General features: G+C 40.4%; 1 protein-coding gene across 1 annotated transcript; it reads right to left on the reverse strand.

Annotated features, from left to right (window-relative positions):
* Positions 1-14,297: 14,297 nt before the first annotated feature.
* LOC107194115 (serine-rich adhesin for platelets-like) lies at positions 14,298-106,866 on the reverse strand. Its single transcript, XM_015583682.1, has 2 exons — positions 106,804-106,866; positions 14,298-17,148 (listed from the first exon to the last, which is right to left on the reverse strand). The coding sequence occupies exon 2, from the start codon at positions 17,115-17,117 to the stop codon at positions 14,298-14,300; it is 2,820 nt and encodes a 939-aa protein (XP_015439168.1). The 5' UTR covers positions 17,118-17,148; positions 106,804-106,866.
* Between the last annotated feature and the right edge of the window lie 29,010 nt (positions 106,867-135,876).

Consider the following 135,876-nt stretch of genomic DNA (forward strand, 5'->3'; position numbering starts at 1 on the left):
GAGATAGAATCACCTTCTAATCGGAAGTAGAAGAATAGTACTGAACGGACATAGAATCCTTACTCTAAATCGAAGTAATACCACTATCCTAAACCGAGGTAGAAACGCCCCCCAAACGGAGATAGAATCACTATCTACCGATAGAATAATAGCAATCGAAAGTATACAACAAATCCTCAATCGAAGTAACATCGTTATCCTATACCGACGTAGAAGCACCTCCAAAACATACATAGAATCATTTTCTAACCAGAAATAAAACTGTTCTCCGAACTCGACATAAAATCCTTCCCCTGTCCTAAAGTGAAACTGCTATAAGAAAAGCTACAATCATCTTCTAAATCAAGCTATTATAAAATCTACATTAAACCAAAAATACAACTGTTCTCCTAAACCAGCGTAAAATTACTATTTCACTTACAATTACCTTACACTACCCCTAACAAGGCACAGCTTCAAATACGAACACGCAGCATTGTTCTGAGTCGGCGTTGTTAGCAAACGATGCATGACGAACGTGAACCATAGACTCAGGTTGCTTCCGGTGGGGAAGAGGGGAGGGGGGCAATATTATTGTTCGACCGTAACCAGCGAAGTGTTATCGGTCGGTTGATTTGCATGCCGCGATTGTAAATCCGAGCGATCCATGCGGGTGCATTTAACGTGGGCATGCCCGTACGCGCGACTTATTTATACTGAATGCAAATTGATATGTGTACATCGAGCATCGGTGTATAGCAACATGTACCATGTGTACGGGTGCCTGACGTCGGTGATTGGCATTCGATGCGTTCTCTTGCGATTGCCCGGTTCAATCGACCGCTGAAAATCTCGAACGATTACGAGTACCTGCCCGAATGCTTTGTTAATCGACAGTGATCGATGGATAATAGATACGTCTATTCTGTTTACATATGGATATGTCCGAAAGCATCTCAAGATTAATATTTTATATACCTTGTTGGAATAAGTTGAGGTATTATGGTTGAATTGTATGAGCTCACCATCGAGGCGCAAGTTACGGTATTTTTACGGTACATTTATTGTTTATGGAACGAAAATTTGTGATTCATTATTAGTAAGTTGATTCATTCTTAAATATCCTACGCCATTTTGACGAGAAAAAGGAGCGAAAAATATGTTTTATTTTGTATCACCTGCTTTGTATAACGTGTATCTAATAGTAAGATGTTCCCGAAAATATATCGTAGCTCTAGATAATTTATTTACTGTTGTATCTGTTCGAAAAGTAATATTACTTGCAAGTGGTCGCAGAAGATGACAGATTGAAGTTACTTTTCTGCTGTATACTTATAACTTAATAAATTGGGGATAGACTGGATTTAATAATATTTGATAATTATTCTAGGTTCATTAAATATTTTGCTTCTATCAAGTTAATTATAAGCCTGACACATTATTGGGTAAAAGATATGAACTGTATCATTGTCTAAAAGAAATGTTTCGTTGTCAGAGCTGAAACTCTCGCTTCCTACCGAAATCTGCAGACAGGAAGGACCGATTTGGTTATGAATAATTTATAGAGCTTCCATACAAATGTCCTGGCAACTGTTTAACCACGAAGACACTTCATTCGCGCTGCCAAACCCAGCGAAGAATGATTTATCCCAGAGTTCATCGTGATAGATGGCTTGTCACGCTTCGCTGCCATCGAATAGGCGAACGGTGATGAGATTTCGGCTTATCGACGCAAATTAGAAAATATAAACCATATATCCAGAATCCTCGACAAGTCTGACGATCTGATTAATGTGACCACTGCCTAGTGAAACCTATCCAAAGTGAGCCAGTAAATCCATTTGTTTCAATTTACAGTGATAAGTTACGTTCTATCTTACCTGAATATTCAATTTCGCAATACAATTAATTTGAAAGAAGTGATTTATGTTGTTTAAAACATTTTAAACCAGACGATTATTGAATTCTTAATTTCTAGAATGTACTGTATTCGAAATTATTGAACTGATCAAAGTGGAAGCTTAAAAAAATCAATGAACTTCATTCACATTTTTACATATCTAAAACTCGTTTTTGTCTGACAAACACGCACCTAACCTACTGAAACATTTTTGCTCCGGACGGAAAATAACATGCAAATCCCTGGGTACTCGCAACTTTCAGAATAGTAAATTTTCTGTTATTCGAATAGTCGTCCTGGTACTCTATCACCGTGACATCCGCCCGAAGTCGCTTTACGAGCGGGACGTTTCTTACGTAAAGATTTATACACACGAAGGTCCCAAGAGCAAATCCTGGTCTGCTGACCGGACGTGGGGCAAGCAAAAGTTTCGGAAAAATGTTGGAAAACCAATCAAGCAGAGGTAGGAAGAAAGAACGAAAGAAAGGGGGACGAACTTGGTCTGAGATCTGAGGTCCAGGAGAGTAATAAGGCAAAAAAAGGAAAAAATTTATGGATCCCTTTTAGTCTCTTGAGTTACCGATTTGCGCGAGTAAACACACTTTTGTCCGATACTCCACTTGGAATCTACTGATATAATAATAGAAAATTTATATATAAATAATATTGGATTAATGGTCATCTGAACATGTTAAAGTTTATGTTGTTCCTCCTATAATTGCAAATATAGAGAATTTCTTTCCATTGTTATCGTAGAGCGACAATCATTTTTATCACATTTGAAAATGAATGAAGAAAGAGACGAAGAAAGAGAACGCGTTCAATTGCTGAGCGAAGAAAGAATTTCCTCTAATTGGCGTTCCCAAGAAGTCAAAGACACCTCAAGGAATATCAATGGCTTTTCTACTGTAACGAATATGAATTCTCGTGCGGAAGAAGATACGTGTGCTCGGTTCCGCATGAAGAATGCACGATATTCCCCTCCGTCCCATAAGGATTTCTAAATGCGCCCCCTGTCAAAGACCCCGGGAGCCCCGTTGATCTTTCAAGCGGACTAACTCGAAGAAGCGCGCGGCTGCATAACCGCTAACGGCGCACTTCCTTCTCTTTCGCCTCCCCCGTCCAAAGATAGTATCGAGCGGCTCCGAGACGAGAATCTCCAGGCTAGGAAGCCAACATTCACCGGAATAAATTATAATTAACTTATTTCTTCGAGGCAAAGCCGGTACTTTTGAAATAATTAAGCCCGCGATCGGCCGACAAAGGAGCTAACGATCCTGGGATAGATGGACACTTTCAAGCAAATTGCGACTGAAACGTGGTAAAAATTTGTAGGATCGAGAGATAATACTTTGAATTTTGTAAATTTCAGATAGAACCTGGACGATACGACTCAATGATTCAGAGTTAGATCCCAACATTTCTGAACCGTGACCAAATTCATGTTGCCTAAATTTTTTATTACCACTGCCTGTAGACCAAAGAATGTATCACCAGGCCTAACCACCGATGCCTAATCACCTATGCTACCTACATATGTCTAACAATATATACCTGACAACCAATACCGAACAACATATGCCTAACCACCTATTCCTAACCATCTCACCAATCACACGTACCTAACCACATATGCCTAACTGGCTATTTCTAAGCACCCTATGTCTAGCCACCTAGTGCCTAATCACAACTATGTCTAGCCACCTATGCCTAACCCATGTGTGTATGAACCGACGGCCAGAGTTCGAACTAAAAAACCAGTGGAACGGCGAAGACAAACGCAAAGAGGCCATAAATTTTGTTGAATGGGTGAATAATAAATTTTAAGAACCCATCGAAAAGATTAGTCTTCTCTGAACTTTGTACATCCTAAATGGATACTAAATGGACACCATAAGGATCGTAATCCCAGGATTTCGCTTCCCCGCATCGATATCGAATTTTGTACACTTCCAGGCCACAGGAATACCACGTTATCAGCTTATTCGCCCCCATGATCGATGCAAGTACAGAGTTCATCGACAACGATAATCCCCGCCGTTGGATCGGCGGTAATTTTTTCTCGGTCGTTAAGCTTACGGGGGGTTAAACCGGAAAGTATGTTAAACCCGGCGCCTGGACGATTTCAATTTATTCCTGTCATGCTTTGCATCAGGGACGAGGCTGGGGCAGGGGAATTATTTAGTCCGAAGGATCAGTAACTAATTAAAAGTTTCACCTCTTCGACGGCGGCGGGCTCAATCAACGGGAAACTGCCGGAGGGATGACAGTCTCCTTTATCTGGACTTAGTTCGGTGCAAGGGAGCGTATTAGTATTCATTATACTACACCGACCCAACGGTGGACTCGAAACTGCGGCTAGGACACCCGAATCCGTCGGAAACGTCCTGAATCGCTAAACAATCCCCTCGCATTGTTGCCCGATAAACCGCAATCCGTGGAAAACTGCGAACGTTTCGGAACTCGAGGTCCCTTCGAGTACACGAAAAACTTTCGTCTTCGATCATTAACTCGCTCGCTCTCGAATCACTCGACGTGTTACGAAAACATGTCACTTTTGGACTTTTGTCTTTTTGACTCTTGTGAAGAAACGATTCATATGAGGATTGACGTCTGGGAAATGTTTGTGGACGGTTTTGTTTTCCTATTCACTTGACTATGTTGGAATGAGTGGAATGTAAATAAAGTATAAATGAAATAGAAATGAAGTATAAGTGAACTATAAATGAAGCATAAATGAAATATAGATGAAGTATATCTGGAATATAAGTGAAGTATAAATGTAATATAAATGAAGTTATGTAAGATATCAAATTTTCTTGAATCTAAAGAATTGACCATTAAATTTAACTTATTAATGTGTTATTACATTTACAATAGACTGCGAAGTTTATGTATTTAAGTCAACTGTAAATGCCCAGAACATAATGAAGTAAACTCTTCAACAATCTCCAGTGACATCTCAATTTCATTTGTGGAACATGAATTCCCTCAATCGAATAAATTAGTTTTTGTTTAATTCCCTATCATCCTAGTGACACAGATGAATCAATGTATATATAATTATTGTAGAAAATTAATAATATCATACCTGTCGCCATAGTACAAGTATAAATAAACAAAAATAAACACACAATCTAATTCATATCCAAACAGCAATGTGTCAATCCAATTTTTCTCGAAGACAGAATTTGATACAGAAAATATTATTCTACACTGTCGATTTATTTTCACAAGGCAAACTGACTCTTATATACAGGGTGTATATAAAATTCAACTAAAAACAGCATATAGAATAAAGGATTTTACACATTCAACAGCACTTGACCAACATGTCTGTCCATCACCTACCGCCTCTACTTACTATAACCACAAAAGCATATATCTCAAACATACTTCCAAAGTAAATTTTCTGATCACCGAAATCTCCAGTAAAAAAATCCTCTCAGTATATCATCGACGTACTTTTTTCCCGAGGAATCATTCCACGTCCAGTTACAGGGTCGTTACGTCCACACCCTGTACATTCCCGCCATAGTTAGCCCCCTGTACCATGTATACAGGAGACTAACAATCTCTCCAGGCCGTGCCACTGCCGCGCCAAAACAGCAATATTCCAGGTCGACCAATCACCGTAACTCATCGTTAACAGCACCTGCGTCGTCGCGGTCCAATCCCGGTGAATCGAGTCCCATTTCACCGTACAGTCACTATCGTTACGCCAGTAGAACAGAATTTTAATAACGTTTTCCCGATAAAGGGCTCGAAGGACCCACGTTTAATAACCATAATCGTGCTGTTTTCAAAAACACACCGTTCCCAGGCGGTTCACGAGCGAGCAACGATTCTCGGGGCGAAGACGGGACGGGAAATAAAAGGCTTAATTGAAAGCGACGAGCACGAGAACGAGCGATGTCAGTGCGCCGTTACCCGTCTGACGGAGGCTGGTTAGAGTCACGGACGGCGACCGTAATTGCCGAACTTGCCAACAGCACGCGGAACACCCCCCTACCCCCCTTCTCCGAAAGACAATGCAACGTCTGGTCCCTCCTCCACCTTATGATTTCCGCCTCGTTTCAGCCACGAGGCTCCCAGCTCCCTAACCGCCGCCATCACGATCCCTCGTACAGCGGCGTCCCGGATTAATTCGGAATCCGCCGGAAGGTCCTAAACGCTATCAAACAGCGTGGCGCGCAGCCGTTGTTAGCGCGCGCTACTGGTCCGCTCGATTTTCACGAATAATTACGCGGAACCGTGGCCCAGTTACCTGGAATCCTCGTGAATCGAAACCGTTTGCCTACAGGAATTCGTAAAAATTTGGGGAACTGGTGAAAATTTGAAAAATGTTCAATTTGTAAATGTACAATTAAAGAAATGAATATTTTATGTACAACTCGATGAAAGCCTTGGCGCCATAAACATGCCATTTTAAATTTTCTAAAGTCTTCTTAAAGTCTTATTAATATGTAAAATCATTTGATCGATCACTTTATCCACGGTCTAGTCGCTATAAATGTTATAAATACAATACCTCATTCACGATCATATGCTAATCGCTACTCGAAAGGTACGTATACGATTACTCCAAACGATTAAGGAATGTCTATAATAATCTCATTCGACCGAATATAGAACAGAAGACACCCGATGCGACGACAGAAATTTCCGAAAGACGCGAGACTATGAAAGTCGATATTCCCCGCGTCAAAGTCTAAGCCACGGTTCGCTTTTCTTCACTTCGTATCCACCGGCGTGATCCGTTTCCAAAGGAGCAATCGAGTTAATCGTTCCTCGAATTCCGACGTCCTAATTATGCGTTCTGGATGGCAATCCAGCCGGCGAGTTTAATTACTCCCGATAATCGAGTAGATCCTCCGTGGCCCGGGCTTCTCAAAGGAGCCCCCGTTGAACAGATTGCAGTGACTTCGGGCGTCCTGGCCCGACATTGAGCCGGAAATCAAGGTATATAAATGAGAGACATCCTCGGCCGCTACCCCACACCCGTGGGATTGCTTGTTCGCGCCCCGAATCGAATTCGCGGCGACACAAAGTCTCTGTCGAAGCGTTGAGAAATCGATCCCGATCATACCTGAATAACAGACCTCTCCCGTCCGGGACGAATGGCGTTTGATAATCCAGTGGCCGACGATGCGGGGAGCATTCAACCCGAAATCACCTTTGCCGCGTGAATTTTCCTATTTCGATCTGTTATACGGTGTTTGCGAACGCTATTGACGCCGAAAATTCAACGGAGAAAACGACCAGACCGAAGGACCATTCTGATCCATTTTTATTTCACTTGTCACCCATTCATCTTCTGACTATTATTGTAAACGATTATTGGAAACTATTTTAGTCTGTGATTTTCTTAAATATTTTAAATATAAACTATAGCTAATGGTAAAACAAACGCCAAATTTATGGCACGGAGATGACTTGTTGCGGTTGTAGGCTACAGGGGACTTCAGAGAACATGGAAAGACCGTTTCATAGGCAACAAGGGATTTCCCAGGTCAACTCGTGACATTTAGCAGATTCGGCAGTTGGTCTGGGAAATTCTGGTGATGTTAGACACAATGCATGAAGGCGCGCTTAGGGCAAAGTGGAAGTGAGGATGAGCTAGTGTCTTGACATATAGAATTTCAGAGCAGAGTCAATTCAATCACAGTTTGAGTTAGAACAAAGTTCATCAGAGAAAGTTCCAGTTTGAAGACCTCAGTTAGGACACTCATCGTACTACAATCTAGAAGAAGAAGCTCTGGAGCTCTAACAATAAGTGGATAGTTAGGTCCACCTCGGGAGGAAATCAAGCAGTTAGGCTTGCAAGAGCCTTCCGCCTGGAGCCTTCTTTCTACACATCGTTGTATAATAATGAATAAATATAGTTGAGTATATTAGCCCTGTAAGACGGTCCTTCGAGTTGCAGGCTGCACTTCCCTGTGCAATATTTTGTGGCATCAAAGGAGAACCTCGTCGTGCTCTAACGTACATTAAAGGAAGAATAGGATATAAATTCATTTCAAATGAATATTCCACTTTGAGCCCAGATCACTAACGTTGAACGTGAACGAGAACCTCAAGCAGGTTCTCCTTGGCTCGGCGCATAATATTCGAGCAGGATAGAAGACTGACGCCTCGTTAAGTCTCGAACTGCCGATTCTCGCCTCCATTCTGCCCCCGCAATTACGCAGACGGAGGTGCTCGAACGCGCAGCGCTTCAGACTTTGATAAATCGTTCGCGACTTGTAATATTCACGGGTTTTGAACGTTCGGTGGATCCGAGCGACGCGAAACCCGGCCCCGTTTACGCGCACGTGATTTTCAATTCGCTTGTTCCCTCGAAAGTTCCGCCGCTGTGTGCCCGGAGTGTCTCATTAATTTCCTTCCTCCACGTATGCGACGATCTCGATCTCGCGTCTGGTTCGAGCAATCTGCTCCAACGTTGACGGTTTTTGATGACTTTCTGACGTAGCTGAATAGCTCTCGCAGCAAGGAAAGCGCCGAGAAGCTCAAATGTAATTTTAGAAAAGCATTGAATACTAGATGAGATAATGAAAACAAATCACTTAAAAGGATGGCGCAGGGATTTTCCGTGGGAAACGTGAACACTTTCAATTCTATCCAATATTATGAACATAATCTAAGTAAATATTATTTAACAGGTTAAATTCCAGGCTGTTTTTGTATCTTCCAGCTGCGATTTTGAATGAAATCATTCATGCTATAGTCCTTCGTACATTTACTTTGTGAAGGATTACCGATTAATGGTTCAATATTAATAGCTTCGAAAGGCGTACGAATATTACAAATTACTAGATGCAAGTTTCTTAGTTAATGTTGACGACGACGTCATTGATGACCCTCATACCGCCAGCAGAAAGTCGAGCCCCAGTCACCGAGTACCCTTACATAAATGTAACACATTGGGGACCGATAAAGCTTCGTTAAAATTAGCTGCGCCTGTTTGCCCACCGACCTCGGCCAATAAATTGAATATATCCTCTGTAACGAAGCCAACAATACTCTACAGTAAAAAGAAATAGCGCGATGTAGGAAAGAAGACATAAATAATGCACATGCCTGGAAGATGTCTCACCAAAAGGTCGTCAATCTGTCAAACGAAGTAGACGTTTGTTGTTACTGTCTGTCCGCTAGTTCAATAGTAAACGGGAATGCCTCGAGTCCTGAGGGATCACGAGGAGCAGAATAACGCGTAATAACATTCCATCTTCGTAGAGCGAACTTCAGTCAGTCTCATTTGACCGTACGAAAGACGGTCAAAAAGTAGCAAAGACGACCAGCGGCTGAAGCGCCACGATCGATCACGGAATACGGCCCGACGAGCCCGAGGAGACGTCATCTTTCATGCATGGGAATTTTCGTTTCACCTTGCCGGCCCAGTTTCGCACGGAGTCCGGCTTGCTCCTCCGGGCAGGCATGAAAGATCAACACGTGAAAGTTTAATCCGTGGGCAGCGATACGACGCCTCTAACGGGACGATTAGGGCGACGCAGTTATTCCCGAAATTGGCGTGCACCGAGATTACAGCCCCACGGATCGAACATGTAACAATGCACGCTGGGCGCACTTATTGCAAAACTTCTCTGTTCTTTCAAAATGAATCGCTGATGAAGCGTGCTTGCTATACAATAGCAAGATCAAATGCGGTTCAAGCGAAGATGTGTACTCGAACTAAAATGACCGATGCTTAATTCTAGGATTGAAATACATTTTATATTTGGATTTAAAACTAACAGAGAACATTATTTAAAGCAATTAACTTCATATTTGTGTGTTAGAATACGAAGTTTTACTAATTGTTCGACCTATCGTGAGTTATACTACTCGTCTGACAAACGATAGAGTCTTACTATTTGTAAGCAAACACAGTGTCACGCTACTTTTCCGACTAGTCGCTGAGCTGTACTACTTGTTTGACCAACAGAGAACATTACTTAAATTATTCAATTTGATATTTATCTATTGGAATACGAAGTTCTACTAGGTTGTTTGACTTATCACTAAGTTTACTACTCGCCCGACAAACTAGAGAGTATTACTACTTGTCCGCAAGCTAAGGTCACACTACTTTTCCGACTAGTCGCTGTACTGCTTGTTTGACCAACAGAGAGCATTAAAAGAGCATTTAAATTATTCAATTTGATATTTATCTGTTGCAATATAAAGTTCTATTAGAGAGTCTTATTACTTGTTTTTTCAAAGCATTGGGTCATACTACTTCTCGGACCAGTCGGAGTCGTACTGTTTGTCTGATCAATCATTAGACATTCGTACTTGTCTGAACGGAGACGACTCTATCTACTGATCTGACTAGGTAGACTCTGACTCCTAGTTCCTATGGGAATGAATCCTATTAACTACTGATCTGACTATTCATGGACCGTATCTACTGAACCTTTCTGGTAAATTCACTGATCCAGACAGACACCATTTAAGTAATTTAAGACGTTGCAACGTCTGTTAGATTCTCTGTTTCGCTAACTTCCTGTTCGCCCGATTTACTCGGACGATCGGGAAACTGTAAAATCCAGTGGCTAAACGAGACGCCCGTTGCAACACGGTTGCATTTACTGCAGACAGATTTGCAAATTTAAAATCCACGAGACCGGAAACACCGGGAAACCGAGAAGGGAAAGGTTTTCGTTCCGTGAAACGGTTCAACTGAAGTAAACAAGAAATAACTGAGGGCTACGTTCTGGGAATAAGTTAACGTGTTTTTCGCGCGACCGCCGCGGGAAGGAAGTCTACGCTTGCAAGAGATTTCTTTGAGATGAAACTTCTTGCGCAGGGTATCTTGGATGTCTTCAAGAAATGCAACTTCAATTCCTGGTTGGCAAATTAAATTGTATCCGTTTTCTATTATATTGTATTAAGTAGACCAGGAATATGGATTAATTCAACATTTTTTGGAATTTTATGAAAGGAAAACGGTCAAAATTTTCAGAGATCGTTACTCGAAAATTAAATATAAAAACACATAGAGGAGTAGTACTCTATCTAACTACAATTCCTTTATTACGAAGTCTTTCTAATGTTAAAAGATTTATGATTATTCTCCAGAGACCGTTCAAAATATTGATACCTCATTTTGTCGTTTACTATTAATATCTGTGATTAATTCTCCAGAGTGTAGAAAACAAAATTGTACAAGGAGAGGACTGGTTCATGAATGAGTAACAACTTTTATCTAATCATTTTTCTCTAATCAAATTTTCACAGGCCAAATGACACAGGCATATATGAAACCAGTCAAATATATTCACGAAAAATTTACGGTTCAAATGAACCTGAAACAAAACGAAGTAAAAAAAAAATACTAACAATAAATGTCAGTAGCTACACCAGTAGCTGTAAATGTAATTCACTGTTCTCTGTCAAATATAAAAACTACTTTAAAGCAAACCAAAGACTTCTTAATCTTTTCCCAAAAGAAAACAGGTGGATGTTTTTCTACGAAAAAAGAATTGTAGATTATTCATTGGTACACCTAGCATTCGCTAGGTTCAAACGTTGTTTGACAGACGTCTCATTAACTCCCAGTTAGCAGACGTTCCGTCAGAATACAGACACGAGATCAGCGAATTTTCCCCGATGCCAAACATAAGGTACGAAAAGGTGCAATAACTCCGATTGCCAGTTCTCCGAAAACTGAGACACGGAAGGGCGACGACACCTTTCGCTCCGAAAGGGTGGAAGAGATTACGTCGGCACGGTCGTTTCGCTGAGTGTTCAGTTTGCTCTCGGATATCGGCTTCGAACCTCGCGAGCTCGCCGCGCCAGTTAGCCGAAAGCTTTGTGCTGGCCAAGCCGATTGTAACGTTCCTTCGCCCCTCATCCTCCGATCGGTAGCCGCCCATCGAAAATAGAAAAAGTACGCGCCTCCTGACCACGAAATTCCAACGTATTATCCTCCTACCTCGCTAACGGTACGGTTTACACGCACGGGCTTGAAAAGAATAGAGATCACAATCACTTTCGAGCACTTCGAATCTTTGCTCTTCCCTTCTCTGATGTTTCCGTTGGTGTATGTGGTTCTGAGAGTGTCAGTGAGTAGTTCGACAGAGTTATCAAGCTTTTGGGTTGACACTATGATTCAAGACTATTTTTTTTATTATTTATTTGTTTAGAATTTACGGGCCAGGTCCAGTACAATGGATAATTACAATATTTATGACGTGATAAAAATGAAGGTTAGAGTTTCGAAAAAATACTAAATTAGTTATATTTACTTCACAGCAACCTGAATTTTATTGTTACTAAACCTTTTCGTTTGATTCCTGCTTTCTGTACAAATACCGTACACTTACAGAAATGCTAGGAATTGCACATACGATGCACGTAATAACTAAGTACAGACGAATCGTGATTCACGTCACGGATGATCGAGACGAAATGGCTGAAATTTTCCAGGTCGGAAATATTATCTTCGAAAAAGGGGGCACACGCACGAGGGTAGACAATGGTTCTGAAGAAAGCGAGAGAAAAAAGATCCTACCGGCGAGGCGTTCCGAAAGCGGACGAGCGAATGCTTTAGGTGGCGGTAATGCATCATTGACTTTGAAACGCGGGAAAAGGGACGCTGCGAAGTTACAGAGGTACGGCGAGCAGCCGATGAAGATGAAAAAAAAAAAAAAAATAAAGTGGGCCACGATACTCCATTAACCTGATTACTGCGACGAAAGTAACGACCCTTTCTGTGACGGGCCGGGGGAGGTTCCGCGCGACTGCTAAATGTGGACACGGCCTAAATTCCAGTTCATTTTTAGATAACGTTTTAAACAGTGATCATCAACTGTGAAACAAAAGCGTTATCAGGCACTTTCCGCGCATTCCGTGCCCGTTCCTGAGCCTCTGAAACACTAATCCGCGCCCCAAATTTCGTTAATATAGAACGGATTTTTCGTACCCAGAGCTGGTAATAATAAACGGTTAGATTGTGCACGCTTATCGATTCGAGTGTTGATAGTAATCGATTCAAAAAGATCGAATTAATTATTTGCTAATTCGAGTTGAAATTTGTTTCAGTAGAAATTACGAGGTCAAGTTAGATGGTCAATGGAAGATTAAAAGTGACTTTTTAACAATTTAGTAGAAATTGTGGAATCAGTTGGTGTGGAAACTGTTTTTGCTCAGATTTGATGTTTTTGCTAAGATAAGAATTGGAGAAATCCATTACTATTAATTGTGAAATCTGGTCTCGTACTTTTTGACTACCAGCTGATTTTGCAGTTTATGCAATTTTATTATATAATCACTGTAAGCATTTTTTTACTTATTAATTTGCCTAGCATACATTCCGGTTTCTTGTGTAACAAGGTAGATTACACAACCAAGTACTGTTAAATTTCGACAGTTGCACTGAAAAAGTTAGGCTGCACGAAAGCAACAGTCAATCCAACGCCTGAATTAAACATTCCTCTGCATAAAATTTTAATATGATTTAAAGCCTCTCCAACTATGTTAAACCTCTAACAATCACTGTCTTCGTTTCCCACGAAATGAAACTCCCATCGCAAAGGTACTAGGTCTACCTAAATTAAAAAATTCTCCCAAACTTTCTGCCTCGTGAAAATACCATTCGAAATTCCTCGCGCGATTCTCGAACACGGTGAAAATTCGCGAATTCAAAACGCGTAGATGAATCGTGGATCAGCCGTTCGGATTTCAATTAATTTCGAAACGAATCGATTCCTGCTAAATAACCAAGGATATAGTCGAGCGATGTTTTAATACATCCAATTTACCATCCCCCGCGATCACACAGGTAAACGGAATTGTATCAATGGGGGGGGGGGGGGGGGGTTACGAAATGAAATTTCCATCGAGCTGTCGGAAAGGGGGGTGGACCGATAAATCACGATTTAAAGTCGAATCCCGAAATTTAATCAATTTCACCTGGGCAGCCTCCCTCTCCCTCCAACACGGCGCAAACTTGCAACGTTAATGATCAAACATTTCACGCGCGGTCAGTATCGGAATATTAAGGGCACTATAAATTCACGCACAACACACTTCGGTGTACCGAGCGGAAAGTTAAGCCCCGTATGTTACCTCGAATGTAATCTCGCTCTGCGAAGCTTTAATATCGAAAGGGGAGACTTGGAATTGAGTCACGGGCGAGCCAGCCATGCCGAACGTTTTGCCGCGGCGAGAAAACCGTCGCTGCAAAAGTTCTGTTCCCTTCCTCCAGCTATAAATAACACTCATCGTACAATTAAGCCTGGCTCTCTCTCGATTCTGAGTGATTAAAATTATAAATTCCACGTGTTCAACTGATCGCTAGTGGCCAGTACATACAGACAAAAATTGATCGGATCACGGAAAATTAAATTCGGCAGTATGACCTGATTAACACTGATAAAACTATCCGATCGAAGCAAAGAAACAGAACGCAAACTCACCAAGATGACTGCGTGGGTATCGACGGCAACGCTCCCGGCGGCAACGACCTCCTGATGGCCTGGCAGCATGATCTCCCGTTCCCGGACACCTCGTTACAGCAAGACGACGACGGATTGTTGCACGCGTGTCGGCCAACGACACTGGTGGTCGTGGCCGGGAACTCGACCGCAGAGGCGCGCACTTTTGGTCTGAGCAACGGGGACATCGAGAAGCCGTCCCGTTGATTGGACGCGGAGCTGCTGGAGCTGCTGGAGCCGGGGCTGCCGCCCAGACGACCCGGTGATGCGTAAGCGAAACCGCGAAGTCGGAAGTGCGACTGATGGTACGGGTAGCCGGCCGGCGGTGGTAGCCGATAATGATGATGGAAACCGAGGTCCCGTCTCATGTACGGGTCACCAGGATCGTTGGTGGGCACGTAACGATCGGTAGGCGTGTGCGCCGATGGCGGTACATATCTGTCGACGTATCGGTCCGGATAGAGGACCTCCGGAGGTGGTTGGGGCACGTATCGTTCGACAGGTGTGTGCGCGGTCGGCGGCACGTAGCTTCCGGTAGCGCTGGATGAGCCATAGGTTCGATCGGTGGATGTAACAGCGACAGATGTCACGCAGGATGAGATCGGGGTTATACGACCGGTGTAACGATCCTTGGGTTTTGGTAGAGACAGGTACTTGTCCGCGGCACGCGCAGGAGAATATCGATCAGCGGTAGAATGAAAGCGATCAGGAGTGGCGGTCGACGATGGGAATCTATCGGCACCGTTGACCGAACTGGCGAATCTATCGTATCGATCCTGACTGAGTCTGTCGAACTGATCGCCAGCATTCCCGCTGGTGTACCGGTCGTTGGTGTAGCTTTGTACAGACTTGGACACCTGGAGATACTTCTCGATGCCGGTTTTTGTTGTGCTTGGGTAACTGGAGCCGTTTGACCCACCCGCGGCGCCTGAACTTGAGCGGAGAGTAGCAGTTCCCTCTGGTGTTGGGGAGATGGAAGTGAAACGATCGTTTGGTGTCGATTGCGTGGCTGTGGTGTTCGTGAAGGAGGAGTGATATCTGGCGATGGTGTCGGTGGAGGAGGAGGAGGATGAAGATGTCGTCGACAGTAACCGTTCGGTCGAGGATCCTGAGATGGTGTACCTAGACGTGTCACTAGTAGTAAGTCTTCCGTCGTGTCCAGGCGACGAGCTGGCGAGATAGCGATCGGCGGACACGCAGAATCTGTCGTTAGACCGTGCCTGGTTGCACCTTGCTGTATCGTTGAACCGGTCGCTGGTGGTAACGTATCTAGACTGGTTGGTACCGACATCCTGAAAACTGGAGTATCGAGTGAATTCCGTAGGCGCTGGAGATCCGCTGGATCTGTCAATATACTTCTGACAGACCGTCTCGACGCCTCGATCGGTGTACAAACGTCTCTGTTCACTGGCGCTAGTGGACACTTGCAAAGACCTCTCCGCCGTCGAGTATCGTTGATGGGAGGTCTCGGGGTTCGGTGAGTTCGAGAGGAATTTCTCGGCGGTCGACGATATCGTCGTGTAACGATCATGATGAACACTTGATGTCGTCTCCGGCCTGTGGTATCGTTCGTAAACCGGCGACTCGCCGAGGTATCGTTCCGCCGACTTGCTCGCGAACCTCTCTGGCACCGGGGCGTGTATAGGCGATGCGGAAAGCAACCGGTCCGTAGAGATGGCGCCGTATCTGGGCCCAACTGAGTCCTTCCCGGTCGTATACACGCTGCTTCGGTCGCTTTGTAGACCGACTTGAAGGCTTCCCAGCACCGGCGACGAGCCGGATAACAAGCGATCGCTGGCTCCAGCGTATCGTTGCTGATCCTTGGACTCGTGCACGGGGCCCGACGATTGCTGACTGGCCAGTAGTCGTTCCGCCGAAGAGAATCGTTCCTTGGCTGGCATCGGGGAGGCTGGCGCGGTACCCCCGCCATATCTGGTGCTTGGAGAACCTGGGGGCAGAATCCTATCAGCAGCAGGATAACCAGCCAGACTCTGGGTCGAGGCATACTTCTCGCTTGGGCTGGGTGACAGTGGCGGTGGTGGAACGAAACGATCGTTCGCGGGCGCTGGCGACGGTGGTGAGGGGAACGTCTCTGACGAGAAAGGACTGGTCGCGCAGCCCGACACCAAGATGTTGGTGTTCGCGTATTCGTTTCCTGTGTGCGAAACCAGCTCGTTCCCGGCGTTGCTGGTTGCCTGTTGAAATCGTTCGCTCGGCACCAGGGAGAGTCTTTGCTCGCCGTGGAGGCCGGTGAGCTCGCCGAACCGTGGAAAACGCTCGACCAGAACGTTCTGGGACAACGTTTGACCGGTCCCGCCGGTTCTCCCTGGAGTGTACTGATGATGCGTCTGCAGAGAGGAGTGACCGTATCTCTCCTGGTTCTGATAGTGACCGAATCGCTCGCAGCTCGACTGTATCGAACGCGTTTCCGCGCAGGACTTGGGAAAGTCGTCGATCGACGGCTTGTCCGTTGACTTGTCGTGCCGATCGATGCCGGGAATACGCTCCCGGCCGCCATAATCGTGCTCGTTCCCTTGGCTTTGCTGATCGGACTGGTAACGATCCTGGCCCCCAGAACCGCCTGATGGATTCGACACGGTTCGTAGGTCTGTCTGCTGCTGTTGCTGTTGTTGCTTGTAACAGTCCGATGAGTTAGCGGAACCGATCTGGGAACCGACACTTCCAGACGCACCGGCGTTCGATCCTGGAACCGGAGATGACGAGGGCCCGTATTGAGTGATCGGGTGTTGGTGCAGTAGGAGACGTTCTCTTCGGCCATAGTCGTCGTCTGTCGGCATCCTGGTGGCCCGGGGCCCGCTGTCAGGACATCTAGAACAGATTAAATTCTACGGTGAGCACAACCACAATATACAATAACGGAAGTTTGCTTTATCTTCATTTATAAACTGTGAGTAACATAAAAGCTTAGCGAGCTCTTGAGTAGCAGTCTAAGTGGAAGAAGTCAATGCTTTGTCAGACTATGATCCATACTGAGTACTTTCAGCATATGTATTAATATTTAAATATATTTGATTTTTCTCTGATTTATATTTTGTTTGTCATTCGAAGTGAAATATTAAATTACTAAAAATATCGTTTGAACGTGACTCACAGTCAGCGCTATTCAAATACGTCATAATTAGCCCGTGGTTCGCTAGGGCTGACGTAATTTTCTATAACATTTTAACGTTGAAATATAATACGCGAATGTAACCGAGGGCAGATACGAATTGCTTGTTACGTGACGTTAAAACGCAGCCCGTATAATCGATTGCAAATTAATTGGAGCCACGCTAGCCCGCGTTTCGCTACGGTCCGACGTGTCCGAACGAGTGACGCGTGCGGTCGTTCGTAACCACCGGCGAGGCTGCAGCGAATTGCTGGGAAATGCAACGATTTCATCGATCACTGCTTAAATCCTCCGAAGAGTATCGAATCGCGTTGGTGTGTCCGGCCCATGAAACTTTTACCACGCGTGCACGAGACTCTAAATACGAAATCGACGGTCCTGTCTTATTGATAAAACAGTGAATCCTACTTTATTGTTACCTATTTTCGATTTATCGAATACTAGGTATCACCAACAAGAGCAATTTGAAACGTCATGTCAATATAAGGTCGAGTAAACGTGAAGTATTTACATATAAATGAGTAGAACAAGTAAATCCTCAACCAGACATGTATAATGCTACAGTAAAATGTTCCTGATATATGTTATCAGTGATAATAAATGTTGTGCATATTGTGTGACCCATGGTCGGTGAAATTAAAGCAAAATATTCATTCGCAATTCCTCAGGGGGCATTATACTCTACGTTCGTTATTACGAGTAAGTATTGTATATGGAGCTTCAGTATAATCTTCTCGTTACAACAATACCAGAAATTACAGAATGTAATCCTTTAGGTTCTATGTCCTCGCAAACGTGCACGAATTTTAGAAACCACTAAACATAATTTCTGAAGTGTGTGAAGTATCATAAAAATTATTGTTAAATAATAGGTCAACAAATATTTTATAAATCCAAACGAATAGTGAGAAAACCATCTTGTTTATAAAGTAGCACTTAATTATCCCTATGGTTAAACGTGACACCAATTTTAATGAGTCTTAACTAACGACTAATTAAACAATCCAGTGCTAATGAAACGAAGTATCCGATTCCGCGAGTTCCCAGGGCAAATAAATTCTCTATATAGAGATACGAAATTTCATCCAGCGAAATTAGGGAGTAACGGTGCACAGTGTAGCGCCGTTTGCAGTACCAAAAAGGTGTAAGTAGTGAGAGGGTGTAATTGCTCGTATATTAGAAGCGACGGTAGAACCTGCAATCACTCGCGAGTAGAATGACCCGTGTAATTGATCAGACGTTCCCCCGAGGAAGATGACGGCCTGGTTGAAATATCGACCATTTTATCCCTGTTATTATGAAACGTGTCATTTAAACGAGGGTTATACTTTAAGCTCGTGTTTGATACTAGTACCACCCACGATTATATTTTCCTTCCTTTTTATAAATCAATGCCGCGTGAAAAAGAAATATAACTATTTTCTTTCAAATAAAGCAATCATCTAAACTAATCTGATACGGCTTTAGCTCCTTGTCTAATTAATTACTTGTCAATTCTACTTGCTCGTAATTCCCATCTCATTAGATAACTGCAGAATCACTCGTTGGGTAGATCTAATACATTACTATCCTCTAGCAACAAAGCAAATTTACCTTAAATCGAATACAACAGACCAAAGAAAAACAAACTTTGAACGGAGAAGGGATAATAGTAGAGAGACGATAAACGACTGCGAACGGTTCTCACGAAAGCGTGGTAAAGCTTTGTGAATAGTTACCGAAGCGATTGAAGGGTCGCATCGGTAGTTCGCAGCGTTCGAATCGTTCGTTTCGTGGCGCGTTTTCGAGCATTTAGGGGATCGAAAAAAGCGGAGTACTGGTCGCCGAGGCGTGAGTAACGCGTTTAGAAGTTCGTGGCTCGACTTGTTCGTCGGCTGGGTGGAAATCCGTCGTGATTCTCGATTTTTCCGGGATTACGGATCAGAAGCGGGGAGATCGAGAGCGTGCAAATAACATTTATCGGCGAGGCGCGGCGCGCTGCTGATACGGGAAAGAGAGACATTTCCAGCGGTCTGCAATGCGTCTATCGTGAGGACGGCGGGAAAAAACTCGGCGAAAAGTGGAAATGCCACGCGTTCCCGGTGTCGTAAAGATAAAGCGCAGCCGGCGTTCCGCAAAAGACCGAGCCGTATACATTCTCTCAATTCTTTTTTTTTTTTCTTTTTCACATCTTCCGTGGATCGTATAGTACCGCTGGCGGTACGAGGAATTTTTTTAATCTTCCTCCTTCAACGGCTACTCCTGCGAGTGAAATTAAGGAATTGCTGGACCAAATTTCGAAGCACGATTTCGAAATGAATTTATCCCGTCGTGTAATAGACCCTAGTTTTACTCCATTATTGATCATTTCATTGAGTACAGAAATATTTCTGAGAAGATTTTTGAGAATCCAGTAGTATAATGATACCTACACTGAAACTTAAGTGAAATGAGTAAATTCATGAGCAGACACTGAACGAAATTGTAGGTAGGTATAGTATTCCCTAGGCTAGTCAACAGGTGCACATGTGAAGGATATGAAATTAAACCCGTAAAAATGAATGAAAATTCAGACTAGACACTTTTATCTACCGAACAAGTAGAACAGGTCCGTGGTTCATTAGACACGAAGTACTCGACCTGTTAATAACCGAAGCATTCCATGAACAGTGTGCCCTATACAAACTGTTACAACATATTTTTACAAATTTAAAATATTTCAAAGGCTGTGTGATAATACATCTGCAACATAGCTTCCAATATTTCAATTTAATTGTAACACCACAATATTAACAGATTGAGCTAATTCGCACACGTTCGTAGCTCCCAGTTCAAATCCGAAATGTCCACCAATTATCCCGAATATTATCGACCCGTTTCGTCGTCGTAACAACTGAATTTCACCCATAAATAATTCCATAAATCCCAAAACAGCTGAATCCCTTGTTTACCCATGCCTGGGTTTATCCAGTCGATGAACGAACCGAAATTCTGTGTCTGGGGGAGGAGGGATCGAACGGTGGGGTCGTTCGAGGATGCAAAAATTAATTAAACGAGGCCAGCTACCGGTGGCACGTGAACGAAGAATGTGGAAAGTTTCCAGCGGGCTGACCGTGCGCCGTGTTTCACGTCCCTTCCGTCGGTATCTTTCTTCCTCGAGGAACGAGCCGTAGGGACAGCAGCGGACGACGCTGCAGGCAGTTTTTGCAATTAGCGCGTTCAGCATGTTCCTATCCACGTTCCGTCCAACGCCCCATTCTCAATCGTTTTCCAGTCTGATTCCTCGACCGCCTCGCCCATTCCAGCGCAGCCCCTTCGACCGTCCGAGCGTCGCTGGAAACACTCATAGCCGGGCATGTTCTCGAACCGAACATTATTGCCAGATGTTCTCGCGTCTGGTTACTACGCAGCTACGTGAAAGCATCGCCTGGTCTTGCATACTCGGCCGATTTAGCTGAATCCATCCATTTTTGCCTATTTTTGGCTAAGCTACAGCTGACGCGACTAAGGCGAGTTGAGCACCGACTATGGAGCTGCTTCTGCGAATTGATAGTGGACGACTGTGTTACTGTGAGCTGTGGTTTCGGAATTACGACTGATTGCGGATGCAGTGATAGTGATAGTTTTGTCTTTGTTGGGGCATTCGTGAGGAAGGGATTGATCGAAGACTGCTTAGTTACATAATTGGATGGTTCGAAGGAGATTATCTGATAGATAGAAGCTCCGTTCAATTTAGGAGAGCTAATAGTGTTCACTGTCCACTTGTCTAGTCAGATACCGTATAATTTCAATCTATTCAATGTAGAACATCCGCATTGTACCTATGTATATGGATCATTTTCATTATACTCGTGCAGGGAGCCACCGTGATCATCGTTCCGCTTGTCTGACTCTATACGATGGCCGTTCTACTTGTGTGATCGGATACTCTGCGAACTCCACTTGCCTCACCACATATGCTCCTTATTCTACTTCTCTGACTATCTAGTACGTTCTTTTTATTTATGTAACAACTATACAATACGATCCCTAAATTGGCCAGGACCTATAGGCAATCAAGAAAGTTTACAAAATATTTGCTTATATTTGCTCTTTTCCGAATGAATTGCTTTGGAAAATATCATTTTGCATAAAAATTCGCAGTTTAATTATTACCTTCCAAGTATATCGATAAACTTAATTTCTTTCGCTAGAAGTAAAGTTCGAGAGGCACTCCAATTAACAATCCCCCTGAACATCATCGCGTTTCTCAATAAGTTTCCTCTGTTCGTGACCTTGAATGACCTTGAATAATTACAGTCACTAAATTCCTAATGAAAGGGACTATCATTATCGGTGTTTAAAAAAGGTGATTCCATTTAAAAATATGAAGGTGACCTTGATATCTCTAAAAAAAATGACATAAAAACAAACATTTTTTGTTATCGTGTGAGCCTCATCGAACCAGTCAACTTTCTCCTTAAGATATTTTACGTATCTTTAAAAACAGCAAAGATATTTGAGGTGCAAATGTTAGGTGACTCATCCTGTATACATTTGTCTGGTGCATAACTTGCACAGATCCTCCGAGCTCAGAATCCGTTTCGTATAGTTCTCAATCTGCTTAAAGGCCACGAGACAAATCCTATCGATGCGATAGTCTCCGTGCCTCCTGGGCATCGTCGAGCCGCACGCTCCCCGGATGATATTTTCCCGCCGATCGGATCGTGATCGTGAAGATTTACCGAACGAATCCTTGGAATCGCCGCGCCGAGAAATATCCACGGAACGGGTCCGTCGAAGGAGATTTGACAAATGGTTTTATCCGGCGGTTGACGCCTCGGTTGACGCGCGTACGTGCACGTGACATGTGTCGCGTGTGTCGCCCGACGCGACCTCGGGTCCCAATGGGAACCTGAGAATATGTCATTCCACGACGTACGCCGGGAAATGGATGGAGCGCGACGGCATGGCGCACCCTCGATCCTGAAATTTTCGACGGCGACGGGGGAGGCGTGGGGATGATAGCATTCGCCTGCTTGACAGTTCCGGTGATCGCAAACGGGCAAAATAATGTGTCGACAACTGTATTACGAATTGAATGAACATGGATCGCGATTCGATTCGAAATTCTACGGGACCACCTTGCCAGACGGTCTTGGGAACCTTCGCAAAAATTCTGGGCGAGTCTGGCGACATTCGGGTAGGAGCTTTACTGTGTGGCCTTTTTCGCAGAATGTGTCCTGTGACTGTTCTTCAAATGATTCAGTGTATATACAGTACTGGACAAAAGTATTCCGTACATCCTTTAAAACGGAACGACTTTTTTTAAATTGATCCTAATGACTTGAGTTCTTTTACGAAGTTACGGACATTAGTTTAATAGATAGACATGTGCTTAAATTCACCTTTTTCTGAGTATAAAGATCCCTACATACACTACCTTATATTATATATACCACATTCCACTTGTTAAATCAATTACATATGTATTCAACATGCCAGATCACACATTGACCCATTCCACTTGCCAGCTCATACGCTGCCCTATTCCACTTGTCGGCCCACAAATGACCTATTCCACTATCCACGACAGTGACCATACTAAATTACCCATTACACCGACAATCTAACGCCAATAATTCCACCCAAAAGAAACTACGATAAACAAGCCCAATGCGTCCTGTAATTACAGAAGAACATTTCAAGAGATATTCCCACCGGCCGCCAGATCCCAGAAGTTGCAGCAAGACCGCCCGAAAAACTATAGCCTCCAACAAAAACCATTTGTCCCCGGCGAAAGGTAAGAGGGTGGGACGATTCACAGCACGTCCACGAAAGGAAACGACGTCGTCGTCTTCGTTCGTCCGCGGCAAACGACGAACGAACGTACCGCACGCTGGCGATAAGAGTCGCTGGGAAAATTTGCCACTATCCGAGCCCCTCTGCCGCGCCCACCGCTGTCGCCGAGTCATTCCTTCGACGATGAAAAGAACCACGGACGGACGGACAGAAAAAGATGCAAATTATCCGGGTAACTGCGTCGACGATAATAACGGCCAAATGACCCGCTCGGTTTCATTTCGCCTCCCCCACCACCGCGAGGATCATCGTTACTCCAGAAAGAAACATGCCGCTTCCTGGCAACCGAGCCGAAAAAATTCGTCCCGAATGATTTTTTTTTTTTCGACGGTCATTAGAGGGTCGAATTGTTAAAGGTCAGAATTCTGGAGACTTGGAAATTCAGTGAAACAGGAGACAGTGATATTGAAGGATCGTAGAAGATGGCAAAAAAATAGTTTTTGGATGTTACTGGGAATTAGTTTGCATGTGTACGTGTTTTATTTGAAAATGAAATTGAACCCCACTGTTCAAGAAACTATTAGATGTCTATTATTTGAATTGATATTTTTGTATAAGCTAAAATCGAATTAAGGAAATATATTTACTGATTAAAAACAATTTTCGTTCTAAACAAATTATATTTTGGACAATTTGGTAGTACCATATTATTCTACATAAAAAACCGCAAACCTCGTCCATTAGAAGTTTTCATGCATCTCCTCTGGTTTTCGATAGTACTTTCTGGTCGAAACTTCGAGGGGTGGATTCACCCCTTAAAGTCGCGTCTCAGCCGATACAAAAAAATATGTATCCCTTATTTTTGACTGCTTAACAGACATACGAAATTTCATCAAAATCGGAAGGGTGCACTTCCGTGTCTTTCCTTGTCAGTGAGTATTATAAGCACCTAAGGTCTTAGACCCTTTTTTAAACACTCTGCATATGTAAATTATTGGTGTCAAATTAATCTACAATTTTCTCTGATAAAGAATATATTTAAAAATTAGGGACTAAGTTTGGGTCAGTAACACTCGAACAGTGCTGAAGGGTTAAATAGCAGGAAAATCAGGATTTCGAATTTTGGTATTGAGGTTCGTCACGCCAAGAATTACGAATACTTGTTTGACCGAGGAGGATTTGCGTTGTAAAGCCATTAAACGCTCGAACGACGAAATTTCTGCCCGACGAGCTCGACGGTAATTGAAGAGAGATTTTATGGACGACATCAGTTCCCCGTTATTGGATAATACTTGAGTTACATGTGTTTTGATTCGTTCCACTCCTGTTCCGACCGCGTCGGTTAGTTAATTCGCAATCGAGCGTGGAGTGCGAGTCGAAACGATCATTTGCCCTGGAAGATCGGTGAACGAGGATGTCGATTACTGTCATCAGAACCTCGCACGTGATTTTGGTGTCCATGAATTTGCTGTTGATTTTCGAGGGCCTCGAAATTGTTCGGTTGTCTCGTTAAGGTTGTGATTTTTCACTGTTCTTTCTCTCGACCCAGTTTTCTGATTAAAGATTAGCCATCGAGGGTGGCTTAAGTGGTGACACTATGGTGCACCAAATTATTTTTGTTTTACATCAGTGGACATGGAAGCATTGTTCAAAGTGACAAATGCAGCAAATCAATTGAATTTCTAGTTCAATGAATAATATCGGAACACATTGACTCATTTCATGCGAAAACAGGACACGATAAGAGAATTCTATTTTTTGAATAAATTTGGTATCTCTGTTAAGTAAATTCTACTTTCTATACGTAGGAGGGTCCAGTTCCCTGACCATATAGGAGCTTATTCTACTTCCTATTCAGAGGAAGGCAATATGGTATGTCCACATAGGAACTCATTCTACCTTCCAATTAAAATAAACGTTTAGTTGCCTAGCAGTACAGAGACTCGTTCTGCTAGTTCAGCAATGTATAAGTCTCGCATTACATGTCTGATCATATATGTATCTATTCTACTAGCTTATTCACAGATTCTATTCTACTTGTCCGCCCATAAAGGGGTTCTATTCTATGCTACTTGCCCATTCAACTTGCTTGACCGAACACGCTCCTCTGCCCATTTATCTCATAGTAAACGGTCCCCATTCTACTTATCGACCCGATAAACGGTTCACTTATAAGATCAAGTTGTCTTTACCTTTTTAACCCTCATTCTGATTTCCAAATTTAGATGGTCTTCTAGAACCATTATTTCCGGGACTGGTAAGTGCAAACGAATTTGCTTCGCAACATTTAAAAACTGCTGAGTAAAAACTTTATCCGAATGACCTCAGGAGTGGCTCCTTTCAAGAACCTGCAACATTTTTGTTACACCCTATACATACCCAAAATACATACAAAAATTCTGACTTGACTGAATTGACCTGACATAAAATGCACTAATAATTCCTTGTGATATACAATACATATTCGATGAGTATTCGAAGACTTCTCAGCATTGATAAGGAGAAGTTCCCAGATGTAACTCTGACTTTTCAATGAGATTTAACACAATGATAGAGCTTGGAATTCTGAAGCCAATAATATTTGTTTCAGCCACATATGGATGTTAGTTACGAAATATTTAAAGTTCAGTGCCCAGGAGCCTTCGAACACTCATCGAGGATTTACTGTAATTACGAAACCTGCCAGACTCTGTAATATAATATACCAGTGATTCTTCCATAAATCAGTGTTCAAGAAACGCCGGAAAAAAGAATCTATCATCCTTGAATTAAGGAATCAGGAGACAATGCTCAAGAATCTATTATCTCGAGATCTTGAATCTCGATGGAATAGGGAAAACCAGAAGAGAATCGAATACCCCTATTTCTGCCGGATCTCGGATTTTTCAACCACCAGCGAGGAATACCAAACTTCGCTCCCGGAACACATTCAACCCTGCGTCACGCAGAAACGAAGGAGATCTTACCCGTTGACGTGACGAAAGTAAATGGCTCCGGGTCTGTCGTCAACAGACCGAGGCCGAAATAAGAGAAAAACGGGATTGCGGAGGCGACTGCGTCCCACCGGTAACTTCCTGATAAAGCGTGGGATCGCAAGTTTTGACGTAACGTTATTGAGAATTCCGGCTAGATCGAACTGTCGCGTATAAATATTAGTCTCTCGAATAAGTTGCTCTCGATTTTCGTGAACGAAGTTCGATTTCCTTTCTTGTGCACCGAACAATATTCTTCTCTTATGTTTTCGGTGTTCGAAACCAGAGTTCAGACTTTAAATTCTGAACGTTCTGTTTTGTTGTACTTTGTTCTGCACAATATTAATTATAATTGTTCATTTCTGTATTTTGGTTCTTTTAATGGTGTAACTCAATCGGAAAAAGGAATATGCGATTATTGTTATTGTTACAAGATTGAATTGTTTAGGGGGAATGTAACGTTGAAATTTAGATTAACAGTAGACATAAAACAGTAGATTGCAATTTGTATTCTGTTAACAACTAACGAAATTGAAATGATGGAATATTTCATTAACAATTGATGCCAAAATAAAGTTTTCATTAGAATATTACTCAATAAAATGTAATGCAATTAAAACAAATTTTTTTTAAGCGTAGTAACATGTTCTTCAAAGATTCGCTCTTTTCTCTCAAAGATCGACAGAAATCATACAAGTCTGAAACAATACCTAACTCCCACGGAAATGAAAAACTTAATAGATACAATTAAACATCCAAAGGGAAACTCAATAATAACACCCCTGTTCACATCGAAATCAATGGGGATTGCGTAAAAGGGACGACCAAAAATGAAGGAAAATTGTTGAAAACCCAGTCGACTTCCGACACCCGTGAAAAGTACCTTTGCCAAGCTCGTTCGGGATCTCGTTACACCGGGATTACCGGTCGTTTCTTGTAAAGGGAGACGACGGTCCACTTTTTATTTTCCTCCCCCTTTATCGAGCTTGTTACCCACCGTTGTGGGAACACCGTAGACGAACAGAGCCAGGGAGCAAAAGGAAGGCAGACCTCGTACGTATCGGCCGCACAATCGATACCCAGCCCGCGAACGATGCTAGACCTCGCGTAATTTGCCGCGTCTCTTATTTCCGGCCTCATTAACTGTCTCTCTCTTTCGTTGAGCTTGTACTGCGAGCATATTGTCGGACGGGGGAGAGAGAAATTTTCTGAAAATTGGACCAATGTTTTCTCGCGATGTTCCCACTGCTCAATACCTTTTCAATAGGGACAGGTAGCAGGGGCACGAAGTGGTGTAACACGATGAATAGGCTGGGGTCGTTGCATACGCCCAGGCGGCCGTACAATGCCAACCCTGTGAATCGGCCGTGTTCCTGGCCCGTTTGAACCTGATATTTGCGAATGAAATTAGTTTCAGGATAGTTGGTTAATTTCCCGCCGATTGAAATTGCTCCTCTCGCTGCGAAGCAATTTTAGCTTCTCCGGAATATTAATCGGTCACCGAAGCCGTTCACCGAAGCTGGTGAAAATTGGGCAATAGTGTTTCAGGTTGATGAATTTCGATGGGGATATGTTCGAAATGGACGGAAGTATACATCAGGTGAGTATTCAGGTATGGATTGGATACATTTTTGTGACTGTGAAGGATCACTTTTTGGGATTTCAGTGATGCTCTCTGAGTATAGTTCCATTCAATTTGTCTGTGTAGTGTCTGACTAAATATGGTCTGCTTTCACTAGTATTTTCAAGAATAGCTTTTGTGTATGAATAGTTCTTTTTTAGTTTTGGGTCGAATAATTCTATGTATGAATGAATATTCCATGGTTTTTCAGTCCTCTGTTGAATCGTTCCAAGCATGATTCCATTCAGCTTGATTAGTGTCTGACTAGTGACGGTCTGCGTCCACTAGTATTTTCAAGACTGCCATTGTGTACATTTCACAGCTTTCCAGTTTTCTGGTTAATAATTCTGAGCATCAATATTTCATGATTTTTCAGCCTTCTTTGAAATCGTTCCAAGCATGATTCCATTCAACTTGTCTGGTTAGTGTCTGACTCGTGACGGTCTGCATTCACTAATTTTTCCAAGAGTTGCTTTTGTATATATTTCACAGTTTTTCAGTTTTCTGTTTAATAATTCTAAGCGTGAATACTTCATGGTTTTTCAGTTTTCTTTGACATCGTTACAAGCATGACTATTCAACTTGTCTGGTTAATGTCTGTCTGCCCAGGTACAATCTTATTCTACTGATATTCCCAAGAGCTGCTTTGTACAGTTCGTCGTATATAGAATTGTAATGTTGTACTTGTCCTACAGATGCTAGTTTTTTTCTGTTTATCTGAGGAAAAACGTACCTATTCTCCTTACAGGATCAAGAGCTTCTTTCTTCCAGGCCATTTGCAATGAACAGACTAAGATGCTTGTCTCACTAAGTGCAATTCTGTTCTACTTATACGAAGAATACCTGACCTACTCCACTAATCTGACTCCAGCACTACAATTTCCATTCCCAATCAAATATTCATAACAATCCGTATCATCGATCCTTACTTTCAGAACCTAAAATCAATTGCTCTGTTAATCATTGAATTATCATCCAAGAAGTTCAGAAAGTATACACATTCGGCCATGAAATAGAAATCGAAAGTTCTATCTATACAGGCAAACACAATGAAGTAACAAATTGATTGGCCGTTTCTGTCCCTCCATTAAGCATTCGACTCAAGAATAGAAGAGATAACTCAATAGAATCCTGAAGCTTGCTATTGACCAGACTCCCGAGAATTTCTTACACAATCTGAAACGGGAGACAAGGGTACGTTCTCACAATGCCATAAATGTCAATTCAGGCTGAACTTTTAAATAAGACCAAAGCGCAAGAATATTTCGGGGGATCAACGGAAACGTCGCAGGCGAAATCGGGACGGCGGTGATCGTTCAACGGGATCGTATTCGAACAATCTAGTAGTCGATTCCTCGAGATTGCTATTAATTTGTTCAACGAACCGAGCCGCATCCTTTACGAGCGTCTATCCTTCCTCGGTTGGCACGGCGCGCAGAAGCCCAGACATTGGCAACGCTCCAAATTGAATCCATTTAAATGCTTGGCCTTCTTGCCCCTGGCACCTTTTAACTCGCGATTTCATGAGACTTCTCGATCGCTTCGAGCCCTTGGTGAAATGCCATTAATGCGCAACGTGCGTACCCGCGACACCCTGTTTCCATGTCCTTGAGGAACGTTTCTATTCAACATTTCATTTCCTTTTTTTATTGCACTCGATTTCCAATTCGATAGACCAATTCTATTGGTGTGATTTATGCATGTTCATGTATCTGAATATAAAGCAATACACTTCCATTGGATCTGGTTTAGATTACCCAACGAGTATGCGTGTAATTATAACTTGTACAACAATACATAAGGATTCATGAGAAAATGAAGGATTTTACGGATGTACATTATATGTAAATGTATAGAGCATAGTAGTGCAAGAAAAATAATGAAATTTAGTAACCATTTCACTTATGATCGTATCCTGATAGAGTCTCAATTCTCAAAATTGTAAATTAAACCATAAAAATCTGAAGTTACATGAACATATAAGGTTCAATAATAAGATAAAAATCGGCAAAAGTTCAAAAAACATTTTGAGATCACAGGCTTCACTAAACAAGAAATTTGTCTCATCAAGTTTCATGAAAACAATGTTCCACATCTACGAACCTCAACAGTCGCCTGTATAAAAAGGAAATACATATGATACGAACCTCGCGTAAGACCCTACAGTTCCCATAAACCATTTCGTCGAAGACTACGGTTCAACCCAATGGGGGTGAAACCCATGGTTGTTCGAATGAAAATCTGAATGTAGAAGAACGACCGCGTATATCCATCGTTCCCCCCAAAAAATACACAGAGTCCCTTTTTATCACGGTTTCCGCCTGGAAAACTGGTGGAATGCGAGAGAACGACGACTCCGAGAATATAGAGCGATGGGAAAAGAGCCGCCCGAGGTAGCAAGAAGGCAAGAGCCTCCACGGACGGATATACAAGAAGGGTAGAGGCGATTCTCGAGAAATAGGGCCGTTTTAGCGTCGTCCACCGAGCGTCCTCCTTCCATGCATAACAAAGGAACGTCGTATGGCCCAAGGATAATCTTTCCGGAAGGACTACGAGGACACTTCAACTTTCTGCCGTCGCGAACCTACGGTATCCTGAGAGATCCCCGTAAATTTTCGACGTTGGGGCAAGAGCTGTTCCCCTGGATGGATACAACACACTCTGTCAACGGATTACACGAATTTAATTCAAAGACTGACAAAAATAATATTTTCGGTTGGGATTTCGTGTGATTTTTTTTTTATTAGCATTTAGAATCTCAACTGTGATTCATTTGTGCAGTACAAGATGATATACAGTTGTAATTACATTACATACATTGACTAAACTTGTCAGTTTAATAACAGTTTATAATTTTTTTTTAAATTATAAATGAAAGAACAAGCACTCATGTTGGATCAGTGACTATAATAACTAGAAACCCTACAGCAAAGACTAGAAAAATAGTCTTCAGAAATCTGTATAAACCGCAAAGTAACATGATTCTATTCGAAGATCCACTACAATGACCAGAAGAACCCCCAGCAATGACTAGAATAACTAGAAGATCGACAGCAGTGACCAGAAGAATAGTCACAATAAACCTGTATAAACCTCAAAGAAACATCATTCAATTTAAAACTCCACAATAATGGCTCGAAGAAGAGTCCCACAGAAACAAAGCCGTTACAATAACCCTCTACTAATTGCCCCTCGAATCGACTATGCCAGCTCCACTAGAACCCAAGCCCCAATCGAAGGCGATTAGAAGACCAACATCTCGAATGTGTTTCATGGTGGCCAGTGGACAGAGCCAGCGAAGAAGGCCCATCAACTTTTAACGCGGCGATGTCGAGCGGAGATTAAAAAGAAAAATCGGATTTCCAGCATTGATCGTTTTCTAGGCCACGCAGAGCCAGCTAGAGGGAAGTGCCCCCCCCCCTCCCTCCCTTCACGATCGGAAACACGTTCACCGGATTTATTCCCGGAAAGTCACGTCGAGCGGATTTTCTCGTCGTCGTGCCCTTGAAGCTGCAACACCGAATCCCACGGGACGACCCCGGGACGACGACGATACGAACGACACAAGAGGAAAAGGGTGGATGGGTAGCGGGGGTAGAATGAACTTTGTATCGTGAACAACGTATATTGAGAGCGGGCTGAAAGCTTATCGCGGAAAGGGGTGGTCTATTCTGCGACGTAGCATCCCCCCACCGCCCCTCATGTCGACATTCCGCGCTTCGTGCAAGAGAAAAACATCTCGCGGACGTTCCATCCTGCAGGGACTTCCGCTTTTAGTGAACTTCTCTCGCGGCACGGTCTGTTAAGGGCTTCTTCATGCGCGGGTTCATGGTTACGTCCACGAGTTGAATTTTCATAAAACCCATTACACCGTATTGCTTTGTTTAAGCCTTGTTCAGGGTGCGCTAGGTTACTTTGATATTCTAGGTACGAGATTATGAACAAGGTAATATACAAAAATAAGTCGAAAATGGGGAATTAAATTTTTTCGTATACAGGAAATCCTCGGTTAGTCAACAATTACTTTTTCAATGGGGTTTAGTATAGTGATAGGGCTTGGAATTCGGAAGCCAATCATATTTGTTTGAGCCCTATATGACTAAGTTTATGAAATATTTCATTTTCAGTGCCCAAGAGCTTCCGAACAGTCATCGAGGATTTACTGTAATAAAGTCTACTTGGTGGTGTCTAGAGGTGGGAATTCGTTTAAGCCTTCTATCCCTTCCATGCATTAAAATCGCTCGTATGTAGACCTTTCATTCAATAAAAACAAATTTGAAATTTTTCCAGGTACACACGATCTAAATATCCCAGCTACAGTAACTTAAAGTTAACTCCTCCACAATACAAAATGAATCGATCTTTAGTTTCCTTAACCTATCGTCCTACCATATCCATTATTCTTATCACAACCATCAAGCAAGAATTCACAAATTCCACCGAAATTTAATCGAAAATACTTTATTCCTCTCGAAATTCCCAGTGATCCCCGACGGGGTCGATCTGCTTACCAGAATATGAAATTCATGTTCCGTTTTACGGGTAGGGGTTGCGCGCGACGATAAAAACCGGTAAAAAGGAATACTGTCCGCGCATAGACAGGGTGGTGGGCCCGTTACACCGCGGATACTCGATAGCGAGATACTACCCCCTGGAATTTATGGCGTGTCGACATTTGTTCTTGTAAAAACTGTCCCCGGCGCTCTTTTACCTGCCGTTTCTGTCCCCAGGATTCGCCGTTACTTGCCCCTCTCCCCTTTCCAACGCGGCTCTTCTGCGATTTTACGAGGGAATTTACGCGATTTCCAATACAAAGCTCGTTCCACGCCGTTTTATCGCGACGTCGTTCCCTCGCCAGTCTGCGGTCGCGGCGAGTTTCCGCGTCGTCTGAAGTAAATCTGCCCGATCCCCCTTCTGTGACCCTCTCGACGCTCGTGGCGGAATCGTTGCTCGAGGATACGTGGACACCCCGTGATTTCATCCTCTCGAATCCTCGCGAAGAGTACTACTCCTCGATTGACACTGTTCTCGACAGTCTGAGAATCTTTTCAGATGAGAGGATCACTGTTTGGGGATTGCTGGCTTGGGTTTATGAACTTCTCGAGATAGTAAGGCTGTTAAATGAGAGAATATGCTATTGGGAATTTTTCTTTCGGTGGAATTGTTGACAGTTGACACGTGGATTGAGTAATGGAACACTTGTCGAACTTCTGACAACGTAGGAGCAATTGTTTTATTGGAACAGTAGACCCCAACATAAAGGAAAAACTTTTGAAAATTTAGAAATATAGAAATCGACTTATTTCTTCACTCTCATATCGTAATAAAAGGTGCAAAAGATCTGAGACAATGTATCGCCATAACATTTTAATCGTCATTGTAAGAGTATATTGACAAGCCATTTTTACTTGCTTGCTAGTTTTAGTGTTAAACATTAATTCCAGCAGAACAGTATTTCACCTAGACTCAAAGAAAACGAATAATATACATCTTCACTAAATTCACTTTAAAATCATTATCAAGTTTATGACTTGATGTTACAAAGCAAGGGGTTAAAAAACTGCGCCCATTGCTAATGTCTGTACATATCATTTCTGTGTCGTCTAATTATCATACTTAAAAAACAAATTTTCTATATAATCCTCCAGCAAACAAGATCCACTCATCTCAATCGACAATATCAACCCCAAGAAATCTCTTTCGGCCAGTACGAAGACTCGACGAACCATCGAAGCGTGCTCGACTTCAGCCCACAATCAGCACGAAACGTGCGCGTGCCAGAGAGACGGTTCCATAAAACGCGAGTCTCTACTCGAGGTATCGTATTCGCGGGAGGCAGTCGTCGTCGTCGTTAACCACCGTTGCTCCTCGTGACGGTACCGATATGCACGATGGTCGTTCGCATTTACGACTCGACCGTTAGCGACGAAACTCCGCCGCTTTCGTCTTCCACCCGGTCCCGATTCCTTCGGCCCCGATTAAGAGCCGCGGAGCAACGCGAGGGGACGGTTTTATTACTCTGCGCTCGACGTTCCTTCGTTCGCTAACTTTTGCTCCAGACTGTATCGGCCTGTTCAACCCTTTAACTCCCAGTGTTGCACCGGTGCAATAGTCATTTTGAAAATACGTCAGATTCCGTCGCCAGTTAATACACTGCGTGACATAACGAAAAAGTTAGCCTGGAATTTTCATTTCTTATGTGTTTCGTTTAAAATAAAAATGAAGCAAGTACAGTATCGGACAAATGAATTCGGCCAAAGACTGTTACGACGACCAATGAAGTTAGAGGGTTAATTACACCATTACAAAAAGCCATCTTGAAATTAAGTAAGCTGTGCTTGAAACATTTCTGTCCACAATAAATAGTTTAAGAGATAATTACTTGTATTATTTCAAATAGGTCACCCAATGTTTAAATAATAATTTAAGGTTTCGTGCGAGTCTTCGAACAAGGCCGGAACTGTTGAAAATTCAAACTTCACCGAGGGGTTGTTTTCCATTCGCGTCGGATGAAATCGGCGAACGGAATCGACGGAAAATTATCAGGAGAGGATGGGAAAGAGAGAGAAAAAAAAAAGAACTGTGACCCACGGCTCCGCTCGTTCCGGTTTCGTTCTTGTTTATTCTCTGTCCGCTTTCGCGATCCCTCCGAAACAATGGAGAATATGATCCATGAAAGTTTCATGAGATACGCTCCCGCCCGCCCGCGCGATTCGAAATCACGGACGCCCCCGCTGAGCTTTCCGCCAGCGAGGAATTACAAAAGCATGCAAATGACTGCGGGGTTGTTTTCAAGCTCTCGGTGTTTGGAAAGTGACCATTCCACGGGAGGATCGGTTCTTCTGCGATTTTCACGTTTCCGTTGAAGGGCAGATATGGATACGTAAAAAAATGGATACGTACCTTTACAGTAGTACAATTCTTGTACCATTTCCATTTCACAATTACTGTATGGTAATAAAAAAAAAATTCTACATGTTAGTAATGTTCGATCCAACGTCCTATAAGGGTAGCTGTTATACCAATAACGTTAAAACGGTCCTTAGACTTTACACCGGAAGCAGTTATAATCCATCGCTGCCTATGACGCAAAACGATCTACGTACGTATATCATCTCCATGAAATAACAGCGAATTCAAATCCGACCTAGGATAATTCCCGCTGATAGATTTACTCCTCGCTTCCTCGTTGGCCCCCGCGTGCATAATGGCCCGACCCGTATTAAATCAACACTGAAGGCGCCATTTATCCCGGCATCGTGAAATGACCCGAAGTCGCGGAATAACCGTGGAAAGGGCACCGCCTACTAAATGGCCATCGTTAGCGATGTATGGAGGGGTCAGAAAGAATCGCCTGAACCGATTGAATCTTCGAGAAACAAATTGCAAACAGCCGGAACTACGTTCGCGGCGTACCTATCGATCCTCTGGGACTCGTCCTCTATTATCAACGCTTCCATTCCGTGGGAACGATGAATGGACCCTTATAAAAAAGTTCGAATCCACCAAAGAGTCGTTCTTCAATGCCCAGGAACGGCGAAATAAGAAAGAGCTGCCAGATATTAATTACCTGGGCGATTATTGTGTTGAGTCGATTCAGGACGGTTCCTTTAATCCAGGCGACTTCGTTCTTTCGGAGGGATATGCGATTTTAATATGATCGAGGTTTCATGGGCTGACTTCGATGGGAATGTAAAATTTATGGTACGTTGAGAATTTAATACTTTGAGGAGGATTTCGAATTTTGCGACGGTGATACGATTTCGAAGAACTTGCACGGTGGAAATGAGAGTATCAGGATATTTTCAGGATAAGGGGAACTTTTTAAGTCTGTCAGTAGATATATGATTCCATTGTATTTGGTAAGAATGGAAACGTAGACTGTTGAAGAACTAGTCATTTTTCTGCGATAGTATAGATAGTTAATGTGCTTCGTGATAAGTTTTTGGTATTGTATTTGGAATTCTTCAGTGTTTTAACAGATTTACTATTATTCATTTTACTTACAACGACCAGGTTTGATTCGTACGTCAATTAAATTACCGCAAGGAATTACTTTGATTTAGTCGATCATCAGTGTGTAAGTAAAAATAGAACACTAAAATGAGATAATTCGTGATATTCATACACAATGTGTTAACATGCAATTTGAGATCGAATACAAAATTCGGTCAAATAATTATGACTAGACTGCGGATTTTATGCATTTATATAATCAAATACAGTAAAAAACAAAACTTCGATCGAGTTTAATAAATGCATCATTGTGCTCCTACCTCACAAAAATCTGTAAGAGAAGAAAAAATTTTCTATTTCCACTCTTGTATTTATAAATTGCTTCATAAAATAACAATGTTACATAAAACAAATACTCATAATCATAATCCATAATGATAGAGCTGGGAATTCTGAAGTCAATGCTATTTATTTCAACCCCATACGATCATTAGTTTATAAAATATTTAATATTCAGTGCCGAGGAGCCTTCGAACACTCATGGAGAATTCACAGTATTTCACCGTTTGAACCTGTCGGGCTCGATGCGAAATCATCGCTAATGATTCCAGGGATCCACCCTTCCCCCGTGACTGTGCATCCACGCCTGGAAGGGGGTGTAAGTGTGTATCCGGATTAATACGCCGGTGAAAAATACCACGGTGGATGACACTAATTCGCGATCCCCATAAATCGCCCAGGAGCCGGTCTCTCCTCGCCCCGGCTCCATTCGACTCGATATTTATGGGGGTCGATAAATAATAAGAAAGTATAATAAGCGACACGCCGACACGCCCCCCACCCCTGGGGCCACCCCCGTTCGACTTCCGTCGCCGATTGCTTTCTCGATTCCGTGCGTCTCCCATCCCCCACCCCTCGCCTGGCATGCAATAAATTCGCGTCCGTTTTCGACGGGGAGACATTCGACGATTCGACCCGTTTTCTGCGCCTCCATACATTTTTCCACTGTACCCCTAGTCCACCCTCCTCCCCCTTTCCACCCTGCCGACAGCCACGGTTTTTTGCGCGAACAGTTCCGATCGCCGAAGCCCATCGTTACTACGGAGATATGCGCGAGGACGTATTACGGAGTGAATAAAAATGTCGATGGGAATTCCTGCGCGTCGCCGGACCCCCACGGCTTTTGTTCTTTATGAAAGCGATCGGTGGAGATTGCTCCCTGTGTAGACGAGGAACTGGAATCGATCGGACCCGCGATGGATACATGCATTCTGGGATGGATTGTCGAAGGTGTTTTGTAGCGATGGGACTGATACTATACACGTGTGCCAACAGACAGATAACCAATTTAATTTTTCGTGTCTCTGAAAATCTATTCGTTCATACAAAAAAATACATAACAAAATAAAAGAATATCTAAGCGATTGAACTGGCGAGGAAATAGCTACTCCAATGAACATCAAGATGATGTCCTATACCGTCTACTCAACAAGTAGAATTAGTCGACGGTGGTCAGACACGCGAATCTGTCACATATGTAGATACAGTGACTCACAAGTTTGTTCACGAAAATCTGTCACCTTTATTCGACCAAATTGTTTACCAAAATACGAATTTTATTTCAAAATTAAGAAAAAATTGATTACATAAGAATGATAAGGAGAATATGTAAATAGAAATTGCATGAAAGTTTGGACACCTAATTGTTACTTCAGAACTCTCTGAACGAATTTGTGAGTCACTGTAGCTCAGAGAAGCTTCAGACTGCATTGTCTCACAAACAGATCCTCAAAAGTAAAACCTATCATTCCATATTGTCGATTCAATTTAGCTTCCACATACACCTACTCGCTACCTTTTTTCCGAACACGCGCCGCAAATTATGTTCCACCTCGGCTATCGCTCACCCCGACAGCCGGTTCACGCGAGACAATCCAGCACTTGCACAGACGGCTTCGACCGATGATTGCGTGCCGGCGAAGAGAAGCGAAATATAGAAAAAAAAAGAGAAACCCTGAGAAGCAGAGGAACGATTTTCAGTCTTCTCGGCGTAATCTTCGTTCGGCCTTCACTCTCCCGAATATGAGAGAAACAAAAGGGGTAGATAAACCGGAGAGAAGAATAAAAAATAAGTATAGACCTTTCAGAGGTGAGGTTCGTATAATACTCCTGTAGTATCCTACTATTGTAAGATCATGGCAGTAATACAGTTGCATATGATTATCTTAACATTTTCGGGATGAATAGGCAGTCGAAAAACTCGAACAAAAGAAATTCGAAGATATAACCAAAAAAGTACGTAAGTATCGTTGAATATAGCGAATGTCCTGTTATGATTAATATAAAACAAATGGTTTTTATTCATAGTACCTACTATGGACAAATTTGGATATTTAAATATTTTAAAATCAAATTCACATTCATGAGTCTTTTAGTGAGATCGCAACTCAAAATATACAACGAAGGTGATTGAACATTGTTTCCTGGCAAACACTTCCAATCAGTTATGTCCTCCACCACGGTCCCCAGATGTCAATGTAATAATTCAGCATCGATGCGAAATATTAGATTCTAAATTGAGAAAAATAAATATGAATGAACCCCATACTTTTAAAGTGTATACTCACTTTTGACTCGCACTGTATATGCATAAATAGTAGGTCGTACGTAGGCTGTACCGAGAAAAAGAAAGAGAATCGTGGGTCTCTCTCCCTCCGTTTTTCTTTCGTGGATAAAGATCGCGGTCGATCTATCAATGCCACGTTTAGTCCCAGGGCAAACCCGCGGAAACGATATTAATAGTCGTCCTAAATACCGAGGAGTGTTTATCGGAGGAATTAACCGAAGGGGGAGGGGCTCGGTTGCCGCGGGATTTCGAGGCTTCGACGCGAGAATAAAACCTTGCTGGAATTATCGATTCGATGGCCTTCTCCGCTCGATAACGCCCGACACCGAGGGGCACTTTATATCACGTCGGAGCTGCACACTTTTCGGTTTCGTCTCTTTTCCTCTATTTTCCGGCTGTCTCTGATCGCGATCTTGGCGTCGAGTATTTCCGCGTTAATAGAAACTAAAAAAAAAAAGAATCGTGAAAAATAGCACCGTCGGATATTCTCAGAGGGTAGTAATTCACGGATATGACGCAGAGATGAAAGATCCGTCTGATTTCCATTCGATAAATAGCGCGGTTGATGGAGAGAGAATGTTTTATGACGGTGGAGAGTTTATAGCGGTAACTGGTTAATTTCATTGACTAAAGTAAGTCGACAATTTAGAATAAAATTCGGCCGTATGAAGCTTCGTTCCGAAGGAAATTCGATTAGAAAGTTTGTCGAGCCTGAGGGGCTAGTGAATAGAGTTGACCTGTATGTCTGGCCGGTGTTGGCTGATTCTACTTATGCTGAATGCGGGCCATGAAGGGGTATTAAACTTGTCCACGCCGACTTAATCATGAATTTATATCGTAGTACTGTGGAACACTAATAACAACATACCATGATCTCTATTTAGAAGTATTATTTATTTATTTATCTATTTTTTTTTGTCTACTTATTTACTTATTTATTTATTCATTCATAACATTTAGCTTTCGAGTCGACGAGCACAAGGCCTTTGGGGCAATAAAATGGTTTACAGCTGTGTGCAAGACTTTCGTTTCTGGTTAGGTAAAATTTCTATCGAAGCAGGTAACTGTCTCTTTTATGTTTTTTCTCCCCCGAAAATACAGCAAGTGCAAGTCAAGACAAGGCATTCAGGCACGAACACTCTCCGAGTAAAGTTATTTTTTGCTTCCGTACGCTACCCCTAACGCCAGGGCAAGTTTCGGGCTTTGTCAAGAAACGATTATCTTTGATTCCTTTTTGAAATCTATTTTGTAAATAGTTAGTGTATAAGTATAAATAAACTATAGTTACATTAGTGTCCATAATTATTTTCTCGAATACGAATCTCGATGCAAAAGGAGGTTACATTATCAATTTATTTTTAACCCGTAGATCCCGTTTCTTTCGGTCGTAAAACCAATTTCACGTTCGGTCTAAATAATGCACTACGAAAAAAAGGGTACGGAGAGGTTCGTCAAACAGAGGAAACTGCTCAAGTAGCCATCTTAAATTTCCAGAACGAGCGTGGAACAGTTTCAGCTGGGAAGGTGGGGGTAAAAAAAGGCGCATAAAATTTATACAGCCACCCGTAAGAATAGGACCGTAGAAAAAGGGGAGATGGAGTTCTACGGTGGTCACACCAGCCACCCCCTGTAAATCAAACTGGTAATAAAAGTGGGAGAGAAAAAATAACGCGTAAGCTGGTTCCGTTTTAATTATCTTCGAAATTAATCGGGCCGCAGCGCGGCACATGGCCCGAGCTGGAGCACACACGCGAGCATATCTCTCGGAATACGTGGTGCCGCCTCTAATTACAAAACGGAAGCTGCATTCTGTCGGTAAGATCGTGCTTCCTGTAGCCGCAGTTACCCTCGTTAGCCGTTTTCCACATGATATTGTTCCCCATACTGGTGTTCACGCACGCGGCGCTCTTATACAGGGTGTTCTTAATTGTCGTATTTATCCAAATTAATTTGTCTACAGTTATCGAAATTTATGTACATTCGTCTATACTTATGTATATTGGTTTGTATTGGTCTACGGGGTATTCCAAAATAGTTGTAAGTCCTTGAAAGGGGTGATTCCTGGGGTGATTTGAAACAACTTTTTCCTTAGCGAAAAAATTCTCCGAGGCGCTGTTGACGAGATATTAAGGAATAATACCGACCAATTAGAGCGCGCGTCTGTCGGCTAAGCTTCCGCGGTAGCGCGTAGCCAATGTTACCGCAGGAGCTCAGCCGACAGACTCGCGCTCTGATTGGTCGGGGATTTTCGTTAATATCTCGTTAACAACGGCTCAGAGAACTTTTTTGCTAATGAAAAAGTTGTTTCAAATCACCTCACATAAATGTGTTCCTATTTGTTAGTAGAATCGAACCGATTCTCTGTCAGTAATGACCACGATTTTACTCATTTCTGACTAAGTTAACTAAAGCCTCACAAATTTTCAGCTGTAATCAAATGATGTAAGAAAAAAGTTCAATGGCTGCCGGACTAATATGTTAATAAGGAGTAATTTAAAACCAAATAAAAACATAATGGTAATAGAATACACATCGTTGAACTTTAATCGAAGAATTCACGGACACTCTGTATACCCACCGCCGTACGTACCAGCGTGTAGGTTTTCTCGGGTAATCAGCGGCTGTATGTACATGTAGGTCCATGGCAACTGCGCCCCCAAGTTGCACCGCCACCGTTACGAGCCACGTTATCACGAAAGTTTCGACGTAACACGCATCCTACATCTGCATCCCGTGCGTCGCGGTATCAATGCAACCGGAGGGGGATGCATACGTGGGCCTCTCGCATAGCAATCACTCATCACATGGATCGCGTGACCGGCCGAGGATGAAAGGAGGAAATTTCACCCGGTCATTCGGATTTTATTCTTTGGAAAAACATCCATTTACAACGGCGTAACGGTTTACTAACGGATCATTAGCCGACGATGCGCCGGCATTTATCGGCTGGAAGCTGGCTGACTTTTTTATTCGAGTCCGAGCTTTCGTTGGTACGTACTACTTTTCTCCGTGTAATTCGTGGAATTACGAAGAATCGTGCTTAAAGTTCAAATATAAAGACTGGCTGAAATTTCTGTAATGTCGCCATGTTTTTTGATCAATTCTTATGATTATTCCATATCAATGAATTTTATATAAGTAAAGATGAAATTAACCATTGTTTTCCTCTATTTCTATATTAATAATTAGTTTAATCTATGATATTCAAATCCTAATTCTTATTGGACCACCCTGTAGACCTACCACATACCTATTATCGGAGGTACGTTTTCAATTTATCAGATTACGAGCAAAGTAATTTGCGAAATTCATTCAAAGGATACGGTAATTATTTTCATATAAATTTCGGAGTATTCCGTGGATGTGGCACACTTTTGAATGAGTTTCGTGTAAAATGTGAATAAACTGAATATCGTAAGCTCTTTAACGACACATCCTGTGCGGATCGACGCGACTAATTAGTGCCACTTTCGAATGTGAGACTACAACGACAATGAATATCCTCCGAATGGTTGTGGTTTAGAATTATTTTCGAATGATATATCGTCCGATTGGTAATTAACTGGACGTCCGAAGTGATTGCGTTTCCATTTGTAGGTCGGAACCTCGTTTCTGGAGTTTTGTACGAACAGAGAGTGGGTGGACAAGATAACCCAGCGAATTCGATTAAACTCGTTTTCTCCGCGGAATTCAGTATTCCATCCGAAATTCGAGTATCGCCCCAAATTTACGATTAATGTAAGAACAACAATACTGCGACTCGAAATAAAACTCTGACATTAAAAAATTTTCGAAGTTTAACTTTCCATTATTTATATCGAATTGGATGTTCTTCAATAAAGAAGGGAATTGTAGAATTACAATAATAAATTGAGATTCTAGAATCAAGTAAAATTTTGCACGATTAAGGATAGAATTGCCAATTCGAGAAGGGAACTTCAGAACCTGGAATACAATTGTAGAACTGTAAATGGAATTCGAATACCAATAATGAAATTGTACAATGACATGGAAACTTAGAAATTGGAATTTTAGAAATTGGATTTATTAATTCATTAATTCCACGAGACCGAAAACCTTTTATAGAATAGTATACGCGACGATTAAAAGGCGCGATGTTAAGTGGTGAAACGTGATATCGACTCGATGAACGTGGCCAACCACGGTGAAAACTGTATAAAACGTGTGTGGATCACGAGAACAGAATAAAGCCGTCCACGTCAAGTAGCTTTCACCGTAATCTTCTTAAGCGTAATTTTTCGGACGTTTCGACAGCCCGACATGCCGCCAGTGCTCTCCGAATCGTGAATTTTATAAATTACGCGCGAATGCTTCCCGCCTAGCAGCGTAATTTTAGAAACGCTAGGCGGAAAGGTTCGCCGTTATGGTAACGGGGAAATTTCCATGGAGAAAAATGCATTGAAATTTCCACGAATAGAACCATGGAAATCCGACGACCTACATTCGTCGCTTAGCTCGCTTCTCAAACTCCGTGTATGGGATCGGAAGTTTTATTGTATTTCTTTAGTAAGAATTATCAAAGCGTCACTCAGATTACACGTTCTAACTGATAAATTCGAGATGAGAAACGCCTGTCTACGGTGGATTTTAGACGCCAGTCCAAATCCCCTCGGCTTCATTAATATTTTTGTCACACTGCCAAGTTAAGAAAAATTTTTCTCAAGCTCCTTTTGAATTCTCTGCTGGATTCTACGATGTATTCCATTCGAATTCTGTTCTTGACTGAACACTTCAATTTAAATGTCTGTAGAACTTTTTACAAGAACCCTAACCCATTGATTAATTGTTAAATATCTTTATAATACTTCTTAAGCCTGTTACAATGAATGCTCACAAATTCGTTCAAATACTTTCGAAATAACAATTCACTGTACAAATTTTTATGCAATTTCCATTTATCTATGCCAATCTTCATTAGTTTTGTCTTTTTTTTTTTTGATAAATTATTTCCAACTTTGAAGAAAAATTCACAGTATTAACTTATCGATAAATTGTCAAAAATTCCTGGTCTAATCAGTATAATTCTATTCTAAGAAACTGGTTGAAAATTCGAACACCACGAAACCCTCCATAGGTATTGCATAGACCCGAATGAAAACGTGGAGATATGAAAAAAACATGATATGTGAAATGTAGATGTCGACGTGCATCACGATGTGTGACAGCCGCTGATCACCATCAAATTGATATGTCGGAGACACGCAAACCGATATCATTTTACCAAAATCGAACCGGGAATCAATCCCCCAGAAATTAATCTGTCCTCCCTGCTAAACCTTTTCATTGTATACATAAATAATATACTATACTTGACCACTTTTTCTCGTCTAAAATTAGCTATACTATCGATTTTGTGTTTGACTATTTAATTAATATACTGAAATGTCACGTATCAGATCGCGCTTCACAATAACATTCGATAATAATGCAATTACAGTTACAGCCTGTGGATTATTAACAACTAATTTATCCAACTACTGTTTTCCCCTTAAAATTCTGTCCATCAAATTGAAAACGATATCCATTCGATTCTATTCTTGATTGTTTAGTCAATACGCTGAAAAAATACGTGTCAGATCGTACATGGCAATAGCAACCGGTAGCAATGCAATTTAAACTGCAGTCTGTCAATAATAACATTAACAACTAATTAGCTGACTACTGTTTCGCCCTCAAAATTCGTTCCATCATATTAAAAACGATATCCATATGATTCTATTCTTCATCGATTAATCAATACGCTGAAAAGACACGTGTCAGATCGTACAGTATAATAATAGCCAGCAGCAATGCAATTTCAGCTGCAGCATGTCAATAATAACATTACCAACTAACTTACCATCATATTGAAAACGACAACCCTCCGATTCCATTATTGATTATTTAGTTACCACACTGACAATGAAAAGACACGTGTCAGATCGTACCTGACAATAACAGCCCGTTTCACTGCAATTTCAACTGCAGCCTATAACAACTAATTTACCTGACCACTCTTTTCCCCTTAAAATTTGTTCCATCATATCGAAAACGATATCCATTCGATTCTATTGTTGATTTTTTAGTCCATACGCTGAAAAGACTCGTGTCAGATCCTACAGGATGATAATAGCCGGTAACAATGCAATTTCAGCTGTAACCGGTGCATTTGCACGGATTAGCTAAGGTGAAGTTGCGTTGTGCTTCTGTTTTGATCGCCGATTCGCCTCAACTTCAGTCACGCGTTACAACACAGTTCAACTAACAATCCCAGGCAATGGAGCTCCCCTGTTTCACAAGTGAACTCTGCTAATATTCGAACCGTTCCCGGAGAAATTAACTTTTCCTTATACAACGGGTGGTTTTTTTCTGATCGAGATTACGCAACGGCCGAATGAAACGAAGTATACTCCCGCGTAATTCAATGGCCACCGTTCTCAAAGGTAATTATGAACTTCGTTAATACTTTTTCCAGGACCGTTGTTCACCCGGTAGTTTTAATTTGAATATAACGAACGCTGCACAGTCCACGGAATATTATTGCTCCTTTTAATGTACCCGTGTCTCGGGCTATTTAAATTAATTACCGTAATTGCATCACGAACGAGACTCGCGAGCGTTTGAAACGACTTTTGAACGATGATTACGAATCCTGAAAAATTATTTGTAAAATGAAAATTTCATAAATTACGAAGAAATTTTCGACACAGTTTTTTTTTAACACACGCGAAATCTTTTCAACGAATGGATAACGCAATTTCGATAGGCATGACCGAACGAAAATGTTTCCAGTGGAATTGGGAATATTCGACAAGTTCGTTAAAAATTACGTACCAGTTTTTATACCTACGTAATTGGTAGCGTTAATCAAATTTTCGACAAACATGTTGCAACAAAGATTTTTAATATAAAATTTCACCGTAACAGAATTTCATTGTTTCGAATTATTACACGGGAAATATCGATTGGAAAAGAGCGAACATGTATGATATTTCTGAGAATGATGTGTCAACGAGATTTTTAACGAATCGGTGATCATGAACAAAAAGTCCATAGGTCAATGAAAGTTCGAAGGTATAGAAATTGCATACGATAATAATTTTCTTTTTAAATACGTGCTGTTGAGAATATCTTGTACATCGAAAACAGATCGTTATTACAGAATCATTGATGCGTTAATATCAATAAATAATACAATGTCGACGAGTTTTCTCCATATTTCACATTATTTCACGTATTTTCTACGAATGATCACCGGCGTCGTTGAAATACAAATAAATGTTTAATCAATATTCCAATATTGTAATATTAATAGAACGCATATTACTGTGCCTCGCATTCATTTGTTTGTTGGTGCGCGGATTCCCGACATTGTACAATAATACCTCGTATAATAAATTACAAAAACGTTATTATTATCTGCATCACAGAAACGGATATCACAAATTCCAGGTTGAAAATGTCAACGAGTAACGTTTCGACGCTATTTCCACGGTTTCGTGGTCTACTATTCTGACGGAAACGTGCATATTTCTGATACGGATCGGTCAATATTTCGTAAAATATCGCGCGTACCTGGTGCATCGAGACGCCAACCCCCCGATGACGGAACAAAAGTGATTTATGAGAACACCGTGTAATCGTCGTCGAGTTTCACGGGGACTGTCGGCGAGTGCATACATCAACCGATCGTTAAAACCGATGATGAAGAGTGACATATGCTGGTTTCCTCCAGTTGACAGTACCAACCCCCTTACATACGTTCGAGGGTGACGGCGCGCGGAGAGATCGGGAATGGAAACACTAGTCACGCATACGGCGACAACGGTGAGTTTCTCAGTAACCATTGCCACGGTATCTGGTTTTATCAATCGTTCGAACGCTAGCCATTTTGTGCCAGCGAAGCTTTCATTTCTACCGACTGAAATCATTAATCTTGATGACTCACGGCCGTTTGATAATTCACACAACAATTTACCAATGAGACACCGTACAAAAACGAACGAACGAAAAGAAAATACTCGCAAAACCCTCAGGTTTTACCTGTCCAGGATTATTTAATAGATTTCTCGAATTACTGACGATTGATTGATTATAAACTGCTTTCTAGTCAATTATAGTTTTTTGTGGATTCGGAGGATTATTAAATGTAGACAGAAATTCCCAAAGTGTTACGAAAAACAGCATCACCAATAGTAGGTGGGGTTAGAGGGTGGGGTTAGGGGGCGGGGCCAGAGCCTAATATACGGAGCTAGAGAGCAGTAGGGCGGAGCTAGAGAGCAGTGGGTCAGGGCTAGAGAGCAGTAGGGCGGTGCTAGAGCCTAGTAGACAGAGCTAGAGAGTAATAGGGCGGTGCTAGAGCCCAGTGGTGGGGATAGAGTGCTGAAGGGCTAGGTTACAATCTAGTAGACGGGGCTAGAGAGCAATAGGGCAGAGCTAGAGCCAGTAGACGGGCCCTGTTACATTTTAACTAGCAAAACGATAAAAAAATCGTAACCAGTGTTAACTGTATAATCGCCACGTTGGGTCCAAAACTGAAATTCCCAAAGGTACCGAGATTTTTTCCATAAACAAGAACCGCATCGTAATTAACGATTACACAATTTCCCGTCCGACCCTGTCTCGTTACCGTCCGCAAATTCGTCGCGCCAATTACCGAAGTCGACGAATCACCGCGCGCAATCAGAAAACGCGTTCCCGTAATAGAATTTATTCGTTCGTCGATTAAGCGACGGGGCATGGGGAGCTGACCGGTCGGTGCTTGGTTCTCGCGAAACGTGTTCGAATTGTTCCGTGGCCACCTCCCGACAAGCGGAATTTATGAAATAATCGGTGTCCAGCGGTAATTTCCCGGGAGGTGAGGGGGGACGTAGCTACGCGATTTTCCAAGTTTGCACGTTTTAACGTCGCGGTTCATTAAAAGCGCGGCCCCAGGCCACAAGCAAATATAAAACTGTCGAAGTGAATCGCGTGACGCCGTTGCTGTTCGTATTCCTGGCTAATTATTCCACGTTAATTGCGGGACCAGGTCGACACACCGTCGACGATTTAAGAAGACATTAAATAGGAAGATTCCGCGTGCCGGCGGCCAGGCTGATAACGCGATCCTCGTTTTTTTTTCCCCTCTTCTTTGCATCCACCCACCACGTCGCGGAATTTACGGTTGCCCGTGCTTTTTGCGTATAGCTCACGGCTGTACTATAAATCGCGAGGTGGTCGCGATAACAACTCTCTCGCGCACGAGTCCATCCGCCGCTCCTCTCCTCTCCTCTCCCGGCCTTCGTCTGGCCCCAATGCCGCCCCCGAACGAAACGTGGGGCTCACCTCGGTACACTATCAACCCGTTACTAATGCGACGATTTTATCGAAATAACGTACGGGCCCTTGGCTGTACGTGACGATATTGTTATGGCTAATAACGTTGTGTTCGGAGAAATTCGTAATCGAGCTTGTACGTACACGGGACACGTTAAACCGAGCGATCCCTGCGGCGACGGTGTTGCGGGATTGATCCCTGCGAACGACATGCTGTTGTTCGGTGATTGGTGAACGGTTTTGCTATTGGTATTTAGGGGATTTTGGGGATTTTTGTTGGATTGTTTGGGAACAGTCGGGATAGTCGGCTTTGAGGGACTGACAATAAAATAGAAACTTGAATTTACGAGGGTCTTTTAAGAAGTACTCGGAGGGATGTATAGATGACACCAGTGGTTATGAAGTATTATTAAGCATAACATACTACTACATAATAGGACGTAACTGGCCATGCAAGTAGAATAAGACGGTACCTGATCAGACCGACCCTGACTTGCGTACTGGACAATCGTTTCACTTGAAAAAATTCTTACTTCCCCTTGTTCAATCTAACATCGAAATATTTTAATTTATTCTACACACTGACAGGCACCACTCATTCCACATTACTTAAAGTTTCACGATTGTAATAGGTCATTCGTAGATCTCAAGTAAACCCAGTAATTCTTATTTTTTCTTTTTCCCTGTTATTGTAACATTAATTAATGTCGTAAAGACGGAATACAACAGGTTTATACTAATGCTTCTTTAAACAAAATAACTGTATGCTCGGGCCAAAATTTCGAAGATAAGAGAACGAAGAAAAATATAATAAAAAAATATAATGCACTTGATCCAGCCGCGAAGTACGTTAGAATGTAACGTGGCTCGGTTCTGTGCATTATCCAGGCTTCATTAATGAAGGCGTAAAATGATTAGCGGCGCTTAACTTTCGTATCCCCCGAACCGATTTATCTTACCGGTTCTCAAGAAATCGGTGTGTGTGTGTAATTGAGCAAGCCTCGGACGTGGTACTATCGCCGGGATGCCGTTGGAAAATTCGTAATGCGGCGGATTTAATGCGCCCGATTAGAGACTGATACGTTGGGCTTGTACGCGGACAGAGGCCGGATAAGAGGCGGGCGATGGAGGAAGAAAAATGGACGAAATTGGTGGTTGCCCAGTCTGGTCACGCGAATTGCCCTTTAACACGTGGCGAAGACGGCATTCGCTGTACTTCACGAACACCGACCCCTATTCGCTGTTTTCTTTTGTCTGTGGACTATGGCCGAAATAACGACGAAAGAAATCTGAGAAGAACGGGTGTGATAATTTCGGGAATGGAGATAAAATATGAGGAAGACGTTTAATCATTGGATTGTAAATTGTATGTACTTATAACGTATGAAAATCTTGAAAATTTGGGAATCGTGGGTTATTAGTAGTATAACTGACAAGATATAGATGGAAATGTAAAGTGGAGAAAGTTTGCATATTAGTTTGATAGAAATTAAATTATCTATTCATTCCGCTGAGGTTAGGTTAATGACAAAATATATCGTTTTTTTTTACAATTGGCCTTACTATAATTACAGAATACATAAAGCTTCTCCAATTTTTGGATAGTTTAATAAAAGTTCAGAATATTATGCAATTGCAATGGACAGTAGTGTATAGTATCTAGATCCCTGATCCAGAAAAAGTGGTCATGAGATACCATTACTTTTCGCTGGAAAAAATTATTCCGTGGTGAAAACCAATCGAATAAAAAGAGCTACGTCAGAAATATAATTTTTTACGGGTTCTTGATCCATTTCTAGAACGAGTTCGTGTCTTTTACCGTTGGTATTATTAACGTGACGGTTATATGAAAAGCTCACAGAAGTCTGAATTCTTCCGTTTCCATTTTTACCGTCTCGCAACCCGTGAAAATAATGATTAAACACGACAAACGGTGCATTATTCGAAATGGAATCGCGAACGGTAACAGCGTCAGCAGCATCTGCATTTCCATGCCGAAAACATTAAAACGTATCACCGTTTAGCACGTGCCGACCGACCCACGACAGTAGAATTTCTACCGAAACGTAATCGGAAGCGACACGAGTCGAGGAGGAGGGTACGTCCTATTGCATTTGCATAGTTCCCGTTTTCAGGAGCGTGTTCAACACACCTACGTTCCTCTGTCGACACCTGCGCCATTCGGGATCGTTTCGGGACCGAAAATACCGACTTAAAAATACGACACGGGAGAAGCTTTATAAATTTGTCCAAGGGTGGACCGAACACTCCTATCCTGACTGTGGAATGTGAATTTTATACACATAAAACAAATATGAATGCTTGAAATATACGCGAATAAAGTTATCCTAATATGTGAAAAAAGGAAAATCCTATTTTATTACGAACACAGTAAATTCCTAATACATGGTTTGCGATTTTAATTTTTGTGTAATTTTATATTATTTTGTTAGATAAAAAAGGGATAAACTCAGGAGGTGACCTACAATGCAATACAGGATATGATGAAAATTTATTTTATAAACTGTTCTTATGTCCATATCGAACGAGTAATACCAGAAACCGAAGTAGAGGAAGTAATTCTTCTGCCAGAAAGCTGTCTGAAACGACTGTCTCTACTGTAAGAAGTCTTTATCGATCGACTAGTTCTACTACAAGAAGTCTGCATCGAACGACAAATTCTACTGCCAGAAGGTTTTATCGATTGACCGATTCTACTGCAAGAAGTTTATATCAAACATCTAATTCTACTACCATAAATCTATATAGAATGAATAATTTTTTCTGTTAACAGACTGTTTCGAATGACTAATTTGACTACAAGAAGTTTGTAACGATCGACTAATTCTACTGCAAGAAATCTTTATCGCTGAATTAATTCAACTGCAAGAATTCTATATCAAATGACTAATTCTACTGCCATAAACTTATACAGAACAAATAATTCAATCGCGACAAATATTTATCGAGCAACAAACTCCGCTAAGAGAACCGAAACCCAGAGTAATTGTGACTAAACCTTCCACCACGTCATAATTCCCAATGAACGATCAAGAACAATTATCCTAGCACGATACGAAACACAAACGGGTTCCCAGCACCGTCCCAGTCATCGTCTTATCAATCCCCTGTAACCCACCCTCCGCGAGAACTTCTGAACTCAATTTCCGTCTTCTCGCGGACGACGACGTTTCGGCGTGCCGGGCCCGCGCCAATTCATCCGCGCGCGACTCTTTAATTAAGAGATCTGTTCCAGCCACTCGGTAGGTTGTTACCTGCGAACTAATTTCGCAGGCGGTGTCTGCAATCACGCGACGAATGCATCTTTCCACCGGCGGACTTAAAGGTTTTACTGTTCCGCCCCGTAAAGGGATTCGTAGCTGGTCGACACATCGGGCCCAAACTCCTAGAACCCGGAAATCCTTATCCAGCCAAGAGTCTTGCGGCGAAACGCCGTACATCCAGAAGCTGACGGGGGGTTTATTGTCGCGCGGGACGTGTCGAATTTCGACACCGTGCACACGACCCAAGAAGAGGGGTAGGAAAGAAGAAGCAGCCCCCAGGATGAGACGGTGAGAAGTTTTACGCGCAGCGAGCGACGGACGCGATGAGAACTCCAGAGAGGGAGATAGCTTTACTGTCTCCTTCGCAGTTTAAACCGGGCTGCTGAGGACGATCGTTTCCTTGGCTGCGCGCGGAATTCATTCTCCCCCGCGCCCCTGGAATTGGTCGAATATTTTAATTAAACTTGGTTACTGTCCGGGTATTATTTCACCCGGGCAGCTGTGAAACTGTTCCTTGGAATTGTTCCGAATATACAGGGTGAACCGGATCGGATTGGTGCGACCGAAGAGAAGGTTATTCAACCACACGAAAATAAGTCGAAAGTGTAGAGTAACATTTTTTCGTGCAACGAATGGATTTCGACTGCCTTTTGAATGCCATCTGATAGCCTTCTGAATGCCTTCTGAATGCATCCTGAATACCTTCTCAATGCCCTTTGAGTGGGTCCTGATGCCTCCAATACATGAATGCCTCCACATGACACTGCAGTGTCTTTCTTAATGTCTTCTGGAAGACTCCTGAATGCCTTTTGAATGCCTTCCAAATGCCTCCTAAATTCCTTCTGAATACCTTTTAAATGCCCTCAGAATACCGTCTGGTGCCTTTAAAATGCTCTAGAATGTCTTGTGACTGCCATCTGAATGTCTTCTAAATGCCTTATGAATATCTTCGAAACACCCTCTGAATGCCCGCTGTTGCCTCCAATGAATGAATGCCTCCAGAACGTCTCCCGATCAATCAAACAGTGGACAATTGTACATCCACAAGAAATAAGAATGACACAACCCGCCCCCCACCCCTCAAAGAAATATATGATCTACCATACCAAATTCCCATCCATACGGTAGAAACAATCCCTATCCACCTCTGAATTCAATTTCAACCATCCGCCCGCACTCCGTATCCCCGGTGTACGGTTGCATCGGCACGAAACTTCCGACGGGTTTGAAAGAAAACAGCGCGTCCCGGCTGTCTGGGCGAGACGCAAAGTTATTTTCAAAGTGCGAGGGCTCCCCGATGCCTCAGGACCAACGCGGAAACTTCCGAAACGATTTAGTGGTTACGCAAGGACGTTGTAATCCCGTTGGCGGTTATACGTTCGCGAGTGGAAGTGGCTGGCAGTCGGACACCGAGGCTCCTTAATTAATTAACGTTAATTAACAAACGTGCTCGAGTGCCGCGGAAGCTGCGCCGTGGTTTCTCGTTCGCCCTGGCTCTCCTCTCGCGCCACCCACCTCCCGACCATCCCTCCGACCCCCACGCCTCTCGACCCTGGTTGCTCTCCGACGCTGTTTAGAATTCTCGAGGGACAACAGCGCGCCGTTTCCTCGAATCCACGTCCAGCCTCGCTTGTCACGAACATCTTTCGGGAGTTCCTGTGTACCCCCGACCCGCCCGTGCGTGTTCGTCGGTATTTACGCGAGAGACCTGGGGGTCTGGGGCCGGTGCAACGGCTTCGGGGAAATGTTTGAGCGCGCAAACGGCTCGCTTCTGGCCACCTCACGATTGGCACACATCGACGTGTTCCCCACCGTTCCGTGGCTCGATCGTCGCGGAGGCATTAAACGGGACGTTTGTTTGGAGACCCGGGACTGTCCTGAAATTTCACAGTAGGTGGACGTGGATTAACCTTGGATTGACCGATTCTGGGGTCGTTTTTGATTCGTGTTTGTAATCTAATTGCAGAGGAATTAGAAGAGATGAATGTTTCGAGTCCTGGACTTGTCGCAAGTTTTTACCCTGAATAGAGGTGGTTACCCGGTGCCAGAGTCATGTTTGACTCGTGTTTATTGTCTAATTGCAGGAATGAGAAATTGTGTGGTCAGGTGATGCGTCATTTTTGTGGGGAACTTGATGATAATGATTCAAAAAGCGATGGTAGGTTTGTTTTGTGTTGAATTCCTGCAATGGTGTAATGCACAATACTGAAGATATAACACCCAAATGTAAAAATAGCATTCAATATAGAAACGTTGAACGATCTAGATGATGTTAAAAGACAGTAAATAAAAGAATAGAATCGTTTGATTAAATTTTAATATAAGATCAAGGGAATGAAATAAAGATGATTATACGATTTTTCTGAAATAAGGTAGGTATTATAGGGACTATATCCTTAAGTTTATGAGTAAGGATTAATTTTTCTGAAACTTAATAGTTAAAGCAATGACCTACCAGGAGTTTCAGTTTTATAACAACAAAGAAAGCAATGTAAATCTTTACGAGGGAAATAGTTTAATGCGAAGAGTAACTAAGCTATCGTCTTCAAGCTCCGACGAACCTTTTTACTCACGGAGGGAACAGAACGCAGAAGTTTCATGGATTCTTCGAAGCATTGAAAGAACATCGAATTCCTACGCTGAGAATTGTGCACGGAATTTCTACGGAATTCACTGAACGCGGATCGCGAAATACTGGACGAGATGAAAAGTTAATCCAAGCAGTTGCAGATTTACCTACATTCCCCTCGGAAACAGTTTTTGGACGTCACACTCTGCTTAAAATCTAACGAATCAAAGAGTAATAAGAGTGGACCAGGACTTCTATTCGCAAATTATTTTTAAGCGACTGGAGTTCCAAAATTCCTTTATAATATTTCAGTTTCTACGTTGATAATTACAAATCTTCAAGAATGAATCTTGAGTGAATCTCCAAAGAAGTGTAAAAAGACACAAGAACGCTTCATCCCATGGCATTATGACGTCTCCCATTATTTCTAAATTCAAACAGTTTAGAGGGAACCTTAACTTACCTTGCGAGACGACAGTACAGATATTAGGTCATCATCAAGCAAACGTATCATTAAACTCTATTAACCATTATCTTCAGTATACTAAGATTTAATAGGTTCTATATGTTATAAATACATAAAGTCCTCTAACAGTCTTCAAAATCAATAGTGATGAATATGATAGTGATCTATGCACACAAGCCATACTCAATTACAAGACGTCCCAAACACAAAAGACGATTCATCGATCGTGTATCCCAGCCTAATTAGCTCCACTGCAATAATTAATTCCAACCTCAAATGCAATTATACCACATTCAACGCACCAACAGAAAAATCACTATGACACAAAACAATTTCCGATTGTTCGCTGTTTCCATTCGCACCCTACCCTCATCCCCTGCAACCTTTAAACTCCCGACTAACAAACTCTCAACCCGTACCGAGGCGAAGAGAGCCACATAAATTTCCCTCCAATCATCCAATATGTTCCGCGCAACAGAATCGAATTACTTTCGCCCTCGGTTCCCAATCATTTCTCCGCCCCCCTGCGTTTCCAGCAAAGAACCCGATAACCGGTCCCTTCATTTCTGATCCAGCCCGGGATCGAATTTCGATTACTTCCATTCCAAAGGCGACGAACTGGTTCTCGGCCGGCCGACTGATGAAGCTCTCATGTGTATGTGTGGGACATAGATGTAGAGAACACGAAAGAGGGAGAAACAGAGAGAAAGCAAAGGAGACAGAGATATACAGGGTGTTTATAAATATATGGAACACTTTTAACAAGGGCACATACCGAGCCTGCACACATCAATTTTAATGAAACTTATATGGGGGATAGTTTTCCAAAAATATAGTAGACTTGTATTTTTCAAGGGGGTGCTATCAACCCCCAAATTTGAGAGATGATAATATATTGTTTGAAATATCTTGAAAACTAGAGGGAATAAGGAAATTTTCTTTCGAATTGTATGTTTTTGAATGAGGAATTTAATCACCTAACCTAACAGTTAACGAGATATTTACAGAATAATTTTAAATACGTACTTACTATCTGGAAGCTATAGGTGCTCGAACTGATGCCCCTCAACTTCAATACAGCGATTTCAATGCAGTGATTATTTTGTAAATATCTTGTTAACTATTAGTGTTAGGACGTATGAAGATCAACACATTTTTACTCGGAATTCGATACTCTATCGATCTACCGTAAGAAAATGTGTCATTCCATTTAAAAAAATCAAGGTGACCTTGAAATCTCCAAAATACCTCCACTCACAAAAAAGTCACGTACCTTATAAGATGTGCCCCTTAATGCCATTTAAGTTCCACTACTCAAGATTTTCATAAAATCTACCGTTGAGTCATTATTAGAGGTGATCAAGTTAGCTGAGACACCCTGTATATTTATTCCTCCTTCTTTCTCTAGGTTGATCGTGATGGTGAAACGTTCCTCCAGGTGAGGCCGCAGCTTCCACCTGACGGCGTAGCACGGAAAATTAATTTTCTTTGGAGATGTCGTCGGCCGCTGCCCTCTGTCGTTCCGTTCGAAGGACAAAGCGGCGCAAAATTAAGCGGGCAAACAGAGAGCCCGACGTTGGGGTGACCGCGTCGACCCCTCAAGAATCGCCACGAATCGCTTTTAGGAGGACAAATTCGGACCACGACCACGGCCAGATACAATGCCGTTCGTTTCAAACGGTAGGGGAGGGAAAATACGTCCCTTCCGGCCGTACGACTCGGATAACAATGCGAGCACCGCGTGTCCAACGATTTTCCTTGTGTACAAATGGCACGCGGACTATAGAGACTGAAATTACAGATGGACACGGAAAGTCTTCGGGGACACGCGGCGTTCTCAACGAGATATCTAGTAATATTTCGGACGAAGTTTTCGAATATTTAGAGTAACCCTCGGTTCAAGAAAATATTCTTTTCCTGATGTATATTCGCGATTTCTATCGTAACCTATTTCTACCTCAAATTGGATTAAAGCAAATTTTTTGGAAAGTATAGGTCCAATGTAACGAAAACTTTTCAATGAGGTTCTAATATTTCGAATATTTAGAGTAACCCTCGGTTCAAGAAAATATTCTTTTCCTGATGTATATTCGCGATTTCTATTGTAACCTATTTCTACCTCAAATTGGATTAAAGCAAATTTTTTGGAAAGTATATGTCCAATGTAATGAAAACTTTTCAATGAGGTTCTAATATTTCGAATATTTAGAGTAACCCTCGGTTCAAGAAAATATTCTTTTCCTGATGTATATTCGCGATTTCTATTGTAACCTATTTCTACCTCAAATTGGATTAAAGCAAATTTTTTGGAAAGTATAAGTCCAATGTAACGAAAACTTTTCAATGGGGTTCTAATATTTCGGACGGAGTTTTCGAATATTTAGAAGAACCCTCGGTTCAAGAAAGTATTCTGTTCTTAATGTATATTCGCGATTTCTATCGTAACCTATTTCTACTTCAAATTGGACTGAAGCAAATTTTTTGGAAAGTATAAGTCCAATGTAACGAAAACTTTTCAATGGGGTTCTAATATTTCGAATATTCAGAATAACCCCCGATTCACGAAAAAATTCTTTTCCTGATGTATACTCGCGATTTCTATCGAAACCTATTTCTACCCCAAATTTGGATAAAGTAATTTTTGAAGGGAATAGATATAAACGTAAGGAAAATATAGCGTAAACAATTCGATGCATTTTGTTCTGTATTGAATATGAATATAATGTGACTAAATAGTGCTAAAAAATAATTTTGCTCTAAACAGCTTTAAAGGTCAAATATAAATTTCGATGGAAATTTAACAAAATAATTTTGCTCTACTCAGCTTTGAATGTGATTTCTGAAATCTCATTTTAACCACTAGTACCTTCTATTCGGAGACACCGTGTATATTTTCTGCAGTGCAGAAAGAAACTCAAGGGTCAAATATAAATTTCGATGGAAATTTAAAAAAATAATTTTGCTCTACTCAGGTTTGAAGGTGATTTCTGAAATCTCATTTTAACCATTAGTACCTTCTATTCGGAGACACCGTGTATATTTTCTGCAGTGCAGAAAGAAACTCAGGGGTCGAATATAAATTTCTATGGAAAAAGGTCGGTCCCGTTGCGCGCTCGTCCTCGCCTACGACCACGTATCGCGACTGTACACGGGGGCAACGTTTCCGCTTTATCTCCGGCAGCATGCTAATGCCGGCATAATAATTGCCGGAATTAATAATTATTAATGTCGCAGAAACGACGAGCGTAACCGGCCTCGCGGAATGCTGTTAAGCTGGAGCCGGCGTGGATAAGCGACCCAGTTTTCCGGGGAGAACGCGCGACTTGGAAACTGCGAAAGTATGGATTCGGATTTTGACGCGCACTCGCAATGCGCTTTTGATGCATTGCTGCTACGGACGTAACGTTAATTGACGAGCCCTCCCTCTTGTTTCGACTCCTCCAACCCCCCTCCCTTGGGAAACCGAGATCGAAACCATTCACCGTGACCGCCTCGGGTAGTGCATCGCGAAAGTAAACACAGAAATGCATGTTAATCAATCTAAATTAAGATAGCTTGGGAAAGATAGATTATTTTACTGGCCAACAAATTCAACCTTTATGTTTGGGAAAACAAGGGTTTTATTTCGTCCCCTTTGTTTGAAGTTTTTTGTGGGAAATGAATGACGTTCCTTGGTGATTGTAACAAAAACGAAGACAGATTTAAATGTTAGTTAATGGAAATTAATGTACTGCTGCATATTTCATGAATAAATATGTATACTGGAAATGTACATGTTATATCATATATGAAAAGAAATATATATTGCAGTGGGAATAATGTATTCATTTTTGGAGATTAACTATTCCAAGGTAGAGACTAATTGATGGTATGCATTATCTTGAAATTTGTTACGTGTCTGTGATAATGAATTTACATTATTCACGTTTCAAATATTCTAATTTACAGATTAAGATTAATTTGTCTAACAAATGGACAAATATTGAAACACTACTGCATTCCACAAAGAAGAATCTTAATTAATTAATGTAAACTTTAACCCCTTATTTACTATACATTACGTGAATGCATACATCCACATACTCTAGTAGCTAAATTCTATTTTAAAATACCAGACAACTTCTGACAGGCGAACAAAGATCGAAACACTACTGCACTCCCCAAAAAACCTCCAAATTGAAACTGATCTCTCCATTTATTCTAAATCACACGAATTTATAAATCCACGATGATTAACAGCTAAATTCGACTCTACCCAAAATTACCATACAACTTCTCACAGGCGTACAAGTATCGAAACACTACTGCACTCTGCAGAAAACCCCATTGAAATTGAAACTCAACTATTAACCGAGCGTCACGTGAATTCATACGGTCGTAATCTGAATAATCCCTGAAGTATAACTGGAAGGTCGCGAAGCTGGCATCGTAGTCGTCCAGAGACAGGTAAATGGGATACTTTCCCGCTGCGTGTACTGAAAAATTCTATGCATCCGTGAGTACATCCGCGCCAGTGATGCTCCACAGCGCTGGATTGGAAGGGGAAAGTAACGCGGAATAAAATTCTTGTTCCACTCCTTTACGGATAAAGGAACAGTCATCATAAAATTCGCCCAGGTGAGGAGGGGGGAGGCGACCTGGAGCAGAGAGAGGGAAATTTCGTTTCTCTTTTTATTCGGTTGCTTTTACGCGTCGCGCTGGGCCCCACGACTCGGCGGAGAGCCCCGTCCATTTACGTGGCGCATAAAGAATTGATGAAAATGCAGAAAACGTTTCAAAAGGATTCCTCGGGAAGAAAATATCAAACTGTTACGCGGGTCCCTTGGAAACAATCCTTCCAATCGCCAGGAAATAGCGGCTGAGTTACGGAACACGTATCTTTCATCTCCCAGAAATCTACCGAAACCTCTCCAGAATTTCGTTCGAAGATACACTGACGTCTTCGTATCGATTGATCGATCGGATCCATTGAATCTATTCGTCAGATTTTAATTTCATAAATCACTGGTAAATCAGTTGTGGACATTTATTAAAACAGAGATTTTTGTGACGTATTATTCTTTTACAGTTTATTGAAGTGCCTACTACCTGTTGATAAAAACAATCAGTAGGTATGTGAAAATTGTATTAATAGCGTGTCGAAAATGTCGATATGAAACTAACCTACTTTGGCTATTTACTTTTAATTTAATTAACCCGTATTTTCACGACAGAACCCCTGGAAATATGATTTTCCAGATGTGACGTATACGTCACACTGGGCGTTAAAGGGTCAAAATATCTCAAAATCACCTCTATTGATACTTATACCCATAATATATACATCCATCAAATTATTTCCCATTCGAAAAAAAACGTATTTTCGCCTCTAAAATAAAATCTCAGAATTCTGCATGATTGATTGTTCCAGAATAGTTGCCTGATGTATCTGTTAGTACCAAACCTACCACATTATTTCTACGATCATGACGGGTCCGTGATACTGAAAATTGCTCAACCATATTTCACGAATTTATGGCAGAGTCGTCGTCATAATGATTGGAGACCATCTTCCATAGCGATTCCATCCTAGCAATCACGAAGAAATCGGAAACCGAGCGGAACCAGACGAAGGATCGTCGGGATTTCCGCTGACTCCGTCGAAAATTCCGCGTCCAGAGGCTCGATTCCGGCGATACGCATCGTCCAGGATGGGAAATCCATCGGGAAACAGACGGGGGAAGAAAATCAAAGGGGGAAATTTCGAGGAAAGTTAACGAAGCGGCCTGGCCCGCTGCGATACATGTTCCAGTGGACGGATTGTTGGCCGTGCATGTAATATCCTCGCGACGGTGAAGTCAGCCCGGCTGGAAATTCGTCTGGAATCACGGGGAAATAAATTTCCCGGGAGCCATAATTTTGCGATAAACGTCCCCCGAAAAAATGTGGCCCAACGAGCCGCGAAATCAGTTTCGCGCGAATTGCGAATCGGGGGAATCGTTTTCTATGGAGTTCCCGGGGTGTTCTTTAGGGGATCCAGTTCTGGCACTGCGGAGCCTCTGTTATGTGAACTGATAACGAGGTACGGCAGTTTTTGGATAATACACAGATGGGGGTGATGTGAAATCACGGTGGGATCTAGAGGACAGGATTCTTTACACAGAAATGAATAAAAGATTAGATGGTCATTTTTAAATTCCTTCGAAGACCAGACGACAACGGAATTCTTAATGGTATGAAGCAATGCTTGAGAATTTTGTTTGATCGTGTTACCAGAATCACTTCCACGAATAGTGGGGTGGATACACCGGTAAATAAACACGTACCAGTGAATGAACATTACATGTAATCACGAGTAAATTAGGTTATTAAAATAAGCCAATGATTAATGAAAATGTGGGAATCTATTAATAGTCATATGGGTACCAGCAGGACCATTATATGTCATCAGCGTCAAAATCATCAATTCTAAATCTTAAAAAGTAATTTTGACGTACTGCTTTGATTAAAATATCTCCCCTATAGACCCACAAATCACTCTACTTTAAAAAAAAGTAAAACCTTCAAAATAAGAAATTTAAGAAATTTCATTCGTTCAGCTGTTTGAACGCTAAAAATTAATTTGACCAGTGGAAGGTTAAATTCGGAGGACAATGAAGAAAACTGTCTATTTGTCTGATCGCTGTCGAGTCACAGAGGTGAGAGGCCTGCAATGATCAGGCCACGAGGAAATTTATTAATTTTTACGAAAACTTATATGGGAGATAGTTGTCCAAAAATAAATTTGACTTGTATTTTTTTTTCGATCGGCCATAGTCCATGTTAGGAGGGTGCTATCAAACCCCAAATTTAGAAATTTAAGAAATTTCATTTGTTCAGCTGTTTGAATGCTAAAAATTAATTTAACCAGTGGAAGGTTAAATTCGGAGGACAATGAAGAATGCTGTCTATTTGTCCGACTGCTGTTGAGTCATAGAGGTGAGATGCGTGTGTTGATCAGGCCACGAGGAAATTTCCACGGGCGGAACCGTCGATTCTAAGTAAATCCGGAAATTGCAGGCACGCCGATCGGGCGATACGTCAATTCTCGGCAAGGCAATCCCTCTCCCTCTCCGCTCGTTCGGTACGCAGCCGCGACACGCTCCGTTGCCAATTAATTTGCCGGCGATCCAATTGATTTCGATACTCGACACACCGAGTTACTCTCCGCTATGTGTATCGGAGTCACCGGCCCCGAAAGCTCCTACTGACGTGCACGGGACAGTTGTCAATTAATCGGCGTGCCAGCCATTAGTTTCCCTCCACGCTATAATGTCCGTGTATACCTACGAAGATGCATATTCCTGCGAGAATTCAACGTATCAGGATGACGGGGCCACTGCTCACTATGCAAATCCGTTTCGAGACGATCGACGGAAAGTATTCGGGTCACTCCAGGGATTCGTAGATCGTGTACCACCGTTTCTGGTAAATTTCAATCGTGGATAATGCGAAACAGTCGTACTACAGGGTGTAACATAAATGTTGAAGGACCCGGAAATGGGAAACTCGTGGGATGATTTGAAACAAGTTTTTCCTTAGCAAAAATGTTGTCCGAGGCTTTCTTAACGAGATATTAACGAAAAACCCCGGCCAATCAGAGCGATACCAATCACCATCTTGACAAGAATCTGTCGATTTTTATGTCAACACGTAATACAGTGGATGATAGAATTGTTATTGTTACCACAGTATGAATAATATGTTTTTCTGTATTTCTGTAGAAGTAATTCTCAATTAACAATTGCTCACTAAAAATGTACTCAGCTTAGTTTATCGTTCTAAATGGAGCTTTAATAAATTGTACATTTATGTAGACGACTCTAATAATTTAATCACCGACTGTAGATGTTTTTCATTATAGTAAAAAAAATAATTTATATATTATATTTTATCAGTGCAGACATCTCCCACACTTCTGTTGTTTTCCATAAAATAATCGACGTTATTTGAATGTTTACAGAACAACTATAATTCTAACTGTCTGCCTTCATACTTCACTCGAGGTACACCGAAACTACAGAGGCGTGAAACGTTTCAAACAATTAATCGTCGAGAAAGCTCAAGAAATTCGATTCGACCGGTCGTTTAACCCCGCCGAGACTACGAAGTTAATTTCAGAACCGTCGAAATTTCCGTCCGTCTATTATTAATATTTTAATTAGCTGGTCATACATTTGCGTGAGACGAAAATACCGTAGATTAAACGGACGCCCGTTCAGCAACTTGAACGTAATTCACGGAACCCCCTCCCCCGCTGTGTAAGTCACAACGCGTTTACGAAATTGCGTGATAGGGAATGGTTAATGTTGCAAACAATTTCGTCGGTATAATTGATTAGTCGATAATTTGTCGGCACCTAATTGTGAGCCGCTATGGTTCGAAAACATTGCGTGTTTACCGAACGTGTTGCGTGTACGCCTACACGAATTCGTACCAACCTCAAAAACGTTTCCGTTTAAGTATTTCTTACGAAATATACTTTACATATAAACACACGGAAGAATTCTTCACGTAAATAGAACTGAATCTACCAGTCTCAAATATTTCGTTCCAGGTGATCGATTTATTCTTCGATATGACTAGAAGAGTAGGTAACCCTGGACACTTAAGTGAAACATACACACAATATACAATCAATAAATTGTGATCAAATGTACTCTTTAAGAAAATAAACATAAAAACTTACTGATTCGTTACAGACAAAAAAATAGAAAATAAAAAATTGTAGACAAAAAAGGCAATAAACTGTAGCCTCTGCGTTTACGCAATCAAAAAATGGCAGGTAGCCCAAGACATAATTTTCAACCATTCTTTAGGAGTTCGCGTATTTTTACATATATTACAATAGTAGTATAAATTTTCCAGATGAATATTTGCACATTTTTCTTCTGCCCAGTCTTTGCATGTATTGCATTGATTAAGCATATAACAATACTTACATTTAATACACGATATGCATTGATGAAATTCAGTGGTCTTGGTCATTTCATTTTCAGAGGTAAAAAACAGATTACTGAGACATGTGATAATCTATCATTTATTTTTCTACGTGGCTTAGTAATGTAGATACTGAAATGTCCGGGGCTAGCCGCCTTTTTAAGTAGGAATAATTATTTTTTTGAAATTCGGTAATGGCTGCTCTCAGCAAATTTCGTTGTCGGGTATAAGTGAATTAAACAGAACTTCCAGGATCGCCTCTTAACTCGTTGGTACCATTTCACAGGCGTTTCGCGCTGGTGTTCCATAACTCGTCACTAAGCAGCCTAAAGGGTGGTTTTAAATATGCAATACAGGTACTTCCGGGAAGCACCCCAGAGCAGAATGCAATGACTGCGTCAGCTTTTGCGCGGTGGAGATAAAGCGATTTAAAATTTATCTGGCTGAACGGCACTTGCATCCTCTCCGCGACAAGGAGACACTCTAATATTTTCTGAAGGTGTACTTCCACACCGAAATGCGACGTTAAATATTGTAAATTCTCTTAAACTAGTTTGGCAACAGCGTTCTAGTAAAAATCGTGTCGAGAGAATATCTAATCGAGGATTGTTTCACGAGTAAATAAAAGAAAACATATATTAAGAATCGTGAAAAATGGCCTAAGTAGCAAATAAATCGAATGAAACCTCTTTTAAGTGGAAAAGTATTCTAATGTCATACTTGACCAAAGAGAAGAACAAAGCCTAGTCAGACAGCAGAGTTGAGAAAAATTTGTACCTAAATAAAAATTTTACTAATTCAAAAGTTTGAATAAAGAATAAAAGATAAATAAAACTTAATTCGTTATTCGAACGTTCGAAGATAAAGCATTTTTTATTCGAATCGTTATTTAAATCATTTTTTATCTAAATAATGCTCACTGTGCCAGATAGTTAAGGGAAGGTGAAACTTAAAATGCTAAGTAGAATATATCCCCCTTTTTTCAGATTAGCCACTGAAAATACTATTAACGCGTTGACTGCCACAGTGAAAAAGGTCGTATCTATTCAGACACACTTTTATTTAGTTAATCGAGTAATAATTTAACACAATAATTTTGTAACGGTATTTAACTAATCCAGCCACTTTGCAACCTATATTTAAATAACGTGGCAGTCAAAGTGATAAATTAGGCTTCCCCCTGATTATTTAAGAAAAATTAACCTCTGTACAGACAAATCATCAAACGATCTTTCATCCGACAAAAATAATAAGATATCTTGTAGTCGCACAAGTATTTTAGTTAGTCATTGACCAAACTAGTAGAATGAGGTCAGTATCTAGTCAGACCAGTAGAATAACCTTCTCGTAGTCCGGCAAGTAGATTTAATCGATCGATGGCCAGCCAAGTTAGATTTAGCCTATCGTTAATCCGACGGAGTATAATTAGTCACTCATCGAACGGCTTTGAAAAGTAAAATCCTCTCCCCGTCAAACAAGTAGAGTCACTCTATTAATTGTCAGCCAAGCTGATTCGACGACTACTTACGCTCATCAAGCCGGCTGGAATAAGATTACGTCTCGATCGGAGCGGTAACGGTGCTAGCCCATTTAACGAATTATCGAGGGAAGGAGAGAAACGACTTCGTTCCCCAACGCCTAATTGGTACGAGTCATTAAATCGGTATCGCGAGTCACGTGATAATGACAGAGCCCGAGAACCAATTAGTCGATATTTCCGCGAAGCTGCGCGAAAAAATCAAATCGAGTAACTGGGACGAAAGTTTGCCAATCGGGGGCCGAACGGTCGAGTGTTTCCCAAAGGGTGCTCGAGACTGTTCCGATATGCGATCCTTATTAATATAGTCCGCAAACAAGCTGGGAAGCAGATTCTTCGAAATTGCTGTTCTTCCTGTGACCAGGAAGTTCCTGGCTCCGTTCAATTGATTCTCTCTTTCGACGTTATATCTTCCTGCCGTCGAGTTCGTGTCTGTGAATCGTTTCGAGAGAATTACTGGGCTGTGTGTGTATGCATCGTGCAACATCGCGTGCATATAGAGAAAGCCTTGTGTAAAGTTTCGAGTGTGAGCAGAGTTAAATTCAATTCGATTCACCGCCTCTCCTCTTGCTTCAACGTTCTACAGTTCGTCGATCAGCCTGGACGCTCGAGCAAAAATCTCGTTAACGCAAGTTTCAAGAGGCTAATTTAGACTTGGTATATTGTTAAACGAAAGAATTGATTGCTGGATAAACACTACAAATTTCATTCGAATTGATCGAACATTGGATTGAACGTATTTGGGTGGAAGATTGAGTAACATTCAGTCGAAACTTCTTCAAATAATATCACAGTTTTTCATTTCATTTTCATTGTGTTTCTTCAATTGTTCAAAGACCGACATTTACTAAACACTGTATTCGAAAGACTGCATAAATATAAGTCATATAATAACATTAATATATAACAATATATAGGGTGTACAACCTAACATAAGCACCTTGAATATCTCACTTGTTTTAGTAGATACAAAAAAAAGTGAGGGGACAATGTTATTTGGTTGGAAGGGGCAAATATCGTAATAAACAAAAAATTTTGTGAAAGTCACATTTCTCGAATTTTCTAGGTCATCGTTGTGGTTTTAAATGGTAATACATATTTTTATCCTCGCGCCGTAAGAGTTGAAATCAAGACATTCATTTTACCTTGAAGACAAAAAATCTACAAATGCAAGAAAGTAGAATTTAAATAATAAAGCAACTACGATAAAAGAATTAGTGCAAAAATATAGTGAAGTTGAAGGACATCAATTAGAGCATTTGTTAAACTAATTCTTCTGAAAATCAAAAGTAAGTGAGATATTTAAGGTGCTCACGTTAGGTGGAACACCCTGTATAAAATACAAAATGCCTGGCCATGTACAAAGTCAACACTTCCAAAGACACATTTTCTTATTTCTCCCATCACGTTTTTAACAATCTGTAAATCCAGCAGACAAGTTTACTACTTTTTCGTTCCGGACAGCGTACGGCGGTATTTCCTGGCGGTCCCGGCGAAGACAGCGCCTTTAATTGATTTCACGTTGTAAACACGCCTTAAAAGCTTTCCGAAGATGGGGGTTGGGGTGAAGGCGCGTGAAATCGCCGACACGAACAATGTATTTAATGGACCGCGAAAAAATGGTCGTTAAATCGTCTCCTCATTCGACGCAGGATATTCCATCGGTGTACGCAGATTCCTCGCGAGACATTAAGGACACCGGATTTTCGAGCCGGTGGAACGCTGACGGAAAATTAATCGGACGTACACTGACGTGCAAACTCGGCTTCCACTAGGGGAAAAAGTGACATAGAGGAAGGGAGCTTCTACCATGCTCCTACAACTTGGTATTAGGAATTACTGAAATTTATGCCAAATTAACATCCGATATAACATTTATTTCAGTACTTGAAATAAATTTACTAACAAGGGAAGGCACGGAAAAGTCCCCCTCCGATTTTAATGAAACTTCGTAAAATTCGCAGTTTACTTATTACTATATTGAATTTTAAATAATAGGATATTCTATAAATGCATAAAATCCACAGTCTACTAATCATGTATTATGACCGAAAACAAAATTATCTAATTTACATTTGGTAAATATTCTATGAATTTTTTTCTCTAAATACGAGTTTCACAAAGTCGAACAAGAGTTGTGTCCGAATCGAGCAAAAAAATGACGCCATTCGTCACATCGGTAGACGAAGGTTTTAAATCACGAAAACTACCGTTGAAAACGTAGTTTTAAGGGAACGTCGTTTCACGAACAAGGAAAAACGACAGGGTTCTGTTTCGAAACGACCGTCCGACCGATTGTTACCAGAAACGTCCGTCAAAAGGACTGAAGAATGACACCCTTTACTCCGATCGCGCAAATACGAGAGTTCGCGGAGCACTTCCTGTTCCACGTGACATGTTTCAAGTGACAGACTAATACAGATCACGTGTAAATGAATGATCGATGCCCATGGCTAATCAACCGGGCTGTCATCGATTATTTTCGATCTTGATCCTGTCGTACGTAGCTTCTAAAAATAATTGGAAATCGAAATGGATCAAACACGATATCTAGTTATCATTGTTTCCAAACGACTCTAAAACCGAAACAATTTTGCTATAAATATTTGATATTCTCATTTGCCAGCTTCCCAGTCTAATGAACTTAAAATATCACATGGATTTGCGCGTTGTCGCTCCAAATATCGTTTAAACTTCGTTAATGATGTCGTTCACCAGAAACTTCGACTTTAAAATGATACTAAATATTCCTTCAAGGGTGTGTTAAAGAGTTCAAAGAAGTAAGATTATCATTTAATTTAGGACGCTAATTCTTGACCGTTACACGTTTCGAAGTTGGAACGATGTAATTGAATCCTCCGTCAGACGGGAAGGATAATGTTAAGTGGATTGGTGTAACGCGATGTTTCAATTAGTCCCTTTGATTCAACCAGAGATTATTTTCATTCGAACAATACGATACTCAAAGCAGTATTACCTATACCAAAATTATATAAATATCACGCTAGGCTATAAAGAAGATTACGTGCATTGACAGAAATGCAGTAAATATACAAAGTGTCCCATTTATCTTGATAACCACATGACATATTAGAAGAATATTAATATTCATATGGGTACCGTAAATAATCAAGAAATGAACATTCTGTATATTAACATTAATATCTTCCTCGTAATATTCTCATAGCGCCAAAGAAAAATGGATTGTACTGAATTCTTCTTCGAAATAGTCGATTTACAGGAAGCATTCTCTTTGACAATTGAAACAAAAGGTTAATATGGAGAATGCAACAGTGACTGAACATTATATATAAAAACGAGTCAATTGTGTTATTAAAGTCAGCAAATGATCAAATATTCATTTGTTTTAATTCCCTGTTTCACATTCAAACAATTTGCACGCTATTGATTAAAATGTTCATTTACGCAATACTGTTCAGTTACTGTTGAAATTTGTGTTTTTTCGCTTTACTTTAATTAATTGCATTTTTCCAATTCCTCACATTGAAATTGATACGTTATAAAAAGGTGTAGATATTACAAAATCAAAGTTTCATGTGCCAAAAATATGTCGGATGACGTCGTAATAAGTCTTTTCAAAAACAAAAGCTGAGACCGGTTGACGTGGTAGTACGTCTTTCTTAAATAAAAACTATAATAGTTAGAAATAGGGAAAAATTGATTTTCCTACATATAAAGTTTAACAAATAAAAGTTAAGTATTAATTTCTAAAGATTTTTAGAACACTCGAAGTTGTACATTTGCAAACACAAAACCCCTGCCGCAAGCAAAATGTTAATATCATTTTAAATTCGACTTGAATAGTTGCAAAATCTCTTGCAAGTGTTCATCCATTGGTGCGTTTACCCTATTCAAATTATAAACAATTTATTATAAATTTCCCGTTAATAGCGTGATTTCCTACCTCCATGAGCCTTCTATATCTTCTTTCCACGAGTGCAAACACAGGACTGGAATCGTGACTACTCTTCATCGACGGAAGTTACCGTCCCGGCGAAAAAATATTTAACGTGACCGTAAGGCGTTTCCAATATTCCGAGCCGTTGAAAAATAAACAGCTCGAGGGTGGTCGACGTTATTTTCGTTTCCACCGATGCCGACGCGCAACATATTATAAAATATGCAAATGCCCGGGCGCCCCTAGGAGGGAAACACAATATCCGTCCCGGGAACGTTCCGACATTAAATTATTACGTTGACTTCTTTGCTGGAATCCGATATAGAGACGGGCGCGTATACGTCATGCCACGCGGAAGGAAATTGAAGCGATTCCTGCTATCTGTCGAATAAAGGTGACTCTACGAGTTCATGAATAAAGAGACCGAGAAAGTGGGGGGAGGGGAGAGACAAAAGCACGTGGACTGCCATGAAAAAGTCCGGACGATGGAATGTCATAAAACTGTACTGAGGGAATACTATATACAGGAGATAAGGAAACGAGTTTCAGCTCGGACGAGTATGAACAGAAGATAGAACTGACGGTCGCTCGTGGCGTCTGCACGGAAAATTATCGATCTTGGTATTGTGTTCGTAATTGCGATTAGACGAGTGAGGCGAGATTCTTCACGGTGATTCAAGAGTATCAACGGCGACTCCAGACTTTTAATAGTGTCTCCAGATTTTTTACACTAATTCCAGATTGTCGACAGTAATTCCAGATTTTTGACAGTAATTCTAGATTATCAACAGTGACTTTAAATTATCGACAGTGACTCCAGACTGTCGACCGTGGAGCAAAGAGTGTTTACTGAATTATTTAGGTAAATAAATATATTAATTACGTGGCCTGTGCATGAACGACACAAACTTCTGTTTGAATATGTACGATTAATCCTTTAGTAGGCATTGAAATGGATAGGTGAATGGATTTAGTTAAACCAGGATTCATTAAATTGTATGAAGTTATGAATGTAAACACATTATCGAGCGAGTAAATTAGAAATAATATTTGGTTACAGATTATAATAAGAATCAAATTAGTAGTATATGTATGATTATAGAGAGGCATATTTAACCAGAATTATCTGTTAACAGGCAAGAGAAATGTACAGACTGAATGTGATATCTATGAATCTAGTAGAATAAGCACGAATGTAATCAGACAAGAAATCCAGAGTACAGATAATGAGTGGCTAGGTGCATGTAATATAAAAGCAGTGCATGTTTACGGAGGAATATGGATCACTCCTGACATTAAATCACGATAGAATCGAGTATATGACCAAACCAGGAGAACAGATATTACATATACGTAAATAGTCACGTACAGTTTGATTAATATGCAACCAGAAAAGTGTACCATGCACGACATGAAACTAAGCAATTAAGACAGTAATCTGAACAGACCAACGGCCATGTTTATAATCTTGTCAAACAAAGTAGAAGAATAATTAATCACAATCAGACAAGTTGAACAGACGTAGTGAAGAAATCGATAAGTAAAATAGTAATTATGTTGAGTTAGACACGAGTGCAAGGAATGCCCTAAATTTTTTATGATTACATACCAAGTATACCGCAAGTAGAATAGGAACATGTAAAGTCAGACGCTAGAACAAAGATACATGCAAGTAGACGGGCAAAATAGGAACGATATCGATATAAGCAACTGGAACAGAGACAGCATATACTTCGAGAAGGAGAATAGGTTTTGTGTCTGATCACTCAAGTGAAATAGGGTCGGTATATAGTCAGGCAAGTAGAAAGATCAATCCAGTGCGATCGTGCAAGGAAAATAGAAACCGCACGGATCCAAAACGAGGAGTAGGAATCTCTAATTAAATAAGTGAAATCAGAATAGTATGATCAGACAGATAAAATAAAAGTGACTTAATATCTATCAATTTCCATATAGAATGAATTCTTTCTGAAACCAAAAACACGTATGTAGAATTCTCCTAAGATCAAATTAATATACGATATCTACGTGAACCAGAATAATTAGAATAGGATCCTCTATGTTCAGACACCTAAAAAACCAGTCCCAAGGTGGCCCAAAACAGACCAATAACTCCCACAAACGTTCCCGAAAGCGTCTCGGAATTAAAAGTTCGCAAAGGGGCACACAAGCGAACGAGTCAGTTTTTCTCGAAAATCGAGTCTGCCCGAACCACATGAATCACCGGGGCCAGGATCAGGAACCGTATTTCACATCGGAAGGATCTACGCCAGCCGTCCGCGAGCAGAAGAAGAAACGTCGGACACGTCGGGTCGACGTAAATGGAGAGGCCTGTAGGCTGCCAGGCGGACAAAGAGCGAGAGAGAGCGAAGAACCGTGGGCGAAGGGTGAGGGAGGGAATTGGTGGGAGAAGGTCGATCAATATCAAGCTAAGCGTTCTCCACCTACGGACACCTCCTACCACCCACCCTCCTTGCAGCGTCTCGGGCGGAACGACACGCCGCGCCGCTCATCGCGATCCTAGACGAATGGATTCCACGAAGAGGGGGATCCGCGGCGAAGAGGTTCCCCTCTAATTTCGTGTAATCAAGAAAAGTTCCCGGGTTGCAACGTTCAAGAGAGCAGAAGTTAGAAAAGTTTGATGAAACTCGCCCCCCTCTCGACCCTATCGCCTCCTCTTATCATTGTGCGTCCGCGACCGAGGATTTGGGAAATTTCACTGCGTCATCCTACGTCGCGGAAGATATCTGGACCGGTGACGACTGTTCTTAGGTTTCGATCGCCTGGAGTTTCTTCGTTTGGATTTCGCGGGGTCGTGAATCCTGTATAGCGGAGCACGGTTTATTAGTCGTTACAGTTAGAATATTTGTTTGCAGCTGTCGACGATTAAAGTTGACAACTGGTACGTAATTTCTGCAAACGTAGCTGATCGCTTGAATTAGTTTAGGGGCCAGCAGGTGCCATGATATTAACCGTGGCCCGCTTGCAATCTTTATTGTACCATGACGATACAGTAAATTCTTGATAACTGCTCGCACGGAGCTCTAGGTTAAATGCTCGTGCGTCGTCTGCACTAGCAGGTGGGTCTTTGGAACTAGTCAAGCGAGCAATGTAACACGCCTGTGATTTCTAGCTTTCCTGATCATTTCGGTCTTTAAAAGGTTTTTAATATACGAGTAATATTAAGGATTATTCCTATGGTGTTTCGTTCGCTGATAAATGCACGAGTTCCGTTCCCTGTCGTTATGAACTGCTTTATAAAATATCGCTTTGCTTAAAAATCCGCAGTCTGGTCATAAGTGTTTCCCATGCCACCGAAGGAAACTTTACTCGATTTCATTGTATATTGAACAGCAAGAAATGATCTGTTTTGCTTGGTTTATGATTCCTATTTCTAAGAAGAATAACACTTTCGAAACATTTGGCACATTTTTTAGTGTCGGGAATTTAATATCAGTGGGCAAATACGTTATGAGCAATATAATAATATAATCTACAGTGCAGTGATGAAGTGTCGAAAGGGAATATGAATTTTCTGAAATATTAATTTTCAATTTTAAGGGTCCGTACCTGGGTCTACAAATAGAAATACATCAAATTTACCTTACCAGTAATATTATTCATGTAACTGCCTATAAAAATATTAATTACTGGGTTTATAGGTTATTTATGATCTTCTCGCAGGAGAATGTTAATCAAGAAATTATGCTTGCTTTATGGAAAATCTGGGATATGAACTGCGATAATATGTCATCCGGCCGTTATTAACGTCGAGATGCTGCGGGCCAATCATACGCAGGTCTGTACTTCCATTACAGTAGCAACGATTAAACATCGAATTACAACACGCTTTGATACTTGTCTCATGTAATTGCCGAACAACGGCCATAGATTAGCTGAGATTGCACCACAAAGGAAATGATTCGCCTAACTCTCAAACGCACACGTCCAATGGAATTTTCGATTATATCTATTAACAGAACAAACGTTCTTCTGACCTTACTCAGTTGCATTAAAAACAAAAAAAAGATAATCAATTTTGTAATCAGGTTCGAAAGACTGAACGACAAAACTAAAAAGCAAATATTTATCTGCAACAGAATTGAGGATTAAATTCAGAAGAATACTTGAATGTTATGAAAAAAAGTTCCATGAATATAAATTCAATCATGAAATAAGAAAAATTATAAAATTGTTCATGAATGGAGAGCAGTTGTTCTACGCAGTTCGTGTCTATTACGACTTTATAAAAGTTATGAAGTGTTGTGATCACTGGAAAGTAATTAATTATTTAGGAAGCAAAAAGGAAAACATCGAACAGCATTCGGTACTCGCTGTAAGTAGTGCCTTTGACGTGAAGCACACCGAAAGCATCGAAAGCATCTGCCGTTTCGAAGTGTGCTAACTCGAGTGAGAGCGCACTTGACAGTACTAGTGGAATAGACAAGCGGGAATTAATTCCCATGGTTGACCGGAATTAGAGTTATCGATATCACGATGGTTCCGATAATACAGAACACGCTCTAAGCAATACAACAATGAACTTTAAACAATGAAATACAGGCCCGAAAATGCATAATAAAAGTAGAACAAAATCAAAAGTGCATGCATTTTTATACAAACGGATTGGAGACAATTTACTACGTGACAAGTAGAGAAGAGCCGTTAAGACCGACGGAGTCAAATGGAATTCGTAGATGATATATCTCAAGCAGAATGCACAATGGTGCACGGTCGGAGAGATAAAGTGCGACAGAACTTCAGGGGACAAGTAGAATAGAAGACTTATACGTTCCGACAAATGGTATAAAAACGATGCATGAACAGACAAATGAATTAGACATCAGAATACGATACAGTACGTCAAATAAATCCACGTATTATCACACAATCTATATATACAGGTTGTATTTATTCCACAAGTATTATAAACGTATGTGATCGGACAAGTGGAAAAAATATTAGTTAAGTCGGCAAGTAGAACAGGTCTGAATATGATCAGACACCTGAACTAGCAACTCTAACATTAGCCAAATGGAATAGGGAAACGCGTAGGATTCAGTAAGTAAGGTATATATCGTACCTGATAAGAACACTAAAATGATGCAGTATATAATCAAACACTTGAAAAAAAAGCCCATAGATACCCAGCAAATAGAACAGAGACATGTATGTAATGAGTGCGAGTAGAGTGAGGTCAATAATTTCTCAGACAAGTTACACAGAAATTATATGTTATCACACAAGTGGAGCAAGGACCATACTTGATCAGTCAAATGGATAAGTATTCTGTCTCTATAAGAAGATATAAGTGAACTCCGTAACAATTACAATGTTCAAGTAGAATAGGATCAGTGTATGGTAAGGCAAGTGAAATAGTGACCCTTATATCATCCAACAGGCTGAATGAGGACCGATGCCTGATCGATGAAGTAAAATAGGGTTCGTGATCCAGCATCAGATAAGCACATCAGGGACTCTGTTCGCTTCGACAAGCAAAATAGAAGGATCACTGTACAATTCTGCGAGCGAAATGGAGTTTCGTATTCGATCCGATCAACGTGTATGATCTCACGGTGGGTAAAATCAATTAGCAAGAAAATAGAATCCCCTTCCAGAGGAATACTACCATTGGCTCGAGCATAGAGGAAAACAATTCGCTCGACGACAGTCACGCGATGTCTGGTCTAATTAACTGCGTGCAACATTAATTATCCTTTTAATATTCTGTCAATAGCGTCGTTCGCATTCAACTGCTCCATCCGCGACGCGATGTCAGTAATTAAAATAAAGAACCCAAGGATAACAAGGCGGGGCTTGGAGAAGGAGGTAGCCATTCAGCCGAAAATCCTGAGCAATTAAGGATAAACGAGTTGCAAGGCGTCAATTGAAAGTATAATGACGGACGGGGAAACAAAAGTAAAGGGAAAAAATGGTCCGGGCCAGACGACGGCGTTGAAACGTCGATGCTTGAACCGGCTTGGCTACCAGAAAGTCTTTCGTCCTGCCGTATAATTATAAAATAAATGACGCGGAAAGCCACTTAGAAAGTGCCGTCAAAGAACCGACTTTACGATTTCTCGTTTCGAGCTTGCCACTGAATTGTGCGGAAATTTCGGGTGAACAGATTCTGACGTATTAATCGCGAAAAGTTCAGTTGGTGATTGATTAGTTTGTGAACAGCATAATGTCGTTAACCTTTATAGTTGATTATACTCGTGTAAATATATCAGCATATTAATTTTTTAATCTGTTACAAAGTTAATAAAGTCCTATTTTGAATGACACTTTGATAGTGTAGAAGTGAATTAAATTTGTATACGAAAGAAATTATCAATATGTTTTAATTCTTCTTCCATTGCTGAACAATAAGTTCATAATAGCTTTGAGCCTTCAATAAACCTTTAAACAATGTTCAGTAAACGAATTAAAAATTATTAAAATGACATCAAAAGTATGTATAATCAACTAATCAAGGCTTTCCTATATTAGAATTCTGTTCACCATAAACATATTCACTTACATTCAGTTGGCAGCACATTTTCATTCTTCTATTTCAGCAAAGCTCACGTACCTGTAACAAGCAATAAAAAGCAGAGTATTAATTTCAATCCTCTTTCTCTTCAAACTCACGTATATCCCCAATTATGCATATTTTATATGATTTTATGAAAAGAATCAGAAACCAGCCCAGGGGAAAGCTTAAAAGCCATAAAAAATAGTCAGAAAGAAATAAAGAGTTAAGCTTCTTCCGTGCTCGTGGATATCTTCATAGAAACTTTCGCTGAAAGTACGAGTCGAGCCTGGGAACTCGAGCAGACGTCGTGTCAAGTATAATAGAATGTAAACACCGTGACATTACTGGAACGGCATGTGAGCGGAATACGCAAACCAACAGCCATGCACAATCTACCTCGAGTATGTACGAACGAGAAGAGAGGAAAACTGAGAGCAAAGACACGGCAAGATGGCTTTCCAATATCGGGGAGCTCTGTATTGATCACAAAGAAACAGCTGCCAAACAGATTCGAGTTTGTTTAAAATCATGGACCTTCGGGCGAGCTAGAATAAACTGTGCCGGCCATTGTCCTTCATAGATGCATAAATTCTTCCATGAAAATATAACCTTGAAATGTATCTCAAAATCTAAAACACTCCTAAATTTTGAAAGTAACAATTGCAGTCGTTAAATTTTTAGAAACGTTCAAAGTATTACGACTATATTAAAATTTTAAATTTCGATAATACTGTTAATACTTAAATATCGATATTCAGATTGCACGTTTAGATGTCTATGGATTTGTAATACGTGTGAATTTGGAGACCACAATGCAGGAGATGAAATGAAAAATTCAAATTTAATTTTGTTTTCATACTTTTATGAATATATTATAATATCTCGAAGTAAGAACTGTATTTTTATTTTATTCGTCATATTCTGGGTTAGTCTACAAAAATTTGAGTTTGCATAAATAATCGCAGCCTATTGACGTTAAATTACTTTTCGAAATGGATTTCCAGTAGTGCTTTCGAATGCACGGATTTCCTTTATGTTTGAATCTTAAATGTTATCCTTGTCTTTTACGAACATTTCGAAATATGATTGCAGGCTCTAACGCCATGTTGCCCAGCATTGCCCCTCATAAATTCTTCATTTTCCATCGCCCGCAATATATATTTTTCGTAGGGTATAAAAGCAACGCTATTGAAACGAGAGCGCCGCATTCTAGCCCATATATCCTATTTTTTACCGAGCGATAAAATTCTTAATAGCAGCCAGTCAACGGGAACTCATTCTTCCTAGACTTCGTCGAGTAGAAATAAAAACGTGAAATATGAACGTCGTGGGGCAAAAATTTTCGTCGTACAATGGCCGGGAAGCATAGCAATTAGGTACAGTGGCGACATAAAGGTATTACAATGTCTGAATGCCTCGTCTAGCGTTAGAAAATGTTAGAAAGATTATTTTCAGAAATGTGCCCAAAGTAGGGACTTCTGATTGTCAGAGTACGATGAAAGAAAATTTTATCGTACATTATAATATAAAATCACCAAGAAGTTTAGAAAATAATCTTTGAAGAACTCTAGATTCATCACCTCAATCGTAGATATTTATTTTACTTCAAAAATAACTTATCTACCTGATATAAAGATTACGAATGACACAGAAATTACTTAACAACCTAATGTAAAAATTACAAACACAAATCATATTTTTACTACACAGAAGGCATAAGTAAACAACAGAATCCTTTGAATTATACACTACTCTACCGACGGATAACTAGACAACCATTTAACCACTATAATTGTAAGCGGTGTAATGAGTTCAACAGACAGATTAAATTAATCCTTCAAAGCGGTTTCCTTTCATAAATCGGGGCAGTACATGATCCGATACCTAGATCAATCGTCCATTCGCGAACCAGCAAAATAGAGATCCTAGCTCATCAGACAAGTAGTATAGACAGCGTATCAGATGGCGAGTAGAATAGGGGCCATATGGAATCGGACAAGTGGATCAAGGAACCTTTATGATCATGCTAGCGAGATCATGCCCTGATGCTCAAACACGTGGATTAACTGTCAGTTTCTGATGCACTAAGTGAAATGAGAATAGTATTTAATCAGACAAATGGAATAGAAGATTTCATGCAGTAACGCTGGTACAATTACGTTGCATATGTTGTCTGATTGGTAGAATAGGGATCGTATAGATGTGAAAAGACGGGTAGATGCGGTCATTTTCATGACCCCGCTAATGATATCGGGTCGTATATGATTGAACAGGTAGACAGAGTTTCAGCTCGTACAAATGAAATGGGAACCCTACGCTATTGAATCGGTGATACATGAACCCTTTATCACTTGATAAATAGAATAGAACCCTATGTGATCGAACCACTGGGAAAGAGACATATATTCAAGCCAATAACTGAAATGGGAGCCATATACAGTCGGAAATGTAACCCGGGTCTCGTATACGATCCGATAGGTTCAGTAGGGATCCCTATATAGTCCAAGTCATAAAATGGGAACCTTGTATTATCAGGTGAATGGTGTATGGATTTTATATGATTCGACGTGAAGAAAAGAACGCAAATAATTGGGCAAGTAAAAACGAACACGTATAGTTGGACATGTAAAAAAGAACATATATAATTGGATAGGAAGAAAGGGATGTATATGATGAAAGAAGTAGAAATTACTGCATATAGCCGGAAAAGTAGAAATGACTGCATGTAGTCAGACACGTAGAAACTGCTGTGTAGTATCAGGCAAGTAAAAACGGGCTGAACAAGACCAGCCAGCCAGTGAAGAAACATCTTGTACGATTAGATCGGGTAAATGAAAACACCTTCAAAACTCAATACTTGAAATAGCGAACTTAGAAGTAATATATGAATTAATTTCCATCTTCGATTCTTATTTTCGAAGGCCACCAAACCTATTCCAAGTGGTATTACCCGTAATTTTACATTCCTATAAATTCGTCTGATTCTTCTAACCACGAGATGCATTGACGTACCCAATTCTATGTAAAATTTACATTCACCCAAACGTAGCTCGAAAAACCACAAAAGTCTTCATACGCCTAAAACAATTGTACTTCTATTTCCCATTATTTTTCGTAACATTCAAGTCTTCGAATCTATATCTATAGAGCAGTCTATACAAACCACCACAGTCTCGACGAAAAAGAAGACTCATTCGAAAGACTAAAGAAACGTAATTCTGAACGGTCATTAGAGAACCAGAAGAAGCAGAATTCCTTATGGAGCCTGGCGGTGGGTTAGACGACCGCCATATCGTCGGGGGTAGGACACGTAGGAGGAAATTTACGATCGAAAAACTGCGGGGATTCCCCTTCGTTGTCGGTGACGTACTGTTGGCATCGCGCGTCTTCCGTTCCGCGATTCCATGGAAAGCCCTCCGAGCTATCCTGCTGAGAGGGTAGTTGTCGAAAGGTCGACCAGGTCGCGGATATTTACGGGTCACCGTGTACGTATTTCGTCGGTGATTGGTGGAATGCGTTTTCGTAGACCGGCTGGGGTTGAGGAGGTGGATTGAAGTACTCGTCGATGCCAGGCTCTTTGTCCGAGCTTCCCCTCGACCGCTCCACCACACGTTGCAACCACCCCTCTGCTAAACGGCGTGTCCTTTTGTTCGTTCGGGGTCTGCGCTCGCGTTTCCCTCTTTCTCCGCTATTATTTACCTCGATTTTCTCAAGAAATCTTCAGACCGCTACCATCCCTTCCGAATTATTTTCCCTGGAATTCTCAACGCTGACCTGTACTACTTGGTAAGCTTCGAATTTATTATTTTCTGAGGTTACTATTTCCTAAAATTCTGTATTAATCCGGATACTAATTAGAGTGGGAATTTAACGAAGAGCAGTTTTCCATCTAGCTTTAAGAAGCATTTCTGTATGAATTCTGGTTTTACCAGTCGACGTACAATGATAATGCTCTTATTCCAGACCTATTAATAGTCCCTGTTTTACGTTTAATAAACCTAGTATTCTTCTATAAACAATTTTCAGACCATTGCCAGCTTCCAAATTATTTTCCGCGAAATTTACAAGGATGGCCTGTACTACTTGGAAAACTCAGAATTTACTATTTTCTGTGGATGTAGTACTTTAAACAGTTCCTAAAATTCCATGTGAACTCGGACAATGAATAGACTGCAAATTTAATGAGGGGAAGTGTATTTGTATCTAATTTAAAAAACAAAATCTATATTCTAATTCCACCAGAGGATCTAACACGATAATGCTCTTACTCCAGACCCAGCAATAGTCTCTGCTTTCTTAAAAACGACTTTGCACCGTTCCTGACTGTAAATAAGTAAAAATGATAATCCTCTTTTCTAAATCCTCCATCGCTCTATTCTTCCTCGAGTCTTAATGATCTCCCAGAGTTCAGCCAACCCCTTACTTAATATTTTCGTACCCTACTTACCGGGGCCGTTCAGCGTGTCCCATCATCCAATTTCAACCCACGACTGCGCCAAGAAAGCATTAATACGTTTCGTGGTGCGGTCTATCTCCTCCCAAACGATGAAAATAAAAAGCTAATGAAATTCGTATCTCGCCTTTAAGGACCGCGTGTCTCATTTATCCAAGATTACGTTCCTTCTAGCGATATCATTCCCTTGTTGCCTCTACGCCTCTGTAGAGTCGACACGCATCCAAGGGAAATCTCATTCAACAATGGAAGGAAGGGGGGGGGGGTTCCATGCATTTACGAAGGCTCGTAACAAAGTTAACCAGCCACTCGGCCGATCGTTCCATTCCGGACAAAAGGTGAGAGAAGTTTTCGTCAAGGAAACGTGACGGCGTCTTACATCTGGCGCACGGGAAGCCAGCCCTTAAAAGCTTCGCTTTTAACGCGGACAACCGTAAGTGAAAAGCGCCAGAGAGAGAATGGGACAGAAAGAGGGAACACGTGTGAAAGCAATTAACAATATCTGCCACGCACTTGGACTGGATTTTTCTCTTTTGTAGTCCTGTGGCCCCGTTTCCACCACCCATTTTTTCGCCCTCCCTTTGTAGTCAAACGACTGGAATTGAATAAAAAGAACGCAAGTATGTGTGCCCCAATGCTGGTCAGGTCAAAGCATCAGAAACGATCCTCATTTTTCAAAGGAAACTCGTCGAGTGTTACGAGTAAATAATGACTGATGAAATGTTCGAACGGTATTCGGGCCGTAAAACCTGGTAAGCTTTGTGACTGAGCTTATTTTTAGTACAGTAGACTAGCGTGGATCTAATCGATTCCGTTCCAACGATCAGTGTGTAACGCGGTAAACCGGATTGCGGCGTTCGCCGAGGTTCAACGCTCTCCGATCCGATCGATACGACGCACGACAAAAAGTCAACGTCACTGATATCGAAAACAAAAAGAAAAAAGATGTGGTGCGAACGACCGCTGACAGTGGTTTTATCTGTCTTGCGACACTGTGCGACGCTTGGGGCGACTGCCACGTCACTCAAATACAGGGACTCACGTATTTTCAAGCAATTTGTGTTTATGTATAAAATTTTTCGTAATTTTCAAATAAGATTCATAGTTTGGTACGTAATCTGATGAAATAAATCTGATAGCCTTTCGAGACAAACTTTGGGAGTCATTGTATGGGTAATACGTACATTGCAAAGAGGCTGGATTATTTAAATAACGTAACATAATTTTTGCGTAAACTTAAGATTGCAGTATAATTTAAATCAATGCCTACAGTAGGCTCTGTTAACTAAACGCAAATATTTTCGGCGATTTATGACTTAAAAAAACGAAATAATGTGTGTCTGGCTACGCACGGCCTTTTCTACTGTGGAAGTCAACATAAAACGTCGATTGAAGGCTTCAACTGTGATTTTACTTGTGATTTGTTAAAAAATATCAATATGATGGCTGTTAAGTATAAATAATTCTTGATCTTTAACAAAGGTTGACGCAAAGAAATATGAAATTGCTATGTAATTGCCTATCTTTGTAATGTCTCGTATCAATATTCCCTATACTTCTATTGGGATTATTAGGTGTAGTAATAAGTAGTCCAATATTTTGTATGACACTCTATAGAGTAAACCCTCGATGAGAATTCAATGGGTCCACGGCACTGAACACCAAATATTTCATAAACAAATAGCCACATTAACACTAGAAAAGGCTTCTAAACCTTCCATTGTCAAAGACGGGCAATTGTTTTCGTAAAACCATCATAACGGATGCATAATCACTAGCAAACTCGTGAATCGTCCAGACAAACATCCCGAAAGTCACACGATGTCACACAGAATATTCGCCCGAAACCACGGACACATTCTCGTCCAAAACCAACAGCTCCCAGAATCCACCGTTTAAACAATACTAAGCCCTCCACGATGCTCCGTTTCGCCGGTCGGCTCGGAACACCCCGTAAAATTCTCCGAGTCAGGATGTAATGGGATGAAAAACGGATCCGCGGGCTATTATGCCATCAAAACGAGAAATTCCTGTTCGTTGGAAGTGAGGAGTGGGGGGAGGAGGGCAGTGTAGGCGAAGATCCCGCCTGGGCTCGTAATAGGCAACGTGAAATAAGGGTTCTCATAGGCGACATACCTGACGAGAGAATGCAATTAAATGCAACGTCCACACCAGGAAATGCAAAAGGCACTTCCTGGCGCGGCAGAAAGGGGTGGCTCGCTACGCCGCGAAATATAACGTGACCGTCGAGCGTTCCCGGTGATAAATTATATCGCGGAAAAGGGTGGATAGGGGAGGGGCGATGGTGGAGAGGGTCGAACGGCGCCGCCAATGTTTCTCGCCCTCCCTAAACCCTCCTGCGACCCGAACGCGAATGCGTGACGGCTGTCGCTCGCATTAATTCTCCGGAATTAATTGCGATCATTAATGCGCGGCGTTACGACTACAGGTCGGCATAATATCACGATTCAGGATAATCAGTTTGGGTACACTCGCGCGAAAAATCGATCGAGTTGATTTACCCCTATCGTCGACTCTTCCCTCTTATGGGATGTAGGGTGAAAGACCCATTTACTTCCACCTATCGAATTACTGTCATCCTAGACTGTTTTACTTAAACTAACAAATAAACGTTGTAAAGTTATACGTAGACATCTCTGCATGCAATTGAAACTGTAATTTATACTATAGAAAAAGCAGCACTTAATTTCCATTTTCCATTCATTTTTGTAAAATGATCAAAAATTGTTGGTTGATTGGAAGAGTAAAAGCGACGACTTCTTTACTACCGATGTCAGTGCAGACATTTTTAGTTTATCATGGATATAGATGTTTGTGTGTACTAAAATCTAACAGCACATGGCACTATTAACCTTTTGCCTTACAACATCGAGTCAGACACGCGATAACGATTTCAAACTGAATTTAGTGAACATGTATATTGTTCGTGTCCTTTGAGTCGACGTGAAATATTGTTTCGCTGGCATTAACTTTTAAGATTTACAATAAATGTAACACTTGCCATAAGAATAGAATTCCTTTTGTATCTGAGAAAATATTAAGTCGTAAAAACAATTGTATGGCAAGGGGTGAAGTAACTGAAAAACAGAAGAGTGATTTGAAACAGTATATAATTCATTAATGTTTTTAAACTAAGTAACCTCAACAACAGATTCGTTATTACAGTCATTTGGATCTGACGACTGAAAAATGCTAGCAATAAGTAGAAGCAGATAGTACTGGACAGACAAGTTAACAGACTCCTGCGTAATAGCCCAAGTATACAACAAACACATTAATTGTAATTTCGTTAAAAAATAATAAACTCTCCCAATTTCATTCGAATACTACATAAAAATATAAATTCGCAATATTTTTACTTCAAGTCGCGTGTTCTGGTGTCTGCCGACGAAATTTCATTCCGAAAATGGAACTCAATTATTAATCCGCAGGAAACAGTTCAGAGTTTCGCGCGAGTGAACACCGCCTTTAGAGTTCGACGCCGACGTCATGTCTCCGTTGAAAAATTCATCGTTCCCGGTGAAACGAGTCGAGACACAGAGTCGTTGCGAAAGTTGTAACGATCGTCGAAACTAATCGGCCGTCGTAAGCTCGGAATATCTAGATACTGTGCGGAAGGGAAGGGGGAGGGGATCGATACGTCACCGGCTGTGACGCGTGGCCATTTTTTTCCGCCAAGTTTCACCCCCTGCCACCCCCCATGGCTTTTCTATTAGTTCCGAAGAAACTTTTTATGGGTCACGATTCCGCGCATCTTTCCTCTTCCAATTTTATTTTCCAGTGTTATTGGACAGGACGCTTTTATTTACTAAATATTGAATTAAACTTCTCCTTCTCAACGTAACGAAAGAATACTCTGCTCAAAACAAGCACTACTTTTCTTTTGAACAATAATACATGAGATGTGATAAATTGAAAATTATTAACAATCGTTCCGAATTATTCTCTGTCTTTGCCGAGGCACCGTTTGTATCGGTTGCGACTGAAAATTTTGTTAAAATTAATTAAAACAGATAATTGGTCGAAACGTGATTAAGCTGCAACCTGTATATTCAATTATGTTGAAAAATTTTAAGTCAGACAGGAAGCGTACCGTCTCAAGATCTTAAAAATCTGTTACTTAAAACTTTGTTTGAAATTAAAAAAGTTCCTTTCCGAGAATTTATGTTTTTAATAATGATGGTTGAGGACACTGGACTTCCGTAAGCAAGCGGAAGTAACTTTACGTTGACTAATACAATTTATTCATAATTTAGTGGATCATCGTATACCACTATGAAATCCATAATTTCATATTGCTACAATCAAATGTTTTCTAAGAATATTCGATCCATTTTGCAAACTTAAATCTTCTGAACATTTAAACAAGTAAACTTATATTGGATTAGTCCATAAATGTGGACAACTTCCCATTTCATAAAAAGAAAGAATATCACCCAAATAATTTATCCTTAAAACCATCATTTGACCCTCGTGCACTGTTTAATACACTATTACATTACTCCTTAAATTATCATAAATTGAGCCTCAGTTACAATCAAAATATATATATAATACCTACAAGCTATAGGTATCCAATTAATTTACGAATTTCTATAATAATAAATATAATCGTAAAAGGATCAAATATAAAATTAATAACATATGCAAATGAAACATACAGTATAATTATATATAAAAAAATATAATCAAACATTAGTTTCGGATTAAACAGACCCGAACATTGCAAGAGATTTAAAAAGCGTAAAATCAAATTCAATTCTGAATATCGTACAAATATTTTAACAATATCTTTATCCAATGTATTTCTGATCAAATGTCACAATTTCCGTAGGAACGCTCCGATAGTGTATTCACGACGCGAATTTTCGGTTCAACCTACGAGTCGAATAGATGGCTGTGATTTATTAAATGAATCGCGGACACATCGTGCGAAATTTAACGCGAAAATCACGGAGAAAGAAGGACACGTTAATACGTTTCGATGTCGTTCGGTGTCCGACCCGCGAATTCGATTCACAGTTTCATACATTTGATTCTGGGCGACAACGACGCGTAATCAACGAGCAAAATCTGCGCCAATGAGGCAGTAGCATAATGGGAGGGGGCTCTGGCATGTTATCGTCGCGTGTCATTCACTCGTTGAAAATTTTATCAAGTCCAGTTCGCGGGAAATAACATTTTGACATATTCCGAAATCACGGAATAACTTTCAGCTGGTCCACGAATATCGGTGTCGCTGAATTTTTCGGCGAAGTATCGAATTTAATCCCGCGTGTATATTTTAATCATTCAGAGGCAGCGCACGTGTCTCGCCAGTTTCGTGTGGCCGAATTCGACCTGGGATCAGATTTTCATCGGTTGTTGCATTGCTATTCTATGCCAGTATCTCAGTCGCGACTATCGATGAAAATATTCTAGATTGATTATTACCATATGCAACAAGTATGACGTATGTGAGTTTACGAATACGTTCAAAGAACAAATTCTATTCGGTTAAGGTGAATCAATAGAGATTTCTGATAACCTTTGTATTTGATACGTTTGGAAATTAATTGTAAATGGAATGGTTGGTAAATGTATTTGTAGAATATGTTTGTAGATACAGTAAAACCGTCGTAATAATATCAATTATCGGAAAACAGAACGAGGCACCAATGTTATATAAAGGAATTAGTCCCAAATACTGTATCTACATAAAAACATGTTTTATGTATTTTATAAATATATACCTCGTATAATGGAAATTTCTATTTCAATTCAATTAAGTCCAACAGCAGGGTCTCTATTGATTCTTTATTATTAGGTGTACCAATAAATAATTCACTATATGTACCTTCCAGATGGTGGCAATATATTTTAGATTCAGAAGATCTTTCCAATCTTCTGTTTAATCAAAATGACAATTTAATCAAATTACTTTTGGTTGTTTGACTTACATCACTTTCATAATCCCCTGCACATATAATTCAAAGGAACGAGTTGGTGGCACCTATTCGTCGTCGATGCAACCGAGAAGGTATACAGCATACACGAAACAAATTTAATTCCACATTCTCGATCCACTTTCCCTATACAATCGCCTGTTATCCCATCGCCCCCACCTTCCACTACATCCCCCGGCGCACAACAACCCCCAATTACTCCCAACGAACATCGACTCGTACAGACATTCGAAATTCAACGTGGTGCCCGAAATCACCGGCATTACCGGGCCGCCTTTTCGATTACGACTGCCACAAAGATCCCAGGAACGAGCTATTCACCGAAAATCAAAATTAACTCCATCCCCCCCACCCTCTGTTCCCGGGTTGCAGAGAGGAGCATCCCTCATACAGAATTCCATTCTAGTCACGTACACTTTCGACCGACTCTGCACGGTTTTTACCATCAGTCCCCTCTCCCCTACCCCCCGCCACGCTCGATTACCCTGGCCTACTAATACACACCCACCCCTAGGCTCCTGGTGGGTTACCGGAACAGTCCTTTACCGACCCATCGAAATTTCGACGTGTCAGAGGGATGCAGTGGATGGTAAACAATTATCGCATTGTTCGTGAAAATGTATCGATCCATGTCCATCTCCTATTCCGCTTTTGCGCTCTTGTATCTGATCCAGGCGGCGGCACGAGAACACGCAACACAATCGTCGTCGTACATCCGAGGCGGCTCGTTAATTACGGAAAATAATTGGCCGGCGTGGTAGGCCAGACAGCAACGGGGGTTGGTTGTCTGGTCGTGAGATAAGGATTTCGATGGGGATCGAGACGAGGGAGGAAAAAGATTCCGTGCAGAGGGAGGAAGAAGATTTCGTGCAGAAACAGGAAGAAAATTCCGCGCAGAGGGACGAAGGGCGGCCCCGGATACGAGCGAAGTTTTTCTTAAGTCCTCGAGGGGGACGCTCTGAAGAGACCGAGGGGGTGGTTGAGGGAGGAGGAGAAATTCATTTCCCTAATGGAGGAAGGAATATCGCGTCTAACGACGCCGCCGACTAAACAACCCTCATCCACTCCTCAGGACTCACCCTCCCTGGACTTCAACCCCCCCCCCCCTTATTTGCAACCCTCTTTGCGCGCGGTGGCTGTGGATCGACTTTCAGAGAGGCAATTTCCAGGCTGTTTCGAAATTTTGTCGGTGATCTTGGACCAGGTGTGTTGTCTGGATGTTGATAAATGGTAAATGTTTACGTAAATTCATATTATAAATTAATTTAATAATAGACGATAAAGAAGAAACATTGTCGTATAATAATATGAATAGGGAATGTAATGTTAGGGAAACGGACAGTGACTTAAATAGTGGTGATAGCGATGAGGAAAGTATTTATTTTTTACTATTATTGTTATGAATTTATTATTTTCATTGGTATCATTTATTGACCTATTTCTTTTGGGCTTGGATAGCCAGTTGCATGAATATACAACCGTAGTTACGGGATTAATTACTTGATTAATTATGAGCCCAGGGTGGCAATGAATTATGGACTCTATTAATCTCCAGGAACATTCTTAGTCTGGTGTGTGTTCTGTATTTGTAGTTACAATAAGTGTATAAAATAGTCTTATTAATAGGGGCATATCTTCATAAATTATTTTATAGAATCTATACAAAGAGAGGTAGGTGGAAATTTATATGCGAATACACTGACAATGAATACTAGTTAAGCAAGATGGATGATCGATATTCATATCTGTGTCTAAAAGAAGATTCTAATTTTCGAGGACCAATTGTACTCACACAGTTGATTGAGCGAAAAACAACGGTTGTTACTGATAATGGAATGTTTAGTTGTATGTAAAAATAAAAGGTTACCTGCGTATATTCCTGTCTTACATATTCAAAACCCATTTTTGCTTGTTGTAACAAAGTTATATTTTTTCGGTTTTAACTAATCAATTTTTACTGAATTCTGAACCGATTTTGAAAATATTTTATATAACCAGAATCATCTAATTAATTCCGTCTGCTCTCGAATCGTGTTCGATTTTAAAAGTTAATAACAGCTATCGATTTTTTCCGGTAGAAAAGTTGATTCGATACCATTGTGCGCCGATTTCAATCACCTTCCCTGTTTTCCTCGGCCACCGCTCCGACTCGAACAATATTTGAATGGCCGATTGTCGCGCGGCGGACTCATTAAAGTTCATGGAATTCATTAGGAATTCAAGAGCCGTCCCCACGCAACTTGAATTTCTTTTGATGCGCCCGTGTTACTACGCCTACGTACTTGATAAAACAACCCAGAAATGTCAGAATCGGCAAACGCAGACATCGAAAACGTTGAAAAGAAGAAAAAATCCCCGGGTGGAATATTTTTCGACAATTAATGTCGCTCAAAGCTTGTCAAAAAACAAATCGAATCTTTTCTATATTATTTGATTTTTATGAAAATATGCTTTCCGAATTTAGAATTGTTTAATATCGTATTGACGCATTGATAAGAGCTATATACGTCATCTTTGGATTAGATATTAATTTGTAAAATTATTTGATAATATATAAAATAATAAAATGGATCCTTCAATCTGTTAGAGCAGCAAAGAATAGAATAAGATATTCTGAACTCGATGACAGTTGTGGGGAATTCTTCTATATAAACAAATCAATTGGATACTGAAATATTGCAGCTAACTAAGAACGTTCACGTCATTTCGACAATATGCAACACACAGGATTTACACACTTTTCTTAAACCTTCTGAACAACGATTAAAAAAACCCTTCGATTTGCACAGGTTCCAAACAACAAGAGATTTTTCTCCCCTCTGTCTCGTCCAAAAGCGTCAAGTGTCCACAACTAAATCCCAGAAATCAAACAAAAACCCCCCATTCAATACTCGTGTAACATTCCAAAACAGCAGATAAGAACAGGCACTTCTTTGCAGGGGTAAAAAAAAAAATAAACCCAGTCGTTTCTTCGGTCCACTTCCTCCCAGGCGTGATATTCGCAAATAAAAGGGAACCAAGGGAGGGGGAGAACCGATCGTGAGAAAATGCAATCGAGAACGATGCACCAGAACGGTATTACTTTGGATGCGGCGGGTGGTAACCGGAATTTTCCGGCGGATGAAACCGAACGGCCGAGTCGAATCGTCGTAAGGACGACGGAATGGGAGGGGGTGGTGGTGTAGGGTGGAGAACGAAAAGCAGTTATCTCCATGGAAGAAATTGCTTTCGGTTTTATCGCGTGGTCGCGATTGATATAGATTGATCGTTCGAGCTATCGTCGGGGTAGATGAATCATTCTTCGCCGAGCTGCAATCGAACGATGTGGGTTCGCCCCGAGTCTGCCCGTGAAAGAGGCAACCGGTCGTTGCGGGGAAGAAAATGCAGGGATTTGAGCTGTTCTGACCAGAGAATAAGAGGATGGGGAACGATAGCCAGTTTTAATATTCTTCTGACAGTGATATGGAAGTATTGCGAATGGTCTCGTTTCATAGAGTTGTCGGTATTTATTGTTTGTTGGAATAGAAAAATCGTTTTACTTTGCCAGAAAATGGTAATTGTAAAATTTGTAATAATTCATTAACAACTACTTTAAAGGTATAGAATTAAAGAAGAATAAAGAATAGATTATTGCGATGAACGCCCTATATATACCCCTATATATTATTATTATAACAATTATGTGGTGTACAAATAAGTGATCCACTACACGTTTTACATTTTAATATTACTTTTTCAGAAAACCAAACGGCTGTACTGTTTCAATAACAACTCTCAACACTTTCCCTCATCCTTAAGGGAAAAAAAAGCAAGAGGACATTCTTAATTCCAATTATATTCCAAACTTATTAAAAAAATAATGCATTACTTATTGGCACACCTGATGAATAATCTCATTTCATATGGAAAGTATCCTCGACAACTGGGTCAACGGTGTAAATACGAAACAACCAATGACCCGTAAGTAAAGAACAATAGGTGCAAACGGTGAACGCACGGACAAAGCGTTAAGGAGGAGAAAAGCAGTTCCCGAGAATCGCGAAACGTTTCATCTCGCCGATACCGATCGAGCTCGATCGAAGGGACCCGTGATCCGAACGAAACGGTGCTCGAGAGGCGGTTCCTTTGTCGACCTCGACACTCGAACGAGGTTTTTTCAAGTCGTCGTCGGTGAGCAACCAGCTGATCCAGTTTCGAAACTTTCCGATTCCCACGGACGAGTTCTTGCCGGGGAAGGAGAGAAGCAACAAAAATGTTTCGATGCGTCTAATCGGTTTAAAGCGGCGAGAGATAAAAAGAAGAAGCGCGCTTCTCCGGCGAAGTTTCGCCCGATGGCACTAGAAACTTCGAACGTCGCAATTTTTCAAGCGATTCCAGCCTTCCAACTGCCCTTTTTCGTTCCGTTTATGGGATTAATCAATTCCATCCAGCTGGAAAAAGATCTTGGGTATTTATACTTTATACAGTTTACAAGACAATGAAATTGTCTTTAATCTCGTTTAAGGAGAAACTGAAGAATTCGTCGAACGTTACACTAGATTTATTTACGGGAACTAGAATGAAACAAGAACTTCTATGGTGTATCGAAGGTTCTATCAGGTTCCACATAAAATGAAAGACGTATTTATGGTTCTTACGACACGTAAAATATCCACCCTCGTACAACGAATGCTGGGTTATTTTAATTCGTCTGTAACCGTTACGGTATTCTTTATAATTATGTGTAAATGTGACATATGAACTTGAAAATATATATAAAAGTTTATGCATAATTAATTCTTGAAACCCACGTGCAATGAAAATTCTGCGACGAGTCAAACTAATCTTGCGTTCACCTGCAGCGTCCCTCCACGTATGTGAGCTTTTTAATATACTGAAGTTTCAGCCGATTATGTAGACTACAAGTGCATAAAATCCACAATGTAATCGCCATATCTCCAATTACTGTGAAATAAGGGCAAACACACGACAGAACTGATCAAAAAAATCTAACGATTCCAATCTCGAAACGTACAAAGTATCACAAGGAACACTTCGCAACTTCACGACACTCGACTATCATTAATTCAATTCTCCCTCGATCGATATTCCATCTACCAGCTCCCCGATTACCTCACCCAGACACACGAAACGACAATCTCGTTCGCCCTTTTAAAAAACTTCCTCGCGACCCGTTACAATCGTTTAATAAGAACCCAGTCGTCGATGGCTGGTCGGCCCATCCGACTCGCTACCCTCCACGATCACTCTTATTTAAGATATTACTCAAACGTGCTCTCGTCGACTGTTAACGAACTCCCCGTCGAAACTTCGGGGCACCTCGATCGATACCCGATACGAAACTTCAATAGCAATTAAGAGTTGAAAGACGAGTAAGACTCTTGCAGGTATCGGATCACGGGTAGAGAGGGAAAAAGGCGGGTAGAGAGAAGAAAAACGGGGTAAAGAGAGAAAAAAAGAGGGGTAGAGAGAGAGAAAAAAAAATCTGAAGTAGAGGCAGAGAAAAAATGGAAAGTAGAGAGAGAGAAAGAAAAAATGAAAAGTGGAGAGAGAGAAAAAAATGGGTAGTAGTGAGAGAGAACAAAAATGGGGAATAGAAAGGGGGAAAAATGGGGAGTAGAGAAGGAGAAAAAAAAGGGAGGACAGGGAAAGAACAGGGGGAATAGTGAGAGAGAAAAAGTGGTAGAGGGAATCTTAGACGATGGTGGAAGAAGTGGAGAAAAAAAAAGAGAAAAAAGGAACAAGAGAAACTTTCCTGTGTTCCGCTCATTTGAAAGAGGGAACGGGGTCGATGGGAACTGCCGTTGAATCGAGAATCTCTGGGTAACCGGTAGCTTAGCACGTACCCACCAAGCATTCGCATTTACTCGGTTCAACCGTGACGAGGGGGGAGGGGGGATGGTGCCGAGGGATAATAAACAAAGACGAAGGTTAAATTCGAAACCAGTCTTCCGCGAAATAGCCTGTATATCCCGGCAGATACAAAGACGACGGGCGGAGTTTTTCGGGGGAAATCCTCACGGTCTCGCACACTTCATTTATCATGTGCCACCCCCTCCTCTCCTCCCTCCTAGCGCCCGAGGAACGAATAATATCGACCGTAAAATAAACGATCCGGTAAAAGCATCTGCAACCATTGATAATGGTCCCCGTAATCGTCGGTCTCGAACAGCTTTGAGTTTCTCACCGGGGATCCGTGCTCGCAGCGATTTTCGTTCGTACGCTGTGGCTCTTATGTTACTGAAATCTATGTAGTACCCTCACTACTCTTTTCTCATGAAGTAGAGGTGTTGAAGAAAAATAGACCGGTGAATGATCGCAGTTTTCGGATAGTCAATGAGTGGTTCTCGGAGAATCTCAGGATAATACACTTGTTTTAGGTGTCTGACCATGACAGTCTTATTCTACGGATGTAATCACGATAAACTTGTTTTATTTACGTGGTGATACGTGGGTGTCATTTGAAAAGTTTTTGAAATAAAGTGTGGATAACACAAGTAGTTGAAAGTGTATGAAAAAACATCGGACCACTAATCTGTCAGTAATTGGGTCACTTACCCTACCTAAGAGCGAACATAATAACTGTAGTATCAAAGAAGACCTGAACCAGTTAATATGCTGTCTCTACAACAGTCAAAGAACAGAGGTAATTAACAATCTGAGAAAACATAAACTCCAACTACCCCTCCTAATGGAATACTTAATCAAGAGTCCAAACACACAAACTTGTAAGAACATATTCGAATTTTTGAAGCAATGTAATAAAAATGTATAAAGTCACTCACTACGTATAAATCGTAAGGTACAAAATGTAATATAATATATCGAAATAATCAACATAATGTAATAATTCTTAATCCTTAATATAAAGCAGATGTAAGCCTCCATTTAGGCTTGAAATGCTTAATAATGAAAAAAAAAAAAAAAAAAAACTGTAGTATCAATCTTCAGTTTACCATACAATTTATAATGTACCATATAATATCCCAAAACGCGACCCAGAACCATACAGCACAACATATCCGTATCAGTCCAAACAAACAGTTTTCATTACCACGTCATCTGAACCAGTTACACAACAATCCCAACGACGACAGAGACCCCCTAACCTCTGTACCCATTCCGTTTCCATCCAAAATGTAGAGCACTCCACCCTTTTAGCTTCTAGATTCCGAGAATGTATCTAGGGTTATAACCGAGCAAACATTACGCCTTCCCACCGTCCGCGCGCGTGCGGAACGACAGCGCGGATATGCGGTCGGAAGTTTCTCGACCGTGGATAGCCTCGAGAGGCTTTCACGAAGGGGCCGATCAGCTCGTAGGTGGTGAAGACGGGTTTGCTGGTGGTGGTGCCGGATGTTTGCGTCTGGAATAGAGCGGAAACGGGACGTCGTTTTCGAGTATCGAAGACGCCCCGAGGGCGAGGACCGTGTGAGCGCCCCGCCAGTGAGCCTTATCTCCGGGCCGAGTGGGGATTTTCTCTATTATACGTTCCTAACCGTGCCCGTACAATCGCTGATGCTCGCGGCTCGGTTAGACCCATTGTAAACAGAGCCATTTGTCAGCCGGGTGGCCACTACCTACCCTGCCAACCCTTCTAACGTTCGCCCACAACACTCCCCCATCCCTTCTCCATCCCCTTTTCGTTCCTATCCGTCGGCGTCAACGAAGTTCACTACTCGTCGCCCAGGCGGCTTCTGTCGCTTACTGGATGAACCTCTCGAACAATGCCCGCGTAAGATGTAGGCACAATGCTCGTCCCGAAACACGTCCATTGTCAGGACGCGATGTGTGAAGGAGGCTTAACGCGGACGACGACGACGAGGCTGCTATTGTCGGCTACCCGTCCCCCAAGACCGTCTAATAAATTTCCGCGTCGTCGATACGATGTACCATTCCCCTCCTTAGACGGTCCGGAAACGACGCGCGGAAAGAGAATTGGTTCTTTTATAGGGACACACAGGCACCCACGTACCTACATCCTGAGCTTTTTTTTTTTGCACGGTTGAAGGCTTTAGGGGGATGTCTGGTTGGTTCTGACAGGGCTCTGCGTACTCGGGATTTATGGCGAGCGATTATTTGCGGTGTGTTGTTTAAGAAGAATTCTGACGGGTCCGCGTCGGGATTTATTACCGGGCGATTATTTGCCGGGCTTGTTCGCAAAGAATTACCTACCCTCGTTCGTTTGGGCGAGGCTCGCTTCGGGGCTGACGGAACTACTTAGGATGTAAGAGGATTGCTGTGTGTATCGTTTGGGGAACGAACGTTCCCCGATTAGGGCTAGCGGGAAGTTTCCGGGGAATTTTATGAGAGTTTGGCTTGAATAATATTTCGGAACTATGTATATGGACATTTTTTCGTGGGAGAGTTTCCGTACTTGCTTGGGAACTTCGTGTGTAATGTATTAAAAGTAATACTCTTTTAGAGTAGCCTGATTCGTCCTAGGTCAAAAATTAATCAAAGGACGTATAAAAATTCCATGGGAGTAGCCAGATTATCAGTCAGGAGAGGGGGGCAAAAATATTAACCCATCGACTGCCACAGTAAAAAAAGCTGTACGTAGCTAGACACACTTTATTTTGTTTTTTAATGTCATAAATCGTTGAAAATGTATGTGTTTTGTTAATAGAGGCTGTTGGTCGTGTTTCAAATTATACTGCAAAAATTTTGTAACTCTGAGAAGAGAGGGGAGCTAATATAGGGGCTGCCCCTCCTCCCTTGGCTACGCCCATGAAAGAATCTGCTGACAGTCGAGAATTATCTTACTTGATATTTTGCAAATTAACTTCGCTGTTGTTAGACCTCACCCTGATAATTCCAGCAAATGGAAAGGAATAGACAGTTCAATTTGCAAAACGGCTTGTATGAGCTATGATATTTGCACATTATGGCAGCCCGCATAGTAATGCACGATTTGTATGCTCTACTTCGTTCGTCTACGTATAGTCTCATTCTACTAATCCAGCCATGCATAGTCCTAATCCTGCCTAACCAGTGACGATCTTAATCTACGTGCTTGGGCAAATATGGCCGTTTCCGTTTGTCTGACCAGCAACGATTCTATTCCGTTTGTATGACTATAAACGTTGTTGATCCTCTTGTCTACCTAGATATGATTTCATTCTGCTCATCGAACCTAGGATCAATCTAATCCCTATCTGACAAATAATACCCGAATATATTCTGCTTGGATAACGCGTATTTCTGCAAAGACCAATCTAATTCCTCTTTGGCTGACAATTGACGTGTCTATTCTACTGAAATGACTGAAATTTAGACAATATTCCTGCTCACTTACCAAAGCTACAGCCGCATATGCCCATTAGTTTATGAAATAGTTAATGCTTTTTCCTGACGATCCTCCGAACACTCATCGAGGATTTCCTGTACGTCTGTCTAACTTACACTTACACAATGAATAACTGAAGACATGCAATTAATCCATAAACTCCTAGGTATATTTTTCTCAACATATCCGCAACCTGAGGATAAACAATCAGAACCTATAAAAATTAAAAACTTCATTCAACAAAAGTTTCCATGTTAATATTCTTCGTGTATACGTTAAGAATTCTTTTGCCATCGTTATTGAAAGATGCACAAGTAAAATCTCACCGCTAACCCGCAGAATTCTTCCGCGAAATAACGATTTAATACCTCGCGAATGTTCTTTATTAGTTCCCGATGAAATTTATTAAGCGAATTCCACGACGACTAAAATAACCCCGTCGACGAATAAAAAGTCCAACGTATACCGTGAGGGAGGAGGCAGGTGCCCGTTGATTGAATATCCTAGGCCGTGAAACACGCGCCGTGGTTGCTCAAAGAGTATCGATTTATCGAAAGCAAGTCCCGGCAGGCGCGCGCTATTTATTAATCGAGGAGAAGGGCGGCCCTGGGTATTTTAATCAGGCAGCACGGATTTCACCGTGCGTCTTCCGTTGTTTTTATTGAATCGATCAATCCCGAAACGCGTTCCAGGGGAGTTAATATGCTTCTCGCCCTTTATCCTCCTCCCCTCTCGTCAACTGCGCGGGAAACTAGCGGTGACTAATGGGTAGGCGACGCAGTCCCAGACTGAAAGAAACTTCCCTCAAGTGTTTGTCCCTCCCTATGAAACTTCGCCGAAGAGTTTATAACCACTGTGTTAGATAAATTTCAGGATTTTCGAAGTATCCCGTTGCAGAAAACCTTTAGGAAACGCTGCTGTATAACATATGTACCGAAGACAGATTATTCTCATTACCATAACAAATGATTGACTGCCTCGTTAAAACGCAGATATCGTTTATCTGCGTTTATCCCCTTTAACTTCGTCAGTTTCAAAGAGATGACATGAACAATCGTTTCCCGATTCTCCTTTTGAATATCAACACTGTTGACGGAGGTTGGAAAGGGAAAAACGGTCCCTCGAAAGAGGGGGCTCACCGTACATACGAGAGCATTCGTCGGATCGAATCGTATTCCTCGGATGGTGGCGCATTACAAGTCGATACCAGGAAGACTTATAGTCCCGGTAAATTGCATCCCTAAAGGTGAGGTCCACGATTCACGATAGTAATTTACCAGTGGGGTGAAACTAGGTCCCCCCTCCAATAATGTTCTTTCATCCGCAGAAGACAATTTAAATTGTCTGAAATCCCGTAGTAGAATTTCCCAGAGCCGCCGGTAAATTGCACGAACATTCTGCATGGCTCATTCAATCTTCCCCCGTGACTACGATTCGTGACGTTCCCGCGTTTTCGGATGGCGACATCCGTTGGAATCGAGCAGAAATAAGACTCCGACGACGACTGTCACCACGCGTTCTGAATAACGAACGTGGGAGAGAACGTGATCTTGGGCGGCTGGCCATTGCCAAGGAGAACGAAGAATTTCATCTTGGAAGTGGTTATGTGTTTAGTGGTGGAACGTGTGGACTGTGCTTGATCCATTTTGATCGCCGGCTAGAGAATATGATACTCTCTGTTCGCTCGTGCACATTCATTTAGTCCGATCGAGGAAGTGGATAAGAGAGATTGTGCGATGAGATTCTAACGGATACAGGATTCGTAAAAAGTACAGGAGACCCTCTTAAATATTACCAAAAAAAATACCGAAACCGAATCGAACTTCGATTGTTGAATTCCAATTTACACGCACATATTTAAAAAAAATGAGAAATTGCTTGGAAAACCGTGTTCGCATAACCCAATGGGTCGTTAATCGAAATTAAACATACATGGCCTTAATTAACATTTCTGTCATTGGACGTTAATATTCAACCAAAATCGGAGAAATGAAACCTCGAATTCGTTGGAACGAACGCCACGGGGAACGGGGCTTCAAGATCCACCGTCTAAATGGCACACGGTCGCGTTGTAATTCGAATAAAAATGGAGATTCTGGTACCTCTGGAGGAATAAATCTGGAGAGAACCTGAAAACCTGGAATCGCACAATTCCCCCCATTCTCTCTTCTTCGTCAAACGGAATGTAATTTCTGAGGTGGATCGGAGGGGGAAGGGGGCTCTTGTTCGCCCGCCCAGGGCTTTCACTGTGCAATTTACCGGGGTTATAAGTCGCCTCGGTAGCGAGTATCGACGTATCGGCCCCATAATGCGCCCCGATCCGAAAAATACGATTGAATCCGTCGAATTCTAACAACACGAACCGCTATTAAATTTCCCATTCTTGATCGATCATTTCATCTACGCTAAGCCCGCCGAAAGGAACTTTCAGGCTTCCGAACTTTATCAAACGCGACATCGACGGATCGATTGTTCGGGGTGTTCGGCGAGGCCTAGTCTAATGTATTAAATTTAATTAACTTTGGACAGCTGAAAATCCTGATGTGGTATGTTTGATTCAGACATAAATAATTTTCATTTTAATTTTGTAAATCGATTCTTCTTGGAGAGGAAAACAATTTATTGACATTGGAACTACTGAAACAATTGATATGAGTAATTAGTGTACTCTTATAACGATGATGAACCTTGGAACGTCACCCTGAGGGTTACCGGCGAGAAGTACATATATTGAAAATAAGAGGATTGAAAGATTTATAGAAACTGATCAGTTTGACTTCCAAGAGACTCAAGCAAGTCAGCTTATCACATAATAACATACTCTTCATTATTTAGTAATATATTCATATATTAGTAAACTGCGAATTTTCAAGGATGCTTAAAACAATCTAAAACTAGAAAATTAGTTTTTGCTTCAGCCTCGTTTTTCAAAAGTAATCTGAGAAAATTTGAACCTCCATAAACATCCACGATTATTAAATTGCAGAAGTTTACATAAAGAAGGCAGACTTTTATGGGCTTCTTTCCAGAAACTCGAATCTATGCAGGGTTTATTAACTCCATTGAGAATTCTACTAACTTCTAAATTAAGAAGAAATTAATTTCTTTTATCTAATTAATACCACAACCTTTGTCTTATACCAACAAGTTCACTACGACCACTTAGTTAGAATTTAGTATACAGTGGGTATAACGTTAACAATACTACTATTCATATCATGAATCCACTGACATTATCAATGAATCCACTTACAGCCTCGTCTCGATTATCGTCCCGAACTCGGGTCCGCGTCGGGACAATAATCCTATAGGAAGAAATGCTTCAGACCCTCGTAAATCCGTTTTTTGACCTTAGCCAGAGCCTCGACAACAAAAGCGGAGGGGCAACAAAGTACACACTTGAGAGGTTCCACAGCCTCCTCCCTCCAAGTGGTGGGGATAATGCCTGGACAATAATCGTGTAGAACAAGCCAGACGATAATCGAGGAAAGTCTGTATTATAGAACATCTTATAGGCAAGACCGTGCCTCTGAACGCCTCAACGAAGGACAAAGACGTTCACGGACGATTATCTGATTATTTGGGTGGATGTCGGCTCCGAATAGCAGCAAACTGATTTGAATATTTTAATAATCACGCCGGGATACGCACAAACTCGCCGGGGGCCCGAAGAAGGCTGCATAATTGACTAGAAATTCCGACAATTAAAATGAACTTCTCCGTCACGGAGGCATACCCCTTTATACGCCGACAGAAAGGGGTTTGAACCATCGAAACTTTGCCCCTAGAAAGTATTCCAACTTTCTCGGGCATTCGTTCCATCTGAAACCTTCCATTCGACCCTTTCCCACCAAAGGTAAACCTCACGAGTATTCAGCAATACGCTTTGTTCCCCGGGGCAGTGCTTCAAAGAATTTCAAGGCTAACTTTTACAATGTTTTTTCACTCCAAACGCGAATGCTTGTGGGTTCCGATTCGTATTCGCTGAACGGATACATTAATCTCTGTTTTCGTTGAATAACAAGTGATCTTTATTAGACTGGTGACGATTTTTATGGAAATTGGGATCTTTAGAGGCTTATGGGAATAGATGTCATTAACACTAGAACTATCAAGGCAATCAAAATGACTGGTTAGTACACTTTTGTTACGATGATTAAAATATTACAAGAAGAAATTTTCTCAAATTCCCTGCAACTTTTATTGCAATACGAAAGTGAAGAAACTACATAGTTAAGAAATTTGTATATCTTCTAAAGTTTATCATGTTTATTCAGTCGACAGAAACAGATATGCGTTTATCGTTGGTGGTTCTAGGGTATTAAAACAATGATGAGAAAGATGATATAAATTAGTAAAGTTACAAAACGGTGAACGATTTTTTAACATTTTTCCTAAATTTTGAAGAAACGCTTTTAAACACTTTTAAAGAAAGGGGAATGTAATTAAGTCAAGGAAGACTCGAGAAATGAAAACGTGACTGGGTCGAAAAGAGCCCGAAAACTGTAGGTGATTCGAATAGAAAATCAAAGAAATATGTGATATACCAATGAGTAATCGATTATATTCGAGAAGTAATTATTATAATTCCTAGAAAAAAACAGTGTATATCCTAGATGTGACTGACAAAAATTTAAAAACAGAATTTAAATTTACGAATCTATAAATGCAAGTATATCCGGGTTGTTTTTCATTAAACTCATTTTACAAATCACATCGAAGAACCGAAGTAAACAAAAAAAAGTGAATCTTTCAGTAGGAACGAATAAAAAATAAACTGAATTTAATTCCTTATTCCGAGCTCGTATTGATAAATAAATGTTAAATATATAAATTCCGGTTAAAGAAACTGTTTTTCAGTTTTCTCGTATTTCACGTCGTCCAAACTGACGATTGAGAACGCGCGCGAGGGTTGGAGTCAGGCATTTTGTAGATAATAAAATCGTCCTTTGGTTTCAGCTACCCACAGCCTTTATCCTCTCCCGAGCCACTTCTTTCATACTTTCAGCCGGGGTTTGATCCCTTTACAAATTATGTAAAATCCCTTGCTTCCGAGCGAATTTAAACGCACATGATGGTCGACGTTTAACCTCGTTTCAACTTCAGCCGTATTAAGCTTCCCTACTTGTTACCCGTTAATCGCGATTGTATGAAACTTTTTCCTGAAAGAACACAGCAGACTGCTTCCAGTTAACTGATTCCAAAGAATCTTTCCTCCGAGCGAATTATCCCCAAGTTCCCATTTATATCATTATACGCAAAGATACACGATATACCAGACATTTACCTTCGCTATATTACGTCTTGATAATAAGTTTTAAATCTAGATAAATTTAATTGAATTTTCGCCCGACTCGAATTTAACAGATCCTCCAACATTTTTGTTACATTCTGTATACCTATGTCGATTTTTCTGCTCTCTCTTTCCCTCTTTTCTCACTCTCCTCGGTTCGTCTGTTCGCTTCCGTTCGCGGGAAAGCCTTTTCTTCCACGCCGTCAGAGGGAACGGAACGCATTGACGCGTTACTCGGTTCGTTAAGGATGCCTCGCGAACGGGTAAATGAGTTTCGTTGTAACCGGGTCTCCCCGATACGCAGCCTCGAGTCTCCTTGTTTCTGATTCTCTCTTCATTTTTTTCTTTCCTTTTGCTCGCTCGTGTAATTAAGTGAGCACGGACGATAATTAGACCGCCGCGGATTTCGCGCGCTTCTGGTGCACGCGGATGCGTGGGAGATGATGAAAGAGGAAAATGACGGTGGGACGTGTCTTTATGGATTATACCCCGTGTCGAAGTACATACTTCATGTACTATTGTGTAATGTTGAGGTTTTTTTTTATTCGATCGTAATTAAAATCAAATATTAGTGCCAAGTTTATATAGAGAAAATTGTATTGTGACACAGATTTAGGGTACATAGCGATGTGTAAAAAATATGTAAAGGATGTGTAAAGGATGTTCAGAAGACCTGTAAAAGATATTCAGAAGATCTGTAAAGGATGTTCAAAAGACCTCTGAAGGACATTCAGAAGACGTGTAAAGGACGTGTAAATGATACTTAGAAGACGTATAATAGACATGTAAAAGAAGTGTAAATGGCGTGTAATAGACGTGTAGAAGACGTGTAAAAGATAAGCAGAAGATATTGTACCAGAGATGTACGATATTACAGGCATATACAAGACGTGTAAGAAACGTTTGAAAGATTATATTGTAACAGAGATTTATTTACAGCCGTGTAAAACACAATGACACGAAAACTGTAACGAAGACAGACACAAAGACAAACGAAATTCTTCAGTTTCAGATTAATTATAAAGTTGATTTTTATAAAAATTTCTTCGAGTTCTGTCGGCTCTTTTAAAGTCGTTCATGAAACGTAGAAATCTGCATAAGCGTCCGCAGTGTAATCATCGCAAATATATTCCAGAAAGGAACATATAACCGCGTAGAAGTACAGAAATACAGAAAGCATATCTGTAATATTTATTTTAAAAAAAAGAAGACAGCTTTGAATATCTAAAGGAACTAATGAAAAAAATGTAATTTCCAGCGTATATTTCTACGCTACCCTATTTCGTGGTATTCCTTTAGAGGACGGAATTCGTGGAGGTTACGAGCTTTCCCGGCGACGAAATTTTCTAGCCACGAAACCGACTAATAGCTGTTTCCGCAATTAGTCATCGCATTCAGCCACGTTGTCAACTCAAACCGCGGTACTTATTATCACTCGTTCGCGTATTCGCCTCGTCTCCAGACCTTGTTCGTGTATTCTTAGAGTACCTAGCTGTAGAAAGTCGGCGTGGATGTTTAATAATCAGAGATTAATTTCTTCGTTCCAGTTTCACATTCGCAACGAAACGACGGGGTTTCTATGAGCTTTAATAAAATTGCAACCGTAACGAAACCACCTATAGCTATGATTCAAGAATTTATTCGGTTTGACAAATCTTAAGTTAACCCTTGTGCACTATTCACTATACTATTGCATGGCTATTAGTATTTATTTATTATTTATTTATTTTATTTCTTGAATTAAATTAGACCTGAAGTAAAATCGAATTAAGAAAGTATATTTGCCTATCCTTAGATTATATGTGTGAGCTATTGGTGTCAAATTAATTTTCAAATTTCTATAATAAAAAATGTAATTAAAAATTAGCGGTCATATCAACCCAAACACTGCGCAAGGGTTAAGAAATCCTTGAATTGTTGTAGTGTCACATCGATGAAGGGGTGAACCCAGATACCTTTTCATCCAACCCCTTTCAACTAGCTAAACACGTTTATAATACAAGGAGCGTTTAGAAAACATCACGGTCGATTAAATTACCAATGAAATTTCGCTAAAGGCGAAGGTTGAGGGTCCCTTTATTTTTATCGTCCGAACAATCGATTAAATCATTTTTTTAGTAGCGGCGGTATGTGTAACCTAGTTCACCAGGAAAATATCGTTGATCATGTTTTCGAAATTAAGTTAATCGACGGTACGTTATCGTCGAGGAGTTCGTACATGTGGGACAGGAAACTCGAGAGATAATTTTTCTTGTGGAAATTGATGAATAAATTTAATTATAGAATTATTTACCGAAGAAAAATTAAATTTTTAAATTTCATTATTATTTTCGTTATAGTTTTTTCTAAGTATTTCGAAGATTCCGCTCAAACTCGAATTACGCTAGCGTCATTATTCGCCAGTGCTTCCGTTCATTAGTTAAATTCAGAAAGTCGATAAATATTAGCACGATGAACGTGTAATCTCCCCGGGATTATTTCTATCTCGTCCCGGAAAAGAAAGCTTTGACTTTAAAGCGAGTCACTTCTTCCATCCACGTAATTAACGTCGATTGTAATTCGTTTATAAAAGCGAACCCGGATCGTTTGCAGAATAACTACGTCGCATTACATAATGAGCTTAAAATACTGGATGCATTGTTTCCTGATTAATATTGGCGTACCCCGTGAATCCTGTCTGTTAATTTCTTCATTAAAGTGAGTACTGTACCAAAATTGTTCTTAATCGCCTTTAGTACTATACTCAAAGATTGTATACAGAACCCGTACAGAATCAATAATATACAAATATACGACTTAATTACCACACTTTGGATATTTATGCAAATTTAGAATTTCCTAAACTATTTTATATTTTCTATAAAATTTTCTTCTACCAGGGGCCTCTTGTTAAAAATGAAATAAAAATTTCATTCAACCTACCAGTGCAAAAAATTTGTGGTTTAATAATCACTACACTGCAGTAAATCTGCATTTATATAGATAAATTTGTTAAAACCGTAGTGAAATAGAAAATTACTGAATGCATTCAAGAATTGAATTATATAAAAATGGAGCAATCATTTTTTCCTTATGATTTAAATCCCGCAATCTAATTATTGTAAAGTGTCACAGCATGTACAGCAACGTAATGTAATTTTCAGACGAACAATAGTGCGGTATCAGGTGTGATTTTAACATTCTCGAATACTGCCTTCACTTTTGCATACATTAAGTTAATAGAAAAGCTTGTTCCGTTCTTATCGGCGAACGCGAGCCTTAAAATATCGAGCGAACCCACGCGATTATTTCACAGAATTCCAGGAAGCAAAGTTCATATAAAATAGGTTACAGACGGAAGAATCACGGAAATAATCATTTTCAATTTTCCATCTGTCGTGAATATATTTAACAGATTTAAAATTTTAATTAACAACAGGCGATCATATATACGCGAGGCAAATTAGTCATACACAACGACCAATTACGACTCCCCCATTATGTTGCTCTATTTATTATGTAATGTTTATCGCTCTCTAGAGCGCAATCCGGACCACGGGCATTATAAATGCAAATGAATCGCCCCACTCTGTTCCCCGAATATACACATAATACTAGGGGTGTATACGATTTAATCGAATCGCTGCTGTGAGGTTGAAGGAATAATCGAAGATGGCAGTGCTTCCGAATATATTAATAATACAGGAATTCGAATTATATTGTCCAGACTCCTATCAAATGATTATTCAACGTAGTGACTCATAAATTTCTGTTGCTATGTTCCCCTCTGAACACTTTACGGTCAGGATTAGAAAGAAAAACGTACACATCCCACCGGGTCTAAAGGATTCTTCAACGAGCGCATTGTGTTCCAAGGATTGACCGACGGATTTCAGGGAACAAGTGGTTTCCGGGGGTCGTAATACGCGGATCTCGAGAGGCATTACATTTTAAACGAGCCGCTTAATGAAATCTGCACTCGAGAATTAGTAACTTCCTAACGATCTCTACCGACTGGTGCTCCTGACCCTATCCCCTTTCACCCTCTCTTCCCCACACACCTTTTTTCCCCTTTTTCCCCAGGTAGAACGTCACCCCTGCATTTACATACTACGTCAATTATCATATTAATGCCCCTATTACCGAAAATTTAATATAGTCCGTATGAAGGTTGCAGCTGCATCTCGATCACCTGGCAGCGGAACCCTCATCCCCATTGATTCCACCCTCTTCGATATTAAAAAACCTAGGTTCGTTTTCATTACTGAACAATTAAAACGACTTGTTCTTTAAAAAATGAGAAATACAGAAAAAGTAGAGGTAAAATTGAAATACGTTGGATACTAAAAACAAATATTTAAAAACTTAATACCTATTAAAATTTAATCTTCATTTAGGGTTATATATACCGAAGGAAAACAGTAGGATTAAATTTACAGGACATTGTTGTGTACCTTTAAAAAATTACATATCACTCGTCGCAAGTAATACAATCAACTGAAAAAAGTTGGACCAAACCAATATAAACTTGAAAAAAGTTAATTAAAAACAATATTCACGCTTGAAATGAAAGTTCAATTTTCTTTGAATGAACTTTCATTTCAAGCGTGAATATTGTAGATATCTACTGATGTAGATTGCTACTTTACTCTAACTTCGACACGAACGTAATGCTACGTGTTCACTTGAGAATAGACATCCGCAAATCTAATGCTACGTTTTCACTTGAAGATACGTTCCTGTAGTTTTAATTCTCAAAAATATAAACAATGGTAATTACAGATTAACGTTTTAAGGAATAGCTTTCTTGATAAAATTCAACTTGTTCTACAAGTATCGAAGTTCTACCGTACTTCCTTACACTCTTAACAATCCAGAAGCTCACAATGTAATCCAGCCATATTTTCCCCCGGTTGACGGTTGGTTCCCTTATTACCGCATAGATAACGTGGCTTTTGCTGAGGGTGTTAGGATGACACAGCCGCAATTGCGGTCTCCACGTCGCCAAACGTTCCATGGCGGTATGTCAGGTCGACATGCTAAACCACGAAATTCACTCTCTAAACCGCGAACCCTGTACTTGAGGGCGTGCCATTTCCATGGGCCACGGGACCCTCGAATTCTTCAAATCCTCAGGAAACACGTGCATCCGTGCATGTAACCCGAAATTCCGAGGAACGTGAAACGGAAATGGAATAAATATCATGTCGTTTAATAAACGTTGCAATCTTTGTAAGCAACGTAACCTTAATAAACATTAAATTCACGAATAAAGATTGCTACCTTCCACCCCAATATTTGGATGACAGTATATTTATAAGAATCTTTCGAAAATAAATAGTGAACATTTATCATCTATAAATTACTATAATTATAATTAAATTAGTGTTAGAATATAGTCACTACCTCTCATAAGTATTTACCCCACCATAGAAGGATTTATTTATTTTCATTCTAAATTTCAGTTTGAAAATTAACAATAAAATGAAGAGAAAACACATTTTTAAGTGAAGTGAAACTAATGCAAATGGGCAAATACTTAATGAGAGGTAGGTCCATACTGACTCTATCTTGAACGAAAAATAAAAATTATTACCCGAGAGCCTAATAAGTTCCTAGTATTTTAAGTTAGAAATTGAACGATGCGTGAAACGAATAATTGGAAATTCCGAGAATCTTGTTCCCAGGAATTGAAAATAACTGTTTCTTCCTGACAGAAAGATATCTAATCCGGGCACGAAGCTATATTTAATAAAGAGAGGACTCCTTTGTCACCGGTACAGGGCGCACAAATCACGCTTCGCTGAAAATATATTGTGCACGGATTTCCGTGGAAATTCGCGGATGCGTTTGGATTAAATCTGAACGATATAAGCCGCTTATATTACTATACAAACGTAATGAAGTTACATGATCGTCGAGTATCGATCGTTCCGAATAAACTGCGACATCCTATAGTGTAATTAATATGTCCAATTTGTTTGTATATGGTCACTTGGTTACGATAAAATGGTCAAATGGCCGGTAAAGGGCTTATAATTAAATATCACTTTAGTGCTCGTATTTACAAATTAATAGTCAATGCGAATTTTTATGGGAAAGTCAATTCTGTTAACATTGAAACTTTCGGCCGATCAGTTATTGAATACTAAAAGTACACAACGATTACCTACTATTTAAAATTTCATTACTATACCTTGTCTAGATTCATAGATACCTGTAGTCGTACTTTCTCGATAGCTGAATACAAACACTCCTAATATCTTATTTAGCTAAATTCCTACATATTTTTTCCTCAATACCTGAACTCCGAAATGTATATGCCCCAAACTCATCCTTGTAGATATCTGTTATGCTAGACCTTTAAACCCCAAGATTTTCAGTGTACACAACTAGTGCAGAGGAATTCTAGAACCCCAGAAGCCTAGATCCTCTATACTCCCTCCTTCTTAATTTCTGAACACACAGACACCCAGATTTCCAAATCACTAGTCCCCAAATACCATTCTCAATACCTGAACATCTAAACTCCAAGAAGCATCTATCCCGTCCGTTAAATTTCTACACTAAATACCAACCCTATACATCACCGAACACCCGTAAAACTATACCCACACAGCTCGATATAACCCACGGCTATAACGATCACGAACAACAGTCCTTCAACTGAACCGCAGCAGAAACTCTGCAATCCCGTTTGCAAGGTAAATCCCATTAACAGGTGCACGAAACAACCCCAATTATCCTCGGGCTCGTGCCTGACCCATCCGAGCTCCACGTGTCCGTGAAGGGGGGTTTAATGCGTCACGGCGCGAGAAAGGTTCTTTTGAGGGGACAAGAGAGAAATAGACAGAGACAGACAGCGCATTCCTACCTGTTCTGTTGTTCGTCGACGGTGGCAGACGGGAGGGTTGTTAGACGTTGGCCGAGGCAACGGGGTTGCTTGCCCCGTCGCGATGCTCACCGGCCCTCGAATCGCTCGAGAGCGGGCAGACCCTCCTCTTTCGCGTCCTTTGATCTGGGAGCTACCCCCGAAACGAACGCTACGCCATCGTCCTCCTCGGTCCTGTTCAGCTCGCCCCCGGCTTCCTCCTTCGGCCTACGCATGCCAAGAATTCTGAAAGCACGATGAACACGCCGATTAGGCGTGAACGACGAAGTCAGGTGGGGTAGATCTCTTAACGTCGACCAATTTGAATTTGAAACGACACCCACGCCTGAATAGCAACGCTGGAATCGGATGTCACGCGTTAGCAGGCTGAGTATCTCGAGGCCATCGTCGTGATTGTGAAAGGCGAGTTATCGTTAACAATCGTTGGAAATTGTATGTTTGCATTAAGGTGTCCTGGTAATGGTGGGCTGGATAAGCTGGATATACAAATGTGTTGTTTGTTCCCAGATGCGCTGTTACATGGGAACAATGGACAGGGTGCTAATGCGGAGGCTAATTGGGGATCCTCGTGCAGGGAGGATGAAAGCGAATACGGGGATTTAAAAAGTGGGAGATATACCGGGGATAAGTATTGCTGTTAGCGAATGGTTGATTCAGTGAAAGGCTTCTAGTGTTATTGCCTGCGTGATGGAGGTTTGGAATGAATTTGAGAGGGTGTTCTGTGTTGAAGATAAGTTGTAATGTTGCTATAATGAAATGGAGAAGGATCATTGATATGATTTCTATGGATTGGGTTCAATGTACAGTCTTTAAATATTCCTAGTGGATTTGCTAATAGACTGGAGTAGAATTTGTAGTAACACCTTTATGTTAGGAATGAAACTAAATAAAATTGTATTGGTGTGTATGATAAAGCTTTAGATAAAAATAATCAGAATGTTTTAGAATAACCAAAGAGGACAGATGTCTATGACATTATTAATTACCTAATTCATGGAGAAACGTACTTAACAATTTTCAACGAATTAATATCTGCTCGACTCAACTCTGGGATAATAAAAATTTACTAAGCCGTCATCTGCCCATAAAACGACCACTTTGCATTTTCTTACTACGAAGGTAAATTTTACATGTTTATAAAACATTATCATCAGACCAAAGGGTACACCCGCTCAGTAAATCCTGTTATTAAGTCGTCTGGAAAGTTAGTAGGAATGAATTAAACATTCCAATGAATATCAATTTGAAAAAAGAAAGACTTCTTTATAAAGGTAAACTTCAGACATTTACATGCTAAATATTTCCAGCTGAATAGGATCGACGATACGTAACGCGACTCCATAAATTTGATATAAATAAACATGGCAGACATCCGCGGGATAAATCGGCCCTTGGAGCCATCGCCGATCGATCGATTTCTATTCTACCACCCTAAGGAAGTTCAGCGATGCGTCCCTATTATTCCTCCAGACTGAATAAATTAATTACACCCGCTTTAAAGCCTCGCCCCGTCTCGTTCGCGACTGCCTTCATTAACCCCTTTCATCTTCGACGCGTCCGCGAGTAGCTGCGATGGAAGCTCGTCAAATAACAATGATTATTAACCCAACAGTTTCCCGTCGACGTATGGTACATACATGTGTTAATACGATGTGTTGCACGTTAATAGCCGCGGACTGTTACGGGGCTGTGGGACGCGAGGAATCGGGACAGGATCGTAATAACTGTCAGGTGTTGAGACGTAATTACCAGGAGGCTTGCGAAAGCGACACCCGTCGCTCGTTTCGCGAGAAAGATTTGTTTTGTGACGTGTCGCGGATCGTGACGGTTGAAATGACGGCTGAGAACGGGAGAATTGCCATGAGCTGAAACGTCATCCGAGGGATCTTGAAAGCCCCGCGAATTCCAAACAAACAACCCATCACGAACGGAAACTGCTCACTGATTACGATGGTCTCGTCATTCGCCTTCGGAATTGATCGATTGTTTAACTATTTTTGGGATCAACGTTTTTTTTATGGAGCTAAAAGGCTCAGAGGATTTTTATAACGAAAGCACTGAAATCTTTGAAATTCCATAATAAGTTGGTTGTTGGTTGTTTATTCAATTAGAATTTCATGACAACTGACTAAACGGTAGATCGTTATTTTGAGGCTAGAAGGGTTAAAGATCTCGTTCGACGAATTAACACTTTGACTGCCACGTCACCCAAATATGGGTGACACGTACATTGAAAAGTGTCTGGATTATTTAAACACTGTTATAAAATGTTTGCATGAAATTAATATCACAGTATAATTTAAAACAAGACCTACAGCCTCTATTAACTAAACTCAAATATTTTCGACAATTTATGACTTAAAAACCGAAATAAAGTGTGTCTGGCTACGTACGGCCTTTTTCACTGTGGCAGTCAACGTGTTAATGAAGAGAAAATGGATGGAACTACAAAATGCTTGAGATATTGATGACGCTGTGGTACACAAAGGTAACAAATTCTTTCTGGAGGTCTCCTTTCTGAAGACACAATAGTATTAACTAAATTTTTATCAATAGATTGTATTATGGAAGTTTCTATTAGTATATCAGCACCAATAGTCTTTCAAATAATATGCTTTTACCATTGCACATTACATTTTAAACATTCATAGAACAGAAGCCATAAGTTTAAAAGAAGAAAGTGCATCATTGATTATACATATTTGAAGTTATTATAATTCATCTGCTTATTTTCTATAACAAAACTATTCTGCCTCAAAAACTGTTTGTGGTTAGGCTGTATTTTTTGAATTGTTAAAAAAACATGCTGCCTACCAACCAAAAGTTACACAATTTTTCAGCGAACCAGAACAAATGAAATGATTTATTTAATACATTTAATTTATTCTTTATCTTCACACTAATTCAAATAATAATCAAAAAAATAAATAAATGGAACAAAACATAAAAGATGAACTAAAAGAATCATAAAAATTAGGCCTTTGCTTACCTCAATACCTTAATTATTAACTAAATTCTATCGCACATTCTATAAATCGCACACAATAATCGCTCAAAATCGAAAACACAACTAACCGCTCCATTTTTACAATTATTTTCGATTTCTTAGGTTTTTTCATCGCGATGCCTCCATGGAAATATGGAGAAGGCCGCGATTTCTCCTAAAAACGAAGACCGGCCAGAATATTTAATAGCCCGCGTATCGATCGCGGGGAATGAAATTTTGTTTTAATTGTTTCGCCGTTGTCCCCCGAAGCTGTCCATCCCCGGAGCATCGCTGGCGCAGCGACGATATCACTTTTTTAAGAGCTTAACACACATCGGCCGCGGTCCGCGCGGGCACCGGCAACGGGAGCCAGGGCTCTCCTCTCCCACTCGAAAAATTCAATCGTCCGATATTGAAATATCCAGCCGGAATTCGATTGAATCGCGGCCGGTGTAACCCCGGAGGCCAGGTACGCTGATTAAACCGAGATCGCCGGGAGTCGCCGCATCAGCGGTCGCTGATACTGTGGCGGATATGGCGATGGTTAAGTATTTTTTTTTTTTTTTTTTTTTTGCAATATAGAGAACGAGCGACAACGATCAAATTGCATATTAATGCGAACGCGTCAGACTTGGGAAAATGTATCAACATTGAAAATGGAATCGGCTCGACGCAGAATGTGTGAATCAATGAACAAAAATACGAGTCATTTTTAATCCTTTTGGAGTAGGTTTACGAATGTATTTGGATCAGACTGTTTAAAAGCCGTATCTAATTCATCGATTTGTAAATATAATTTAAGCTGTTCATAGTTAGTTGTATGGAAAAATCAGGTGCTTTTTTAATGATTGCATTTGAAAGTATGTTTAAACAGAATCAGACCCAGATATCAATATCTCTAAAAAAACATAAAAAACGTCCGTACTCCAAGAGTTTACGTAACAATCATTTTGTCATAAACTAGTAACAATTTATTGCACCCGAGAATCCTTGTTTTTATTGAAATACATCTTAAACCGTTTTTTAATCATTTAAGATAAAACAAATATGTAGATCCCACACTTCGATTTTTTTAAAAGGGCCATTTTTAAAGTAAGAACCGATTTATTACAAACTGCTAACAATTTATTTTACCACAAAATTCTTATTTTTACAATGAAAGTGCATCTTAAACAATTTCTCAATGTAATGCCCATTGACATCCAAGTATTTTTTAAATCGGAGGACAAGCTGTTTTTTTTAATCAGTCGGTAACAGTTTGGTAAACGTCGCCATCGGTCTGCGTGCGTTTGCCGCTCAAAAATTCCTTTAATTTCACGAAATGATGGTCTCTTCCTGACCCGAATTTCTTTTAATGGAACTGTATATTTTTGTATACATTTTTATATACAATGTACGACGACTGGAAAGCCGGCCTTTTATATCTCTCATCCCTCCCCTGTTCGTCCGTCTCCCGGTAGGATAATTTTTATGGTAGCCGGAAGTAGCACCAGCATTTCGGGAAGCCTGGTCGAAAGATTCGAATAATATCCGCGGAATTATTTATCGTTTTTCTACGGTCGAATGGAGCCGAATAACGAATTCGCTGCGCGATCGGTCTACATCCCGAAAATATCCGTGTGAAATGAAATTGAGCGATTTCGCTGGGGGATCGCGAGCGCATGTAATACCTAGAATGCATATAGGGTCCCGCAGATAGCCAATAGGTGCGGGATAATGTTAAGCTGAAAGCGACTGAACTTTCCCGATATACGCGGGATGAAATTATGCGTTGATACAACACATCGACTGCCACAGTGAAAAAGGCTTTACATAACCAGACACACTTTATTTTGTTTTCTAAATTCATAAATCATTAAAAATGTATGTGTTATGTTAATAAAGGCTGTTGGTCGTGTTTCAAATTATACTGCAATATTAAAAATTCCGCAAAAATTTTGTAACTCTAGGAAGGAAGGGGAGCAAAATGCAATTTTCTTCTTGTAGGGTGGGGCAGAAGTCACTTTTTTTCGTCCAGGGGGGGCAAGTTCCGCCCCTGCCCCGGGCCCGTCTACCTATTATTTTCAAGCAGTCAGGGTGATCGAACCTCTTAATATCTCACAACGCAACTAATATGACATAGCTCCCTTTAGCTCAAGACGTCTCAAATGTTTTTATCAATGTACGAAACAGATAGGTGACGATCACATTGAATTATATTGCTTTAACCTCAACTCCAAGCAAAGCCGCATAACTCACAGGCCGACCTAATATATCAATGAACCAAACTACTAGTTCACGCGCAACAACTTGATATCAGAGGTCCGACACCGTAGTTCGTCGCGTGGGGCTATCGATCCGTCCGCCGACATAACTCCCCATTACTCCGCGCCCGTGTATCTTCCATAGGGATATGAAACTACAGGGTATAAAAATTTATCTCGTTCCCACGGTGTGTCGTGTAAAGAGGCAGAGTGAGAGGGAAATAAAATTGGTCGGTCGGAGAACGGGAGACCTGTCTGTCTCAATTTCTCTTCCCCGGATGCAGCTCCAGGACGAAAAGCCCCGGCAAAGGGGACGTCTGGCAGCTCGACGGCCACGTCGAGTCTACCGACGACGCGAGTTTCCTTCGACTAAGAACCCCGCTAAACGACGTAACTTTTATCGGGCTGGGCATCTCGACTTTGCAAACTGAGTTGTTACGAAGACGACGTCGCCTGATGGACGGAAGGTTCAGGCAGGCTCGAAGTCGTTTAAACTTCTATGAGGGTTCGACGCTCGCCACCTCGTCCCGCGAATTGCCACGAGGAGCATCCTTGCCTGGAAAAATCGGGGGCTTGATGCACAGAATCAGCTGCGCTCCGTTGCTCAGACGCCCTCTCCCTATTGTTGTTGGGGACTAACAGACAGCGCTTGATAGGGATGTTCGTTGCTAGGAGCATGGGCGTAGCCACGGGAGGGCACTTGAAAAAAAGAAGTGGCTTTAGACTCACCCTACAAGAAAAAAATTGGGTTTTGCTTCATCCCCCTCCCTTCCCAGAGTTACAAAATTTTTGCATAATATTTAATATTGCAGTATAATTTGAAACACGACAAATATTAACAAAAGGCATACAATTTCAACGATTTATGACTTTAAAAACAAAATGAAGTGTGTCTGGCTACGTACAGCCTTTTTCACTGTGGCAGTCGATGTGTTAATATTTTTGCCCACCCTGACTGATAACCTGGCTACGCCCATCAACTATTGTATTATAGAATAAATGGTCCTTTTATTCGCGATATTAACAAATATGAATGACTACGTCGCCATTTAATGTGTAACCGTGACAGAAACTCGCGTGTTATATCAGAGAATAAAAAATCTGAACACATCTAGATCGATTTTTTGTTTCAATTGTTCGCCATTTTTACAAAAATAAACATTTTTTAAAAAATCCTACGTACTTCCTTAGAAAATTTATTCTAGAAAATAAAAAGTTCTTGTTTCTTGCTTTAGTCTGTTACGGTTGTATGAAATACAATAAAAGACAAAATTTTGATCAGATGCAACAAGATCTTTATTTTATTTTTAACTCCATAAGATACTCTAGGAAAGAAAGAATTCCTGTTTTTGCTTTTGTCTTTACAATTTATAAAATGTTATTCTGCATAAAAATTCGCAGTCTATTAATCACTAATTGCTGATAAAAAGTTGTTCATTCCCATTAACATACATATGGAAAAACCCTCACGACTTGTATTTTATTGTATCTTTTTTCATGAAAACAATTAAGATTGAACCCTACTTCTGTATTGCGTTATAGCATGTATTCTATTTTTTGGTTTACTTTACGTTCCCTAGCAAGCAAAGCTATTCCCTTAATGGTGAAGACAAGTCAACTCGTCGTTTGAAAATATTTTTTCAATGGGCAAAACGAGTTAATTTAACATTTTCGCTCGGGGCTGAATGAAAGCTAACAAATAACAAAAAGAATCGCGTGATTTATATAAAAAAGGTTTCATAGAATGTTAAATGACCCAGTTTCCATTAACAATTTACACACCGAAAACGGGCAATGATTTTTTCGGATTTTTCATAAACGTCCCGCTGGGAACAGCATACCAAGGTAAAAACGTAGGCGAAACGTAATTGAAAATTCTGAAAACGTTTGCTATTTTTCAATTTAAAGTTTATTAACGGAGGTTAATAAAACAACCCATCGTACAAACTCGAAAAGAGCTCTCTCGAAAAAGGTAAAACGTTAAATGAAACGTTTGTAATACTTAAATAAACATGTATGCTTCCAATTAGGGCGATTCCATAAGTAATCTATATTTTGTATACATATTACACTACCTACATCATACAGACAGAACTCCAAATAAAAAATTGAAAAAACATAAATCTAAGAACAATCCACGTCACTGCCAGTGATGCACTGGTCATACGATCTACATTTACTAAATGAAAAATCGATTCTCAAAGTACAAGAAAAAAAGATCTAAATATATTAGTGCAGTTCAAATTATAAATAGTACGAAATCAAATAGTGTTAGCGCAAGTTAAATTTCAACTTTTGCTGAAATTATTCGAATAGGTGTGATTATTAAAATCGTAGAAGAGACGGAGGCAATTGAATCGAGACGAGGGACATTTCACTAACAATAAACGTCTCGGAGCGAACCTGTTTGCGGGCACATACGGTGTATGTATATGTGTATGTGTGTGTGACGTTTCGGGGTGATTCCGAGGAGATAGGATAAGGAACAGGACATCGCGGTAATCCCATGAGAATGCAGGATACCCTATCTCCGGATCCAGAAGTAGCGTGTGCTGGAATTTTGGGGAAACGATTTCCCCGTTGCAATAGATTCAGCGATCTGCCGACGAGGCTGTCGTAGAAATAACAAAGGGAATATTGTAATCGCTTCCACGCGGCAATAAAGATAAGCGTTACGACGCAAGCCAGTCGATAAAAAACCGGGACGGGATTGTTAACCACTCGATCGACGATGAAACGACACTTCTTTAAAAAATTTCATGACCGTAGATCTACATATTGTATTTTTCTTTCTATATTTTACAGACTAAAAAAGAATGTAAATAACATCGATAAATATTTCGTAGAGAATACGTTTTATTTACTCATCCTGCGTGTGAATGGACGAAAGAGAATAAATAAATAATTCCACTGGTGGTTAAATGTAAATCTACAATGTTTTATGATTCGTTCCTTGAACCATAATTCATACTGATCTTTTTTCTTTGTACTCCAGTGTAACAAGCGTAGAATATTATTCAACGGTAGATTTATTCAGAACTGCAGGAACTATAGAAATTTTCTGCATTATATTCCAAGAAATATCTATTGCTACATTCTTGCCAAAAAATTATATTCCACATCTAGGGACTTCTATAGGGAATGATCTTAACATCATTCGATGCTTGTCACTCGTTTCTCTGTCAACTGATTTCAATAAAAGTTTCAGCATGCATATAACAAACATAAATCTTCGAAATGTATTTTTTAAATTTTCATTAACAGTCCCAGATAAAAAAAGTTGTAAAAAAAGCGACCTTTAATATTTTCTTCGCAATTCCAACCAATTGCAATTTTTTCAAAATTTTGTTTACACATCATTTAGTAAATTAGTCTTCTAACTAAAAAAACTCAAGTCACTTGGTCCAATTTGAAAAAAGTTTAAAAGACTTATTTCACTGACTGTATAATTAAATTGATTTTCGAAACCTTCCAACTGAATCAACCATCATATTCGTTTCGACAGTTTCAATTTTGTATTATTATGAAAGCGAAAATAAATATCGCGTTACACGGAATTGCCAACCGAGTGAAATTTACACGCGACAAAACGCCTCGAAATATTCGTACGGCCTCGCTCGATAAATTTCCCGTGCTCCACACGCGGCACCGTGATCAGTTTAATTAATTTCGAAGGAAAGATTCTAACAGCGATCGAGCAATTTGCGGCCGGTTTCGTTCGCAGCAATGCGGCCACGGGGTTCACGCGACACCAGAAATTCCCAGGTTCGCTTGTCCCAAGCGTTGCGCGTTCTTAATTGAATATTCCGCTCGGAAGTTGCGAACATTTTTATTTTTTTTTTTTATTTTAGGAAAACGCAGCTCGCTGGGCCTTTAACGAATACTCCTAGGGCCCGTTTTTCCGCGTAAATAATTTTTACGCGCAATTCCAACCGGCATTCGTCGGACAGTTACGCTAAACGCGCGAGCCTCGACGGTAAATTCGCTTAATACGGCGTGCATCTGGACGTTGGTAGTATCAAATTTTATGCGTCGACCGAAGTGGATTTAATTAAACTTTTGTGAAAATTTATGCCCAACGTTCGCGTGAACCTTCTTGAGAAATATATCGCCCTTTCGAAGCGTGTAACGTTAATTTTTAAGTAACTCCGATCGTTTTCAATCGAATCGCTATGCATGCTATGAATTTCAATTGTGATAGATATAAAATACTTTCAAAAGAATTTCTTACCAATTATTCATAGAAAGATTAGATTGTATTTGTCATGGAAACTATGAATGTTTCGCTATTGAATTCGATACGTTGTACGGAGGCCACGATCGATTTTGATAAAGATTCTGTTTCGTCGGGGCGTTCTCTTCGCACGTACCCGCGTTTCATCAGCGTTATGCAAGCATAAGAATGCTCGAGGCGAGAATGGATTCGATGTGTGGCGGCGTGTCAAAATGGTATAACCGGCCCATTTTCGCGAAATCGATACACGTATTTACACGGCTGCTCTATGGGGGCATGTATACACGTAACCCAGACGCCTAGGATGCTTTACCGTTTCAACAATGCCGTGCCATTTTGCTTCGCCTTTCTGCCGTTTTAGTTCTCGGATATGGGCTCTCTCCTTTCACCCCCATATCGGAGTCCTTATTTTCAAGATGGATTTTTTTTCTCACTCGAGTGAAACGTTGCCTTTGGAACGACGATATTGGAACATGTAATTCTTACTCGACAACGTTGATGTTTCTACTTTTTGTACAGCAATACGCCATTTCCCAATTTGGAAAGAAAAGCAAAGCAAGATAGCAAGATGCGTGGCCATCTTTTGGTCATTGTTTGTAACTTGTGATCAATTCTGGAGAATATTCACCACTATCACGAATACTGATCAGGACTATGTAGTCAGTAGTAGTCACTAGGAATTATTATTTTTTCTTAGTTAATATTGTACACTGTTGGATACTACTGGTCAATATAGTCACCAATGGCCACAAGTGATCATTATTCGTCCTTAATTTCTAATGACTCTTATTGATTAGCGGTTCCTAAGCGAAGTCATCATTGGTTGAAAATAGTCATCAGCCCTGAATTATTGTCCAAGTTAGTGATCACTAAATAAAAGTAACCAAAAGTGACTCAAAATTGTCAAGGGTGGTTAGATATGATCAAGAAGTCCAAAGAACGATTCAGAAACCTAAATGAATAGTCAAACATGATTATCGAAGATTAAGGGACTTAAAGAATAGTTAAAGATGATCACCTTAAAGTACTTGCAAATGGCCAAGATTTGTTTCGATTAAATAGGTCATGTCTACAACTAAGTAAATACCATTGAAAATATTTCCTTACCTAAGTGAATCAAACAAAAGCTACAATGCCCACCCTGGGTTTCGAATACGATTCAAAAAACTCTCCCGATCGATTTGAAAATACGATTATTCAATTACTCCGACCGCAGCGTCCATTTTAATTTCCGATAATATGATCACGTTCGTTAGCGTGACTAATAAACGAATAAACACATTAAACAGAATAATTCCATTACCCGCGCCAAGAAGTCGAATCCCATTAACGTTGCGGACTGCCAACGAAAAAAATGTATCTCCTTACATTTATGTATCTTTGCGATGTTTTTTCTTGTTAAACTTCTGTATAAAATGTGTCTTCCCGTTAATAGCATTCAATTAAATTAAAGTAAAGAATAAGAAATGTTACTGTATTTGAAACTGAACGTTGTATCGAATAATACAAAATTATTAAATACACAACCGAACCTACAATGTCATTAGGAATATGATAATCACAAAACAGTAATTGTTAGATTCCTGGTCAACTTTAATCATAAAATCATTCGTATACGTCATCCAAGGTTTCGACGAGTCCCGATTGCCACAGTATCCCCCGCTAATCTAGCATTCCGTCCACGTGGAGTCTTCTCGTCCGTCTTCGACGGAGAATGACGAACTTCCATTCCATCCGATGGAACCCGGGGTGGTCCCAACGAATCCACGAATCAAACTTTTTAATGGAAAGGACGTCCACGTCGCCGGAGTCGCGGAATTATTTTTCGAAAAACGACATCCCGAGTTTCCCATCTACTTCACCTGACCCTGCTCTGTTCCCTCCCCTCTCTATGCTACCCCTAGTCAGCGGAGGGGATGATTTACATCGTGGAAGGTGTCACGGGAAAACCAGGAATATTACCGGTTCTGCAGGATGTGGTCATGAATTATCCCGGGTCACGTGAAATATCCCCAGACAGGTCTAGGACGTGCCTGTAAGACCTTAATGCCATTAGGAATTTTCCACACACGCAATGCGCACACGCAGACTGGGTTGGATTAGGCTGTAGAAATATTTTGATCGTCGAGCTACTCGATTTTTTTATCATTTCGTGCATTTAATTTATTGCTGCTGGTAGAGTCGATGGATGTTTACGTAGGCAGTGTTCTTTCTCGTGGAGTTAACCAACAGATTGCCAACTATTAGTGGCTGTCATTTGGTACTTTTCAGAAGTTCAACATTATTGAATTTTTTGTACAAAAAAAAAGGAAGTCATATTTTGTTCATTATTAACAAAAACAGCCGGTCACTGGTAAAAGGTATTCGCGAAACTAGGTGGTCGTAGTAGTGTTAATATGGAAGGTAGATGAAGACAGGTGGCAGGATTGGAAGTAGAGTGGTTTCTTAATTAGTGGACTTTGAATATTTATAGGAAATCACGTTTTGGTAGAACAATTTATAGAAATTGGAAGTGTCGAGAAGCTTGAGTCATTATTAAAAAAATTTTGTAATGAAGTCCTTGTCGAAGTTTATTAATCTCTTTAGCTTATTGAGCTCTGTGCAGTTCTTATTAATTCTGCATTCTACGTTCTTTATGAAGCATTCTTATCATGATCTGTTTGTTTATATTATTTACAGATAATAAGTAAAGAAAAAAATAAAATAAAATTTCCTTTGAGCCCAACTTCATTAAAATAGACTGAGAAAACATGAATTTGCGTGAATAATGGAAATCTACTGATTATTATCAATATTCGTAATGATATAGCCTTCCTAATATTATCATATTGAAATTGAGACTTTTTAATTCATTTCTTCGTAATCGTGCCGTTATCAATTTCCCAGCAAGTTCTCATCGGACGAGGTTTTTCATTTTACTCCATCACCTATTGATCTTTAGCGCGAGGGGAACGTAACGCAGCGAAGAAAAACGGAATATTTCTGCTCGACTGGCCCAGAAACCGGGGAAACCTTTTTCCCGTCGCTTGAGAAATGGAGCATCGAAAAGTTTCGCTTTGCCGCGCTATTTCTTATTTCCAGATTTATAAGCGGCAACCGGCGAGTGAAAAAGTAGTCTCATAAGGAAATAGCATAAATTCGTGGGGCCGGCACTAAATCAGCCGGAGTAAAAGACCGTCTGTTTGTCCAGCACTCAGCATCCGCGAGAAAGTTTCTTGGTAGCCATTAAAACTGCCTACCTCATCCACTTACAGGTACCTAACCCTTTGTCTGGAAAATTCACGACTCTACGTTATGATTTCCACAAACGAACCTTAAATCACAAATTAAATCTTATCGATCTGAAACAAAAATTAGATATACCGTCTCCTCTAATGCAGTGGTATCTTATATTTGAGAATTACAAAATTGCTTTACTGACTTTCAACACAACTTGAATATGTGGAGAATTCTCGACCCTTGTTAATAATTATTAAACTGTAAGTACATATGCAAATTTATAATTTTGGACACTAATATACAAAAAACAAAATTCCACAGAAATTTTTTTTCCATACTGGGTTTTAATACGTTAATAAAATACTAGAACTACCAAGCAAGTCAAAATGACTTGCCAATGCACTCTTACAACGATAATTAAAACGTTGCAACAATACATTTTCTTAGATCTTTTGTAACTTTTATTACGAAACGACATTAAAGAAATTAGTTAATCTATGAATTTGCAAATTTTCCAAAGTTTGTCATATTTATCGATCGATCGAAAAAGATATGCGTTTATCGTTGATAATTCTAGTATTAATGTACCCTCAATAGTTTCTGACTTCGTCGTGATTTACGAATTCCTTGCAGAACACTATATCTCTTCAAAATAACAACGAAGACCTATATGAAATTTTTGGTTTAACCAGATTAAAATATTATTTACCACAAACTTAACCTGCCAGACCTAAAACACAATATATAAATAATTTCTCGCCATTGTAAAACAAGGGGGTTGAACAACTCCAGCGATTTTCAGGTGAAAATTACCCGCCGTTTCGCGAACGATCACTCTTCAACAGCGAGTTTCATCGAGCTCGGTTGTTCCATTGAACATCGTAGTTGTGCCCGGTCACTTTGATGCAGCCATCCACGCAACACACGAGGCACTATACGCGTCCCGGAATGAATCATAGGAACGAGCGGTATGGGAGATGGGGCACACGCGTGGGGGTCGAACGAGGGCGGCGTTCGATTCGCCGTTGAATAACGGCTAGAGCTGCTCGCTCGTTCGTAATATCCTAATGTCCTGTCGGGGGTCTCGCTCTTGGATAAAACCTGGCCGGAACGGGTGCCATGGATTGCGTGAATGCTAACGGCGCCGTTCCAACCAGCAACTATGCGTCCTACATCCGTTTGTTGGACCGACGAATGCGCGCACACACACGTGAATAACGTCATTTGTAGGCACGATAGGACGGTGTTACGGATTAATTCGCAGGGTGAAACGGAACACGGATCTTTTTCGCGGTTGTGTATCTACAGTTTGCTTCGTAAAAACGTTGGGACCACAGATGGGCAAACTAATTATCTGGATAAAAAATTTCGAATAACGAATAAAAGATAACAACAAGTATTTCGTCGTTTTTAATTGTTTAAGCGTGGAAATTTCAATTTTTATAACAAAATAATACTTCTTTATGAATGAATCGACATTTCATTAACTGTTTAAAGTTCAGAAGGACTCCCTTAGATACCGCTGCTTTCCACTGTGTATTATTCGAATAAAATTCTGCCCTGGTCTGTTTGATATTTCTAAAAAATTTAGATAATAATAATACCTACATCTAAAATACTACGACGCAATTACCTAATATAATGCGTAATTCACTTAATTTTCTAGTGTAACCTCTATGTTTTTGTAAACAAAAAAAATCACTAAATTCTCATTTTTTTTAAAATAAAACTGTGATTTTGTTTGAACTAGCATTCATTAAATTTTTCCCTAGATCCAATACCGGAACCAAAAGGTTAACACGTTGATTGCCACAGTGGAAAAGACCGTACGTATCCAGACACACTTTGTTTCGTCTTTTAAGTCATACTTCGTCGAAAATATATGAGTGTAGATAATAGAGGCTGCTGTTCTTGATTTACATTATACTGCGATAGGTACTAATTTTACGCAAATATTTTGTAACGGTAATTAAACAACCTAACCTCTTTGCCATGTACATGTCATCCATATTTAGATAACGTGGCAGTCAAAGTGTTAAACAATTAACGAGATTGAATAATTATTTTCTAAATGTCTACTTGTTCAAGACGCAATATGTACTATTTTATTATGAAAATTACAATTTCCATGTTTAATCGATTAAATTATTCGAAAGTCGACGCAAGTGGAAGGGGAACGTATGTGGTCAGACGCACACGTCACTTTTTTATAAACGTACTATTTTTGTTAGAAAGAAACTAAATAGCGTAAGCTCTTCAATCCACTCACGCAAGATTGTCTGTAATAATATGAACAAAACCGAACCATCTATCTTAAAATTCCGACTGCATAGCTTCAATGAAACCCTAATACAATAGAAAAATATTTGACATTTCAGATTTCAGTGTTACCTTACATTATTCCACCGAGATCTGGAAACGTCACATAACTCTAACTTCTACTTCTGCGTCCACCTTCCTCTCTAACCATCTTAAAATGAACAAATACAGGCACAACTCTCTACTTTCTCAGTAAACAACATTAACGCAACACGGCCGGATCAACCATAAATAGCAAACTCGCAGTAACGCAAAACCGACAGGAACGCGCGCTAATTACCTCGTAACATGAAAAATTCGTGTTTGTCTTTTTACAGATTCCGTCGTCTGTTGACTTAACCGAGAAACTGTTAGGAAAGTGTTCGGTTCGAGGGAACGTTCGTGATTCACCGTGGCCTGAAAATCTTCCTGGGAAAGATCGAGGGACGCGGAAGAAACTGGTAATAAACAAGAGAAACATTCGAGGGAGGGGGGGAAGTTTTCTAATTACGGCTAAATCTTACAGTTACCCGGAATCGGTTTAGTTTCGCAACGGGACTGTCGGCGAGTTGTAACCGAATTTTCGAGTTGGCCACGAACGAAACTTCAGCTCCCAGGCAGCCATGGTATCTGTTGTGATTTGCATGAATATTTGCAGACGTGGTTAAGGTATCGTTTGTGTAACAGGACCGGGAAAATTAATGGTCTGAGCGGTCGTATTTGCGCGCGACAATATTCACGATTATGGAATTTTCCTTAAAATGGAACAGTGTTCCTTTCTTTAAAATGCCAATGGAAAGGTATTGAAATACAGCTTTACTTCCCTATAGTCAGTAAATTCGAAACTGGTAAGGTGACTATACAGTTACATTTTACATTATTACATTTTATTGTTACATTTTTTTTAAACGACAGTGTTCGTTTTTTTCTAGTAATACCATGTAAGTGAGAAGCAGTTTTACCACCCTATAATTCCTAGATTCGGAACTGACTATCGTTTGAGTGGCTACTACTATATCTGTCTCGCGATTCGCATGGTTATTTGCAAATGTTAAGATACCACTCGGAATTGCGCGATGCGATAAATGGTTTGAGAATCGTATTTCACCCGAAAACATTCGCGATTGTGGAAGCTGATTTGAAGTAATAACGTTAATCATGTACGCGTTTATTAATTGTATTTATGATCGTAATCTATTTCTCAAATATTTCGAAAGCTTTCCTTCAGAAACACTTCTTTTTTAATTACTTATACTTATTCAGAGTTAATCATGTACACAATTTCACAAACAACACAGAAGTGAACAATTTTCATACGTAAATGAAATTACTGACGAATTGTCAAAACTATAGAGAAAACAGTGTGAAGTTAATTTCGTGAACTTTTGGATGAGACACCCTTCCCACTTTCGCCGTAGCAAACATGAACTTTCGACCCGGATCGTGGCCGTAACTGTAGCCGCGGCCTCAAGTATATTTGAGAAAGTAAATCGAGCGTCGAGGAACGATTTATCGAAATTCACCCGAATCGCATTACCAAAAGCTCTAACGACGTGAATATTTGCCAAACACGCTGTTTAACATATTTCGCCGAGAGTATATCAAACTTCGATTTAAAGATATATTTATTTCGAAAACCTGGTGTTTACTCTTTATCTAGAAATTTCAGGTTTGAACCACGATTTAAACGTCGACTTCGAAAAAAATAAATAAGGTGAACGAACGGAAAAACACAATGGAATATCACACCTACTCCACCAGTCCCTTATCTCTCCTCTGATATAACAGTCTCGCCGTTATAATCGCGAATCTAATTCAACGTTCAATACAACCAAGGAATTATCTACTTAAACAGCTTAGTGGATCCATAAATTATTCACTTCTTCAAATTTACTCCCGACCTCACTGTAAACGGTATCTACCCACACTTCGACGTGAAACTCTCGAGAACAGAGGAAATTCCGTAGAATCTACCAGAACTTCCTCATCCTATGTCAAACAGAAGTGACTAAAACCTTTAATACTTTGAATCAACAGCAAAAAAATATTGCTATCGCGACAACATAATATCTCTTTGTACTTACATAGTGCCTAATATATGGCCGAAATTGTGACCACAAGTCAGACTCGTCAAAGTACGTCAAGGGGTCAAAAACGAAATAAAGTGTCTGACTAAGTACGGCCTTTTTCACTGTGACTGTCGACGTGTTAATATTCCCCCACACCCCCTGGCTACTAACCTAGCCAAGCCCATGAGAACAGATGGAATTTGAGTATAAAGATGGGAGGACAGGACTGTTGGTCGATTGAGATTTGTTTTATAACAATATTTACATTCGACCCGAGTTATGTTTGTCCCTGGTCTCCCCTACGCGATATTCTACCATGTTCAAAAAGTTTCAGGAATTTTTCATTTAAATGTCCCGCATATATGATATTGTGAAACTTTTCTTTTCTTTTGTTGGCGCAACTATTGTTTACATTCCCTCCAATATTCAGCCCGACAGCTTATCATTTGTCATAATTACAGCGTTCTGTGTACATCAAATTTTGATGTCTGGGCGATTTTTAATATGGGCCTGAACCGTGTTGCGGCAAGGTTGGTGCCAAAAGAATTGAATTTCTTGCAAAAATAAAATCATGTTGAAATCTCAAAAGACATGCTTTCCAACGTACGATTTTTTCTTGTTCAATCGACTCAAAAAACCACTCCGGGGAACGTGTTTTGATAATACTGCAACCATAAAACAAAAATCGCAGGCTGAACTGATATCTACACCAAAAATCGAATTTCAGAAGTGCATTGAAAGCTGAATCAAACGCTGGCGTGGGAGCATTGCGACCAATGGGGACTACCTTGCAGACGACAATGAGATTTGTAATGAATGAAATTGTATTTTTAATTTAATAAATAAATTCCTGAAACTTTTTGAACATGGTAACATAACTTTTTGTTCAGCTGAATGTCTCGCCTCAAAATCGTCGACTGGGAACGTGTTAAAAAACAATATATAACTGCCATAGATAATCCCGATCCTGTTGTCAAATTGTCAATTACATCGCGATAATGAAGCGTACACGATGATGCTGGCGTGAAGCCTCGCAGTCGCGCTTTCAATCCCGGACGAGCATGATTACATAAAGCTAACGAGACCGAGACATGCCCTAGAGAGGAGGGGGGGGGACAACACTCATTGCAGAATATATCCTCGATCCACCGAAGCGTTAGATTCGGTCCGATAATAGTGTTCGAAACGCACAATATTCCGCCGCTTGCGACACGTGTCAATCAACCCGTGGTTCTCGAGCACGGACAAATATTTGAATTGGAAATTATATCCAGACGGTCGCTGGTTATTGAGATCATTAACCCCTTGGAAAATAATCCCTTATCCTGACCGTGGTTAATGAACAGAACTTGCCTCGCTCGAGATCGTTTGCGGAGGAAGGACAAGGGCTGGAGATTAATTAAAATTCCCGTTATAATTACGCAGCACACATGTATGTAATTATAATAAATTCGGATCAAAGAGAACTTACCGTATTGTATTTCTTTAGGATGCTAATGAAATAAAATATCGTGCTGAAAGTTGTTTAACTTTTTAATCTACTGAATTTTGAACAATCACGTGTGCTATACATCGATGGAATCCTATTGTTGGTGATAATTAAACTGCGAATTTTAATGCAAATTCGAATTGGCTTTCTTCATCGATGGAATTATGAATGACAACTCCAATTAAACATTATCGAAATGTTCATTTTATTGAATTTCGTACGTTTCAATAGGGTTTATATGCAATGAAATACGCAGGCTGGTTATATTAATAATTCATATTCCCCTGGTATTATACTTTCTGTTATAGTATCGAGCAATTTTCTTTTTAACCTGCTAACTGCATTTGCCTATTATAGTAGACTGGTTCTTGACTCTATGAAAAAGAAAGTTTTATACAAGATACCAAAAAGATACAGTGTTCGAGTTAATTAGTTTTTTAGAAAATTCAATGACTAAAAAAATAAATTTTTAGTGAAACAAAATATGGTTAAATACTTCAATCTACATAACAAAGTGTGCATTAAGAAAGAAAGTTTCGACTCAAAATTAATTCATTTTCGATTATTCAAAGTAAATCTTATGCGTTAGCATGTTCAGTATTTTCAGACCGAATCTTTAGCCTAAATCTCTTCAGCCCAAGAATATCCCAGTAATTATCGCGCCGTAAGCACATTTAATAACGTAATTGCTTGATTCTGTGAAAAAAGAAAAAACAGGAATAATCGAATCGTTCAGCCAATGTCATGATTTTCTGGTTGACGACGGACTCGCGAATTTTTGTTCAAAACAGGCAGCGAATTTTCAGACCGAAACCGTATAATCCAATTTCGCTTCTGCATACAAATTGGAAAATACAGGCCCGTCTAATGCGTTTCAATTAATTTGCAACCGGAGGTCACTTTTCTCGGCCAGATCTGAAAACACCGTTTTCGATTCGGCATTGCTTGCACGTAACATTAATTAATCTTAAATAAAACCGTGCCATAATCAACGGATGGAACGAATGTTCTGCAGGAATTGCAAAATTCTTTGGTTTCTTTTTTCATGTATTCACAAAAGAATGGAACGCTGAGATCGGTGTAATTAAAATAATTTGGTAAAAATGCAGACGTAAAATTGCATCGCGTTTAAACGACCCGCGTTTAGGAATTCAATTTACATTCTCGCTGCTAGCTGCAGCGTCGAGTCGAACAGGAGTGTGCATAAAATCGAGTTTGTAATATCGTTGAAAAATAAAAATAAAACCGTAAGAGGAAAATGGCCATTACTGGTGACCAGGCGAAAAATTCTCATTGGTTGACGTTCATTTAAACGAATTTAGTTAACAAATACTGGTCACCATGGGAACACTTAATTGAAAGCCTAAAACACATTACAAGTGATATTCGATATCTGGAATATAGTATTTTGTAGAGAATTTTTAGATTTATGAAACGACGTTCAAAATATCATGAAATATTAAAAGTGGTGGAAAATATTAAATTTATGTGAAACGTACAGTTTACCTGGTCAAAATAAGTGTCCATTACTGAATTATGTATTCCCTTTCTATAGACATGTACCTTGAGTCTAGTGATGTGATTATAAACGATAACGAAAACGTTTCTGCTATCCTCCCATTGGTCGACAACTTCCCCACTTCCACCCTAACTTCCTTCTTATAACAGCCTACCCCCAACTTCCTTCACGACACGGTGAAGATGAAACCTCGATTATGAAGGTCACGAAACGCGAATATAAGAAGGGGAATACATCGATTAATAGCAAAAAAAGTTTCAGTAAAGAAGTCGTTTCCAAGGGCGACGTGGAGACGAGCCCTTAAATCATCGCAGATAAAACATCCCCTGCCCCCCCGAAGAAACTTAAGGGAATCTGCCATCAGGCTACCCAAGTCGCAACTCTGCAATCAGTGTCTCTTCGGGGCGAGGTCGGGGAGAGCTGAGGAAACCGGGAACAAAGACTTGTACTCGGGCGTAGTTTGGTCGATGAGAAATATTAAAAAAGGAACGAAAGAAGAAGGAACGAAAAAGAAGAAGAAAGAAAGGGACGGGGAACGAACTGTTGTTCGGTACAGAGGAGACAAGGCAGAGAAGCCGGTCCCGTACACGTTCGTAATAAAGTAAAATATGGCCTCCCCCCCTCTACTCCGGCATCGTCTTTCTCGAGCCCTGCTCGCGGGACCAACGGTATAATTTGAGAGCATCTACGTACACTCGAGAGACTTTCTTTCGGACGTACTTTATTTCTCACTGAAATTTCCCAACTTGTTCATTAAAATTCCGCGTGTTTTATGACGGCGACCAAATTTCCTTGGCCGGGCCTCTCCATCCCTCGAACGAACTTGTTTCATCGCTTCCTTTTTACGACGAGAGATTATTTCCGAAATTGGACAACGCGCCCGTGTGCCTCACGGTCTCGCTATTACCTCGGACTCGTGGGAGGATTGTAGACGAGCTGACGGAGAAAATCGAAATTCTTACGACTCTAAGGCTACGTGTCCACGCGAGAAAGGACTCCATAAGTGACACTATGGAGTCTTGTGATCTGTGACCTGGCTTGGAGGTGAATTGTAGAGTGGTGTGGGATCACAGAAAAATCGAAACTCTTGAATTCTTAGGCTACCTCTCCACGTGAGAATGGACTATATGAGGCACACTTTCGTGAGTAAAAATGACGGCTAATGGAGGAATACTTAAGCTGTTGGAGAGATGATTTGTAGTCTGAGTTTACTATCTGGCTTGTAGGAAAATTGTGGAATTACACGGGTTGAAAAATCGAAATTCTTCTGATCTTAGGCTACGTTTCCACCTGAGAGTGGACTCCATAATTTACAATCTTCTGAATAGAAACTACAAATATTGGGAAGTATCGAAAAATCGACATTCTTGAATTCTTAGGCTACGCGTCCACCTGAAAGTAGACTCCTTAATTTACACTTCTATGAGCAAAAACTACAGCGATTGGGGATCACTTAAGCTGATAGACAGGTACTTTGTGATCTGTATTCACTCTCTGGTAAGTACATATTGAAAAACACACTCTCAAGTGGAGACGTAGCATTAAATCCTACAGGGAAAATTGCTGTGCTTAATATACACCAGGTCCATAAACATACAGGTATTAACTTTGTTCGAAAGAAACGAAGCAATTCATACAGATTACGTATTTTATATCACTTTTGTAATGTATACTGACATAAGCACTTCTTAGTGGCCTTTATTATCCCCTAGACGATCATTTCAAATCCTCAAGTCTCTTAAAGTAACGTTTTACGTGGTGTATAAGGCTCCAGATACTACCCAAAGTCTTCGAATTTTCAAAAAAATCTCTCAGAGGGATTGTATATTTTACGTTCGGAGGAATTCGAATAAAATTTATATTTTTTATTTTTCTACGCATTTCGTTTTGTAAGTTACTGGGAAAGAAACGGGGTACTATATTTCGAAATCAGAGAGCAAGATCAGATTAACTGCAAAAACGGGGTGAGATATTTGCTCCCGTTGCGACGAGGATAATTGCACGAGAGGGTCGGACGGTGATCCATTCCATCCGCCTGCGTATCGGTGTATTTACGGTCGGTAAACATTTAAATGCAACTCCAACGAAGACTCTCCGGGGGACACGAAGATTATTAATCTCTGGACAAACAATGCTAACGAAGGACGATCCGAGCTGTGTACATAAGCGTACGGACTGCGCAAAGTCGGGATTGTCTTAGCGAGTAATCAATCTCTCCGAAAAACGTCGTCTGTTACCTTCCACGTCCGTACTATGGTGTAAAGTTACGAGAGAATAATGGATAATAACGTATTCCTGTAAATAATTATCGAGTCTCGAATATTAACTGAACCTACTTGAAAAAGCCAGAACTGCTTGTGGAAATTCGAATTTTAAATACGCTTTTAAAAGCTGGGATATTAAATCTGAAGTTGTATTGTAATATTCATGAATTGCGTTAATTGTAACAATCTTACGTATTCAACGGTGTTAAATACATTCATAACTACCTCATTACATATATTCTTTGAGATCGATATTACTGGGGTGAGTCATAAATAACTTCAACCTTCAGTAGAGAAAATATATATTTTTTCATAAAATGTGTGTTCCATAAAATCTAGGATTATTTATCCTAGATTAATAGACGAATCGTTCGATTTACTTGTTTTATTAAGTTACAGACAATAACAGGGTTCATGTCACTCAACTTTCTACCAAAAGCAATGACTTGGAACTAGAACTACCAACCTCGAGTGTATACTAAATTAAATTTTGCAATACATTAATATACACAATATATAATGTAGTATAACATATTAGAGTATAACATAAAATGTACAATCACTTAAAGGTCAACATAAATTTCAAGAAAAACATTTGTACAATTTCGATAATTGTAAAGTAAGAAATCTGATATTCGACTCTTGACGGGTTCAGTAGTTCTACTGTTAATTTAGCGAATAATCAAGGTAGCTATAAGTAAAACAGAACATTAAATCAATATATCCCGTGATGCATACAACTTAATTCTAAACTTCCTTCGAACAAACTAAAACAACAGAGTAAAAACGCAAGTTGCTCATAACTAGACTATGGATATTCAAATATCTATTTTCATAACCCATTTTACGGAAATTGGAGTTCAAGAAAAACGCATTTCTGCAGTAAAAGGGTTTACTAAGGCAAAAATATACGAGAAATTTGATTACCTGCTATCGAAAATTTTATTTCATTGCACTCGATACGCTTATCTGTGCCATAAATGCATAAACATCCGCAATCCACTCATAACGCGAATTAATCTGTGAAATACACCGTGTACTTTGTAGGTCGTTCGGAAATATGTAGCGAATGGGTTCAGGAATTTCGTTCAAAAAATTACAAGAACGAAATTACAGTATAATCTGGACTCGCGAAATCCGCCGACCGAGTGTTCAGATTCGCAGGCTCGATTAAAAGAAAGGGCCAGACCTGCCACGGGGGGTAGTATGAAAGAACCAAAGGACGAGGGAAGCACTTGCCGCCGGAAAAGGCCAAGCGGAGACGAAGGGAAAATGAAAAACGCGCGGCGGATGGAAACTGAGAGAGAGCGAGGGCATTCAATTTGCCGCAATCGCGTTCGTGCTTCTGCGCGAGTGTGCAAAAGCGAAGACCACCGGGAGCCAAAGACATGAAAAGCGCTAGCGGGACTATTTGTTAATTAAATTCGCTAGGAGCACGAGGAAAATAGAGACCCGCTAATTTTTCCTGCCGGCCCTCTTTGCTCGTGATTAAACAGCATTCCACCGTTTCGTCGAGAGCCGCACGAACGACTTTGGACACGACGTTCAAGCCTGTTTACACTGTAAGCAAATTGGAACTTCATTGCAAACTGTTTTGTGCCGGTGCAGCCTCGATTTCTTCTGTTCTCTACTTGAAAGTTCGCTGGAACGTGATCGTTATATACGGTGGTAGAGGAACAAGTGGCTGAAACGCGGAAGATCATTCAAGATTAGAGATACAGGTATTAGTCTAACAAGATTAAAGATACAGGTAACCCTTAATTGATAAAATGGATTCCTATATTTCACAATTTTACAGATAATTTTGTGTAGGATAGTTAAAATTAATAGTGAGATTAAACATATAAATAAGAAAGAGAAAAGCAACCCAAAAAATACCAAAGTTAGATATAAGAACACAACCGAGTAATTGTAATAGGCTACAGGCCTGAAGTACAGTAAATAATAAGAATAATAAATAAATTTCCCAATTTTTTGTTCAAACAGTAGTGAAAACATCTATGAAATAGAAATCAAGTGTAAGTAGGCCCTACTCTCAAGTGTATACGCAGCATTAGTTTAACGGAAATGGACTTACAAGTGGAGAAATAGCATTAAACAGATGGTAATCTCATGCTACGTGTCTACATATGAGTAATTCCAGACAGCAGCTCTCAACCCTAACGACTATTCGTACGTATCCACTAATGAGTAGACTTCTGTATGTTTTAATGCAATATAACTACACAACAGTACATACTTGCCAGTTCTAAACACACTTTGAACTACACCCTCGAACATAGAAGCCTATATTTGAAGAGCACATATTGTTAGAAACTTGCTCGAGGGTCTACATCCACTAGGAAACTTCTACTCTCAAAATCCCCGCTCTACAACACCCCTTCAAGTCAACAAGTAGCACTAATTGACGCTCGACTGCCTTCCTATACTAAGCACTTTTCAATCTACCTACTTATTTTATTTAGTAAATGTTGACAGAAAAGTAAATTTAAACTCTGAGCTAAAAAGCTTAATCTTAATGTTCAATCAAAAACCACACTAGATCTAAAACGTACACAAATCCAAATTCTAGACTAGAATTTTGACAGAAAAGTAAATTTAAACTCTGAGCTAAAAAGCTTAATCTTAATGTTCAATCAAAAACCACACTAGATCTAAAACGTACACAAATCCAAATTCTGGACTAGAATTTTGACAGAAAAGTAAATTTAAACTCTGACCTAAAAGGTTAATCTTAATGTTCAATCAAAAACCACACTAGATCTAAAACGTACACAAATCCAAATTCTAGACTAGAATTTTGACAGAAAAGTAAATTTAAACTCTGACCTAAAAAGCTTAATCTTAATGTTCAATCAAAAACCACACTAGATCTAAAACGTACAGAAATCCAAATTCTAGACTAGAATTTTGACAGAAAAGTAAATTTACAAAACTACCCACGTCAATGGTCTTCACCATTTTTAGCAATGATCCCTTCATACTACCCATTCCCTCCAATTCAGCCGAATTCATTCGCGAATTTCATAAACCCTTTAAACACATCGACGCAGTGTCACTTCCGCCAGGAGTATCTCTCTGACGATCCTCGTAGACCCCGTCCACCAAGGACCTTCCGCTCATTTACGAGTAGGCTTTAAACTATACTCTCGAACATAAAAACCTATATTTCAAGAGCACATATTGTCAGAAACTTGCTCCAGGGTCTACATCCACTAGGAAACTTCTACTCTCAAGATCCCCGCTCTACAACACCCTTTCAAGTAGCACTAATTTACGCTCGACTGCCTTCCTATACTAAGCATTTTTCAATCCACCTTCTACCCACTTGATTCACCCCTGAATTTACAAAACTACCCACGTCAATGGTCTTCATACTACCCATTCCCTTCCATTCAGCCGAATTCATTCGCGAATTTCATAAACCCTTTAAACACATCGACGCAGTGTCACTTCCGCCAGGAGTATCTCTATGACGATCCTCGTAGACCCCGTCCATCGAGAGGCTTCCGCTCTCGGGAACACCATTTCGTCAATAGCGACGGGAGAGCTCGGGCACAGTTAGCGCCGCATTCATCCGGATAGCTGTACGCGGAAACGTTGTAAGGGTGGCAAGGGGTAGGCGGGTGTGTATCACGGTCCGTTTTCATTTTGCCAACTGAATATGATTTGCCATGCGAACGGGTATGTAGGTTACCGCTTTCCTGCTACCCGGCTACCCGCTCTGAAGCATTATATACCAGGTGAAGTGTGCTCCGTCGAGAGGGAAGCTAGCATCAGCCAGGGCTAGCGCGCCCTTCTTTCGTCCCCGGACGTTATCAACGTCGCACCACCGCGGTTCCTCCGGAATAAAGTGTCGAGTTTCATGTCCATGGAGGACACTGGAGAAGGGAGGAAAAGCAGGGCCAAGAATTACCGGTTCGAAGGGCCCAGTGTCCCCGAGGGCTGCTTTCGAGTACCGGAGATCCTTCACCCTTGACATTACATTCCGGAAGTTTGAATCTACCGTTGTCTCGGAGGGTTTTGAAATCTAATCGTGTCGGAGATTCTTGCGTTAATTGCATTGCGGTAGAATCTTGATTATTTGAATGTCAGCTGTCTGATGCAGACAGTGACTTGGGTTTTGGTGAGGAAAACGTGCTGGTATGATGTGTCGCCAGCAATCGGATTAGCATAGGATATCGTTGATAAGTTATCGAATGGTGACTTGAGAATTCCCTCGACGGTAGAACTGACGTAATTTCAGTAGAAATAATACTCGGAATAGATCTCTGAATACTTCATCTATATTAGCTAAAGCTTCTACTCTCCAGGGAGTCAAAATTGCAAGTCTCTTCTAAAGAGGATATTTAGCATTGTGCTGACAGATGTCTACTTTCAAGTCGAGATGTGAATCTACGTATACCCTGTTGGACTGAGATGATCAGGTCCAACTGTCAGAACCCAATAAGGACCACATTCGTTCGTGAACCATTGACATTCCATATTGTTTTACGAAATCACCAAGTGTGAATAAATTCTAATATTAAACTATCAGAAACATAAATCTTCAGTGAACAGGAAACGGATCAAAGATAAATCCTTCCAGAATCTTTCTGTCAAACTTTTCACCAAACAGCATGAAACATATTTCCATCAGCAACCAACAGATTTCATGACCTTTTTACAGCTTTTTCTAGCTGAAATCAAAGGAAGCATATTTGGTCGGTGCTTACGTCAGATAAAATGCGTGAGTACTTGCTCTTAAAACAGGTCTTTTTCTCTCTAACTATTTTTCCCTCTCTCTCATTCTATCGTGGCCTTCCCTGTTGATAAATCGTGGCTGGCCATGATATTCAACGGGACGAGAGGAAAAGGAGGGATGGCGAATGGGCGAGGGTGGTTCGTTGCAGTTGATCGGCGAGCGGTATCGATGACAAATGTATAACGGAGAGACAAATTGCTTTGTTCCTACAGCGCGAGATTGTAGAGGGAAAAAACGAGGAGCGGAGAGCACGAAGAACGTTGTTTTGCGCCGGTTTTTAGAGCGGATCAGAAGAAACCACGGAATTGACTTAACTGCGGGCTAAACTGGTCGAAGGAGTTAGTATTTCAGACACGCCAATGAATTATACACTAATTTTTTATAAAAATGAAAGTAAGCAACAGTCAAAAATAGAATAGATCAACATTTTATGCTTCGAAAAATCGTGTATTGTGTTGGAGAATGACGATAAACAATTTATGTAGAACGTGATATAATGTGTAGACAATGAATGTTATTGTAAATCCAAGTTTTCATAAACTATATTAGAAAAATTAGAGTCAAGTCTATTCAATGTGCCTGTGTTAGAAAGTGAATTGAAACACATAGTGGATTAATAATTAATACACCTAATAACAAAAACTCTTATCAGAAAGTATTAATTTTTAGGAGACAACGGGAACTTAATTAATATGTCCATTGTCTATTTTTTAAGTAATTATGTATAAGAAGACTACAAGTTATGTAAATTCACACTTTATCGACTACTATAAAAACGGAAACCACATACATAATTTATATTCTTCAGAAAAGCTTTTAACAGGAAACAGGTGTAACAAAAACCCACCTTTATCACAAAATTTCATCTTTTTGGAGAAGACAGAGACTTGGAAAAAGTTTAAATTAAGTAATATTGTTAGGAAAAACCGTAATTTAACGGACATTCAAGAGTGAATAATATTCATTTCCCTATATATACATTAATATTCTTTATAATGAAACGTTTTTGTGTGCAGTAGCAGAAACGTGCACGGTTCGCGGCGCCATTTCGGATGCTTTTTTGTTTCGCGGCGGAAGTCAATTTCGACGGGCCGGCCCGGGGGACAAATCTTGAATGAAACTAATATCCGCGCCGCCTAAAAATTCTCTTTAGCAGTGGAAATAACGCGACACTTTCAGCAAGAAACGGGAAACCCAGATCTCTTGAAACGGAAAAGGGGAACGGGAAACCGGGCAAACAGAAACGGAACTACGAAAGTAAGGACGGGGAACAGAGGAAACCGAGAGGTACCGAGCGAGAACCACGAGGAAATAGACCGGGGTCACAATTGAAACACATTTTTTCTTCGTAAACGTTAAAAGCTTATGCTGGGAACCCCCCTTTTTCGAAATAACAACCCGTTTTCTTGCGAAACGCAACCCCACGAATATAATATGCTCACGGAGTCTCTAAAAAATGGTTGGAAGAAAATTTGTAAAAGTCGAGAGGCTTCTGTACACATGAAAATTCTCGATTACAGAACTATAAAAAGACTGCAATTAACGCAAGGGAACAGAAATTAATGAAAAACGTGTTAAAAGTTCTATTAAATTGAAACCAGAGCAGAAACTCTATTATTCCTTTTCAAAGTCTGACTTTTACTTTAGTGTATACTCTTGCAACAGCTTTAAATTCATGAATTTCGCAGTTTCTATAATAAGCATATTTGATTATAATAAACGATAATTATTATCACAATTAATTACAGCCGCGTATTTTATCGGTTTTATGAAGCTGGAATCAGTTTGGTGGAGATATTTTTGAACTCTGGTAAAATTCTCTCCGAAAATAAAATCCAACCTTTTCGGACGGCATGTGTGTGTACATATACAGAGTGTCTCAGCTAACTTGATCACCTCGAGTAATAACTTAACGGTGCACTTTATCAATATTTTAATGCGTGGAACTTATAAGATACGTGTTCTTTTTGTGGGTGGAGGCATTGGGGAG

Source organism: Dufourea novaeangliae, unplaced genomic scaffold (assembly GCF_001272555.1).
Source record: "Dufourea novaeangliae isolate 0120121106 unplaced genomic scaffold, ASM127255v1 scaffold21, whole genome shotgun sequence".
Taxonomy (NCBI): domain Eukaryota; kingdom Metazoa; phylum Arthropoda; class Insecta; order Hymenoptera; family Halictidae; genus Dufourea; species Dufourea novaeangliae.

Excerpts from the sequence above, each read along its gene's own strand:
- LOC107194115 (XM_015583682.1), bottom strand. The coding sequence starts at position 17,117 with ATGCCGACAGACGACGACTATGGCCGAAGAGAACGTCTCCTACTGCAC.